The following is a 138,096-nucleotide window of genomic DNA, read 5'->3' on the forward strand; positions in this document are numbered from 1 at the left end:
CCTGAGAAGCTGGAGGGCTCAGGAACAAACTGTAAACATTGATTATCTGCTGCTGTGGAATGCAACGGGTGCATCTGTGATTGGTCTCATGTGCTTGTTTCTAATTAATGGCCAATCACAGTCAGCTGGCTTGGACTCTCTGTCCCAGACACAAGCCTTTGTTATCATTCCTTCTTTTTCTATTCTTAGCCAGCCTTCTGATGAAATCCTTTCTTCTATTCTTTCAGTATAGTTTTAATATAATCTATATCATAAAATAATAGATCAGCCTTCTGAAACATGGAGTCAGATCCTCGTCTCTTCCCTCACCCAAGAACCCCTGTGAACACAGTCAGAGTTTTCCTCAGCCCCACAGAGGTTCCTGCTGCCTTGGTCCCGGTCAGCCTGGTGCTGAGGGTGGAAGGTGCACCAAAGGACAGCAAAGCAACTCTTGCTGCTTTTCCTTTCATGTCAGGGTGTCTCAAACAAGCACAGCAGAGCAACCACAACCTGCAGAACCTGCCTGACTCCTCTGATCAGGAGGGATTTGTCCCAGCTTCTGCTGGACTTCACCAGAGGATCCTGCACGGTTCTGCCATGACCTCAGTGATTGGGAAAGCTTTGAGCCCCTAAAGGTTGGCTCCACCAAATTTTGGGGTACACCACTGAGCTTCCAAAGGAGATGGTGCAGGGAGCAGGGTATGGAGAGAAGGTGAAGGTGAGGAGGAGGAGCTTCCTCCACCTGGAGAGGATCCTGTGCTTGGCTGTGGGAAGGGACCTGAGGGAGGGAATGGGACACACACAGAGGAACAGAGGTTCCTGAGGGTGCTGGGATTTCTGGGTACCTGCAGCTCCAACCACAGTGGCCCAGGGAGGGCTGGTGGCTGCTGGGTCTCACAGGGTTTGCTGGCACCAGCAGTGGGAAGGAGCCAGAGGTGTCTTGGTTTGGAAAGACAGGAGTCTGCTAAGGAAGGCAGGAGCCTCCCCTGAAATGGAGAATGTAAACCCTCCCCACCCCTCCCAATTGCTATAAATTTTAAATTAAGGGGCTCTCAGGCAAAGAATATGGGAGAAGGAAATAACAGTTCTTTAATAGGGAAAAGAAAAAAAATTAAAGGATAAAATAAACAATGCAGTACACTAGAACAACACTGCCAGAGTCAGAACCCAACCTGACACCCTGTGGGTCAGGGTGTTGGCAGCAGTGCCATTGGAATTGTGGCTCAGCTCTCCTGCAGTGTCAGGGGTGGTTCTGCTGGAGCAGGGATCCTGGAGAGAAGGATGGATTCTTCCTCTGAAGATCCAGGGGAAGAGGCAGCTGCTGTTCCTCTGGGGAATCCAGTGCAGAAGCTGTGCTGGTGTTCCAGAATCTCCAGATTATATCTGGGTAGGAATGCTTGGCTCCTCCCTCTGGGCTCACATCTCCCAATGGGATGCTGTAGTTCTTATCAGCCATGCAGGGACATTCAATAGCTGTTATCAGCAATGTCCCCTCCTGAGGGAGGAGTGAATGTGGTCACTCAGAGAGAGAGATAAGGCAAACTGCCCACTTGACAAAGGTAATCTGCCATGCAGATGGTAATGGAAAACATCTTGCATTGCAATCTGGAACCGGGGTACAGGGGGACCTCCCTGGCTGTGCCTCAGCTGGGACACCAGGAACCATTTCTTGGAGATGTTGCAGCGAGGAGAGAGGATCCAGACATCCAAGGAAACTGCCTTTGATTGCCCTGCAGCTTTAGGAAGCCCCTCTTTGATATCAAGGCTGATATTTACCTTTCCTTCTCTGCCAGCTCAGGCCAAACCTGAGACAGGGAGAGCAGAAAAGCAGGGAGGGAAGGGATGGATGGGGAGCTGAGGTGGGAGCAGGAGAGGCAGTGAGGAGGGATGTGCTGGAGGATGGAAAGGAAGGAAAGCACAAGAGGATCTGAGTACTGAGGCCTCCAGCCAAGCCAGCACTGCTTCTCTCAGCCTGTCTTTCATGTCTCGTAGTGTTTGGGTTTCTCTAAACTTAGAAAATCCCACATAAAGTTTTTTTTTATCTTATCACCAAGACTGCTAAGTGCAACCCAAACTAAGAGACACCACATAGAACAAATGCTTAAACATTAAACCCACAGAAATCACAAGCAAATGGTGCATTTGTTATTGCTGTGTTAACCCCAGGAGCTCCAGGCAGGATTGGAGGGAGCAGTGAGAGAGGAGCAGCAGGATTCAAGGGGAACCTGGCAAAGCTGGGAGAGGGACAGGAAGGGGATCATTGTGTGGGGGCAGGAGTCTGGAGAGAAGCAGGTTCAGGCTCCTGGAAGCAGAGTCCCAAATGCCCAGAGACGTGTGGAGGTGCCAGCACTCACACAACCTCAATTCTGGCTCTGCATCCCATTTACAGATTCCAGTTGGAGCTGGGAACAGCTTTCTGCTTCTTCCAGGGTTAAAAGTTCAAAGTTTTGTCATTTGCTGGGTGCAAAGTGGAACCCCCAATATTTGCTGCTTCACTCCACCCAAGCTTTTCATTTCCTCATGAGATGAGGATCAGCACTGCCAGGCTCAGGGTGGGATTGTTGGGATGCCCTGGGCAGGATTCAATCATTCCTGGGGGTCTGTTCCAGCTCAGGACACTCTTTGATTCTATGATTTCAGCCTGAGCTTTAGAACTTTGCAGCAGACAATTTTTGGCCAGATTCTGCTTCCTCCACTCTCATAACCCAGATCTTTACTCGTTTCCACAGGAGCTGGCCCAGCTCCTTGGCAAGGCTCTGCTGGGGCACATGCCCTGTTCCAGGCCCTGCTGAGCCAGATGTGGTGTGCAGCAGATGTTGTGCCACCATCCTGAGCAGGCTGCCACATCCTCACAGGAGCTCTCTGGTGTGGAGTGGCTGCAGAGTCAGTGTGGGGTCCCAGCCTGGGCAGTGCAGGGTCAGGGATGGCAGCACAGGGAGGAGCTGGGCAGGGCTGAGAAGCTCCTGGCACCCTGCCCATGCTCACAGTGTCACCTTTCCCCAGATGTCCCTGAGCCTGTCCCTGCCCCGGTGGCTCTGGGGAGGAGCCTGCAGGAGCAGTGACCCATCTGCCATCCCAGCTGTGACCCATCTGCCATCCCAGCTGCTGAGCCCCTCACCTGGACACAGGCTGGACATTGAGCGTCCCCAAACCTCCAAGAGCTGCCTGTGCAGCCCGGGCTGGAGCTGTGAGCTGCTCTCTGCCATCCCTGCCCTGCCTTTCTGAGCCCTGCAGGAGCAGCACCTTCCCCTGCCCCCCTCCTGGCAGACCTTCCCTGTGCCCCTCTGCTGTGGCTCCATCAGCACCCATGGCACAAGGCTGGGCATCTCCCGGGCTTTTGCAGCCTGGCTGAGCAGTGAGGAGAGGGTTTGCTCCTGCCCCACAGCTCCAGTCATCCACTGGGAGCAGAAAACACATCCCAGTGTGTGTGGGCACGCTGTGCCAGGGGTTCTGCCCAGGGGACACCAGCCCTCAGTGCTGCACCCCTGGGCTGGTGCCACGAGCACCTTGCTCACAGCCCCTTTTCCAGCTGCTGCACCTCTGGGGTGCATCAGGGAATGTCCTGGTGAGCTGAGAGGAGCTTCAGCAGCCCTGAGAAACCTCAGTGCTGGGTGAGCGCAGCCCAGCAGGCACATGGAGGGAGCGCAGCCCCAGCATCAGGACAGAGCTGGGTGGCACCAGGACTGGGGCAGCAGGGAGAGACAGGGGCAGGAAGGGTTGGGGCAGCAATGGGGTCACTCTGTGGGTGCCAGGGACAAAGGGGCTGTGGGAACCTGTGCTGGCAGCAGGGAGCAAGCGGAGTGCAGCCCTTCCCTCCCTTCCAGGGATTCCTCCCAAGCATCCGAGCAGCCAAACCCATCTGCAGTGAGGGGGTGGAGAGCCATCAGCACCGGCAGGAAGCACTGTCAGAAAAAGCCTCGTCAGTGTTGTTCCATCGGTGCAATCATGTCAGGAACACAAAAAGGCAGCGCCACCTGCAAAAGAGCAAAAGAAAGAGCAGGAGCTGCCTGTGCCAGCCCCAGCGAGGCTCCAGCCCTGCCAGGGATGGCTCGGGGCTCCTGCCGTGCCCCCGGGGCTGGGCACACCCAGCTGAGCCCTGAGCCCTGGCAGGTGATGGGGCACGGTGCCCCCGGGCTCACCCAGCCCCGCACGGTGCCCCGGGCACACCCAGCCCCGCACGGTGCCCTCTGCCACATCCAGCTCCGCACGGTGCCCTGGCACACCCAGCCCCGCACGGTGCCCTAGGCACACCCAGCCCCGCACGGTGCCCTGGCAGGTGATGGGGCACGGTGCCCCCGGGCACACCCAGCCCCGCACGGTGCCCTCTGCCACATCCAGCTCCGCACGGTGCCCCCGGGCACACCCAGCCCCGCACGGTGCCCCCGGGCACACCCAGCCCCGCACGGTGCCCCCGGGCACACCCAGCCCTGCACGGTGCCCCGGGCACACCCAGCCCTGCTCAGCCAGGGGAACTAGGACTCATTCCCCATCAGCAGTGCCTCCTGGCACTGCCCCTCTGTCCCCTGAGCCCTCAGTGTGGCCCCAGCCCCGGGGGCAGCAGGGCTGCAGTGTTCTGGGGGTGCCAGCTGTGTCTGGAGAGCATCAACCACTGCTGCCCACCCCTGCCTGCTGCTCCCTGCCAGCTCCTGTGCTGCCTCTGGGGAGCAGGGACGTCACTGAGCAGTGCCAGCCCCGTGCCAGGCCTCACCTGATGCCCAGAGAAAGCAGAGCTGCTCCCTGCCCTGCCTTTCCCCAGCTCTGACAGTGAGCCAAGCAGGCTGCACGTTGGCATGGGGGGCTCCTCATCAGTGCTCCCTCCTCACTCATCCTGCCCTGCCCGCAGTCTGGGGTGCTCACACACCTCCAGGGTCCCTGCCAGGTGGGCAGGCTGTGCCAGCAGCCAGGGGCTCCTGGGGCACCCGGGGGGCAGCCCAGGACACTTCCCTTCCCCTGTGCCAGGCAGATCTCAAACCTCCTGTACAGCATCACCTCAGACCCGGCCTGGCAGCCCGGGGGCAATGTGTGCTCACGCTCAAATCCCGAGGGATCGCAGTCCCTGAGGAGCAGCAGCTCCTGCCGAGCTGCTCACAGCCCCAGGGAGGCTCCCCTGAGCCCCTGGCAGCTCCTCCCTCTGCCCTGCCCCATTCCTGACGGGCACAGCTCAGCCTGGCACCCTGGCACTCCCCTGGCGCACCCACGGGCAGGAGGTGCCTTCAGGAGGGAGCTGGGGATTCCTGGCCCTGCTGGAGCACCACTTTGAACGGACCCATATCAAACATTTGGGACGTGCTTGTCAAGCCCCAGCAGCTCTTCCATGCTGGCAGAACGTGCTGGGTGCACACCCAAACCCCTCCTGCTCTCCTTTCCCAGAGGGGGCTCCTCTGTTGGCTCCTTGCCCTGCCCCACTCCATGGGGAGCCCCGGTGTCTCCCTTGTTGGAGGGTGGATGCACCGAGGGCAGGAATTCTGTGTGGCAAGGAGAAGGTGCCTCTGCTCAGCTCCAGCCTTTGTTGCTCCTGCACAGCCCCAGCTGCCCCCCTGCCCTGCCCCATGCCCTGGGGGGGGGGTTCTGTGTTCCAGAAGGTTCTGGGCACCTGTGTGTGACATTCCCTGAGCTCCAGGCACGTCCCTGCTGGGGCAATGAAGGGCTGGGGATGCTCATATGGAGGAGGCTCCAGGGAGAGCTCAGAGCCCTGCCAGGGCCTGAAGGGGCTCCAGGAGAGCTGCAGAGGGACTGGGGACAAGGGATGGAGGGACAGGACACAGGGAATGGCTCCCACTGCCACAGGGCAGGGATGGATGGGATATTGGGAATGAGGAATTGTTCCCTGTGAGGGTGGGCAGGCCCTGGCACAGGGTGCCCAGAGCAGCTGGGGCTGCCCCTGGATCCCTGGCAGTGCCCTAGGCCAGGCTGGACGGGGCTGGGAGCAGCCTGGGATGGTGGAAGGTGTCCCTGCCTGTGGTCCCTTCCAGCCCAAGCCAGTCTGGGATTCTGTAAATCCATCCAGGAGTGGAGGAGGTGCAGGAGGGAGGCTCAGGCTCGGCTCCCTCCCAGCAGAACAGGATTTCTCAATGAAGAATGAAAGTGCACCCAAGGACCCGATGCCCCTGCCCAGTGAGGAGAAGTTTGTGTCCATTTGAAAGGACTGATGGCAAAAAACCAAGAGGGAGAAATAAGAAAGTTTAATAAAAGCCTTCAGGAAGAATGGGAGGGGGCAGTGGAGCCCGAACAGGGCTGAAGGAGGGAGTGTGGTGAAGACTCCTGACACCTGAGCAGGGCACAGACCAGCACCAGCAGCAACGGGGACAGCAGGGAGGGGCTGGGAACGTCCCCATGGAGCAGGACATCACAGGCCAGGTGTGCCATGGAAAAAGGGAGAGCCTGGAAAATGGGAGTAGTGCAGAATTTCTGTACATCAAAGATGGATGTGTGAAGATGAAAGTAGAGCAAAGCACAAATGCAGAGAGGAAAATCAGGCAGACCAAGGAAGAAATGAGTTCTGCCCAGAGGCATAAGCCCATGAAAATATAAATCTGTCTGTCCAGGAAAGTCTTGGTGGAGGCAGTGGGACAGAGAAGGGAATGCCAGGTGACACAAGAGATGGCTGAACCTTTGTGCTTTAAATATGTACAGGAGTGCTCACTCTGCCCAGATTACAGCTGGCAACAAGAGGCTCAGAGCAAGAGCAGAATAATGGAGAGGAATAGAGCATGGGAATATTCAAATTGTCAAAATCTCATCAAGTTCACCTTGGCATACGTGGGAAACCAGTCACAGGCATCTCTGACCTCAGAAAGCACAGGCACAGGTGAGGTCCTCGTGGAGGGGAGCAGGGGGAAGCACAGCCTGTGGCATTAAAAGGGAGCAGGGAAATCCACTGGGCAGCCTGGCTTTGGTCCTGAAGGGATTCAGAAGGAATTGTTCCATGGGATATGCTAAACCTGTCAAGGGTAATGCATGGCGAGGAGCAGGCAGCAGGGATTTGCAATCACACAAAATACTGAACAATGCAGGGTCCAGCACTGAGGGGGACTCAGCCCAGCTGGGAACAGGAGCAGGGGATGTTCCATGGTGTGCCTTGGCTTCCATGGGGCTTTGGGGTGTGCCATGGGAATGCTCCTCAGGAAACACAGCTGAGGGGCTCAGTCCCAGCTGGGCACAGCACTGAGGGCTCTGCCCAGCCTGGGCAGCCCAGCTGGGCTCGCTGGGGCCCTGGCAGCCCTGTCCTGGGCAGGTCCTGGGCAGCATCTTCATCAACCACAGGTGCATGGAGCACTGATCATGCTCATAAAATGCTGAATTAGAAACAGATCACAAAGGGCTGCAACTGCTTCAAAGGACATGAGCAGAATGTAAAATAAACCCCAACTGCTGAGAAATGACTGGGAATTGGTAACAGCAGCTCAGTAAAGACAAATGCAAAGCAGGCGACCTGCAATGCACCACCCTCACACAGAGATCCTGGCTGGGGATGGAGGCACTGCTGGGCACCCTGGGGTGCCTGGGCACCTCCTGCTGCCAGGCAGGGCCAGCACAGCCTGGGCATGGCCAGAGGGGTGACCCCAGGGATGGAACAGTGGGATGGTTTGGGTTGGGAGCAACCACAAAGCCCATCCTGTTCCACCCCTGCCATGGCAGGGACACCTCCCACCATGCCAGGCTGCGCCCAGCCCATCCAGCCTGGTTTGGGCACTGCCAGGGACACAGGGGCAGCCACAGCTGCTCTGGGCACCCCCAGTGCTGCTCTGCTTGGCCCAGGGGGAATTTCAGCCGTGTTGCTTTCTTTAGTTTTTACAGATATACAAAACAAACAAACTCACAAAAGAAAACCAAAAAAAAAAAAAAAAAGCTTACAAAACTATGAAAGCTTTCTATCAAATTCTAAAAATTCTTTACAAATCCGTTTCGTACACAGCCAGAGATTTCTGCTGATCATCTCAAGGAGCAGGAAGCAAACAGGTGAAAGTCCAGAGGAGATGCTGACCAGCTTGGTTAGAAGTTTGAAAGACTTGAGCTTCAAGAAGGGGAAGAACAAATAAAATCTGGGTCTGGCAGGGTGAAAACTGGGCAGGGATGTGAGAACATCCTCCTAAAATGCAAAAAAAAAAACCACTAAAAAGGGATTAGTGATCACTTATTCTCAGGTCTACCAAGGGTGTTTTTTCCAGTAATTGGTTTAATTTGCATCCGGAGAGATTCAGGGTGGATTTTGATATTGCAAGGAGATTTTCCTTGTGCCACATGATGGTGCCTCCAAGGCTGCCTGGGATGGAGGTGCTCCACAGCTGCCTGCAGTGCCAGGGGCTCTGGGGTGCCCTGCACCCTCGGGGGACCCTCCTGTGCTGGGGACACATCCCTGGGGAGCCCGGGCTGGGCAGGGCTGGGCAGGGGAGGCAGCGGGGGCTCCTGTCCCTCCTGTCCCTCCTGTCCCCCTCCCCAGCTCTGTCCCTGTGCCAGAGGCTGGAAGCTTTCAGTGAGCTGGGAAATCATCTCCCTGAGCTCCACTTGTCCCCTTTGTGCCGCATCCCTCTCCAGCCTCTCCCCTCCCGTCTCTCCACTCGTGTTTTGCATCTCCTGCGTCATCCCCTTTCTGCTGCACCCTCCCGCATCTTTCATCCCCCCCATCCCTCCAGCTGTGCTCCTCCTCCTTTCCAGTCTCTCCCTCTTCATCCCCGCTCTGTCTCACAGCCGCTCTTTAATTCAGCAGCTCGGCATTTCCATTTCAATCGCGTTCCTGCCTCCATCCCGGGCAGGAGCGGAGCCAGGGGCTGCCACAGGGACGGTGCTGCTGTCCCCAGCCCGGTGCCACTCCCTGGCCATGGCAGGGTGTGCCCAGGATGTCCCCAATCCCATTCCTATTCCTGGCCATGGCAGGCTGTCCCCAGGCTGTCCCCAGGCTGTCCCCTGGCTGTCCCCAGTCCCATTCCCATTCCCTGGCCATGGCAGGCTGTCCCCAGGCTTTCCCCAGTCCCAATCCCATTCCTGGCCATGGCAGGCTGTCCCCAGGCTGTCCCCAGGCTGTCCCCTATCCCAGTGCCACTCCCTAGCCATGGCAGGGTATCCCCAGGCTGTCCCCAGGCTTTCCCCAGTCCCATTCCCATTCCCTGGCCATGGCAGCGTGTCCCCATGCTGTCCCCATGCTGTCCCCAGGCTGTCCCCAGGCTGTCCCCAGGCTGTCCCCAGTCCCATTCCCATTCCCTGACCATGGCAGCGTGTCCCCATGCTGTCCCCATGCTGTCCCCAGGCTGTCCCCAGGCTGTCCCCAATCCCATTCCCATTCCCTGGCCATGGCAGCATGTCCCCAGGCTGTCCCCAGCCCAGCCCCATCCCCTGTCCGGACAGGCAGTGACAGGGAGCATCCAGTGCTCCCCAGGGACATCCCCATGGACTCACCACCATTCCCAGAGCACTGCAGGGCACCAAGGACACAGCTCTGTGCCACCTGTGCCCACCCAGCCTTATGGATCCCACCCGGCAAACTGGGGACGCCGTGGCAAAGGCACGAGTGAGGAGGGAGCTCTGGGGAGGCGTCACAGACATCTTTTATGGAAAGTCTTTTCTTTAGGGTTTTTCCTCTTGAGAAGCTGAGAGGCCTCAAGAACAAAATGCAAACGTTGATTATCTGCTGCTGTGGAATGCAACAGGTAGATCTTTGATTAGTCTATGTTAATTGTTTCTAATTAATGGCCAGTCACAGCCCAGCTGGCTCAGACAGAGAGTCTGAGACACAAGCTTTTGTTATTATTCTTTCTTATTCTATTATTAGGTAGCCTTCTGATGAAATCCTTTCTTCTATTCTTTTAGTATAGTTTTAATGTAATATATATCATAAAATAATAAATCAGCCTTCCGAAACATGGAGTCAGATCCTCATCTCCTCCCTCTCCTGAAAACCCCTGTGAACACGGTCACAGTGAGGGTGGGTCCCAAGGGCTGCTGGCTGTGGAGCACCCAGAGGGTTTCCAGGGGTTCTGGGAGCAGGGCTGTGCCCTCACCAGAGCTGTGCCCTCACCAGGGCTGTGCCCTCACCAGGGCTGTGCCCTCACCAGGGCTGTGCCCTCCTCAGGCTGTGCCCTCATCAGAGCTGTGCCCTCCTCAGGGCTGTGCCCTCCTCAGGGCTGTGCCCTTACCAGAGCTGTGCCCTCCTCAGGCTGTGCCCTCACCAGGGCTGTGCCCTCACCAGGGCTGTGCCCTCCTCAGGGCTGTGCCCTCCTCAAGGCTGTGCCCTCCTCAGGCTGTGCCCTCACCAGGGCTGTGCCCTCACCAGGGCTGTGCCCTCCTCAAGGCTGTGCCCTCCTCAGGGCTGTGCCCTCACCAGAGCTGTGCCACCTCAGGGCTGTGCCCTCCTCAGGCTGTGCCCTCACCAGGGCTGTGCCCTCACCAGGGCTGTGCCCTCACCAGGACTGTTCCCCCCTCAGGGCTGTGCCCTCCCCAGGGCTCTGCTCCCCTCAGGGCTCTGCTCACCCAGGGCACCCCTGGGCTCTGAGGCTCCCCCAGTGCCGGTTCCTGCCCAGCTCTGCACACCCTCAGAGCAGCCACAGGGTCTGGCAGAGTCTGCTCCTGCCCCAGGGCCGTCTCCACATCCTCCTGCTCATCTGGGTGTTTTGGGGGCTGCAGTTTTGGGGCTGCCTCTCTCCTGCAGTTTCACAAGGCCCTGTGGGCACCATGCCCTGGTCTGTGCCAAGCATCAGCATCTCTGCTGGCCTGCCTAGGCTGCTGTGTGCCCCCAGGGCACCTGGCATGTCCTGCTCTGCCAGCAGAGCCTCTCTGCCCTGCAGGCACCACCACAGCCACTGCTTTGCCACCAGAGGCACCAGCTGGGCACCAAGGCTTGGTGGCACCATCCCTGCTGGCCATGACCTTTCAGGAAGCTTTACCCTGTTTCAACCTGAATATTTGAGCTTTGCACTGGACAATCCTTTGGCCAGATTCTGCCATCTTTGCCCATTTTCATAACACACAGGCAACCTTTGGGTTGGGTTTGGTCTTCCTCTTCACCAGTGTGCCCAGTCTCAGCAGGACCCTGCCCAAGCAGAGGCCAGCCATGCCCTGGCCCTGTCCCCAGCCCTTCCAGGGCCAGAGAGTTTGTGTGTACCCAAATGGCCTCTCCCACACCCCTGAATTCCCTTCTTGCACAGCAGCACGTGTGAACATCCATCAGAGAGCCCTGAGCTGGCCTGGGACCTGCTGGGACAGCTCCAGTGCTGCCCTGGTCCTCCTGGGGCTCCTCAGCTGTCTCGCAGGAGAATGGAGCTGGGAAATCCCGTGCTGTGATACCCATGGACATGGGAGGCCCTGCAGTAAATCATCTAAAATTACCCTTTGTGGGTCCCACTACAATGCATCTTTCACGGTTCTGTTTCTCCAAATGATCCACTCTTTTTGGCAAGGCCATCCTTTGAACGTTGTTTTCAGCTCCATTTCTGTCTCAGCAATGTCTGTCCTGTTCCATGGCATTTCCCACGAGCAGAACCATTCCTGGTGCACTCCCTGCCCTGGGCTGGGGTCTGTGAGCAGGGGCTGCCCCCCTCCCCAGCCCCTCCTGAGGCTCAGCCCCACCACATCTGCCTGTGTCCCTCGCAGTGCCACAGCCTGACAGGCTCGGTGGGATTTTCACCCTGCCAAGAGCCTCCAGCCCCCCCGGCTGCTCCTGTCCCCCTCTGCAGGTCCCAGTTAATGGTTAACCTCAGGAGCTTTCCTCCTGGCAAACAGGGAGCCCTTCAACATTCTCCCTCACCTCCTGGTTAAAGAAAAGCCAAGAGGGCCAGTTGGTATCTGGGGAATTCTCTCTGTGCCAGGTGAAGCAGTGCCCCCTGTGCAGGTGCCCGGCCAGTGCCAGGGCAGCTCCAGCCACAGCTGTGGCACAGGGCAGAACAGGGGCCAGGTTCACTTAGAGGACAGAGTCATGGAATAACAGAATCATGGAATAACAGAATCATGGAATAACAGGGTGATTTGGGTTGGAAAGGACCTTAAAGACCATCTCACCCCACCCCTGCCATGGGCAAGGACCCCTTTGGGCCCAGGCTGCCCGTCCCTCACACAGCAGCTCAAACCCACAAATGAATTTTCAGTGAGATCCAATCAAACAGAACATCCACAACTCCTTTGGGAAATGTTTCCTTTAGGATCTATGGGAGTGCATTTCCAAAATTCTGGACTTTAAATGAAACCTCTAAAGCTCCAGCAACCCAGATGGAGAGGCTGGGCTGGATGGAGCTCAGCTGAGGATGGGGGTCCTGCAGGGACCTTGCTGGGGAAAGGGACCCCTTTGGGCTGGGAATCAGAACTCTGGCTGTGTCCTTCTCCAGGGGCAGAGGGAGTGGGAGCAGGGCTGGCACTCTGATGCACCCAGGGAGCCTCAAGCCCTTTTCCATGGATCAAACTCACTCTCAGTGTGCTGGGCTGGGGGGCACAGGCCTGCACTTGGTGTCTCCAGAGGTAGAGCTGCTGCCCTGGGGTTCAGGTTCTGCTGTGACATATTGGAATAAGGCTCCCAATATTCCCAGTTAGATTGTGCCTGGGCCAGTCTGACCCTCGCTGCTGGGCCAAAGGCAGCAACTGCGGTGTATCACCCCAGAGATACCTTAGCTTGCTGGAGGTTGCAGCTGGGCACTGAACAAGTCCAGGCTTGTTAGGAACCCCGTTTACCTCAGGAGGAATGGCTTCAGGCGGTGGTGAAGAGAAAAAGGAGAGGATTCTGCTGGAGGGTTTAATGTCCAGAGGTTTATTCCATGGTTACAGAGGTCTGAACGTGAGCAACTGCTCCAACAGAATCTCGGCCACATGGTCTGATCACCTTTTTAAGCTCAGGGACAGGGGGAGGGGAGGTACAGGTGAGCCACCAACCAGGTGAGAGGGGCAGGGTCTCAGGGGAAGATGACACCCAGACAGGCCAATGACCTCTGGGCATAGGGGCATCCTTTGAACTTGACCAACCACACGACGCCTTGCTGGAATGTTCAGCCTGATTGACAGGACTCACTCAGCATGGGGGCAAGGGGGAAGGGAGAGAGGTATAGGCACACCTGGGGGAATGACCTGGAAGGCCGAAATGGGACATTACAGCACACCACAACAGTGACAGAGCCAGGAGAGAGTTTTAGTGGTGGCCACCAGTGAACCAGAGGCTCTTTAAGGACCTTTCCCACCCAGCCCATTCCATGACCCTGTGCCAAGCCACGGGCACATGGTGACCCTGGCACCACGAGCAGAGGGGCTGTGTGGCCCCTGGGGACAGCAGCAGGGCCCAGAGCTGTGTCCCCTCAGGCTGGGCTGTACAACAGCCCCTGATCCCCATCCCCTCTGCCATGATGGGGAAAGCAAACAGGCAAAGGAGCTCTGGCTCGGGTTGTTAAATTTTCATGGCGATTTAGCAAGGCTGGTTGAGAGTCATTTTCCAGCTGATTTCAGTTCCTTTGAGCTGCTCCTGGGCTGCAGGGCCTGGGCTGCAAATGTGACAGCAGGGAGCTGCTGCTGTGCTGCTCAGAGCCTTGTCAAGGAGAAAGGCTGGCCTGGGAAAGGGTGCTAGCAGCGTTTGATAAGAGGTGATAATGCTAATTCTGGTCCTAAAACCTTTCTGTAATAGAAATGAGGGGCTTGTATTGATCCCAGCAATTACAGCCACAAAGGGCTCTCACAGCCAGGGAACATCCACTTCTGAGCTGAGAGACAGCAGAGGCTCCCTGGATCATGGCTGCTAATCCTGACAGAGAAATTCTGCCTTTGGAGGAGAAATCAGAAATTCATCAGCTGTTAGAAATTGGGCCCTGCTCTCCCCTGGAATCACAGAGTCATGGAATGGTTTGGGTTGGAAGGGACCTTGAAGCCATCCAGTGCCACCCCTGCCATGGGCAGGGACATCTGCCACCATCCCAGGCTGCTCCAGCCCCATCCAGCCTGGCCTTGGGCATTCCAGGGATCCAGGGGCAGCCCCAGCTGCTCTGGGCACCCTGTGCCAGGGCTGCCCACCCTCACAGGGAACAATTCCTAATTCCCAATATCCCACCCATCCCTGCCCTCTGGCAGTGGAAGCCATTCCCCTTGTGCTGTCTCTCCATCCCTTGTCCCCAGTCGTGCTCCAGCTCCCTCCAGGCACGGGGAGGGCTCTGAGGGATGCCAGGACAGCCTGGCCCACCTCTGCCTCAGGGCTGGGTGTCTCAGCAGCCCCCCTGACCCCCCTCTGCCTTCCGTGCCAGCAGGGGCAGGTGGCAGCACCTGGCTCTGCCCCAGTGCCAGCTGGGGCTGTGTCCAAGGTCTGGCATTCCCTGGGGTATTTCTGAGGATGTCTGCAAAGAGCTTTTGCCAGAAAATGTCCCTTGCCATAAAATGTCCCTTCTGGGGTGTCAGTGAGGTGGGCCCTGCATTCCAGGCAGCCTGATCTCTGGGTCTGGTTGAGCTGGGGGCATTGTCACCTGCTGGGTGTCCCCATGCTGTCCCAGGGTGTGCCCAGTGTTTGCAGACACATTTCCCAGCAGGAAGGAGCATTCCCAGCCTGCAGCATGGCACAGCCATTGCCCCAGCACAGCTGCTTTCCCCACAGCAGGCACTGCCCTTCCTGCTGTGCCCAGGCCGTGCCCAAGCCATGCCCAAGCCATGCCCAAGACATACCCAGACCATGCCCAGGCCATGCCCAAGCCTACCCAGGCTATGCCCAGGCCATGCCCAGGCCATGCCCAAGACATACCCAAGCCATGCCCAAGCCATGCCCAAGACATACCCAGGCCATGCCCAGGCCATGCCCAAGACATACCCAGACCATGCCCAGGCCATGCCCAAGCCTACCCAGGCCATGCCCAGGCCGTGCTCAGGCCATGCCAGGCCTGCGGGTGGGAGCGGTGCCAGCCATGCCAGGGGCAGCAGTTGGGGCTGCAGGGGGGCACAGCCCGGGCTGCTCTCTCTGGGTGACCCCTGTGCCCACAGCACAGCCTGGCAGGGGGCAGGGCTGCCAGTGTGCCTCATGGCAAAGCAGCAGGGCTGAGGGCAGGATGAGAAACCCGCGGCTCCCCAAGGCAGGCCAGGGGTCTGTTGTTGCCACATTTCTGTTCACAGAGAAAAGCAAGGCACAATTCTTCCCAAGGATTTCTGAGATTCACATCCTCTGAACCTCAGAGAAAGGGAAAACACAATTCTTATCACTTGCTGTGCCTGTGTTGTGCTGCAGTAGAATGCAACATGGAGATTGTTTACCCAGAGTGAGGATGTTTTGTGTCCTTGGCCTGTCAGGGTGTCTGTGTTGGGACTGTTGGGTGACAGCCACAAGATTCAGAGCAGTGTGAGCAGGGTTGAGTGCTTGGCAGATTCAGTTTTAGATGTATAGAATAACAAAGTTTAATAAAGTAATTAATCAGCCTCCTGATATCCATGGAGTCAGATGCATCACTCTCTCTGCCACCTTTGATTTACAATCTCTGTGCCACAGGAAGCTCTTGGGGGCTGTGCTGGTGCTCTTGTCTGCCCCAGGACTCATCTGGAGCTGCCCATGTGAGCACCTCCAGTGCCAGTGTGGGAAATGGGTTTGGAGGGAATTCTCCAGGCCTGACAGAAGGCCCACACAGTGTGTGCATCTCTATGCAAACCTTGAGATAGGAAATACTGACTTGGAAATGCCCTGGAACAGGACAGACATTGCTGAGAGAGAAATGGAGCTGGAAACAAGGTTCCAAGGATGGCCTTGCAAATAAGACTGGATAATTTGGAGAAATAGAACCATGAAAGATGCATTGTAGTTGGACCCACAAAGGGTAATTTTAGATTATTTGCTTTAAGGCATCTACAGCATGGTGTGGCTAAAGCTGATAGGCGAAGAAACACTTAGTAGTGTCTTGGAAATAGATGGAAATATTTCCTAATAGTGTGTTAGGAAATAGATGGCTTCTGATTGTGATGGTGTGAATTATAACATCTGCATTGTCTCACCCTCCTCATGAGACTGAAAATAGAATAAAAGTTTTTAAAATGCCTCTCAGTTGCCCCATCTCTGGGTCAGAAAAGGTCACAGTCCAACAGCCAGTCTGCAGTGCTGCCCATCCCTGGTGAGCATTGCCCACCAGCTCCCTGATGCCAGGCCTGGGACAGGCCCTGGCTCCATCCAGGATGGCCAAGCCCATGTGCTGGGGCTGCTGAGGCTGAGCCAGGGCCCCTCCAGGCTGAGCCACCCCCAGGGGATGGAATCCCTCAAACACTGCCTTTGCTGGGGGGTATGCACAGAATGGAGAGTTCCCCCTGCCCCAGCTGGCCACTGGCACTGGGCATCTCCAGCTGTGCCACTGAGGCAGGCAGGAGATGTCCCCAAAGCCCCCAGACCCACATCCCTGCCCAGGGTGACCCTGAGTGTCACTGCCTGCAGTGTCCCTGAGCCCGGGGCTCTGTGCCCACTCGCTCTGGTACAAACACAGAGAAACTCCCTTGACTTTGTCACTCCCTGACTGCCCTGCACTGCACAGCTCTGCCATGATTGGTGTTTCTATCTGCTTGTTTGAGGCACCTCTTTAGGCATTGCTATTTTACACCACAGCAACTTTAATGCTGTAAAAGATCTGCTCTGTCCAAAGGATACAAGCCAGATCTGGTGCTGGTTTCTGTTTACTGGTCCAATAAGTCTCGTCCATTCCAAGGCCTTAATTCAAAGCCTTCCTCCATCCCTATACCTTCATCCACCATCTCTGTGAGATGTTGAGAACTCTCTGTGAATCCATTTCCTGCATCTCTCTCTTGTACAACAAAAACTTCTTTGATAATTTTGTCCATCCTTTGCTGCACACAGTGCAGGATGCAAGGTGTCACTGCCGGTATCACCACAAAACACCCAACACATGCAAACCCATTTTACAAAGTTCCCTTGGCTGGCCTCACCCACCCCAGGGCTCTGGGGCAGCCTGGGCTCAGCAGAGGCTCAGTGCCCTGCCCAGGGACCCCTTGGCTGCTGTCAGCACTGGGGGTTCCATGGCTCGCCCAGGTCCTGTGTGTGCTGTCCTGGGCTCAGCTGCCATCCCCTGGGGCTGGGGGAGCTCTGGTGAGCCCTGCACTGCCTGCAAGGGCTCAAACGAGAGCACAGTGACCACAGGAGCCTGGCCAGGGAGCAGAGCCTGCACTGCCCCTTCCCTCCTCCTCACTTCTGCACTCATCCATCAGCCAAAGCTGGCAGGGGGCTGGAGGTCTCAGCACCACAAATAAACACCCTGAAAAGAGGCCCCCACTGCCAGGCCTGGTGCTGTGCTGCTGGGAGAGGCTCCAGCTGGGTGTTGGACAGGCCTGGCAGGGGCTGGCTCTGCACTGATCTTTATTTTCCAAATATTATTCATGACCCTGCGTGTGATGAGCAGTAACAAGGCTGGGATCTCGCTGAGTGCTGCTGCCAGGGCGCCTGGGCCAGGGAAATTGGCTGTGGAGCTTTGGAAGTGCTCTGAGAGCACGGGGGGCTGAGCCTGGCAGCCCCAGGGACGCTGCCTTAGTGCCCTCAGTGCCCTCAGTGCCCTCAGTGCCCTCAGTGCCCTCGGCCTCGGGGTCAGGGCTGGCTCGTGCCAGAGGCTGCAGTGGATGTTGCTGGGAGCCCAGGGCAGCAGGGGTCTGGGACAAACAGGGATTGTTTCCCCAGGCCTGATTCTCTCCTCAGCTCAGCCCCGGCCTTGTGCTCCCTGGCTCAGTGGGGTGCAGCCCTGGTGGATGCTCCTCCTGCCCCATGGCAGCTGTGGGGTGCTGTGTCCTCACTGGAACCTCGCTGAGGACCTGACCCCCCTTCCTGGGGCTGCTGGTGGGGCTGGGCCCCACAGGGAGACACAGCACAGCCCTGGGGCCCCCATCCCATCAGGGTTAAGGCATTTGGGAAGGAGCCCCGTGTCTCAGGGCAGGATGAGTGTCCTGTCAGCCTGGGGGACACCAGTGCCTTGGAGAGGGCAGGGCCAGGCTGCTGCCAAGGCTGGAGGCAGCTGGGGAGGGGCTGGCAGGAGGGCCGGGCTGGGCAGTGCTGCCAGCCCTCAGCATCTGCCCTGCCTGCCCTGGAGGAGCAGGGATGGAGGGAGCAGGAGCTGCTCCTGCTCCTGGCAGGGACAGGGACAGGGACAGGGACAGCACTGACCCAGCTGGGGTTGGCTCTGCCTGACCCAGGGCTCTCCTGCTGGGTGGGTCAGGGACAGGCTCTGCTGTCCTGGGGGCTGCAGAGCTCCAGTTCCCATCAGACAGGGGCCAAGGCTGGCACAGAGCAGGAGGGAGCACCTGGAGAGTACCTGGCACTGAGAGGGAAGTGAGGTGGGCACCCATCGAGGAGAGAGACTGCCCTGCCCTGCCTGCCCTGCCCATTCCATCCCATCCCTGCCCACTGATGCCAGCAGTGGCTCTTGGGAGCACACAGGACACCTTCTCCAAGCCCAGGGGTTTTGCCTTCAGGGAGGGCTGGCCCACCCTGTGGCTGCACTTGGGATCTGTTTCTGCCCCATTTCTGGGTGAGGTTCTGATGTTCTCTGGGGTGCTTGGTGAGGGATGGGAGCAATATGAATGCTGCAGGCTGACACAGAAGCACCATGGCAACATCCAGACCTCAGTCCAGAGTGTTTAGCACCAAATGTGGCTTTAGCAGAGGTTTCTGTAAGCTACTAACCCCTCCCCATTTGCTGATCCCACACCAGAGTCTTCTTTCTTGTACCTGGCAAATCCTTGCAGCCTCACTCAGCCTTGCTGGTTTTGTTGTTGTATCCAGGGGGAAGCTTTTCCTGGGTTCCCTTTATTCACCAGGCGCCCCAGGAAGGATTGGAACCACACTGTAACCACATTGCAACCACAATATCCACTGATTGCTCGGGAGATGCTGGAGTGTTGTGGTGTGCTGTAATGTCCCATTTTGGCCTTCCAGGTCATTTCCCCAGGTGTGCCTGTACCTCTCTCCCTTCCCCCTTGCCCCCATGCTGAGTGAGTCCTGTCAATCAGGCTGAACATTCCAGCAAGGCCTCGTGTGGTTGGTCAAGTTCAAAGGATGCCCCTGTGCCCAGAGGTCATTGGCCTGTCTGGGTGTCATCTTCCCCTGAGACCCTGCCCCTCTCACCTGGTTGGTGGCTCACCTGTACCTCCCCTCCCCCTGTCCCTGAGCTTAAAAAGGTGATCAGACCATGCGGCCAGGATTCTGTTGGAGCAGTTGCTCACGTTCAGACCTCTGTAACCATGGAATAAACCTCTGGACATTAAACCCTCCAGCAGAATCCTCTCCTTTTTCTCTTCACCATCGCCTGAAGCCTTTCTCCTGAGGTAAACAGGGTTCCAACAAGCCTGGACTTGTTCAGTGCCCAGCTGCAACCACCAGCAAGCCAAGGTATCTCTGGGGTGACACACCGCAGTTGCTGCCTTTGGCCCAGCAGCGAGGGTCAGACTAGCCCAGGCACAATCTAACTGGTAATATTGGGAGCCTTTTTCCAATACTGGAGGCAGCCCCTGCTCGTTGTGATCCACATTCCTGCTGCCTCAGCAGAGAGGGGAGGGGTCCCCACCTCCTCCCCAGGTGTGGAACCCAGCTAGGAAGCACAAACTGCTGGGGACCCTTGGGGAAGAAAGTGTTGCTCTTCCTACAGCGATCCCAAATCCTCCCTGTATGAAGCTGAGTCTCAAGCGTGTTTTAAAGCCACAGACATTTAAATCATCAGGTACGAAGCTGAGAGAGGTCCTTGAGAGCTGCCATCCCAGCCTGGGCAGGGGAACCCGCCTGGCAGCAGCTGGGTGAGCTCCAGCACCCTGCGTGTCCCCAGGAGAATGCACAGAGGTGTGGGAAGAGGCTGGGGTGAGCACTCTGTAACCTGACACCTGCAGCCAGAACCGCTAATTAGGCTGCTAATTAGAGCTAAATGATGGCTGGGATGCTGCTCCTGGAGTGGAGGTCATTAACTCCCTCAGGCTGTGGCCAGGTGACCACCACTGCTCAGCTGAGTGTCCCCACAGCCTGCTCAGCCCCTGGGGCTCTGGGGACATTTCTCCAGGCTGGGCTGGGCAGGATGCAGGAGTTCCACATGGTTTGGTGACTTTCCACAGAAGCAGATCCTTAGATCATTCCTGACCTGTTATTTTAGGACATGAAATAACACAATTCACACACTGCTGTTCTCAAGGTGAAAGGGGAAGTTTAGTTTCTGACTTTAACATTTATAGGTCTCTGAAAGTGACAGTGGATTGGAGGGTGACAGTGCCACCTCTCCAATGATACTGGACAAACTAACAGTCCATCAATTTTCTCTTCTTTTATAAAAGAATACAATAAGAAAGAGTAGAATAAGTTATTTACAAAAGAATAGAATAAGTGATTTACAAAATGTATGTAAAAAAAGTTCATTACAAAAATGTAAACATCAGAAGGCTGAAAAAAATCTTAAATAATCAAAGCAACATTGACCCTCTCTTGATTTATCTTCTGCCATTCCAGCTTTTAGCTTTCCAATTTTTCTGCCTTTCATTGAACCACTGAGGTTGGAAAAGACTCCAAAATCATCAAGACCAACCAGTGACCAGCACCACTGTGGTCACCACTAAGCCATGTCCCCAGGTGCCACATTCTCACATTCCCACACCTTTTGAACCCTTGCAGGATGGCACCTCTGGTGCTGTGCCCAGGAGTGTTAGAAGCCAAGAATGTCACATGGTCACCTGCTCCATGTGCTGGGAAACCAGGGGCTGCTCATCTCAGATATCTCAAACCCACAACAGATGGCTTCTTTTTTTTTTTACTTTTTTTTTTTTTTAGGCATTCCCTTCATGCCTGTGACTCTTAATAGAAAAATCCATACAGTCTCAGGATGTTTGCACTGAGAAGGAAGAGCTTGGGCAGCAGAAAAGGTTATGCAGGACAAAGTCAGGCTCTTGGGCAGAAATGCCACTTTCTGCTGGTCAGGGGGGCCTGGGGTTCCTGCTGGGAATGGCACTGCAGCCTCCTCTGGGGCTCCATCCATGCAGGGATTCCCCTGCCAGGGAATAACTGCAACAACTCCCTGATTCAGAAGGCTGAGCAATTGCTTTATTAAGCTATACTATATTAATTACACTATACTAAAACTATATCACACTAAAGTGTCTTGGTTTCAAAAGACAGGAGTCTGCTAAGGAAGGCAGGAGCCTCCCCTGAAATGGAGAATGTAAACCCTCCCCACCCCTCCCAATTGCTATGAATTTTAAATTAAGGGGCTCTCAGGCAAAAATATGGGAGAAGGAAATAACAGTTCTTTAATAGGGAAGCAAAAAATAAAGGATAAAATAAACAATGCAGTACACTAGAACAACACTGCCAGAGTCAGAACCCAGCCTGACACCCTGTGGGTCAGGGTGTTGGCAGCAGTGCCATTGGAATTGTGGCTCAGCCCTCCTGCAGTGTCAGGGCTGGTTCTGCTGGAACAGGGATCCTGTAGAGAAGGATGGATTCTTCCTCTGAAGATCCAGTGGAAGGAGAGGCAGCTGCTGTTCGTCTGGGGAATCCAGTGGAGAAGCCGTGCTGGTGTCTCAGAACCTCTGGATTATATCTGGGTAGGAATGCTTGGCTCCTCCCTCTGGGCTCACATCTCCCAATGGGATGCTGTAGTTCTTATCAGCCATGCAGGGACATTCAATAGCTGTTATCAGCAATGTCCCCTCCCAGGGAGGTGTGAATGTGGTCACTCAGAGAGAGAGATAAGGCAAACTGCCCACTTGACAAAGGTAATCTGCCAAACAGATGGCAATGGAAAACATCTTGCATTGCAATCTGGAACATAAAGGAAACCCCGTGACCCTTTCAGACACAGCTTTGACCCAATTGGCCAACCCATCCCAACAACCCTCACCAGAGTGCAATTAACAAATCAGTCTCATTAAACAATCTCTATAACACATTCCACATGTGCCAAACAACAGGAGCAGTAAGTAGAAATAATAATAATTGTTTTCTCTTCTCTCTCTGAGCTTTCTCACTGCCTTCCCCAGAAAAAATCCTGGGAGAGAGAATGATGTCTCTCCCTGTTCACAGAGTATGTGAGTTCCACAGGGCTCCCCAAAGCTGAGGGAGGCAGGACAGGCAGGGTTAGGGAGCCTCCATCCTCCTCACCATCACCAGCAGGGATGAGGAGCTGGGCAGGAGGATGAGGGCGATGTGGGCAGGGTGGGTTAAAGCAGCACACCTCTCCACATCCACTCTTCCCTTCACACCTTGCTCTCCACCCATCCCTGCCCTCCCTCTGGGGCTCAGCATCTCCAGGGGAACAGGCTGCTGTCCCTCATCTTTGCTCTGTCCCTGTCACCTCCAAGCTGGCAGGTAACTGAGCTGTTAGAGCCTTCCCTCGAAGCAGAGCATGGCAGGGGCTCCCTCAGGAGAACTTCACCTTCCTGGCAGCCTCAGGATGGGCAGCACAGGATGGGCAGACATCACAGGACAGCCACTGCACTGCCTGGCACAGTCTGGGGCACAGCCTGGGCATCCCCACAGAGCATGGCAGTGCCACCCTGCAGGGCTGGTGCAGGATTGCATCCAGCTAGTCCCTGCAGGGAGCCTGGCTATGCAGGGAGCAGGTCCAGGGGCTCAGGAGCCACAGCTGGGACCAGGAGGAGGACCTGCCCAGCCCTTCCCCTGCCCCTCACACCCCACAGCACAGCAGGAACGCCTTGGCAGCACTGTCACTGTCTCTTGCTCTGCTGCAGCACCAATGCTCTCTTTGCACCTGGTTCCAGCTGTGCTGGGTGGCACCAGGGACCCCACACCCTGCCCTGGGTTTTGGGGCCAAATATTCTTTCCTCCCCTTGTCCCAGGGGTGCTGCAATGCTTCCACTGCAGGCTTCCCTCCTGCCAGGCAGCAGGTGGGATGTGTCCCAACTCTGACACAGGTCATTAATCTCTTTGATTAATTAAAAATGCATTTCCTGCCCTTTTATTCCTATTTTTCCAGCATGTGCATAACTACCTACAGTATCCCAACTGTCTGAAGGGCAGGCACTGAGAGCATTTGGGGAGAAGGTCCTTGGGAGCCCTTGGGAAGCAGAGGATGAAGGCAGTGGGATGTGTGCTCATCCCCTGAGACTCCAGGGCTGCAGACATGCAGGGATAATAAGGGCTGGATTGCCAGATCTGGTGACAGTCCCTGATGACATCTGTCCCAGGGACTTCTTTGAGCTTGGGATCCCACTCAAACAGCCTGGAGGAAGATGGCATCAAGAGCTGGAAATGTTTTCTTTGGCTGGAAGCGTTTGCCTGAGCTGCCCAGCATTCCCAGCACCCAAAGGATGAAGGGCAGGAGGTGCCCAGGAGCTGCAGCAGCTGTGGCTCCTCTCCTGTGGGTGCCAGCCCTGCCCATGGGCACCCCAAGCCTCCTGTGGGGGGTTTTGCTGGAGCAGAGGAGCACACAGGGAGTGTCTCACTGATCCCAGCTGGCAGCCAGCTCCCCAGGCTCACAAAGGGCCTTTTCATGCCCTGCATAAACAAGCAAGAGCCATGAAAGGTTGTTATCGCAGAGCATCAGCACCAGCAGCAGCTCAGGCAGGGATTCCCAAAATAACCCAAAATTCCCAAAAGGCACAGACATACACACACACCCCCTTTTCCCTGCTGCTGGGATTTGGGGAATGAGGGCTTTGGGTGCCCCCAGCCCCTCTGCAGAGCCCTGCAGCCCCAGCTCTCTGCCCCTGTGCCAGGCAGGGCCTCCTTCAGCTCTACACAGCCCTGCTCCAGCTCCTGCTGCATCCCTGTGTCAGCTGGTTTAAACAGACAGGTGTCTGCTGAGGAAGGCAGGAATCTCCCTTGAAATGGAAAATATAAACTCCCTCCCTCTGAATTGTCACAATTTTGAAATTAAGGGGCTCTCAGGCAAAGATATGGGAGCAGGAATGACAGTTCTTTACTAGGAAAATTAAAAATACAAACGTAATAATACAAAAAGCAGCACTGCCAGAGTGATCACAGGCCCTGTCCCCTGTGTGCCAGGGGGGTGTCCCAGCCCCATCCCAGGGGGGCTCAGCCCTCCTGCAGTGCCAGCTGTGGCTCTGCTGCAGCAGGGATCCTGCACAAGGGGGGAGTTTTCCTCTGCAGCTCCAGGGCTGCTGCAGATGGGCCTGGGCTCCCTCTGGCCATGCAGGGCAGCAGAAAGCTGCTTCTCTGGCAATGCAGGGGGCAAAGGCTGCTGTGCTGTGCCAGGCTCAGATTGGATCCAGGTAGGAATGCTTGGCTCCTCCCCTGGGCGGAGCATCTCCCCATGGGATGCTGGGATTGGATCAGCCCTGCAGGGACACTCAGTGGCCATGGACAGCAGAGATCTCCTGGAGGGAGGGTTGGCTGTGGGAGAGAGAAAGAAAACTGCCCAATGGATAGAGGATAGCTGTTCATAACCTCTGACAGATGGGAATTGAACACACAGCCCCAGCCACATCTGACCCGAGGCACCTGGAGCATCCATGGAGCAGCTTCAGCAGGGCTGGTGATGGCTGCACGTGGCCCATCCCAGCCCTGGGGCTGTGAGGGCTGCATGAAGGTTTGCTCTGGGCCTCCAAGAGCTCCAAGAGCTCCAAGGTGCTCTTCCTTGCAGGAGGTTCTTTCCATGGCTGCGCCCTGGAGCTGGGCTCCAAGCTGCACCCCTCTGATCGATCTCCTTCAGAGAAGAGCAGGTTTCCATGCAGAAATGCATTCCAGAGGTACTGCTGGAGGATGTGCTGCTCCTCTTGGCTTTCCTTCCCATACAGCCAGGTCAGAGTCACTGCAGAGGTAAATTGAGAGGGGAAAACTTCCTGGAATGAAAGAGCTTGGAGAGTCTCAAGGAGATAGAGCCATAGACCCAGCCTGGCTTGGGTTGGAAGGACCTTGAAGACCATTAAGTCATTCAGTTCCATGGCAGGGACACCTTCCCCTGTCCCAGGCTGCTCCAGCCTGGCCTTGGGCACTGCCAGGGATGCAGGGGCAGCCACAGCTGCTCTGGGCACCCTGTGCCAGGGCCTCACCACCCTCACAGGGAACATTTTCTTCCTAACAAGCAATCTAAATATCTGGTCTCTTAGTTTAAAACCATTTCCCCTTGTCATGTCACCATCTGCCTGTGCAAAAAGCTGCTCTCCCTCATTTTTATAAACCTAAATCACTGCAAGGGGCTCTGAGCTCTCCCTGAAGCCTTCTTTCCTCCAGGTGAATGCCTCCAGCTCTGCCAGCCTGTCCCAGAGCAGAGGGCTCCAGCCCTTGGAGCATCTTTGTGGCCTCTCCTGGACTCACTGCAGCAGCTCCACATCCTTCTGGTGCTGGGTGCCCAGGGCTGGGGCAGCTCTGCAGGTGGGGTCTCACCTGGGTGGGCAGAGGGGCAGAATCCTCCCTGACCTCTGCCCACATCCCCCCAGGATGTCTCCCTGGGCTGCTAAAAATCTGGGAAAAGCCAGGTGCCCAAATCTGTCCTAACACTGACCTGTGAAACATCTGCCAGCCCTTTGCAATTTGTGCCAGTCCCTGTTTATTTGTGGGGTTTCTGTGCTGATTCTGCTGGACAGTGGGAATCTGGTCAGGCCACCCTCACCTGGGATTACCTCACTCTCAAAGAGGGAGATTTGCCCATGCAGCTCCCAGGCTCACAGGTCCCTCTGCTCACACTGAGGTTGCAGGAAGCTCCAAGGTTTCCTTTGTGCACCCATGGAAATCCAGGCTGGACACTGGACAATGGACAGGCAGAAGGGCAGCTCCACCAGCTGAGAGTGCCTGAATTTGGGGCTTAAAACAGCTGTGATTTCTGGAAATGTGTTCAATTCATCTGAAAACAGAAACCTGAACAAATGCCAGCTCCCTTAAATGTCTTTAAATTTCTTGAAATACCTTTTAATTTTCAGTTAAGTTCCTGAAAAACTTGCAAAATTTACACTTCCTTAGTGTTTTCTGGGGAATAGAGAAGTCTTGCTGTCCTCTCCCTGCCCACCCCATCTGCCATGTGTGGTGTTTGCTCCCATCACTGCAGCAGGAATTGGGCAGGGATGCAGGAAATCTCATTTATCAGATATTGAACATCCAGGAGAGCCCATCACAGCTGTGGCCACGAGAGCTCCCAGGGGATTATTTTGCCAGGGCAGCTCCTTCCCTCTCCTCAGCAGGTGCATTTTCCATGCCTTCAGGGCTGTGGGAGGGATTCAGGCTTTGGCTTGGTGGTCAGGGGAAAACATGCTGGGCTGTTTGCAGCAGTGTGAGACGAGGAGTGAAGGATTCACTGGGGAAATCTGTTCTGTAAGTTCTTCTTCCGGCTCCTTGGCTCCTAAAGGGGATCCTGCATCCCAAGGGGACAGTGACATTAAGGATATGTGTGCTCAGAGCGCTGCCAGTGCAGTCACCCACTGACTTATCTGACCCAAATTCACTCCAAAGGGTGAATTAACATTTACATTTCCCAGACTTTCCTTTGGAGTGTGACAGAACCCCCTGAGCAGCCATCACTGTTTTCCCTTTGAAGGCCTGCAAGATGAATGCAGACAGTCACAGCAGCTTGCACACAACTGCAATTATTTCTTTTTTCAACAGCACAGTGCAGCTTTTCTCCTGTATAAATTCCCTACAAATTCACACCAGTTGTGTCCCTTGCAGCAAATGCTGTCCCTTGCAGAGCAGGCACAGCCCCTCTTCAGCTCTGTCCCCTGAGGATGTGCAGCAGTGAAGGTCGGGAGGGAAAGCTGTGCCTGCACAGGGGATCTCAGCCACCAGCTGGAATATTTATTTGTAAATGAATGCCCTCCCTCAAGTTGGCTCCCATGCAGGGGGTGTTTCTTTTTTTTTCCAAGAGGTTCCTGCTATTTACCCAACTTTCCAGCTGGGCTTCTCCACTGCACAAAGGGCAGGACCTGCCTGAGTTTGTACAGTGAGTCAACAGCTCAGCAGGGGATTAGAGCCCACAATCCCGCTGGCATCGCTGCCTTGGCTCGAACCACTGGACCATGCAGCCTCATTTTGTTCCTGGTACTCTCTGCTGGTATGTGGTTTGTCAGGGAAAAAGCCTCAGCGTGGCTCATAAAGGAGGCACTTTCTAAAGCATTCACACAAAGCCTGCCTCATCCCAGCACCCAGCCCAGCCCTGGTGCTGCAGGTCAGGCTGCCTGTGGGATTGGGAACTGCAGAATTCCCTGGGGCTGGGGGGACAAAGCTGAGGAGCAGCACCCGGAGGCAGCTGGCACAGAGCCCTGGCACCCAGGGCAGCCAGCAGGTGACCATGTGCTGACACCCTGTGACTGCCTGGCTGCACAGGATGGGCACAGGCTCCAGGCTGGAGCTTCTCTGCTGGGAAGGGTCCCCAGCCTCCCTCACACCTCTGGAGGCCTTTTTGTCCCTCACATAGGAGAGGGCAGCTGTGGCACCAGGTAAGGGAGCAAGGCAGGCCCTGCAGGACACTCAGGGTGCTGTCGGGACTCCTGCTCGGTGCAGGTGAGCAGAGGGCACCAGGAACTGAGCTGGGAGCAACCACAGCCCTGGGAATGGGGAACCCAGAGCCCAGCGCTGGGCTGGCACCTCCCTGCAGCCTCCCCTGCTCAAGGTCTGCCACACAGGAGGGGCAGAGAGGGCTGAGTGGGAACCTCCCTGTCTGAGAGCCAGCCCCATACTCAGAGCTTACACTGGGAGCAGAGTGGCCACTGCATCCCTGCTGTGCATCCAGCACATCCCTGTGCCCCTAGTGCATCCCTGCTGTGCATCCAGTGCATCCCTGTGCCCCCAGTGCATCCCTGCTGTGCATCCAAGTGTGCCCATGCATCCCAAGTGTCGGTGCTGCGGATGCACACAGATTTTGAAGAGCAACAGCCTCCCCTTTCCGTTTGCATCTGCTGAAGGGGGGGCTGCTTGCCCTGCCACCCCAAAATGCCCAAGTCTGACAGCTGCTGCTGTGGAGATGTCCCGGGGCCGGCTCACGGGTGTGCCCCCAAACGCCGCTGCTGGGCAGCCCGGGGTGCCCCACGAAGGGCCGGGCAGGACCCGCCGCGTGTCCCGCACGGGTGACAGAGGAGACTCAGCAGGGACGGGGCCCGGGGGAGGAGACTGAAGGTACCGGACCCTGCCCGTGGCCGGGGGCGCGTCCTGCGGGACGTGCGTGGGGAGCCGAGGGGCCCTCGGTGTCCCGGGGCCGGAGGGAGCCCCGCAGCCCCCGCAGCCCCCGCAGCCCCGCGGGCCGGCAGCGCTCGGGGCGGGGGCGGTGCGGGCGGTGCGGGAGCCCCGGGCCCGGGCGGGGGCGGTGCGGGAGCCCCGGGCCCGCCCCTCCGCAGCGCCGCACCGCGCCCGGCCCGCCCCGCGCTGCGCCGCGCCCGCCGCACGGCGGGGCAGGAGCGGGCACGGACGGGCAGCGGCGGCGGCCGCGCCCCGCACACGGCGGCGGAACGGAGCCGAGCCGAGCGGGCAGAGCCGAGGTGAGCGGCCGCGGGTGCGGGGCCGGGCAGCCCCAGGTGCGGCGCGGGCTGTGAGGGGAGAGGCGGGCAGGGCTCAGCCCCGGGCCGGGCCTGCCCTCAGCGGCGGCGCATCCCGCTCCCTGTCCCGCCGGGATGCTGCGGGCGGGGCTCCGGTCCCGGGGGCTCCGGGCAGGCGGCAGCGCCAGCCGCGTCCTGAGGGACGGACCCGGCCACCCCCGGCATCCCGAGCCCCGGGGATCCGGAGCCCCGAGCTGCCGCAGCACATTGAAGCGCCGGGCTGTGATTTGAGGGAGATGATTTACATTAGAGGGAGAATGTGGAGAGAGCCAGGAACAACTTGGAATGGGTCCTCGCATATTTCTGTGGTTATTTTTGGAGTACCGTCATATGGCAGGAGGTGGGCTCTGGAGGTATCCTTGAGCTCAGCATTTTCTCCATAGGCTGGTTACCCGGGAGATTGTACTAGAGGACCTGCGTGGCCCTTTCCCCATCAGTGGTTTCTGTATTTCCCGTCGCTGTTCTCTGGCTGTTTCTCTGTATTGTTCCCTCAGCCCGTCTCGGTGGGGACCCTCCTGTGGGCAGACAATGGTCGGGGTGTGCGGCTGGGCAGTCTCAGTGTGCTGCAGACGATGGCAAAGCTGTGCTTCATTCAGCTGTGGATGCTGTGAGGTGACTCCTGATCAGCCCCTTCTCCATTGCTGTGCATGAGGTGTGGCTTCTCCAGCATCCCCAGCGAGACCAGCCCATGCCTCCATCTCCTTCCCGCACTCAGCTGCCACTTTCCCTCCAGCTTTCTCCTGCTGCACTTGCCCAAAGGGATTTTTACTCCAGAAAAGCTCAGGGTGTGGGGAGGCACGTTGTTCCTCTGCTCTGCTCCTCGGGGGTCTGCACATCCCCTGGCTGTGCCAGGCCCCTCGGACACGGCTGGGGAGCGGCTCTGGTGGCTTCAGCTGCGTGTCCTTGTTGCCATGGGGTGAGTTTGGAGCTGAGGGGAGGCCGCCTGGCTTTGGGTGATGGTCCTTGCAGGAAGGGAATTCATTAATGACTCTAATGATGTTGGTTCAGAGTCTGGCTCGCAGGCACGGCGCCGTCTGCGGGACTCCCCGGGGTGCTGGGTCTCTCCATCAGGACCTGTCTGCTGCCTGCAGGGACACAGGGCATCTTCTGGAAGCTGTGGCAGGTCCAGAGCTCCCCGCCTTACCCAGGCATGGCCTCTGTGTTTGGAGTCCAGGAGCAGGGTGCAGCTGTCTCCTGTGGGCTCTGAGCCCCTCTGGGAGGGGAGGATTCCATCTCCTCTCCTCTTCCCTCCATCCCTGTGCCATGGGGATTGCTCTCCTCCATGCAGCCGTTCCCAGCAGAGCCCTGGGGTGCAGAGCCTGTGTTTGGCTCCCTTTGACAGGAGATGGGTTCTTCCCCTGCTGCTTTGGCTGCTTGTAGATGTTGTGCCTAGGACTGCCAATAATTTTTGATTTTTACCAATTCTTGAGATATGAGCATTCTCCAGAACTCTTAGGGGAGATGTTTTGGTCAGGAGGAAGCATCTAGAAAGGGTTTTTGGAGTCCAGGGTGGGATTTCTGAGCTAGAGGTATGAGTGTTCCTGGTGTGCCGAAGATTTTGGTGCCTTCCCTGTGCAGACACAGAGCGTGCTGGGCCCCCTTCCCTGGCCTGCCACCCCCACCACAACCCTCCGGGGTGATGTGTGATGTCTTTGTGGCTGGCTCAGCTGAAGGAGTCACTGCAGCACAGGATGGGGAAAGTCTTTTTCTTCCGCCAGGCAGCTGAGCTCCCTGTTGAGCTCTGGGTGATGACCTTGGTCCTGGTGAGGAGCTGGATCCCTCCCTGGTTTCTGGAGTTACATGAAGGATTTCTGCTGGCAGCACCGAGCCCTCATCCCGCGGGGTTCTGCCGTCACTCTGGGCGTCCTGCCTGCCTTCCCCTCTGTCCAGCACTGCTGGGACTTCTGCTTTCCTGCAGGAACCTTCCAGACCACTCAGGTGCCTGACTAATTCTGTCCCTAACAGAAGAAATCTTTCCCATCACTAATTAGGGTTTCTAAATTAGGAAGCTGCTGACAATGACCTGTCGGTTAAAGGGCAGGGGTTGGGCTTGGCTCTTCCCTGAGCTTCCTGCTCAGGCTCATGGCCACCACTGGAGTGTCCTTTGCCTCAGTTCTCCTTGGCTGTGCACTTGGGCCGTTTCCCTGCTGCCTGGGCACGGGGCTGTGGTGCTGGGTGGCAGCTGGGACCCGATGGGAGCGCGAGGAGAAGGGCTGAGCTCTGTCAGAGCGGCGTGGGCGGCTGCCAGGCCTGCCTGTAGTAGACTTGCATGCGGTGCCTGTCACTTGGAGGTCTGAGCTGAGCCTGAAGCTCCCTCTGCCAAAGGAGAAACACAAAACAGTGGCAGTTCCTGGGTGCTGGGAGCTCCTGCACAGGGGAACTTGTGCATCCATGAACACCTGACTCTCTGGCAGCACCTAAAGCGTGCTGGGGCTGTGACAGCCATGGCTGCGGGGCTCATTGTTCTCCTCAGAGCACCCAGTGCCTCTGAGTCAGCAGCTTTGTGTTTGTCACAGCCTGTGCAGGTCTGTGGTGCTGGGCCCTGACCCTGTGCAGGGGATGTGGGCTCTCAGCCTGGGCTCAGAGGCACTGGGAGCTCGTGCTGTCCCTTGAGCCTGGAAGGAGCTGGGTCTGTGCGAGCTGCAGGAAGCTCCAGCCTCCCTCAGGAACCCCTTCCAGCCCCTGCCCTGTGCCACTCAGGGCTGTAGAGCTGAGCATCATCACTGCTGCTGGCCAGGCTGGTCCTTCATGGTGCTCCTGTCTGGATCACAGGAGGGGGAAAGTGTGGCAAAGGGAGGAGACTGTCCCTGATGGGGACCTGCTGCAAGGCTCCCTGTGGCTGCAGATCCAGCCTTCCTCTCCTTCCAGCCCTTGAGGGGAACCTTGTGGGGTGTCCAGGACCCAAGTGTGTCTTCAGAGGAAGAGGAGGAAGTCTGGGCAGCCATGTTTTCCAGTGTGGAAGCAGTGGCTGCTTCCTGCAGCAGCTCCTGTGCACAGAGAGTATCCCTGGTGCAAAGCAGGTGCTGGGCCCAGGCACCATGGATGTCCCTTGTCTTGGATGGCAGCTGCTCCCTTTGTCCTGCCTTGCTCCAAGGGGATGTTGGAGCCACAGAATCATGGCTTTGGGTTGGAAAGAACCTTAAAGTTCATCTCAGTCCAACCCTCCTGCCATGGGCAGGGACACCTTTGGCTATCCCAGTTGCTCCAAGCCCCATCCAACCTGGCCTTGGACATGTCCAGCCACAGCTCCTCTGGGCAGCCTCTGCCAGGGCCTGCCCACCCTCGCAGGGAAGGGTTTCTCCCTAATATCCAATCCTAAGGAGAGCTGTTGGGCTCAAGTTTGGTACGACTGGGACAGGAGTAAGGATTTGCTCTGTTTGCACTGAGCAGGGAGTGATGGGACTGTGTGGAATGGGACAGACACCCCAGAGCCCTGGATGGGTCATTTGATACAAATTCCTGTCTGCTTGTCCCAGTACACAGCTGAGGGGGCTCTGGATGCAGCTCAGGGTTATCAGTGTCCTGGCATGGAATGGAAGCAGCAGACAGAGCCTTAAAATCTGGATGATAACTCTCTGGAAGAGGATTTTCTTTCCCCTTCCCGCTGAAGTTCTGTGTCCTGCCCTGAGCAGGCTCCTGGGGGCTCAGCAGTGCCCAGGACCCTCCTGCAGGAGCTGCCCGGAGCCCGGGCTGCAGGAGCACAGCCAGGGGATGCTGGGCTGAGCCCATTGTGCTCAGAACACGAGACAAATGAGGCTGAAGCTGCAGATCTGTGCCTGCCAGCGGGTCAGCACTTTCACTCGGCCACTTGGCCCCTTTGTGGCAGCGAAATGTGGCCGCAGGCCGGGATGTGCTCCATCCCCCCTCGGTGCCCAGCCTGCTCCCCCAGGCCGTGCTGGGCCCTGGGAGCTCCTGGCTGGGCCGGGCTGTCCCCGAGCCCCCTGGAGCGCTGGGGGCAGCAGGAGCAGGTGCTGTGCCAGAGTAAAGCACATCCTGCGGCTGAGCGATGCTGAATGGGGATTCACAGCCCAGCCCTGCTGCCAGGTTCCTCCCACCGGCTCCTTCCTCCCTCTGCTCCTACTAACCCACTGCCGGGCCCCTCGCTGCCTGGCAGCGGAGATGTCTGCTGCTATCCTTCCCGAGCATCAGATGGAGAGGAAAACACAGGGTGGAGTCAGCTCCGCACAAAGGAAATGTTGAGGTATCGTTTCTGCCTTCCGTGCGTTTTTTAGGTGGCTGGGGAGAGATTAAACAGAATCTTAACACATTCACAGCCCCCTTCCCACCTCATTTTCCTGTGAATCTGTTGCTGTCATGGTATCTTTCGGGTGATATTTTTAGCTTTGCCTTTTCCTCTTTTTTTTTTTTTCCCTCCGCTCCTCGTATCAGGCTTTAGAAGGGAAACACGTTTCTATGGGAGAACAGAACGAGCCATTTCACGAGACATTTTGTTATGGGCAGAAGGGCCGGGAAATCTGATTGTGTGTTTGAAATGACACATTCCCCTTTGTAATCAGCTCATCGGCCTGGCTGGGGCCGTGCCAGCAGCGAGCGAGGCGCCCTGGCCGGCCGGGGGCGGGGATGGCCCGGCCCGGCCCCTGCATCCTCCCGGGGCATCTGCACTGTCCATCCCCTCCATCCTCCTGGAGCATCTCCACTGTTCATCCCCTCTATCCTTCCGGGGCATCTCCACTGGATCATCCCCTCCATCCTTCTGGAGCATCTCCCCAGCCTGACCCCTCCATCCTCCCAGAGCATCTCCACTGGATCATCCCCTCCATGCCCTCCATCCTCCCCTGAGCATCTCCACCATCCATCCCCTCCATCCTCCTGGAGCATCTCTACCATCCATCCCCTCCATCTTCCCTTGAGCATCTCCACCGGCCTGGCCCCTCCATCCTCCTGGAGCATCTCTACCATCCATCCCCTCCATCCTCCTGGAGCATCTCTACCATCCATCCCCTCCATCTTCCCTTGAGCATCTCCACCGGCCCGGCCCCTCCATCCTCCCCATCCCCTCCATCCTCCCAGGGCATCTCCCCCAGCCCATCCCCTCCTTCCTCCCCTGAGCATCTCCCCCGGCCCATCTCCCCCAGCCCATCCCCTCCCTCTTCCCAGAGCATCTCCCCCGGCCCATCCCCTCCATCCTCCCGGCCCATCTCCCCCAGCCCATCCCCAGTGGCCACACAGGAAGGGCTCGGGGCTCCTGTGGGTTTTTCTCCCCTGGGGAGCAGCTGGATGCTGTAATGAGGTGCACTCTGGGTCTGGCAGTGTCTGTGCTGGCAGGGGCATGGGGGATCAGGGTACTGGCACAGCTTTGGGGCTCTGGGGATGCTGAGAGGGACGTGGCAAAGGGCTCTAGGTGGGAGAGGGGTGGTTGGATGGTGGGGCTGCTGCTCACTGTGGGGAGGGTTTTGACAGGGATACAGGTTGATGTTATGTGGTGATGGTGAAAATTCCAGCCCAAATTCTCAGCAGTATTTCCCTGTAGCAGCTTTACTCAGGTCCTGATAGATGAAGGTTCTGTGGAGTGGCCAGAGCAAGAGAAGCCTCCTGGAAGGGCTGGTCTGGCTTGGCTCTGCACATCCCTTCGTGGGGCAGGGGCTGTGACCTCTGCAGATTCCCTGGGACTGTTCTTCAGGGAACCAAGGAATGCTTCCTGCTGGTAGGGCATGGTGGCCATGGTAGCACAACATGCCTGGCAGTGTCCAAGGCCAGCCTAGGTGGGACTTGGAGCATCCTGGTCCAGTGGAAGGTGTCCCTGCCCATGGCAGGGGATGGAATGAGATGGGCTTTGGGATCCCTTCCAGCCCAAACCATTCTGGGATTCTATGGGATGAGTAAATTCCTGCTCATCCCCTTGGTCTGGTGTAAGACCTGTCTGACTTGGGGTGACCCAGGGAAGGGCCACAGGATGTAGAGAAGGTGCAACTGCCCACGCTGTGTTTTGGGTACAGGGGCACTCTCAGCCCTCCTGGGCACCTCCATGCTGCTGATGGAGCTTTGGAGCTCAGTGTCAGCCTGGGCAGGCCTGGAAGGCCATGGTGGTGTGGTCCATGGTCCCTGGGGTGGTCCATGGTCTCCCCTGTGTCTCCTGGGCTCCTCTCCAGCTGCACCCCCTGCCCTGTGTGTGCCCTGCCCTGCTGGAGGGGACACTGAGTCCCTGTCCCTCGGTGTGACCCATCAGCAGCTGTGCCAGGGGCTGCTTTCAATCTGGGTGAGCTGGGACAGTGCAGGGCTCCTTCCTAAGCCTGGCCAGCAGTGCCTCCATCCGTGTCCCTGTGTCTGTCCCTGTGTCTGTCCCTGTGTCTGTCCCCAGGCAGTGCCACCCTGACGGGTCAGGGCCGGGCTGGCTGGCAGTGCTGACGAGGTGGTGACAATGTGGTGACAATGTGGGTCACTGTGGATGTTTGTGAGCCCGGGGCAGTGGCTGTGGCTGTGCACACAGCCTGGCACCAGCAGGGCTGGGTGGCAGGAGCTCAGGGCTCAGGCTGCTGTGGGTTTGTGCTCTGGGAGCAGCAGGAGCTCAGGGCTCAGGCTGCTGTGGGTTTCTGCTCTGGGAGCAGCAGGAGCTCAGGGCTCAGGCTGCTGTGGGTTTGTGCTCTGGGAGCAGCAGGGCAGGAGCTCAGGGCTCAGGCTGCTGTGGGTTTGTGCTCTGGGCAGAATTGAGCCGGGCTGGGGGAGGCCTTGCTGCCACTGCCAGGATTCCCAGAGCCCTGCATTAATGGGATCCTCATTGGTGCAGTGGCTCCCACCCCGATGGGGCCATGGCTCAGAGCTGGCTCAGCAGCCACGGTGGCCTCTCCCAGGGCAGGAGGGCACGGGGAGGGCAGGGGCTCTGTGTGGCAGTGACAGCACAGTGCTGAGTGCCACTGCCCTGCCCATGGTGGCTGCATCCTCCATCTTCCCTCAGGATGCAGCCCTGGGGGCCCTGGTGCCATCCTCCTCCTTGGGGGTCTGGGGAAAGCTGGCTGCTCTTGCACCTGCCTGCCCATCCCTTGAGCTGGGATGAGAGAAATCCAAAATCCAAGCACACAAACCTGGCAGCAGCGTGGAGAACCCACAGAAATCATTGGGCCCCACAGAGAATGAGCAGGGCCATGGAAGCTGTGCTGGAGCAGGAGGAGAATCCCACAGATCCCCTGTGTGCCCTGTGCTGCTGGAGCCCAGCCCGTGGATCAGCTCAGCCTGGGGGCACCCATGGACAGACAGAGCCCTTCCCACAGGGGCTTGGGCTGCTCTGCCCCCTGAGCCTCTGAGCAGGAGCAGCTCCTGAGCAGAGCAGGCAGGGGGAGGAGGGAGCTTTGTCTGGGCTCTGGGATGGAGCACTGCAGGCATGACAGCAGCCCCCAGACACCAGTGGCATCGCTGAGTGACACTGGGACACACCCCCAGCTCCGTGGCAGTGGTGCTGTGGGGCTCTGGGTGCCACCAGTGCTGAGCTGGGCACAGCCTTGCCCTGTGTGGGCACCAGCCCTGCTCCCTCAGCCAGGACAGCTCAGCCACGCTGGGCAGGGGGGCACCCAGAGCCAGCCCCTGGTGACATCCTGCCTGTGCCTCCCCGGGGTGACAGGCACAGGACAGCTGCCACCCCCTCCTCTCACCTCACCTCACCTCACCTCTCCTGCTGCTCACCTGCCCTAAGGTGGGTTTGTCTCCTTGCTGAAGCTCACAGCTTTATCCCATCAGATTTCTGGCTGGGAGCAGCCTTTGTGCTGCTCAGGGCGGGCGCTGGGCTGCACACAGCTGATGTTTGCTTGTGCAGAGTGAAAGGATTTTGCTGAATCCGTGGCAGAGGAGGGAGTTTTGCATAGGCCTGCTTTGCTTCTGCCTGGGGGGAGGCTGGGCCTCGCCTGTCCGAGGATGTTTGAAATTTAACCCTTGGAGGAGTGGGGGCTGTCCCTGCTGTGCCAGACCGTGCTTCCTGCTCCTGTGCTGCTGCTGGGCACATCCTCCTCCCTGGCTGGGTGCAGCTGTCATGCAAAGAGGCTCTGCAGGGCTGCTGAAGGCTGGGCTGGCCCTGCTGGAGCTGCCATGGCTGGGAGCTCCAGCCCTGCTGGCCCTGCAGCCATGGGGACAAGGAGGTGGCACAGATGGCCTGAAAGGAGAGCCTGGGCCGTGCCCAGGGGATCTGGTGGCACTCAGAGGTGTGTGGGCTCTGCTGTAGTAAATATTTGCTGTTCTCCAGGAGGCAGCGGGGCTGGCTGCACATCAGGAGAGCAGAAGGAGTCTGAAGCAATGCACAGCTCCCATTTCCAGCAGGGAGAGTGGTATGGAATCCAAACACGGCTCTGGAGCTGGGCAGGCACCCTCTGGTGACAGCTGTAGTGTCCTTCTGAGTGCTTGCCATCATCTCTGGGCAGGACTTTTCCCTTCCTTTTAACCAAATGTGCTTTCCTCTTTGCAGGTTGTAAATCGTGCCCGAGCTGAGTGCTGAGAGCAGCCCCTGGAAGCAGCGTGAGTTTATCCTGAAAGCTTTTGTTCTCCTCTCCACATCCCACATGAGGTTGAGTGGGTTTTACAGCACAGAAAAGGTTGCTCAGCACGGAGAGGTGCTGCAGGGAGAGCCTTGTCTGCCAGGAACCCCTGGCAATCTGGCCTGCTCCCACCAAAACCACCAAACCCTGCTGGCCTTGGGCTTGTTGTGGCTCTCTTTGTGTTGGGATTGCTTCCTGCCTTGGCTGGGGCTGGGGCAGCAGCCCCTGTGCCCACAGAAACCCTCCAGCTGCCTCATCCACTGCCAGAGGGGTGTGGGGTCTCACTGTTGGCTTTGCCCACTCTGGGGTTCTGTGCTCTCTGTTGTGAGGAGGGTCTGAGGGTGTTTGCAAAGCAGCTCTGGGGTTTTGCTGGCTGTGCTCCCTGGGCTCCCAGCTGGCCTCAGGTGCAGCCTGGGAAGGTTGAGCTTCAGAATTCAATGCTGTGATGCTTGGAAGAGTCCAGGGCCTGTGGACACCAGGGATACCAGGGTCCCTCCAGCTGCTGGGCTGCTCCATTGCAGAGCCCCCCAGCACAGTGACAGCCATGGGAACCAGATGTGAGCAGCTTCCAGAGCCCTGAGGGCTGGGGAGGACTGGGGGGACAAGGTCCTGCTCTGCTGGGGCTCTCTGAGCTGCAGAGTGAGGTGAGCCTGGGCAGAGCTGCAGCACAGCCCTCATGTCCTTATCTGAAAATTGGGGACAGAGCTGCACCCCCTGTCCTGGCTCTGCCCCAGATGACAGCAGTGTGTGACAATGTGCACCACAGGGCTCAGACCCCGCTGCCCTTGGGGCTCCTGCCCACACAGGGCAATGGCTGCAGGTTCTTTATCTGAGGTTCCACACCCAGAGGTGCTGGCACTGCCCAGGGGATGGGCACAGCCCCGAGGCTGCCAGAGCTCCAGGAAGGTTTGGAAACACTCCCAGGCACAGGGGGGATTGTTGGGGTGTCTGTGCAGGGCTGGGGGCTGGGCTGGATGGTCCTTGTGGGTCCCTTCCAGCTCAGGATGCTCTGTGGTCTGTGGGTGTGGGGTCTGGGTCCCTGCTGAGGGCTGGGATGGGCTCCCAGGGCTGGAGCTGCCTCTGGCTCCCAGCAGGGCAGGTCTCTGCTGTGCTTTATGAGCAGTTTCTCACCAGCTCTCCTCCTCCAGGCATTTTGCAAGATGCCAACTCCACCCGTGCCCGGGGGTGCAGGGAGAGGCAGCAGTGGCAGGGATCCTTGTCCTGCTCTGTGTGCAGGGGTTTGGGTGTGGGGTGAGCAGTCTGCACTTGGTCCAGGCAGAGCTGCAGGCCCAATGTCACTGGTGGGTTCCAGGTGGGTTCCAGGTGCTCCTGCATGGCCACAGTGTCCCCCATGTGTGGGACAGGGTGCCCTGGGCTCTGTGCCTGGGCTGGGTACTCATGGGGAGTGTTTTGAGTGTTCTGCTCCTGGGCAAGGCCACCAGGAAGCTCTGGCCCTGCATGGGTGCAAATCCCTGTTGGGGTCCCCCATGCTGGGCTGGCATGAGGAGCAGGAAGGAGGACATGTGCCAGCCCCATGGTGGCCCTGGTGCCAGCAGGCCCCTGGCCTTGCTGGTGGCTTTGGTGGCCCAGGTGCAGCTGGGGCCCTTGGGTGTCTTTGGTTCCACAGCTGCCCGTTTATCTCCTGGGTGCTGGGGCCTGGGCAGCTGCAGCTCTGTGCCCAGGGGGTGTCCCCTGCTTGGGGAGGGTTGGTGACACTTTGGTCATGGCACAGGGATTGTGCTGGCAATGAGCTCCTCCTGTCTCTGGGTTCCTGGGGCTGGCTGGGGGCTGATCCTGGGGCAGCTTGCTCACAGGACATGGACAGCACCAGCTGGTCACTGCAGGTCCTTCCAACTGAGCCACCCCAATGCTGCACAAGGTGTCACCTTCCCTTGGGGAAAATGTCACTTTGTCACCACTGCAGACCCTGACAGGGCCTTGTGGGGCGCAGAGCAGAGGATGATGATGGTGGGGAGAGTGCTTGGCCCTTCCTTTGGATGGGAGAAGATGGGGAAGGCAGGGCTGAGCCTGTGCCAGGACTGAGCTCCTTTTGGTGCCCTCCCTTGCTCTGGGTGCAGTTCCCTTCCTCCTCCAACCCACAGCTTCCTAGGCTGTCTGGCCCTGTGTTCCTGCCCAGGGCTGCTCCAGCTGTTCCAGCTGCTCTGCCCTGGCTGCACATCCCAGCACAAGCTGAACCCCTGCTCTGTGCCTTCCTCTGTGGGCAGGGAGGATGGAGCAGCTCTGTGCCAGTCCCTGCAGGGTGAGTGAGGGCTGTTCCACCAGGGCTGCAGCAGCTCCTGGAGTGCAGCCCAGGTGCCCCACAGTGGGCAGTGGGGTCTGAACTGGGCTCCCAGGACTTTTGGGCTGTGCCTCCCTGCAGGGCTGGGCTCTGGTGCCATCCCTGGGTGAGGCAGGGAGGAGGGCAGGGATGGCTGCAGGCTGCTGGTCCTGCTCCCTGCCCGGGCTGACTTGGCTGGGGCAGCTTTAGGACACTCACTGCCTGTCCCAAAAAGCAGTGAGGGGGTCAGCAGGGCAGGGCCAGCCCCAGGCAGGGCAGGGCAGGGCCAGGTCCCAGCACCACCCCCAGGCACAGCCCCGGGCTCTGGGGTTGTCGCTGGGGTCAGTCCCACAGCTCTGCTCACAGGTTTCAGTGCCTGCAGAGCTCAGGTGAGCAGGGAGCAGCTGCCCAGTGCCCCCTGAACACCCTGGGCAGGATCAGGTCCCGGTAGGAGGAGTTGGCCCAGGGCACTGCACAGATCCCTCTGGCCTGAGAGGAGCTGTTGGGTGTTTTATGGAGCAGCTGGGGGTGAGGCTGCTCTGTGCTCCTGCCTTGCACCCCGTGCTGCAGCAGGGCCCTGACAGGGCTGGCACAGGCATTGGGAGCTGGCAGTGCCGCCCGTGGGCACCAGGGCAGAGCCCTGTCCTGCCCCAGGGCTGCTCCTGCACTTTCCTCTTGATTTGGGGCCCATCCTGGCTGCAAGACATGCCTTGGTCAGCGAGGCCTGCTCTGTGCTGCCCCAGCTGAGCAAACAGGTTTGTGGTGTGTGGCAATGTGGGCCCTGGAGGCTGGGGGAGCTGCCAGCTCCCCAAACTCTTGGGAAAGGCTGGCTGAGGGCCAGACCCCTGCTTGCCTTGGCTGAGCTTCACCTCTTGTGCATCCCAGCACTCAGAGCGGGGCCATGGCGGGGCAGCCTGGGGTGCCCCTCCTCTGGGAGCAGGCAGCGGCCCCGTGCTCAGCCAAGGCCTCGCAGGGGATGGGGGGCTCTGGTCCCACCCTGCCCACCCTCCTGGGCAGGGCTTTGGGGTGGGCTGGGCCGGGCCGGGCCGGACTGGGCTGGGCTGGGCTGGGCTGGACTGGGATGGGATGGGTCTGGATGGGCTGGACTGGGATGGGCTGAGCCGGACTGGGCTGGGCTGGGCTGGGCTGGGCTGGGATGGGATGGGATGGGATGGGATGGGATGGGTCTGGATGGGCTGGACTGGGATGGGCTGAGCCGGACTGGGCTGGGCTGGGCTGGGCTGGGCTGGGCTGGGATGGGATGGGATGGGATGGGTCTGGATGGGCTGGACTGGGATGGGCTGAGCCGGACTGGGCTGGGCTGGGCCGGGCCGGGCTGGGCCGGGCTGAACTGGGCTGGACTGGGCCGGACTGGGCTGGGCCGGACTGGGATGGGCTGGGCCGGGCTGAACTGGGCTGGATGGGATGGGCCGGACTGGGCTGGGCTGGGCTGGGCTGGGCCAGGCTGGGCTGGACTGGGATGGGCTGGGTCAGGATGGGCTGGACTGGACTGGGCTGGGCTGAGCTGGACTGGGCTGGGCTGAGCTGGACTGGGATGGGCTGGGCCGGACTGGGATGGGCTGGGTCGGGATGGGCTGGGCCAGGCTGAACTGGGCTGGACGGGCTGGGCTGGACTGGGCCGGGCTGGGCTGGGCTGAGCTGGGATGGGATGGCCTGAATTGGGCTGAGCAGGGCCGGGCTGAGCTGGGCTGGACTGGACTGAGCTGGACTGGGATGGGATGGGATGGGATGGGATGGGCTGAGCCGGGCTGGGTTGGACTGGGATAGGCTGGGCCGGGCTGGACTGGGATGGGCCGGGCTGGGCTGGCCTCAGCCCTGCTGCACTGAGGTCCCTGTGGGGCTGGCTGCAGGGGAGGAGCTGTCTGCTCTCACATCCCTGCCGAGGAGGATTTGCCACCTGGGATTGTTGTTTCTACAGCTTTTCTGGCACAGCAGGGCCCAGGGGATGTGGAGCTGTGGGCAGCATCTCAGCAGGCCCCGTGTGGGCTGGGGATGTGCAGGAATGGCTCCCAGGGGAACAACAGAGGCTGGGCTGTGTTCAGGAGAGCACCTGCCCCATGTGGGTGTGCTCTGGGGCATCATCTTCCAGCAGCACCTCTCTGGCTTCTTCCAGCCCATTTCCCACAGCCCTTGCTGTTCTTTCCTTTATTGTGCCCCCCTGTGCAGCAGGCAGGACACTTGGTGGGCAGTGCAGGGAGCTCTGCACTGTGGAGGAGCTGTCAGGGATTGTCACTGGGCTTGCTGGATGCTGTGGGAGGCTGGGGCTCGTGGCCACTGTGTCACCTGCCCAGCTCCCATGTGCACACTGCCATTGAAGGCAGCCAGTGAAGGGACAGGGCTGTCACTGCACCTGCCCCAGTCCCAGGGTGGCAGCAGAGCCCCTGGTGAGGGGGCAGGGGGAGCTGCACCTCCCATTCCTCACTGTGAGCTGGTGCTTTGTGATGGGCTTGGGGTGGAAACTGGGGCTGGAGGGGTTTGGGAGGGTGAGGGAAGGAGAGGCTGCCCCAATCCTGCTCTGGATTCAGCTGGGCTTTGTGCACAGGGCTGCTCAGCTGCCAGCCAGAAGGTGCCCGGGTTGCCGGGGAGACAGAGCCGGGGATGTGGAGGATGTGAAGATTGTGTCACCCTGTGCTGCCACCAGGAACAGCCCCAGTGCCAGTCCCTGCCTGCATTGTCACCCTTGTGCTGCCACCAGGAACAGCCCCAGTGACAGTGCTTGACTGGGTTGTCCCCCTGTGCTGCCACCAGCCCCAGTGCCAGTCCCTGAGGCTGCTGCAGGGCACACAGTGCTGGCCCATGTGAGGCCCTGGTGCTCTGAGTGCCCTCCCTGGTGGCTGTGGCTGCCCTGGGTGGTGCCCTGGGCTCAGGGCAGGTGGCTGTGGGTGCTCCTGGCGTGGAGCAGGGCCCAGGTGTGTCCCCTGTGCCAGCCCAAGCAGGGGGATACTGTCTGGGGGTGGGTGGCCTTGCCAGCCCTCATCTCATTCCATGCTGACCAAGATGGGCAGCCCCAACTCTTAAAAAGCCCAGGCTTCTCTTCTCTTCTAGAAGGGTCCCAGATCCCCTTCAGGTCCCAGGAGGTGACATGGGGCTGGTGGGCAGAAGCACAGGGTGCTGTGCCAGCCCAGGCTCAGGCTGGGATGGACCTGGCTGAGCTGGAGCCACCTCTGGCTTTGTGCTGCTGGTCCTGCCTGAAGCTTTCTCAGTTTAGCTGGGAGGGCAGGGGCTGTGCCAGCCTCTGCCCAGGCTGGTGCATGGCCCAGGACCTCCAGGACACGAATTGCTGTGCTGGGATTTGCTGTGGTGGGCCCAGAGCAGCTGTGACAGTGGGGTCCCTGCTCCCAGGGTTGGGACCCTCCTCTCAGAGCAGGTTCTGGTGATTCTCTCCAGCTCTGCCTCCCTCGGGCTCTGCCCTTGGGTGTGGTGGGGAGCCTTTGCTCAGGTTTGCTTTTTGTTTCCCCTTTATTTATTTATTTATTATTGTGTTTTTAAGCTTCTCCTGCAGCCCTTCCTTCTCTTGTCATTTAATTGTCCAAGTTCCCTGAATGCTTGTCACCTGCCTGGGGGTAGAATTTGAGACACATCAGAGGTAGCTGAGAACATCCTCTGGGAGCTGGGGAGAGATTAAACAGCAAGGGAAAAAAAAAATAAAAACCAACCAGCTGCTGTGCTCAGGTTTGGCCAGGAGGTAAAATGGAAGGGCTGGAGAAGCAGCAATGTTGGCTCTGCAGAAAATGTCTGCCCTGGGCCTGGCAGGGCTGGCCTGGGGGTGCCATGTGTGCTGAGGCCTTGGGGGAGCTGGGGGGGAACAGGGGCTGGAGCAGCTGTGCTGCAGGAGCTGGGGATGGATCCCAGAGCCCTGGGGTGGGTTTGTGTGCTGGGATGGATCCCAGAGCCCCAGGGATGGATCCCAGAGCCCTGGGCTGGGTTTGTTCAGCTGGGGTGGATCCCAGAGCCCTGGGATGGATCCCAGAGCCCTGGGGTGGGTTTGTGTGCTGGGATGGATCCCAGAGCCCCAGGGATGGATCCCAGAGCCCTGGGCTGGGTTTGTTCAGCTGGGGATGGATCCCAGAGCCCCAGGGATGGATCCCAGAGCCCTGGGTTAGGTTTGTTCAGCTGGGGATGGATCCCAGAGCCCTGGGCTGGGTTTGTGCAGCTGTGGCTGGGATTGATCAGGGCTGGCCCTGCTCAGTGACTCAGCTCCCTGTGCTGCCTGGATGCAGCAGGGGGCAGGGAGCAGTGCCAGCTCCCCAGGGTGGCAGAGCTGGTGCCACCCCTGGGTCCCACGGGTTCCAGGGCACAGGGAGCCCAGCCTGGCAGTGGAGCTGCTGCTGCCTGCACTGGGCTGAGCCAGGCTCCAGCTGCAGCTCAGAGGGGCAAAGAAGGAGTTTTCAGCTTTGGCCTTGGGAGTGATGCAAAGCAAATGGGATCAATCCCGGGCAGTGGCAGTGTGTGGTGTCAGGGCTGGGTGCAGGCAGTGCTTGCAGAGGTGTCAGCACCTCGGGCTCTGGCAGGAACCAGTGCCAGCTGCACCTCCCAGGCCTTGGCAGAGCAGCCTTTGGGCTCCTGGTAGGGCTGTGACCAGCCCCTGAGCCTTGCTGAACCTGTACTCAGGGAAAAATGGATTTTTGGGGATGTTTCTTGTGCTTTAAAACCCTTATGGCAACAGGCATTTTGTTGCAGAAAATATCTCCTTAACATATCTTTTAAAAAAACTCAAAATAACCCACCTAAGATGTTCTCCTCCACTTCCCTGAAAAACCTCAGGGATTGATGCTGCTGGTGGGTGAGCCAGTGTGGGATGCTGTGCCCAGCACATCCCTATGCCAGCAGGAATGGATGCCCTGGCTGGGCTGAGGGAGCAGCCCAGTGCAGCTCTGGGGCTCCTGCAGTGCCCAGGGGCAGTGCCAGGTGCCAGGGGGCAGTGCCAGGGTGGGGAGCTCATGGAAGCCTCCCTGTGCTGCTGAGTGCATTGATTCCCTGCAGCTCAGTGATCAGTCAGATTTCCAGGTGCCAAGTCAAAGGGAAAGCTTGGATTTACCTCCTGCCCCTGATCTGTGAGAGGTCAGAACTCTGCTACAAACACCAGTGCTGGGGGTAGTTTAAGGAAGCCCTCAAAGATTCATTTTCCAGCTGTTTGCCATGGTTAATGCAGCAGTTTCCTGCTCCTCTTTCCAGCCAGGGAATCTGTCTTCCCTCAGAAGGGAGATGAACAGCAGCATAAATTGCAGGCAGGCCCCAAAAAGACATTTGCAAGAGCAATTCTCTTCCTTGAGCTCCTGCCTGTTTCACTTACAGATCTGCTGCTCCTCTCCTGTGATCTTGTAGCATTTCCTTCCAAATGAATTTTGAGGTGTTTGCAGGGATGTTGGCCTCAGTTGGCTGAGGGCGTTCAGCTGGAGAAGAGAAACCTCCAGAGAGGACTCAGAGCCCATTCAGGGCCTGAAGGGGCTCCAGGAGAGCTGGAGAGGACAGGACACAGGGAATGGCTCCCACTGCCAGAGGGCAGGGCTGGATGGGAGATTGGGAATGAGGAATTGCTCCCTGGGAGGGTGGGCAGGCCCTGGCACAGGGTGTCTGTGATGGTGTTCACAGGGGTCTGAGGGTGAGGGAAGAGACAGGATCTGACTCCATGTTTCAGAAGGCTGATTTATCATTTTATGATATATGTTACATTAAAATTATGCTAAAAGAATAGACGAAAGGATTTCATCAGAAGCCTAGCTAAGAATAAAATAATAAAGAATGATAACAAAGGTTTGTGGCTTGGCTCTCTGTCCGAGCCAGCTGACTGTGATTGGCCATTAATTACAAACATCCAACATGAGCTAATCAAAGATCTACCTGTTGCATTCCACAGCAGCAGATAATCAATGTTTACATTTTGTTCCTGAGGCCTCTCAGCTTCTCAGGAAGAAAGAATCCTAAAGAAAAGATTTTTCATAAAAGCTGTCTGTGACAGGTGCCCAGAGCAGCTGTGGCTGCCCCTGGATCCCTGGCAGTGTCCAAGGCCAGGCTGGATGGGCTGGAGCAGCCTGGCACAGTGGGAGGTGTCCCTGCCATGGCAGGGGTGGCACTGGATGGGCTTTATTGTCCCTCCCCACCCAAACCATTCTGGGATCCCAGTCAGCTGGACTGGCTCTTGAGCTGGGCTCAGATGTGCTGAAGGTGTTTCCACGTGTCCTTTCCCTTCCCCACATGGCATTTATCAGTTTCTGGGGGCAGCAGCTGTGCCTGGGCTGGGAGGGTCCCATCTGGAGGTGCTGCTGCCTTTCCTGGAGCCCTTTGGGTGGGGCAGAGCTGTGGGTGCAGCTCAGGGCAGAGCAGCACATCCCAGGGGAGCCATCACGGTGGGATGGGCAGGGGGCTGCCAGGCACCAGGGCTGCTTCCTGCCTGATTCCTGCACCCCTGCTTGATTCCTGCACCCCTGCATCCCTGCCTGCATCCCTGCCTGCATCCCTGCCTGATTCTTGCACCCCTGCATCCCTGCCTGCATCCCTGCCTGATTCCTTCATCCCTGCCTGATTTCTGCATCCCTGCCTGATTTCTGCATCCCTGCCTGATTCCTGCATCCCTGCCTGATCCCTGCCTGATCCCTGCATCCCTGCCTGCATCCCTGCATCCCTGCCTGATTTCTGCATCCCTGCCTGATTCCTGCATCCCTGCCTGCATCCCTGCATCCCTGCTTGCATCCCTGCATCCCTGCCTGCATCCCTGCCTGATTCCTGCATCCCTGCCTGCATCCCTGCCTGATCCCTGCATCCCTGCCTGATTCCTGCACCCCTGCATCCCTGCCTGCATCCCTGCCTGATCCCTGCATCCCTGCCTGCATCCCTGCCTGATTCCTGCATCCCTGCCTGCATCCCTGCATCCCTGCCTGCATCCCTGCCTGCATCCCTGCCTGCATCCCTGCATCCCTGCCTGATGCCTGCATCCCTGCCTAAGCCCTGCCTGATCCGTGCCTGATCCCTGTCTGTTCTGGCACCCCCACATCCTGCCAGGCAGCTCTATGGGAGCCCCTGCTTCCCACCACCCCTTGTCCTGAGGCAATAGAGCATCACCAAACCCTGGTCCGAGGTTTCTCTGCCCTCTCCTTCTTCCCTGAGAAAGGAAAATATCTCGAATCTCTGTTGGCCCTTTTGCTTGGGATTCCCACCCCAGCACTGCCCTGCCTGGCTGTGGGAAGCAGAGCCCAAAGAGGGGAGACCCAAGGAGCACCCTGAGCCTCCCTGCAGCCCTGGGATGCTGCAGGAGCAGCTTTCCCCTCTGGGACGGGGGTGCCAGGGAGCCTGGGTGTGGCTGTTGGTGACAGGGACAGCCAGGCTGGCACAGGAGGTCCCTCAGGGTGCCCCCAGCCCTGCCTGGCCACGCTGTGCCCGTGGCTCCTGTTCCTGTGTGTGCCCATGGCTCCTGTTCCTGTGTGCCCATGGCTCCTGTTCCTGTGTGCCCATGGTTCCTCTGTGCCCATGGCTCCTGTTCCTGTGTGTGCCCATGGCTCCTGTTCCTGTGTGCCCATGGCTCCTGTTCCTGTGTGCCCATGGTTCCTCTGTGCCCATGGCTCCTGTTCCTGTGTGCCCATGGTTCCTGTGTGCCCATGGCTCCTGTTCCTGTGTGCCCGTGGCTCCTGTTCCTGTGTGTGCCCATGGCTCCTGTGTGCCCATGGCTCCTGTTCCTCTGTGTGCCCTTGGCTCCTGTTCCTGTGTGTGCCCATGGCTCCTGTTCCTGTGTGTGCCCATGGCTCCTGTTCCTGTGTGCCCATGGCTCCTGTTCCTGTGTGTGCCCTTGGCTCCTGTTCCTCTGTGCCCATGGCTCCTGTTCCTCTGTGCCCATGGCTCCTGTTCCTGTGTGCCCTTGGCTCCTGTTCCTGTGTGTGCCCATGGCTCCTGTTCCTCTGTGCCCATGGCTCCTGTTCCTGTGTGCCCATGGCTCCTGTGTGCCCATGGCTCCCATTCCTGTGTGTGCCCATGGCTCCTGTTCCTGTGTGCCCATGGCTCCTGTTCCTGTGTGCCCTTGGCTCCTGTGTGCCCATGGCTCCTGTTCCTGTGTGCCCATGGCTCCTGTGTGCCCATGGCTCCCATTCCTGTGTGTGCCCATGGCTCCTGTTCCTGTGTGCCCATGGCTCCTGTGTGCCCATGGCTCCCATTCCTGTGTGTGCCCATGGCTCCTGTTCCTGTGTGCCCATGGCTCCTGTTCCTGTGTGCCCTTGGCTCCTGTGTGTGCCCATGGCTCCTGCTCCTGTGTGCCCATGGCTCCTGTTCCTCTGTGTGCCCATGGTTCCTGTGTGCCCATGGCTCCTGTGTGCCCATGGCTCCTGTTCCTCTGTGTGCCCATGGCTCCTGTTCCTGTGTGTGCCCTTGGCTCCCGTTCCTGTGTGTGCCCATGGCTCCTGTTCCTGTGTGTGCCCTTGGCTCCTGTTCCTGTGTGCCCATGGCTCCTGTTCCTGTGTGTGCCCTTGGCTCCTGTTCCTGTGTGCCCATGGCTCCTGTTCCTGTGTGCCCATGGCTCCTGTTCCTGTGTGCCCATGGCTCCTGTTCCTGTGTGTGCCCATGGCTCCTGTTCCTGTGTGCCCATGGTTCCTGTGTGCCCATGGCTCCTGTTCCTGTGTGTGCCCATGGCTCCCGTTCCTCTGTGTGCCCATGGCTCCTGTTCCTGTGTGCCCATGGCTGCTGTTCCTCTGTGTGCCCATGGCTCCTGTTCCTCTGTGCCCATGGCTCCTGTTCCTGTGTGTGCCCATGGCTCCTGTTCCTGTGTGTGCCCATGGCTCCTGTCCCTGTGTGCCCATGGCTCCTGTTCCTGTGTGCCCATGGCTCCTGTTCCTGTGTGCCCATGGCTCCTGTGTGCCCATGGCTCCTGTTCCTGTGTGTGCCCATGGCTCCTGTTCCTGTGTGCCCATGGCTCCTGTGTGCCCATGGCTCCCGTTCCTGTGTGTGCCCATGGCTCCCGTTCCTGTGTGTGCCCATGGCTCCTGTTCCTGTGTGCCCATGGCTCCCGTTCCTGTGTGCCCATGGCTCCTGTTCCTCTGTGCCCATGGCTCCTGTTCCTCTGTGCCCATGGCTCCTGTTCCTCTGTGCCCTTGCCCAGGCTGGGTGCTGGTAGGGCACTGGGAGGGTGTTTGGCTCAGGTGACATCCTGCAGGTGGAAGGAGCCTGCCCTGTCTGCCTGGAGGATGGGGAGGGTGTTGTGGGGGTGGCTTGAGCCCTGCAGTGCCTCCCCAGGGCTGGTGCATCATGTGCTGTGGCACTGGTGGGTGTTGTGTGCTCAGTGTGGAGCACCTGCTTTATCCCCAGCCTTGTCCTGCCCAGCCAGTGCCCCTTGCTGGATGTTGCTGGAGGAGCTGGAAGCCCCAGCTGTGCCACCAGATCATGCATTTCCCCTCTCTCCACTCCTGGTGTGTTCCCCACTCTGCTGCCTGTGCAAGCCTTGCCTTTTGAAAGGTCAGAGTTTCCCTGGAAGAGACACATTCCTTCCTTGATGGGGCTGCCTGCAGTGATGGAAGGGACAGGCTGGGCAGCCTGAAGCCCCAGGGGCTGCCAGAGCCCCTCCCTGGGGCAGGGATCAGGCACTGGGCTGGGGTTGCTGTGGATCTGTCCTTGATGCACCCCCTGCTCCCAAGTGTCCATTCCTGGGGTGCTCTGGGCTGAGCTTTGGGGTCCCTGGGAGCTGCAGGGTGTGCTGTGCTGTGTGACAGCTGTGCCCAGGCAGGGAGGGCACTGCTGGGCAGCAGGGATGGCTCTCAGGGGGCAGAGGATGGTTTCTCATCGCTGCTGAGAGATAAAAACTTCAGCTTGTGCTGCTGATTGGGTGTCCCAGGGAGGGATGAGGGAACTGGGGAGCTCTGCAATAGCAGCACCCCCGTGTCACCCTCACTGCTGTGGCACTGTGGGGCTGCTGGGCAGGGGCAGCCAGGCCCTGGCATGGCTGGGTGGGATGGGAGGGGCCCGTGGGGCCAAGGAAAGCAGGAATGTCCCCAGAGCTGTGAGCAGCAGGACGTGCCCTGCCCCGAGGGTGACACCAGGGCTCAGTGGTGACACGTGGTGACTGTGGGGGTGCTGCTGCTCCCATCCTGCTCTGCTGGGAGCAGGGGAGGAACCAGGGGGGACTGGGGGCTGTGGGGGCTGCTGGCTCTTCCCTCTCCCTGCTCTGTGGAGTCTGGGCTGTGCTTCCCTCTGGAGAGGCACCGGGTGCTCGCAGGGGCTGGCCCAGGGCTGTCCCCCTCCAGCTGGGACATCTTCATTTGGCTGTTAATAAGCCTGTGGAAGGAGTTTCTTGGCTTCTGAGGGGACACAGCAGCTCATTCCTGGGCTTGTTTGCTCAGCTGGGAGGTGTCACCCAGCAGGGTAGGAGTGGGACCTTGCTGAGTGCCCCAGGGCTGGCAGAGGGAGCGGGCTGTGTGAGGGAGCAGGGGGAGCTGCCTTTGCATCCTGCCGGGCCCAGAGGAGGAGGAGGCACCTCAGCCCTGTCCCCAGGATGCAGCAGAGCTGTGCTCCCCTGCCCTGCTTGTTCCTGGTGCCAGAGCAGGCTGCAGAGGGTTGGTGTCTCGGATGGGCTCTGCCCTGGCTGCTCTGCCTCTGGCAGCTGTCAGGGTGAGCTGCCACGGCTGCCTGGCTCCAGCCTGGCTGGGGGGATGGCTCCCTGTCACTTTGGTGGCTTCTTTTCCCTCCCTAAGTTTCTCATGATTCATTTTTGACATGTGGCACCAGCTCTGGAGCCGCAGGGACGCTGATCTCCACTTCCAGCGTGTCCTTTTGTGCCATAAGCTCAGGCTGCTCCATTAACCCCAGCTCAGGGGCTGGCCCTGGGGCAGGAGGGCACTGCCCGTGCCCTGCAGGCCCTGGTGCCAGGGGAGGGTGTGAGGGAGGCCTTTGGTGCCTGTCAGCAGGGTCAGATGTCTGTGCTGCCTGGCTGGGGCATGATGAGCGAGCAGATGTCTGGGCTCCTGGCAGCTGCTGACATCATGTAAATCCATAATTGCCCAAACACACACTCAACACGTGTCAGGGAGGGCTGGGCTGGCTGCAGGGGAGCTGGGAGAGCCCCAAACCCAGGCTCCTTTGGGGTGGTGGATCCCACAGCTCGTCCCCCAGGATCACTGTGTGTTCCCATGAGATCATCCCACCCTTGTGCCTTTGCTCTCCTGCTTTTCCCCACTTGACCCAGTTCTTCCCTTGGCAGCTCCAGGCTGGCTGTCACACTCTGTGATGACGAGCTGCTGTCTGCTCTGCTCTGGCTGCTCCTGGTGCCTCACTGGGCCCTGGCTCAGCATCCCTGGGCAGCTCAGCTCAGCTCAGCTCAGCTCAGCTCAGAGGGGTGGGCACAGCAGCTCCACAGCCCCAGCCTGCCTGGCCAGGACAGTGTCACACACATCTTTTCATGGAAATCCTTTCTGTTACAGTGCTCGCAAGGGTTGCAGGATGAAGAGAGAGGCGAGAATGTTGACCTCATGTTCAGAAGGCTTGATTTATTATTTTATGATATATATTACATTATAAATATACTCAAAAGAAATAGAAGGAAAAGTTCTCAGAAGGCTAGCTAAGCTAAGAATAGAAAAGGAATGAATAACAAAGATCTGTGTCTCAGACAGAGAGCGAGAGCAGCTCTGCTGTGAGTGGTCAGTAAATCCAAACATCCACCCGAGACCAATCACGGATCCACCTGTTGCATTCCACAGCAGCAGATAACCATTGGTTACATTTGGTTGCTGAAACTTCTCAGCTTCAGCAGGAAAAATCCTAACGAAAGGATTTTAATGAAAAGATGTCTGTGACACCTTTCCTAAGGATTTTCTCCTCCTGAGAAGCTGAGAGGCCTCAGGAACAAAATGTAAACAATGATTATCTGCTGCGGAGGAATGCAACAAGTGGATCTGTGACTGGCCCATGTTGGATGTGTGTAATTAATGGCCAGTCACAGTCAGCTGGCTCAGAGTCTGAGCCACAAACCTTTGTTATTCATTCTTTTGCTTTCTATTCTTAGCTTAGCTGGCCTTCTGAGGTGAAACCTTTTCTTCTATTCTTTTAGGACAGTTTTAATGTACTATATATCATAAAATAATAAATCAAGCCTTCTGAAATACAGAGTCAGATCTACATCCCTTCCCTCATCCTAAGACCCCTGTGAACACCATCACAGGACAGCACCACCTGCCTGGGCAAAGGGGCTGAAATGGCCAGCAGAGCCCTGCAGGGCCTGTCCCCAGCAAGGGGAAGCTGGGGGGGCCTTTCCTGCCCTCCCCAAAGCCTGTCCCCTGTCCCCAGCAAGGGACCAGCCCACCCAGCCTGGAGGAGCCCTTCCTGCCCTCCCCAAAGCTTGTCCCCAAGAAGGGACTGGTACACCCACCCTGGAGGGGCCCTCGCTGCCCCCTGGTCAGGCAGGCTCTGGCTGGACCTGTCCTTGGTGCCCCAGGACAGGAGAGGATGTGTTCTCAGTGTCTCTGTGGCCAGCCCATGGTGATTTCCTCCCCCAGCAGGTTCAGACCTCTCAGCTCTTCCCTTCCTGAGCTGCACAACCATTCAGGCTGGAAAAGACCTCCAAGGTCATGGACTCCAGCCTGTGACTGATCACCACCTTGTCAGCTAAACTGAGTGCCACATCCAGTCATTTCCTGAGCACCTTTAGGGGTGGGCGCTCCACCACTGCCTGGGCAGCCCTTCCAATGCCTGGCAACCCTTTCAGTGAAGAGATTTTCCCAAATATCCAATTTAAAACTCTGCTGGTGCTACTTGAGGCTGTTCCCTCTCATCCTGTCTCTGTTCCCTGGGAGCAGAGCCTGACCCCCCCAGCTGTCCCCTCCTGTCAGGAGCTGTGCAGAGCCACAGGGATCCCCTGAGCCTCCTTTTCTCCAGGCTGAGCCCCTTCCCCAGCTCTGTGCCCTTCTCTGGACATGCTCCAGCCCCTCAAGGTCTCTCTTGTGAGGGGTCCAGAACTGGGCACAGCCCTGCAGATGAGGAGCTGCTGCTTCGTGGTGCAGTGCTGCCATGGGGTGGGACAGCTGAGGTCAGGCTGGCAGGACAAGGTGACAGAGCTCACCTGGGCTGCTGTGAAACCCGTCACAGGCTGAGGTGAAGAGGGAATGCTCAATTGCTGCCTTTCCTGCTGCCCTTCATGTTCCCAGTGTGGTGTTTTTGAGCTCAGTCCCACCCTGCTGGGCAGGGAACAAGGTGCTCTCCTCTCTGACCTCCTTCCCAAGGCTCCTGGCCGAGGGCTGGGGGCAGCAGGCTCCTCCCTGGAGGGGGAGTGCCTGCTTTTGCCTCTGTCAAGGTCAGGACTGAAGCACTCAGGATGGTATTTTGTGTTCAGACTCAGGTGTTTATTATATCTTACCTGTATCACAGACTTACAAGGCATGGGTTCTGTAGTATTTCACTAACAAGGTGCAAAATGGCTGAATGTCCTTCTCTACAAGGGAGGGAGGTTTGCTGAGATGGAGAACAACTCTCAGAGCTGAGGAGGATAAAGCCCTGGTGCAGGTGGCGGTGCAGGAGAGGAGTTATGGAATCCCAGAGTGGTTTGGGTTGGAAGGGACCCTAAAGCTCATCTTGTCCCACCCTGTCCAGCCAGGCCTTGGGCACTGCCAGGGATCCAGGGGCAGCCACAGCTGCTCTGTGCCAGGGCCTGCCCACCCTCACAGGGAAGAATTTCTTCCCAACATCTGATCTAAATCTCTAGTTTGGAATGGTTCCCTCTTGTCCTGTCACTCCCTCTCCATGTAAAAAGTCTGTCTCTCTCTATTTCCAGTGCCCTTAGGCCCTGGCAGGGCTCTGAGCTCTCCCTGGAGCCTTCTCCTGTCCAGGTGAGCACCCCCAGCTCTGCCAGCCTGTCCCAGAGCACAGGGCTCCAGCCCTGAGGGCCTGGGTGAGGAGCCTTGTCCCACTGTCCTCTCCAGCACAGAGTGCTCAGGGCTCACTGGGAGGGATGGATGGATGGATGGATGGATGATGGATGATGGATGGATGGATGGATGATGGATGGATGGATGGATGGATGGATGGATGGATGGATGGATGATGGATGGATGATGGATGGATGATGGATGGATGGATGGATGGATGGATGATGGATGGATGATGGATGGATGGATGGATGGATAGATGGATGGATGGATGATGGATGGATGATGGATGGATGGATGGATGGATGGATGGATGGATGGATGGATGGATGATGGATGGATGATGGATGGATGGATGGATGGATAGATGGATGGATGGATGGATGGATGGATGGATGGATGGATGGATGATGGATGGATGATGGATGGATGATGGATGGATGGAGGGATGGATGGATGGATGGATGGATGGATGGATGGATGGATGGATGGATGATGGATGGATGGATGGATGATGGATGGATGATGGATGGATGGATGGATGGATGATGGATGATGGATGGATGGATGGATGGATGGATGATGGATGGATGGATGATGGATGGATGGATGGATGGATGGATGGATGGATGGATGGATGGATGGATGGATGGATGATGGATGATGGATGGATGGATGATGGATGGATGGATGGATGGATGGATGATGGATGGATGATGGATGGAGGATGGATGGATGCATGGATGGATGGATGATGGATGGATGGATGGATGGATGGATGGATGATGGATGGAGGATGGATGGATGGATGATGGATGGATGATGGAGGTGCTCCCTGTGGTGAGCTGGCTGGATTAAAGCAGCTCTGGGGGCACTGTGTGGGGCTGCAGTGGGGCTGCAGCTCCAGAGCAGGCTGCAGAGCCCCAGAGCAGGCTGCAGGGGCCCAGGGCAGGCTGTGAGCCCCAGGAGAGGCTGTGAGCCCCGTCCTGCCCAGGGTGAGTCAGCTCTGGTGATTCAGCTCGGGCCAGCCCCCCTGCTGCAGCGGGAGGAGCCACCGGAGATGTTTTCCCTCCCTCGACTCAGCAGCGGTTCCTGAGCCTGCCTGAGGTACAGCAGCTCTGAGCTGGGAGATGTGCTCTGCCTGCCAAGGGAGCTCCAGCACATCTGGCACAGCTGGAAATCCCAGACTGGTTTGGGCTGGAGGGACCTTGAAGCCCATCCTGTTCCACCCCCTGCCATGGCAGGGACACCTCCCACTGTCCCAGGGGCTCCCAGCCCTGTCCAGCCTGGCCTTGGGCACTGCCAGGGATCCAGGGGCAGCCCCAGCTGCTCTGGGCACCCTGTGCCAGGGCCTGCCCACCCTGCCAGGGAGGAATTTCTTCCCAGTACCCCATCTGACCCTGCCCTCTGGCAGTGGGATGTGGTGGTGTTCACAGGGGTCTCAGGATGAGAGAAGAGATGAGAATCTTGACTCCATGTATCAGAAGGCTGATTTATTATTTTATGATATATATTATATTAAAAGAAAATTATATAATAAAGCTTCACTAAAGAATAGAAGAAATTATTTCATCAGAAGGGTAGCAAGGAATAGAAAGGAATGGAATGATAATGAAATCTTGTGACTGACCAGAGAATCTGAGACGGCTGGGCTGTTATTGGCCATTAATTAAAACCAACAACATGAGGCCAATCACAGATGCACCTGTTGCATTCCACAGCAGCAGATAATCATTGTTTACATTTGGTTTCTGAGGCCTCTCAGCTTCTCAGGAGGAAAAATCTGAGCAAAAGGATTTTTCATAAAATATGTCTGTGACAGTGGGAAGCCAGTCCCTCGTGTCCTCTCACTCCATCCCTTGTCCCCATCCCTCTCCAGCTCTCCTGGAGCCCCTCCAGGCACTGCAAAGGACTCCATGCTCTGGCCAGAACCTTCTTTTTTTCCAGGCTGAAATCCATTCAAATCCATTCACCAACCCAAGCACTTCAAAAATCTTACTTGGGCATCTTTCCATGTCCTCTCTGGGCTCAGATGCCCTCACCTGGAGCCACAGGAACTGCCCACAGGTTCAGTCCTCTCAGGGCTTGGCCCAGCTCGGTGCTGCAGCTCACAGTGGGCTCAGAGGCTGCTGTGCACCCCCAGTGCATGGCCATGGTGCTGCCAGCCTATGCCTTCCTTCTGCAGGATTCTGCAGAGCAGGTGCCTGTGCCAAGCTGAATCCTGGTCGTGGGGGGGGGGTTGGTTGCATTTTGCAAGTCACTGAGGGGTTCTCAGCCTGGCTGTTTGTGCTGTCTGAGTGCTTGGATACCAAAGGATTCTCCTCAGCTTTGTGGGGACACAGATGCTGCTGCTGTGCCTTTGTACAGCAGTGAGACTGGGGAAATGTTTCCTTAGCAGAATAGAGGCAAAGGCAGGTAAGAAAGGTTGTTCCAGGCTGGACCTCTTGCCATCCATCTCTGCCAGGGCTGCTGTGAGCTGGCTCAAGGGGGATGTCTGGCCATGGTCCTTCCCTGGTTGCTATTCCTGGCTCTTGTTCAATCTCCTTTGACACCCTTTTAGTCCTTTTGTGTATCTGTGAGATGCTTCAGAGGATGGAAATTTCCAAGTTCCAGTTTCCCTGCAGCAGCTGGAAGCAGCTAAGCCACACGGGTGCTGCAGGACTCAGAGTTTCAAACCCTCAGGGTCAGGGTGGGCGCTCTGGGGACTTCGGTGCTTTGGGGTTCGTGCAGGAGGGGCACGGTGTGGTGGTGATGCTGCATTAATGGGGATAATCCCCCATTATAAATACACCCTGCCCTGCAAACAGACAGGGACAGCAGCTGGGCAGGGCTGGGCACTGCTCAGACACAGCCAGGAGGGTGTTAGAGGGTGTTATGGAGGAGGGAATGGCAGTGAAGCCACGGGGTGTGGGCATTTCCCACCTGCAGCAGCACTGGGGCTGAGGGGTCCCACTGCTGGGGATGGTGGAGGGCTGGGAGCATGTGGGGCCCGTGGAGGTGGGCATGGGGCAGCTCCACTCTGCTCCTCCAGGCTTGGTGGCATGGCCTGGCCCTCCCTGTCCCCTCCATGGAGGGTGGGCAGGGCTGGGCACCTCTCTGTGCCCCCGAGGATTACCCTGCACAAGGAGCTGCTGGGGAAGGGGGTTCTGCCCCACACAGGGACCTGCCAGGGTCTGGGTCCAGCACAGCTGCTGGGGGAGCTTTGCTGTTTTGTTGCATTTTGCAAGTCACTGAGGGGTTCTCACCTGGCTGTTTGTGCTGTCTGAGTGCTTGGATACCAAAGGATTCTCCTCAGCTTTGTGGGGACACAAATGCTGCTGCTGTGCCTTTGTACAGGAGTGAGACTGGGGAAATGTTTCCTTAGCAGAACAGAGGCAAAGGCAGGTGAGAAAGGTTGTTCCAGGCTGGACCTCTTGCCATCCATCTCTGCCAGGGCTGCTGTGGGGATGTCTGGCCATGGTCCTTCCCTGCGTGCTGGTCCTGTCTCAGCTCCTGGGAGCTTTGCTTCAGTGAAAGCCCCGGGGCTTATGGGGACTGTCCAAGGTAAACTGGGGAACACAAGGATAGGTGTCAGTGAGCCTGGCTCTGTGGGAGGCCCTGGAGGCTCCCTGGAGCAGTGGGACACCCCTGTCCCACAGCACCTGGGGCATGTCCTGCCTTTGGGGCAGGGGGAGGTGACAGGAGCCCGGTGTGGGCAGCACTGAGGTGCCTCCTCCTCTGCACCTGTGTCCCCTCTGTGTCCCTCTGTCCCAGGATGTCCCCTACAAGGAGGGTCAGAGCTGCTGAAGGAGTCCTTGTGCTGCTTCCCACCCTGCTGCAGCCCCGAGCTCACTCGCTCTCCCTTCTCCCCACTCTGATCCCTCTGGCATCCCTTCCCTTAAAAACATTTCTCTCTTATCTTTGATAATTGCCTGTGAGGCCTGGGCACCCCTGAGGCCTCTGAGCTGCCCTTGCCTTGGCAAAAGCTGAAAATCCTGAAAATCCTCTTTCTTCCCATGCCTGGGCTCCCCCAGAGGGGCTGTGTCCTTCCTGCAGCTCCTGGGCTCCCTGTGCCAAGGCACCAGGGGATGGTTCCATGCACAGCAGAGGTTCCTCATCTGCCCTACAGCTTCTCCTTGGAGCTGTGGGTGCTGCCAAAGACAGGCTGCTCCCTGCTGTTCCTGTCCTGCTGCATCCCAGAGTCAGTGTCCCTGTCCCTGTTCCTCAGTGAGGTGTGGAATCCTGCCGTGGACAGGGACAGGACATGTTGCACATGTTTGTGTCATTTAGTCCAATTTGGAGACACTCTGGGGTTTTTCAGGGTCCTAGTCCCGTGCCAGGCTGTCAGTGGTGGCAATGGGGCTGAGCAGCCACAGGGTCCCTCTGTGTGACACACCTGGCTGGGAGAGGGGCAGAGGGGAGGAACCCGAGGGAAGCCTGCCCTGGTGGCTGCAGATGCTCAGAAAGTGTGAATCAGGCATCCCAACAATGGGCAACTGGGCTGAACCCCTCAAACACTCAAAGAGCAGCCCCTCCAGTGAGTGCTCTGAGAGAGGAGCTGAGGACAGAGCTGAGCAGACACTGACAAGGACGAGGGTCCAAGGGGGGTGTTTGGGGAAAAGACTGCTGTGGGTGTGGGCCAGCTGTGCCACGCCAGAGCTCCAAACCCTCCCTTCCCCTGCTCAGCCTGTGAGGGCAGCAGGACAGTGTGGGGACAGTGTGGGGACAGTGTGGGGACAGTGTCTGCCTGTGGCTGGCTGGCACTGGGTGCCTGAGGGTGCCTCTGCTGGCTGGAGGTTACAGGGAATGAGGAGCCCTCACCTGCATTTAAGCCCTCAAGGGGTGATGGGGCCTGAAATGGCAGCTGGGTATGGGATCAGGCTGCTCCCAAATGCCCACCCCCAGCTGGGTATGGGATCAGGCTGCTCCCAAATGCCCATCCCCAGCTGGGTATGGGATCAGGCTGCTCCCAAATGCCCATTCCCAGCTGGGTATGGGATCAGGCTGCTCCCAAATGCCCACCCCCAGCTGGGTATGGGATCAGGCTGCTCCCAAATGCCCATCCCCAGCTGGGTATGGGATCAGGCTGCTGCCAAATGCCCATTCCCATCTGGGTATGGGATCAGGCTGCTCCCAAATGCCCATCCCCAGCTGGGTATGGGATCAGGCTGCTCCCAAATGCCATCCCCAGCTGGGTATGGGATCAGGCTGCTCCCAAATGCCCATTCCCAGCTGGGTATGGGATCAGGCTGCTCCCAAATGCCATCCCCAGCTGTGTGAGGGACAGGGGGTGCCTTGATGTGACTGAGCCCCACATGTCAGGGCTGGGTGAGCTCAGGGAGGGGACACAGGGAGGACAGTGGACAGTCCTTTCCCCCAGCATGAAGGCAGTGCAGCAGCTCTTGGCCAGTCTGGTCCCCAGAGGGAGAGCCATGGTGCCCCTGGGCACAAGGGCCAGCCCCCAGCACGGGGGGCTAACCCTAATGCCCCCCAGGGCCAGGGAAGGGTACCTGGGCTGCACCAGCCCTTTTTCTGCTGGGGTGCAGGGCAGTGGGGCGGCCCCTTCCACAGTGCCCCCACACTCCCCTCCTTCCCTGAGGGCATGTCCGGGTAGGGATGTGCCCAGGGCTGGTTCAGGGCAGGTTTTTCAGTTGATTTTTCAGCCTTTCCAGCACAGCTTGGCCATCCCTCCCCTCCCTCCACCCCAGCTTTATTGCTACCCAATTAATGAGGAACGTGTTGGTGCTTGAAGTCAGAGGCTCTATCAGCAGCTTCCCAAATGCCTCCAAAGGAGGGCTGGCAGCTCTGCCAGGGTGAGGGGCAGGGCTGGCACTGATGCCCTCCGCCCCCACAGCATCCTCTGCTGGGATCTAAGGGCTTCTGGGCCTCTGAACTGAAACTAAAGCCCAGCTCAGCCCTGAGCTGTGTCCCACTGTGGTCTGAGGGAGCTGCCTCTGCTCCTGCCTGAGGCACCAAGTTGTGCTGCAGGTGGCAGTGGGGGATGCAGCAATGCCCTGCTGTGCCATGGGGGATCACAGGGATGTGAGGAAAAGGTGCCATGGGGTCAGAGGGGCAAGGGGGACTCTCCAGCAGCACTGCCTGTGCAGGAGCTCAGCTCAGTGCTTGCTTGGGGGGCACTTCTGGGGCAAGGGGAGCACCTGTGGGACCCCCAAACTGCTCCTTCCTCCAGGAGGCACCTTGGGGGTCTCACCAGTCAGGAACCACTGAGGCTGGAAAGGAATTGCATGTGTCAGGTCCAACCCTTATCCCTGCACTGCCAAGGCCACCACTCAGGCATGTCCCCAAATCTGAGTGTCCTTTCAATTCCCCCAGGAATGGTGACTCCACCACTGCCCTGAGCAGCCTGTGCCAGTGCCAGCCCACCCTTTCCAAGATTTTTGGAGCCCAGAGGAGTTTCCACAGGCCCCTCTGCAGTTAGTGGGTAGTGGATGCAGTGTGTGTCCCTTTCTCTGGGTCCATCATTGCTTCCTGCCAGGGATGGAGGGAAGGTCCCTCCTGTCCTCCTGTCCCTGTTTTCCCCTGGATTCCCTGTTTTCCCCAGGATGGAGGGAAGGTCCCTCCTGTCCCTGTTTTCCCCAGGATTCCCTGTTTTCCCCAGGATGGAGGGAAGGTCCCTCCTGTCCCTTTTTCCCCAGGACACCTGATGGAGCCTGCAGGGACTCTGTTCAGCTGTGGGTGACCCCAGCCCTGAGCAGTGCTGAGCAGCCAAGAACTGGTCACCCCCAGCCCCAAGCCCCAGTGGCTGCAGCCTCCAGGAGGGCTGGGAAGGGGAGGTTCAGGGCTGGCAGTGCCATCGGGGGTGCTGAGGCTGCCTTGGCACGGTGGGTGCTCCCAGGGGGGCTGCAGGCCCCACTGCAGGCCTGCCTGAATTGTGGGGATTGCACTGCTGAGGTTTGGGTTAGAGTGCAGGTCAGGCAAGGATTCTGGAGTGTGAGTTTGCTGGTAGCTGTGGGATTCCTGGCTCTCCCTGGCTGCAGGCTGCTGTGTTTCACTCACAATGGGACCCCTGGGCTGTCCCAGTTCAGTGGCTCAGGAGTGCCTGTGAAGGTGCCCAGCCTCAGGGAGGGCTGTGGGGGCTGGAACCCCTTCCCTGCCCCTCTGCTTCCCCCAGGGCTGATGTTCATGACTGGGGAACAGTCCGTGAGCATCCCAACCCACGGGTACCACTTGGGGAGCTGGTCCTGGTGAGCAGCTGGGCACTCTGGGGTTCTGCATCCAGCGTGGTCACCCACACAGTGAGTGCCTGTACCCCACAGCCAGAGCCTGACGGGGTCTCCATACCTTGTGCTTTGTCCCCTTGTGTTCCCGCTGGCTCAGCATGCCCAGGGCTCCCATCAGCGTGTGCCCAAACTGGCGGGTCCTGCCCACACCTGGCCAGGACCCCCCAGCCCCTGCCTGCCCCCGGACCCCGCCGTGTCCCTGCCCGTGCTCTGGCTGTCCCCTGCCAGCAGGAGCTGTCCCCGTGCCCGGCGGGGTCAGTGCAGGGCTGCAGGGAGCCCCTGCCGAGGGTCCGGGCCGCGTTTGCTCCGCGGGGCTGTCCCTGCCAGGGGACCGTGCCCTGGGGACAGGGATGTGCCGGTGTCACCCTGGGCAGGGCCGCTGAAAGAGGAGCCTCTGTTCAGCCGCCGGCCCAGCCTGGGTGTGGATGGCAGCGCAGGGTTCGCTGCCCCGGGCCCCATGGCAGGGCTGGCAGGGCAGGACGGTGCCAGCTTGCCTTGGCATGGAGATGAGCAGCCGAGCTCTGCTGCCCTGCCGGGCGTGCGCAGGGAGGATCCCGGCGGGAGTGCCCGGCCCGGGATGAGTCAGGCGTTTGCGGGGCCGGGGGCGATGGGGGCGGCACCGGCACCCGGGGACACGCCCGGGAGGGCAGCCCCTCTCCCATCCCACCCCATCCCATCCCATCCCATCCCGTGCCGGCTGCGGCAGCAGCGCACATCCATCCATCCTTCCATCCTTCCTTCCTTCCATCCGTCACCGCGCGGGGCGTGGGAAGAGGCGGCTCTGCAGAAGGCGCTGCCTCGGCCGCAGCGCCCGCCCGGCGGGATGAGCCGAGCCGGGCCGAGCCGAGCCGGGCCCAGCCGAGCCGGAGCCATGAGCAGCTGGCACCCAGGTAGGGCCCCCCGGGCACGGCGCGATGCTCGGCCCCGCTGTGCTGCCGCTGCCCCGGGCTCAGCCCGCGGGGGCTGCCTGGGGAGGATGGGGAGGATGGGGAGGATGCGGCTCCTGGAGCCCGGGGACCACGGGGGCGCTTGGACTTGATCTCAGAGGTCTTTCCCAAACTTGCTTCTAGGATTCCATGACGAGGCGCTTTTACAGCTCGGGGCACTGCAATCTCTGCCCCTGCCAGTCCCCGTGAGGAGATCAGGGTTCAGTCTCCAGGAGCAGGGGATCCCCTGTGTTTCTGATCCCCCCCTTCACAACAAACAGCTCATATGATCCTCTGGCCCTGCTGCAGAGCAGCACAGGAGAACTCTCAGGCTGCACTGCGGAGTTCTTTGGGGATTTGTGTGTCCCGTGCCAGGGGGGTGAGGTCCCAGGGATGGCACTGGGGCCCGGGGGTGGCACTGGGGCTCAGGGTGCTGTGTGCTGTCGGGGCTTTGGGGCTGCTTTCCTTATTTGCTGTTTCTATGGAGGATTCCCAGGACTCCCCGCCGGGCTCCCTCAGCTTTGCAGGATGGCTGCACAGCACTGCCTGTGCCCCTGCCCCCTGTGCCCAGCTCAGCGCTGTGCCCAGCTCAGCCCTGCCCGGTCGAGGTGCTGGGTGCCACAGCCCCGGGGAGCATCTCGGTTCTGCCCGGCCCCTGGCCCGTTCCCTGCAGCCACTGCCACCCCCGCAGGGTGCCCCCCATGCCCGTGTGTCTGTGTGGCACCGTCTGTCCCCAGTGTGACCCCACAATGTGATGGGGCTTTGCTGCCGCCATCAGCCCCACTCGGAGGGGTGGGAGAGGAGGTCACTGGGTTGTCACCCAGCCCTGTGCTCCCCACCCGAGCTGGAGCCCCCTTTGAGCGCTCAGCCGTGGAGAGCCGCCCTGCAGCCGGCAGTGCCTGGGCACGGAGGGGGAGCAGCCTGCAGGGAGGGAAGGGAAGGCTCTGCCAGAGCAGCGCTGCAGCGCCTGGAGCTGCGAGATGCTGGGAAAGTGCTGGGGCAAAGCAGCTGGGAAATCCACACTCCAGCTTGAAGGGGAAGGAGGAGGAAAACACCAAGGGGAGGAGGAGCAGGCAGGGAGATGATGGGAGGAGATTCCAGGCATGACAAGCAGGTCTGCCTGTGGTCCTGCTGAGGCTTCCTTTGCAGTCACCGTTCCCACGTGCCTGTTTCTGTAGCCTGGGCTCCATCCGGCTCCAGCCCTGTCCCCTGAGGGAGCATCCCCGGCCCTGGGCTCCAGCTGCAGCTGCATCGAGCCAGCCCTTGATGGAAACTGGGCTTGTGCTGAAAGCTCACCCTTGCTGGAAGCCAGGCATGGGGCACCAGGGCGTGTGGGTGCCAGGAGGAGCCCTTTGGGCACTGCCTGCACAGAGCAGGCTCTGGGGGTCTGTGCCCACTGCCTCCAACAGCCTCAGCACGGGATTTGCTCCAGTGGGACAGCCATGTGGGCAAGGCTGGGTGCTGGGAGGGCTGGTGCCCACAGGGGTGGGGTCCTGCTCCTGCTGTAGGAAGTATTTAGAAAGAAATAACTTTAGTACTCCATCAAGTTCACTGCACATGTGTAAACCTCTTTAACAGGTTTGTAACAGCAGATATTTCAGTGGAATTGTCCCTTTGGCAGCACTCTGGCACCTGTGTCCTTTCTGAACCCATGGCCTGCACTCGGGGGTCTGTGCTGGAACAGCAGGAGCTGAATTTGCACAGGAAAGGTGCTGTGGGATGGGCAGGGCTCCGTGGCTGCTGCTCCCTGTCTGTGCTGTGCTGCCCCCTCCCATCAGGGACAGCTCCTGCCCATGGCACAGAGCTGCTCCCAGGGCAGCCATGGGGAGGCCATGGGGTAACAGAGGGACAGGGGGCTGGGACAGGTGTCACTGTGAGTGTGCTCAGGTCCCTGCAGGGCCTGCAGGTGCCCCCAGGGTGCTGAGCACCCCCAGCTGGGCACAGAGGGTGCTCATGTGGGTGCTCATGTGGGCCTTGGTGTCCCTCTCCCACAGCCCCGGGTGCAGGTGAGTGCAGGTGACCAGGCTGCCACGGAGGGTGGCAGTGTCCCACAGCAGGTGCCACTGTCCCCAGGGGCTCGGTGCTGACCCTGGGCTGCAGCAGCACTGGGGTGAGTGGCAGTGCTGGAGGAGCCCTGGCCTTCCCCCTCAGCCCCAGGGCGGGCTGGGAACAGCTCCTGAATGCAGCCCTTGTGGCTGTGCCCGGGAGCGTGGCAGTGCCAGCGTGGTCCCTCCGTCAGGGCTGTGCAGCTGCAGGGCTCAGCTGCAGCGGGGCCGTGCCTGCAGCCACTGCCCCTGCCAGCCCTGGCTCCCTCCAACAGCTCCTGGCCCCAGCAATGACCCTGTGGAGGGAGCAGAGCCTCCCCAGCACGGCTGCAAGGCCAGAGACTGAGGGATTCCCTGCCCTGGGAGCAGGGACATGGTCCCTGGGGGTTTGCCAGGCTCCCTTAGCAGAGCCCTGCCACCCTGGCACTGCTGTGCCATGCTCTCACTGGCTTCAGATGGAAGGCAGTCCCTGGGATCAGGTTCCTGGCGCACCATCAGAAGGTTGGAACTGGAGCTTAAGATGCAGAAGTGAGATGGGATGAATTCCCAGCTTACTACACTTAAAAAACCCCTCATTTCCTCAGGGATCACTTCAGGGAAAAAGTAGTTTGGAAGAAAGTTGAGAAATGCCAAGTGAAAAACTCAGCATGTTTTTGGCCCAAAGTGATGCGTTGTCATTTTAGAGATTTCACGTTGATTAAAAATTCACACACTGAGATCCAAGCAGAAGTGCTTGGGAATGATCCACACAGGGACCAGGCCTTGGAGTGAGCAACTGCTTGAATTTGCAGTGGAAAAAAGCAGCTCTGTTTCCTCTGTGGAAAAAACAAACCAGCAGTGACCTCTGGAAGCTCCTGGTGGCCTTGGCCGAGTGTGGGGTCTGTCAGGAGGAGCTGATGCTGTTCAGGGCGGGTTGTCTGGCCTGTCGTGGCCAGCAGAACGTGGCTGTGGCACGAGGGGTGACGTGCTGGGCCCTGGCTGTGAGCTGAGGCCCCTCGGTGAGCACGCAGGCACGGGAGGGGAGCGTTCCCAGGATCTCCTGGCTGCGGATCCGGCGGAAGGCGTAGGCTTGACTCCCTGTCTTCTCCATCACCTCCTCTCCGTTCCCTCCACCCCCAGAGCCAGTTTTAGTCATTTTCTTGGGAAGGTTTCACATCTTCCCACGGCTGAGGACACCTGAAGGGCAGCAGTGGGACAGGAGCTGTGGTGTGGGATGGGTTTCTTTGTGAGTCTCAGTGACACTGAGCTGAGCCTGAGCTGTGCATCCAGATCTGCCAGGGATGGGGCACCCAGAGGGTCCTGGGCAGGCTGGGGGAGCTCACGTGAACCTCATGGAGCTCAGCCAGGCCAAGGGCAGGTCCTGCCCCTGGGTCAGGCTGGGAATGGCTGTGTGGGGAGCAGCCCTGGGACAAGGACCTGGGGGTGCTGCTGGTGACCAACTGGATGTGACCCGGCCATGGGCACTGGCAGCCCAGGAACCAACCCTGCCCTGGCTGATCCCACAGCGTGGGCAGAGGTCAGGGGGGATTCTGCCCCTCTGCCCACCCAGGTGAGACCCCACCTGCAGAGCTGCCCCAGCCCTGGGGACCCAGCACCAGAAGGGTGTGGAGCTGCTGCAGTGAGTCCAGGAGAGGCCACAAAGATGCTCCAAGGGCTGGAGCCCTCTGCTCTGGGACAGGCTGGCAGAGCTGGGGGTGCTCATCTGGAGGAGAGGAGGCTCCAGGGAGACCTTGGAGCCCCTCCCAGGGCCTGAAGGGGCTCCAGGAGGGCTGGAGAGGGACTGGGGACACAGGATGGAGGGACAGGACACAGGGAATGGCTTCCCATTGCCAGAGGGCAGGGTCAGATGGGATACTGGGGAGAAGATTTTCCCTGTGAGGGTGCCAAGGCCCTGGCACAGGGTGCCCCGAGCAGCTGTGGCTGCCCCTGGATCCCTGGAGGTGTCCCAGGCCAGGCTGGGCAGGGCTTGGAGCACCCTGGGATAGTGGAAGGTGTCCCTCCCACAGCAGGGTTTGGAACTGGAACAGGATCTGCAGGCATTACTCAGGGCTGCAGGTGTGGCTGCTCTGTGGGCAGGGGGGCTGATGTGACCACAGGGTCACAGATGCTCCAAGTGAGCCACCTTGTGCAGCCACAGCCCTTGGACTCGGGGATGATGCCAGCAGGTGCTGCTCAACTGGATACGGCCTGGTGGAGAGTGGGTGATGGTCCAAAGGGTGCTCCATGACCTGTGGAGTATGGACCCTCCCAGGACACCCTGCTAGCCCATGCTCTGTTGGCATAAAGCATATCAAAACCATAAAGGTTCCAAAACCACACTGCTGAGCATCCCGGCATGGAAAGTGCCTTCCCCTCCCTGTTCCTGGCGCTGGGTTTGTTTTTCAGGCAGCTGGGGCTGGAGGCAGGAATCCACAGGGTCCCAGGCTGGCCGTGGGAACCCAGCGTGCTGCTGGGGTGGCCGGAGGGGAGCAGAGCAGCCAGCCCGGATGTGAGAGCTGTGCACTGTCCGTGTCTGCCATTTCCTGTGTCACTGCAGCCCTCCCTGACTCACAGCCTGCCTGTTCCTCCCACTCCTAGAAAACAGCGAGGGAAGGCTCCAGCCGGTGCAGGGGTGTGGGAGCAGGGGGTCAGAGCAGCTCTGCACCACCAGGTGCATCCCTGGCCATGGTGGGTCCCTGTCACCGATGTCCCTCCCCACTGAAGCTCTTGTCCTCCAGCTCAGAGTATGAAATCCCGGTCCTGTGCTGCTGCCACCAGCCCTTTGCAAAGCCAGCTCTTGGCAGAGACAGGGATTGAGATCTGGCAGTGGATCTGTGAGTGGACAGGGATCTGGGCTCTGGCAGTGGGTCTGTGCAGGGACAGGGATCTGGGATATGGCAGTGGATCTGTGCAGGGACAGGGATCTGGGATCTGCCATTGGATCTGTGCATGGACAGGGATCTGGGATATGGCAGTGGATCTGTGCATGGACAGGGATCTGGGCTCTGGCAGTGGATCTGTGCAGGGACAGGGATCTGGGATCTGGCAGTGGATCTGTGCAGGGACAGGGATCTGGGATATGGCAGTGGATCTGTGCAAGGACAGGGATCTGGGCTCTGGCAGTGGATCTGTGCAGGGACAGGGATCTGGCAGTGGATCTGTGCATGGACAGAGATCTGGGCTCTGGCAGTGGATCTGTGCAAGGACAGGGATCTGGGATATGGCAGTGGATCTCTGCAGGGACAGGGATCTGGGATATGGCAGTGGATCTGTGAGTGGACAGGGATCTGGGATATGGCAGTGGATCTCTGCAGGGACAGGGATCTGGGATATGGCAGTGGATCTGTGCATGGACAGAGATCTGGGCTCTGGCAGTGGATCTGTGCAAGGACAGGGATCTGGGCTCTGGCAGTGGATCTGTGCAGGGACAGGGATCTGGCATGGATCTGTGCATGGACAGGGATCTGGGATCTGGCAGTGGATCTGTGCATGGACAGGGATCTGGGCTCTGGCAGTGGATCTGTGCATGGACAGGGATCTGGCATGGATCTGTGCATGGACAGGGATCTGGGATCTGGCAGTGGATCTGTGCATGGACAGGGATCTGGGATCTGGCAGTGGATCTGTGCATGGACAGGGCTCTGGCAGTGGATCCGTGCGAGGCAGAGATGGGCACATCCCAAGCCTGTCCCCGCCTCCCCCGAGCAGCCAGGGCATCCCAGCCGGCTGCCCGGGCAGCATGCCCCGGCCCCGGGTGACACCTGCTGTCTCTCTCCGGTGCCGGTGGCAGCGCGGTGACCGGCGGTCATGACAACGGAGACAGGCCCGGGCTCTGAGGTGAGGAACGCGCAGGAGGACGCTCCGCAGCAGCAGCTGGAGGCGGCCGCCCAGGGCCCCACGGCCGCGCCCAGCCCCGCCGGCCGCGACACCGACCCCAATGAGAAGCTCGGGGCACAGCCGGACACCCGAAACATGGAGCCGGTGAGTGGCCGTCGGCCGGGGAACGCGGGAGGGGACGGGCAGAGCAGCACGGGAGGGGCCGTGCCGCCGCCCGCTGCCGGCCGTGGTGCCGCGAGGCGGGCCCGGCGCTCGGGGGCAGCCCCAGAGGAGCCCCTGAGGCGGGCCCGGCCGGGCGGTGCCGCTGCCCCCGCTGCCCCCGCGGCTCCTGCAGGCAGCACCGGCAGCCCGGGCACGGGTGATGGTGAGGCCGGTGCTGTGCCAGGGCTGGGAATGGCCCTGCCGGCCCGCCGTGGCTGTGGTCCTGGGTGCCGTGTCCCCACTGAGCTCCCCGGGCCCGGCTGGGAGCCCCAGCTGCAGCCGCTGTTGGCTGTGGGGCTGTGGGGAGCTGAGCGCTGCCCTGGTGGTTGGGCAGGGAGATTGGGGTGCCGAACTGACCCCTGGTGTCCGTTTTCCAGGGAGCTGGGCTGTGCTGGCACTGTGGGTTGGTGGAACTGGCCTTGGCTGGGCACTGTCCATCAGCAGCTGCCCCTCTCTGCTGTGCAGAGCCTCTGCCCCTGTGTCCCTTGGCAGTGGTTCCAGGTAAGGTCACCCTCTGTGTGTCCCTGCTCCAGGGCACAGACATGGAGGACAAGGACTACAGCGAGACCGACGGGCTCTCTGACAAAACAACTCCCAGCAAGACCCAGAAGTCACCCCAGAAAACCACCAAGAAAGTGAAGAGTGCCCTGTGCAGGGTGACCCTGCTCGATGCGTCCGAATATGAGTGCGAGGTGGAGGTGAGTCCCAGACTTGGGGGCCTGTGCTGGCACCAAGGAGGGGACACTGCTGGGACCCTGCCCAGTCCAGAGGGTCCTGAAGGACAGGACTCTTCCTAGGACAGCTTTGTAGTACCTCTATCCTAGAGAAAAACACATGCAGAAATAGCCATTGAAGTTGAAATTTCAAAATTAGTTAAAAGTCTGGAAGGAAAGACCCTTGCAGGGGATATCAGCCCAGTGAAACCAAATTTGGCAGCTACTCATAAGAGAAAAGAGTGTCTAAGTCAGAAGCTTAATGGCTGGGGATAGAGCTCTGCCTGGCAGTTCGGGCACCTGGCCGTGGCTGCAGGGTGGGACAGAGGGGACACGCATGGCAGTGTCTGCAGGGTGGGAGGGAGGCAACACATGCCTGTTGGTGGCTGCAGGATGGGACAGAGGGGACACACACCCGGCAGTGGCTGCACCAAGGGTGCTTGCCATCACTCCACATGCTCCTGGTGGCTCTTGTTATGCTGAGCTTGGGGATCCAGCCACCACTGCCACCAGGAGCCCATCCCTGCAGCTCTGGGACACCCTTTGGCCCCACTTTAGGGACACACAGGTGATCCTGGGGCTGCAAGGCTGGGATGTGCTGCAGCCCATGCTGGGTGAGAGGATGTTCTGATGGTCACCTGGAGGGTGTCCAGGAGCCCAAGGGACCAGCTGACATCAGCCTGTCTCTGACAGAAACACGCCCGAGGCCAGGTGCTCTTTGACTTGGTGTGCGAGCACCTCAACCTCCTGGAGAAGGACTACTTTGGCCTCACCTTCTGCGATTCAGACAGCCAGAAGGTGAGCATGGGGGGGTTCCTCTGCAGCCCCCCCATCCAAAGTTGGGACCCCCCTGACCTGCTGTCTCCTCATTGCAGAACTGGCTGGACCCCTCCAAAGAGATCAAGAAGCAGATCCGCAGTAAGTGCCTGGGGAGGGTCCATCCTCCTCAGCCCTGGGATGTCCCATGGGGCTCCTGGATGGCTCAGTGTGGCTGTCCTGTGGCAGGTCACCTCCCCTTTGGCCACTGGCCTGGGGACAGGGACACTGTTGCTCATTCAGCTGTTTGTTACCCACCTCTTCTCTTACTCATGAGAGGCGAGGGGGCAAAGGACTCTGCCACTGGAGAGCTGTCTGACACTTGGTGCCACCCTGGGCACCACCTGGCCCATGCAAGGGGGTCAGGGATGTTGGGGAGAGTGGGGGTCCTTGCTGGGACAGGTCCTGGGGTGCTTTTGCCATGGTATTGCCTTGCTAGGATGGCGGAAGAGCTGTTGCCCAAGGTGTCACCTTCTGGGACACAGGAGGCTTTTGCAGGGACACTGAGCTTGTGGCTCCTGCAGTTGTGATGCTTTGCTGTCCCCAGCTCTCTGGGGAGGATTCCCCAAAAGCTGTGCTGGAGTCCCAAGGGCTGTGCCCCCTGGCAGCCTCTGGAGCCCCCTTGTCCCTGCCCTGTGCAAGGCTTGGAGGGAGCAGCAGGATCCTCTGTGGTCACACAGATGCTCCTGTGCCATGTGTGCAGCCTCTTGGGTGCTGTCCTGAACTGCTCTCTCCCCTCCCCAGGCGGGCCCTGGAACTTTGCCTTCACTGTGAAGTTCTACCCTCCAGACCCTGCCCAGCTCACAGAGGACATCACCAGGTGAGGAGAAAGGGCCTCCTTCCCAGGGAGTCCCAGCCTGCTCCAGAGAGCACCAGATTCTTTCTCAGGGAGCCCCAGCCTGCTGTGGGGTGCACAATTCTCCTTCCAGGCGAGCCCCCAGCCTGCCCTGGGGGCACCAGATTCCTACCCAGGGAGTCCCAGCCTGCTGTGGGGTGCACAATTCTCCTTCCCAGGGAGTCCCAGCCTGCTCCAGAGGGCACCAGATTCATTCCCAGGGAGCCCCAGCCTGCTGTGGGGTGCACAATTCTCCTTCCAGGCGAGCCCCATCCTGCCCTGGGGGCACCAGATTCCTACCCAGGGAGTCCCAGCCTGCTCCAGAGGGCACCAGATTCATTCCCAGGGAGTCCCAGCCTGCAGTGGGGTGCACAATTCTCCTTCCCAGGGAGTGCCAGCCTGCCCTGGGGGCACCAGATTCCTACCCAGGGAGTCCCAGCCTGCTCTAGAGGGCACCAGATTCATTCCCAGGGAGCCCCAGCCTGCTGTGGGGTACACAATTCTCCTTCCCAGGGAGTCCCAGACTGCTGTGGGGTGCACAATTCTCCTTCCCAGGGAGTCCCAGCCTGGTGTGGGGTGCACAATTCTCCTTCCCAGGGAGTCCCAGCCTGGTGTGGGGTGCACAATTCTCCTTCCCAGGGAGTGCCAGCCTGCTCCAGAGGGCACCAGATTCATTCCCAGGGAGTCCCAGCCTGCAGTGGGGTGCACAATTCTCCTTCCCAGGGAGTGCCAGCCTGCCCTGGGGGCACCAGATTCCTACCCAGGGAGTCCCAGCCTGCTGTGGGGTGCACAATTCTCCTTCCCAGGGAGTGCCAGCCTGCTCCAGAGGGCACCAGATTCATTCCCAGGGAGTCCCAGCCTGCTGTGGGGTGCACAATTCTCCTTCCCAGGGAGTGCCAGCCTGCTCCAGAGGGCACCAGATTCATTCCCAGGGAGTCCCAGCCTGCTGTGGGGTGCACAATTCTCCTTCCAGGCGAGCCCCAGGCTGCCCTGGGGGTACCAGCTTGGTTCCTGGGTGCCCTGCCCCGCTCTGACCGCCTGCCCCCCTGCAGATACTACCTGTGCCTGCAGCTCCGTGCCGACATCATCACGGGCCGCCTGCCCTGCTCCTTTGTCACCCACGCCCTGCTGGGCTCCTACGCCGTGCAGGCCGAGCTGGGGGACCACGACACCGAGGAGCACGTGGGCAACTACGTCAGCGAGCTGCGCTTCGCCCCCAACCAGACGCGCGAGCTGGAGGAGCGCATCATGGAGCTGCACAAGACCTACCGGTGAGCCCCGGGAGGGGACAGCACGGGCGGGACAGCTGCCCCACGGCCCTGGGGCACCCGGCCACGTGTCTCCCTCTGTGTCTCCCTGCAGGGGAATGACCCCCGGGGAAGCAGAGATCCATTTCCTGGAGAACGCCAAGAAGCTCTCCATGTACGGGGTGGACCTGCACCACGCCAAGGTATGGGGCTGCCGGAGTGCTGCCCCTTCCCTGCCCGCTCCTGCCCACCTTCCTCCCACAGGGAAGGCTCCTGGCGTGGCTTTGGGTGGCACCAGAGAAGCTCCAGAGATCAGACTCCACCAGCCTGGGGTTCACTGTTCCCTCTGCCAGCCGGGCCCCCGCAGCACTCTGCAGGAGGGATGTGGCCCTGCTGGCCAGGCTGGCTCTTGCCAAGCTGCTGACCTGTCCCCTCCTGTCCCCTTGTCTCCTGCAGGACTCAGAGGGCATCGACATCATGCTGGGCGTCTGTGCCAACGGCCTCCTCATCTACAGGGACCGGCTGCGCATCAACCGCTTCGCCTGGCCCAAGATCCTCAAGATTTCCTACAAGAGGAGCAACTTCTACATCAAGATCCGCCCAGGGGAGGTGGGTGCCAGGTGCTGGTGCAGCCCCTGGGTACCTGTCCTGAGGGATTGGAGCTGATGGTGAGGATTTCCTCACCTGGCTCTGGCCTCTGCTCCAAGGATGCCACATTTGTGACCATACTGGCCAAGAGAGCACATTTCCTGTGGCATGGATTTTCTTTCATGTTCTCTTGTGACTTCAACAGCTGAGGGACCCCAGAATCCCATTGCTGACAGACATCGTGACCCTGCTGGTACAGGGAGCTTGCCCAGGAATGGGGGTTAAGGGCCATTTTTGTCACATCTTCACAAGGTTTTTTCATTTATTTTCAGACTTTATTTCCACTCATTTATGGTGGGAAAAGGCATTTCTGCCCATGTGTTCCAGCAGGCTGGAGGGCAAGGACAGCACACCTGGGAGTGATGCCCTCAGACCAAAACAGCTGTAAAAGCTTTTTGTTTCTTGAGGGAATTTCTCTTGCACGGAAAAGCTGTTTACAGCTGAGGAGAGTGCTTAGCCCAGAGATGTGGGGGCTATCACTCTGCTGGGCATGGTGCTGGGCATGGACCATCCCAGCATGAATTTGAAGAAGATTTTTGAGGGTCTTTTGCATGGTCACCGCTCCTGCCAGGGGAACCTGAGGACCTTGGCAAGGTCCTGGCATGTCCCCTGGGGCAGGCTGTGTCTGTAACAGCCTCTCTCTGTCTCCCCCTAGTACGAACAGTTTGAGAGCACCATTGGCTTCAAGCTGCCCAACCACCGCTCAGCCAAGAGGCTCTGGAAGGTCTGCATAGAGCATCACACCTTCTTCAGGTGAGGCACCTTCCCTCGGCCTTCCCCAGGCCTCTTTTCCCGGAGGCAGACACATTCCTGCTTCTGCTGCGGTGGGTGCACGTGGGGGAGCAGTGCCCGGGGGCCTGACTGGGGCTCGCTGACACCGTCCCACCCCTGTGACCCCCAGGCTGGTGTCCCCAGAGCCGCCCCCCAAGGGTTTCCTGGTGATGGGCTCCAAGTTTCGGTACAGCGGGCGCACGCAGGCACAGACGCGCCAGGCCAGCGCCCTCATCGACCGGCCCGCGCCCTTCTTCGAGCGCTCCTCCAGCAAACGCTACACCATGTCCCGCAGCCTGGACGGAGGTACGGGGCACACGGCGACACTGCGCCTCTGGCACCAACAGGGGACGCTGCCCGGCCTCGCTGGGCCGGCTCACAGCACCGTCGGGCTTCCTTCTGGAGGCTGTCCCCAGCCTCATCCCCGTGGCACAGGGGCTGTGCCCACCCCGAGGGGTAGCTCAGACTGCATGTACAGGGGGACGTGGCAGGGCTGGGGTCGGGCAGCTCAGGGACACATCCCCCCCTCCCCTGTGAGCTGGGACCCCTGGAACCACCTGCCCCAGGTGTGAGCTGGCAGGGCAGGGGGCTGGGGCAGGAGCAGGGTGGCAGGGCTGGGGCCGGAGAAGGGGCAGGGTGGCAGGGCAGGGGCTGGGGCAGGAGCAGGGTGGCAGGGCTGGGACAGGAGAAGGGTGGCAGGGCTGGGACAGAAGCAGGGGCAGGGTGGCAGGGCTGGGGCTGGGGCAGGAGCAGGGTGGCAGGGCTGCAGTGACCCAGCTGGAGGGGCAGGGAGCAGGGACAGGAGCAGGGTGGTAGGGCTGGGACAGGAGCAGGGCTGGGGCAGGGCTGGGGCAGGAGAAGGGTGGCAGGGCTGGGGCAGAAGCAGGGGCAGGGTGGCAGGGCTGGGGCTGGGGCAGGAGCAGGGTGGCAGGGCAGGGGTAGGGGCAGGAGAAGGGTGGCAGGGCTGGGGCTGGGGCAGGAGCAGGGTGGCAGGGCTGCAGTGACCCAGCTGGAGGGGCAGGGAGCAGGGACAGGGAGCAGGGATAGGAGCAGGGTGGCAGGGCAGGGAGCAGGGGCAGGGAGCAGGGACAGGAGCAGGGTGGCAGGGCTACAGTGACTCAGCTGGCAGAGCTGGCTGGGACAGGAGCAGGGTGGCAGGGCTGCAGTGACTCAGCTGGCAGGGCAGGGGGCTGGGGCAGGAGCAGGGTGGCAGGGCTGCAGTGACTCAGCTGGCAGAGCTGGCAGGGGCAGGAGCAGGGGGCTGGGACAGGAGCAGGGTGGCAGGGCTGCAGTGACCTGTCTGTCCCCCATGGGCAGAGTTCTCTCGCCCAGCCTCGGTCAGCGAGAACCACGACGCTGGGCCTGAGGGGGAGAAGCAGGATGAGGATGGTGAGTTTGGCAGCAGGAGACGCTCTGAGACGGAGGATGAGGAGGTGACCACCCCGACGAAGATCAAGGAGCTGAAGGTACAGCCGAGGTGGGCAGAAGAGGGTGGGGGTGGAGGGGTAGGCAGGCAGGGCCTGGGCACAGGCAGCAGGGCTGGGCTGCAGGCAGGAAGGGTCACCTCAGGGCAGGGTCCCTGCAGCCCTGTGGGTGTCACCTGTGCCCCAGGCTGGTGGGGCCCTGGGGATGTGACTCCTGGCCCCACCAGTGGAAGTGGAGCTGTCACAGGGGTTCAGATTAACTTGGATTCCCCAGAGCCCTCCAGGTGGTCTCAAGGTTCATCTCCAGGCAGGGCTGGACCTGGGAGCAGCCAGGTTCTGGGACAGGGATGGGGACAGGCTGAGCACATCAGTGCCCGCTACTGCCTGGCACAGCCCAGCCCCTCCTGCCCTGGTCCCTGTGCTGTCCCAGCCCATTTCAGCCCCATGCTGGGAGGGGAGGGGGGTCCCTGCCAGCCTATCAACTTAACTGTGGTGTTTGTGACAAGTGCCCTCAACTGACCCTGCTGGTTACTTTTAACCCTCTCTTTGCTGCCAGCCGGAGCACGAAACAACCCCCAGGCACAAGCAGGAGGTATTCTCTCTCTGGAGTATCTTAGTCCTCATTGGTGCATCATATTGTCCATCCTTCCCAAAACAAGTCCGTCTGTCCCCCTATTTACTGGAATACAAGATGCACCGGGCCGGGGGTTGGGTGCTGGAGGAGCCCGAGGAACAGACAGCTGGGCATCAGCTGTGGCATCTTCTATCCCACTAAGTAAGGTGGTCCTGATCGTGCCTGTGAGCAAGAGCCCTCCCAAGGGCAGGAGAGGCCCTGGCCCGTTGGGATGACTTGGCTTCTGCTCGTGTTCCTGACCCCGCCATGTCCTCACCTTGTGTCTCCTCTCCTGTGGAGCTGGTCCCATCCTCCTGCTGGCACCCGACCCACGCTCTGCTCCTGCCTGACCCAAAGTGCCTCATCCCCCCTGCCCAGCTCTCCTGCAGCCCCCGGAGAGCTGGGCTGGGGCTCCCCAAGCACTGTGGCTGCCATCCCACCCCACAGGGGCCAAGAGGCTCTCAGCTGCCTGGGGGGGCCAGCACTCACACCAGCCCTGTGCCTGCCCACCCTGAGGGGGCCTGAGCAGAGAAGGAGGCTGAACCCTCCCTGCACAAATTGTGCCTGTGATGGCCCCGTCAGGAACGATTCATCCTGGCCTCAAATCCAGGGGTGTTCCCCGGGGGATCCCCTCTGTGAGCAGAGATCCCAGCTGGAGCTGCCAATGGGAGCAAGCACTGCCAGGGGATGGGGTTGGCACCGCCGGCGGCACGCCCAGGCTCCCTGTGCAGCCCCAGCGGGGTGGGCACCGCCCCGACCCTGCCCAGGCTCCCTGTGCAGCCCCAGCGGGGTGGGCACTGCCCCGACCCTGCCCGCCTCATCGCTTGCCCCCTGCATGTGCATGTGCTGCGCCCAGCCCAGAGGTGGGCACACCTGAGCCCCCCTCAGCTCGGGCATGCGGGGCCAGGCCGGGACTTTCCTGAGCGCTGCTGAGCCCTCTGGTCTGGAAAATTCAGTGGGGCTTTTGCTGGGACTCTCACGGGTCTCTGCTCTGTTGCCCAGAAGGTGCTGGGGAGGTGTTTGGGGGCCTCCTTTTGAACCTGAGGAGAGCTTTGGGTTTGGGTTGGAGGCAGAAGCCGGGTTCCTCCTGGTTTGCCCACCTCTGTGGCAGGATGAGGGGGCACCCCGGCGCCGTGCCCTGACACTCTTCTCCCTGAGCACTCTGAGCTGTCCTCTCTGCACAGCAGATCAGACTCACCCCACCCTGGGCTGATCCACAGGGATCCAGTCTTGGATCCGTGCTGGACATCCCTGCCCAGCCCTGGACCTCCAGCCCTTTGTCAGAGCCTGCTCTGGGGGAGCTCTGCTGGAAGTGCCTTTGTGAGAGAGCCTGGGCTCCCTTGTGCCTGGCACCAGCCAACAGCAGAGGCTGCTGGTGTTTCCAGCAGGGCCCCATTCCTTGCTGGTCCCAAAGGAGAGCCAGCTCTCCCCTCCAGGAAGCTTTAGCATGTCCCCAGCCAGGAGGACACAGAGCCCTGGAGATGCCACCAGGCCATGCTGTGCCCTTCACCTGCTGCCCACATTCTGCTGCTGCCTGCAGTGAAGGAGCTGCTCCCTGTCCTGCAGTGGGACCTGCAGACCATGGTGCTCCATTCTGCTCCTCATTTGGCTCCTGAGCTCCTCAATTCCAGCCCAGTGTGACACCAGCCCTCCCAGTGCCCCTGCTCATCCCTTTGGACTGGGCTGCTGCTTTAACCATCTCCCTCTTCCTCTCTCCTTCCCAAGTTTTTAGACAAGCCAGAGGACGTTTTGCTGAAGCACCAGGCCAGCATCAATGAGCTGAAGCGGACCCTGAAGGAGCCCAACAGCAAACTGGTTCACAGGGACCGGGACAGGAGGCTGCCTTCCTCACCAGCCTCTTCCTCACCCAAGCACGAGGATGAAACACCAAAGGGAACCCCTGAAAAGGCCACTGAGGTTTGTTCTGCTGCTTCTCTTCCAGAGAGGATCAGGATCTGTTGGGGAGCAGTCCTTCAGCTCCTGTGCTGCCCTGTGCATGCTGGGGACAGGGGTGTTGTTTCTATGTTTTTGAACCATTTTTACTGCTGGTGGGGGGGTCTCCCTGGGCACTGCAGGAGACTGAGCAGCCCTTGTCTGGAGGGGTTTGGGGGCTACCAGAGAGGTGGGCTGTGGCTCTGGTGGTCCATGGGGTTTTGCTTGCTCTTCTCAGGAGCAGCCTGTGGGGCAGGGCCAGTGCAGCTCCTGCCCAGGGCTGTCCCCAGCAGGGCAGGACCAGGCTCCTGTGCAGGGGTGCCCTGTGGTGCTCTCAGCAGTGGAACCTGGGTGGTGGGAGGAGGTGGAAGATGGGTGGTGCCGTGCTGGATCCCACAGCCACATCCTCCCTTCTGGGCATTGTGCACACTGGCTTTGCACTGGGACCAGGGGGGCAACAGGAGAGTGCTGGAGTGGGGTGCCAGGACAGAGCCCCCGTGCTGGAGGGGCGTGGATGTGGCACAGCTCTGTGGCCTGGGTCCCTGCTGGGCTCAGTGCAGGCAGCGTGTGACAGGAGTGTCCCCCTGCCAGCCTGGATGCCCTGTCCCTGCCAGGGACCTTCCCTGCCTGCTGTCCCTCGGTGTGTGCTGTGCCCGCAGCAGGGGACGTGGGTGCCACCCGTGGGGCTGCTCTGCCCTGGCTGCCCCTGTCATGGAGAGGCCATGGGCTCTGTGGGGAGTTTGGGATGTGCCTGTGTTCCCAGTGGGCCCCAGCACTGCCTGGAGATGGGGGCTGCAGGGGGGGCTGTGGCCCCTCACAGTGCTCAGAGGAAGGGGGGCTTTCCCCCACATTGCTTTTACCATGGAATTTATCAGGTGCAGAGATGTGATTGGAGCATCTAGAGCTGGCACAGCTGTGACCTCTGTCCATCTATCTATCCATCCTTCCATCCATTCATCCATCAGCTCACCCACCTGCTCACCCTTTGTTCCTTCATTCCTTCTCAAATTCTCCCTTTCTCTCTCTCTCTCTCTCTCTCTCTCTCTCTCTTTGTCTCTGTCTCTCTGTCTCTGTCTCCCTCTCTCTCTCCCTGTGGGTGCTGGGGTTTCCGTGCTGGCACAGACGATGGAAGAGGACACCTTAGAGGATTTTGCATCTGAGCATGGAGCTTCCCTAAGCATGGAGTCTTTCACACAGAAAAGCCTTGTCTCCTCTCCTGAGGTTGTCACCATCCCCTTTCTCCCCCACCTCTCACTCCCACCATGGGGGTCCCCAGCCTGCCAAGGGGTCTTGTGCCCTCTGCGCAGAGCTGCCCATGGCTGGGTGCCCTCCCTGGTGATAGGCAGGACCCTCCCAGGACAGGGCTGTTGGTGGGACCTCTCCCCTGGCTGTTCCTGCAGGGCTCTGTGTTCCTGGAGAGAGTTCCCATGCTGGAGCTCAGTACTGAGGGTCCCAAGGCAGGGGTGACCTGATGGCCTGGACACCTGGGTGGCTGCTCCAGCAGCCTCAGGCTGTCCTGGCTGCAGCTGGGGTTCCCTAGGCCCAGGCACCCTGACAAAGGGCACCCTTGGAGCCATGCCTGTGCACATCATGCTCCATCAGTGTGAGGGCTGTGAGCTCCCAGCACCCCCTGTGTGTGGGTTTAGGGGACAGCCAGGAGTGGTGCCTTCACTGAGCAAAAGCAGCCTGGGGTTTGAGCCTTGGTTCTGGCATGGTTGGCCCCAGGGATGTGCAATGCTGGGACACTTGTCCTGCCTGAGCACCCCAGGGGAGGCAGAGGGGTGGGGGACAGGCTGGGCACACTCTTGCTCGATGTGGATGTCCCTTAGACCATGCAGAGTCACTAACATGGGCAGGAGCCTGAACCTGGGCTGGCTGAAGCAATCCCCAGGAGGCAGGATGGGGGTCAGGGAGGGCTGGGGCACAGCCTGGGCTTCAGCAAGGATATGGCACCTCCAACGGAGCATCAGCATCTCCTGTTCCATGCTGGCACCCTCCCCAGCCCAGGATTTGGGAGCTGGAGGACAGAAACTGCAGGTGTGAGGTGCACACACACATCTCCTGAGTCAGTCTTGCCCTCGGTGTGCCCAGCCTGAGCTGGGGTGCAGGTGCTGAGGTGCCTCACCAGTGGTTTCTCTACAGGCATCTGTGACTGAGACAGCCCTGACGTGTCCCCATGTGTCCCCACAGGCCAGAGCCTGAGGTCTCCCTGAGAGAGTCATGGCCCCAAGGGGGTGATGGCACAAGGACAGCACATCTGCAGAGCCTGGAGCTCTCATCACTGCCAGGAGGTCCCCTGGTGCCCATGGGGTTGGGTGGTCTGTCACTTCCAGCCCTCTGGCCCCACTCCTGCTGGAGGGCAGGAACACTGGACTGGGCAGTGCCAGGAGCCTCTCCAGCCCCCTGTTTTGTCCCAACATCTGATTCCCTCATTATCCTTGCCTGAGGCTGTGCTTTCCTCTCAGGTGAGCTGGGTCTCCCCCAGAGCAGAGAAGGGCAGCAGGGGCACTGAAGGATGCTCAGGGGAGAAGCCCCCGTGTGCCTCTCCAAAGCTGTGGCCCCCCTTGGCAGGAGCAGAGGCTGTCTCTACTCCCTGCTCTCCTCTTTCCTTTCTGTCTCTTGTGCTGAAGGCCACACTGGGAATGCCCTTCCCAGTTGCTCCTGTCCCTAGAGCAGGTGCATGGGGAGGGAAGGCAGGAATGTGAAAGTCACTTATCCCTTGGGAGGTCAGGACTGGTCTCTGGACAGAGCATTCCCAGCATCAGCCCTTCAGAGGCAGCTTTGCTGTGGCTCCATCCTCCAGCCCACTGACAGCTCCTCACGAGCTCCTCTCCTGCTTCCCTGGGGGATGTGCCCCAGGGTCCAGGGATTTGCTCCAAGCATCCCCCAGAGCCCTCAGGCTCTGGACACAAAAGGGCTGCCCTGAGCTGTGGGCTGTGGCCAGAGCCCTCCAGAGCACAGTGTGCACCACACCAAGGAGGAGCTGGATGCCCCTTGGGCTGTGCCCATCTCGAGAGCCTGAGGAGAGGGAAGAATAAATCTGGGAATAAATCTGGTTTGGGAATAAATCTGAAACTTTGGGGTTTTCCTGACTGGTGAAGAGGTCCTGTCATGGATGAAGATGTTCCAGGGGTCAGACTTTTTGATCTACATTTATCTTGGGCCTTAGTTCAGAAGAGGAGGCTGAAGAAAACCATCCCCTTTGCTCAGGGAAGATCTCCTCTGAAGGACTCTGGTTTGAAGCCAGAGAAGAGGGGTGAGAGGGCTTTGCTGAGGAGATTTGTACAGGTGCCCACAAGCTGCCCATCCTTGTCCTGGCTGAGAATGCTTTCAGCAGTGGGACAGCAGGGCAGGAGCAGGAGAGAAGCTGCTGCACCCTCAGGAAAGTGAGCGGTGTCCTGACTGAGCGTGGCTGCTGGACAGCAGGGAGTGCAGAGGGACTGAGGGACAGAGAGAGCAGCACAGGGACTGAGGGGCAGAGAGAGCAGCACAGGGACTGAGGGTCACACAGCAGCACAGGGACTGAGGGACAGAGAGAGCACAGGGACTGAGGGACAGAGAGCACAGGGACTGAGGGGCAGAGAGAGCAGCACAGGGACTGAGGGACAGAGAGAGCACAGGGACTGAGGGGCAGAGAGAGCACAGGGACTGAGGGGCAGAGAGAGCACAGGGACTGAGGGACAGAGAGAGCAGCACAGGGACTGAGGGACAGAGAGAGCACAGGGACTGAGGGGCAGAGAGAGCACAGGGACTGAGGGGCAGAGAGAGCAGCACAGGGACTGAGGGACAGAGAGAGCACAGAGACTGAGGGACAGAGAGAGCAGCACAGGGACTGAGGGACAGAGAGAGCACCGGGACTGAGGGACAGAGAGAGCACCGGGACTGAGGGACAGAGAGAGCAGCACAGGGACTGAGGGGCAGAGAGAGCAGCACAGGGACTGAGGGACAGAGAGAGCACAGGGACTGAGGGACAGAGAGAGCACAAGGACTGAGGGACAGAGAGAGCACAGGGACTGAGGGACAGAGAGAGCAGCACAGGGACTGAGGGACAGAGAGAGCACAAGGACTGAGGGACAGAGAGAGCAGCACAGGGACTGAGGGACAGAGAGAGCAGCACAGGGACTGAGGGACAGAGAGAGCAGCACAGGGACTGAGGGACAGAGAGAGCACAGGGACTGAGAGCTGGACAGCAGCACCGGGAGTGAGGGTCACACAGCAGCACAGGGACTCAGGGACTGAGGGCCAGAGAGCAGCAGGGCAGTCCAGGGAGCTCCCAAGCAGGGGGGATGGTGCTGCCATGGGTCACACCCAGCTGGGAACAGCCCCGGGGCAGGCACTGGTGGGCTCTGTTCCCGGTGCCATGGACTGGGAAGGAACAAAAGCTGCCCTGGAGGCAGGAGTGGAGGAAGGGAGCTGGAGAGCAGCTGGTGCAGGGGAAGGGGCTGTGGGAGAGGCTCCTGCTGGAGGGGGCTGGGGGTCAGGTTTCCTGCAGCCCCTGCTGCTCACTGGGGCTGCCTGGCCAGGGCATAGTCCTTGCCAAGGATCCCTCTGGCACCAGAGGAGGAGGCTGCCTTGCTGCCCATCCCTGTGGATGCCCTGGCACTGCAAGGAGCTGGTACTTTCCTGCCCTCAGGGGTGGGGTGTGCTCCTGGGGTGCCCATGGGCTGCACCACAGCACAGCCCCCAGGTGCTTCCCTGCAGGCTCCTGGGGGTTTCTGGGGGCAGAGGGAATCTTGGCAGAGCCTGGGGCAGGGGCGGGTGGGGGGCTGCAGTGAGGGCAAGGGCAGGGCCTGCAGCACTGTGCCGAGGGAGCTCTGCTTCCTTTGACACCTGGCAGAGAAAGGAGCAGCTGGGAATGGCATTCTTCTGCTGGGGGCTTTCACTGACTTCTCATTTCCTTGTGGGAGCTCTTCCACTAGTAACTGGTTTTCCTCCTTTCTTTCTCTCTAATATTATCTTCCCTTCCTCTCTCTGGCTCTGCTCCCCTCTGCCCCTGTTTCCCTTTCTTCAGTATCAGTCACTAGGTTTGCATTTTGGTGCAACTGCTGCAAACATTCCCCATGTGCCCTGCATGGGGCAAGGCTCACATTTCCAGCTGTTCCTGGCTGGAGGGGGCACGGCCAGGCAGCCCCTCCCTGGGCCTGGAGTGCATCCTGGTGCCCTCGAGGGCCATCCCTACCCCTGCTGCAGGCTGTGCCATGGGCAGTGCCAGCCCCAGGGGAGCCCCAGCACTGCCCTCCTCATGTGCTGCCAGGGGTGGCTGAGCTGCCCCGTGGTGCAGATGTTCTCCTGAAACTCTCTTCCCATGAGTTATTTCCTACCTGCTGTTCCAAAAGTGGCTGGATTCTAGCAGTGCTTTGTTCTGTGTCCTCATGAGGCCTTCAGCTGACGTGCAGGATGAGCACATGGATGTACAAGGTGTCCCTGGCAGCAGTGACCTGGTGTCCCCTGCCAGCAGCACGGTGACATTCCCGCTGTGGCCGTGCTGCAGGATGCTCCGTGGCCTTTGCTCGGTCCTGCTGCTGAACCTGTGATCTTTTACACTTCCCAGGGAGCCTTTCTCAGGTGACACTTGCTGAACACTTGTTTTCAGCATGGCTGGGTTCTGAGGAGATGTCCCTGGTGAGCTGGAAAGGAGGGATGGCCTTTTGGGGAATCTGAGCTGCAGCAGCTGGTAGGAAAGGGACAGGGCCTTGCTGATGCCTTGCAGTGGTTTCTTTCCCTGCTCGTGCTCTTGGCACTCTGACAAATTCTTAGGGCACATGGATGACACTGAGAGTGAAGCTACCCAGAACCCAGGGCCTTGCTTCCAATGAAATCTCACCCCTGGGAGTTGCCAGAGCCAGCTGCAAACAAGGGGACAGCCAGCTGTGTTCCCCTGCCTCCAGAGAGACCCTGGTGGTGTTCTCGTGTGTGCTGGGAGCTCCACTCCCACTCTGGGCCACCAGCAGAGCCCCAGGTATTGCAGGTGTGTCAGGGGGCCACCACCCAGAGCAGAGCACTGTCCCCAGAGAGGACACTGGCTTGATCCCCAATGTGGCATCAGCCCCTTATTTCCAGCCCCTCTCCCCATCAATGAGCGGCTGGGCTCTGTGCAGAGCCTCAACTCTGGCCTTGATAAGAACAATAGTAATAGTAATAATAATAATAATGATAATAATAACGACAGTGATGATGGTGATGATGATGTAGGCAGCCCTGTGCCAGGCTGAGCAGCTGTGCCAGTCGTGCCAGCAGCACTCGGGGCCGGGTGTCTGATGCGTTTAACTCTTCTTGCTCCAATTGCAATGCAGGGCTCGGAGCACTGGGTATTTATAGAGAGAGAAGCCCCTAGGCTGGAAGCTGTAGCTCTGAGGAAAACTCTGAGAGCCAAGACAGAAGAAGCACGTGCAGGGACCTCGGAGGGGAGCACGAGTGGCAGCCTGACCAAAGTGGTGGTGACGGTAGGGAAAGCCAAGGACGGGGCAGGCCAGGAAGAGCCGGCAGCTGCAGCCTTGGAGACGAGGAAGAGAGCCAAAATGATTGCTAGTCCCGAGGATTTTGAGTCTGTGTGGGAGGATGAGCTCTATGAGAAGGAAAGCAGGGGTGAGTCCAGCCCAGGGGAGGCACATCCACCCGCCGAGAATGCAGAGGGGGAGCCCCAAGAGCCGGGCAGAGGCGCAGCCACCAGGGAGCCAGGGCTGCCCAAGCCCTGTCAGCAGCCTGAAGAGAGGCAAAGGACCAAGATTTTGGAGCCAGAGCCTCCCCAGGGAGAAGGTGAGGTGCTCTCCAAGGACCGTGCTTCTGCAGCCTTCAGGAAGCAGGAGGCCAGAGTGGCAGCCACGGCCCCAGAGGTCCTGAAAATTAAAGTGAAGGCTGGTGACGACAGTTCAGAGACTTCTGCAACCCAGAGGATCATCTACTTAGGAGATCCAGAGGGGGAGGAGAAGGACAGTAAAACACACCTGGTCTTGGACACTGTTGGGTGCCTTGGCTTGGAGGAGAGACCAGAAGCCCCAGTAAACACATCCAGGCAGGGATCCGAGCATGTCACACCTGTGGCAGAAGGGTTCCAAGCCCCCTCCTCAGCAAGTCACCAACACAGGACAGTGTCTGAAAAACCCACTGGAGCACCAGAGCCACGTGGGATGAGCTGTGATGGGACCAGCCTGGAGGGACATCCCCTCTCAGGGTGGGAAGAGCTGTCCCTGCAGCCAGAGAAAGCACCTGGTGCTGGGGTGCCTGGAGGAGCATCCATGGAAAGTGAAGCCCTGCTGTGTTCCCAGGAGGTGGGACCAGAGGAGATGGAGCTGCAGAGCTCGGTGGGAGGCTTGAAGCCATGTGGCCTGGCAGGGGATGGCCCCAGGGCTGAGGAGCACAGAGGGAGCCCAGAACAGTCCCCAGACATCTGCCCAGCCCTGGAGGGGCTCTCGGGAAGGGTTGGAGCAGACAGTGACAGGGAGGAAAGTACCAGAGTGGTTCTTCAGATGGAAGAGATAGAGCCCAAGTCACCACCATCATCAGCTGGGTCTTGGCAGGGCCACACTCACACCACGGGGCTGGAGAGGGACAAACCCAGTGCTCCTGTCCCTCCACCCCTTCCCCAGAAACCCAGGCCAGTCCCCGTGGAGCCATCTGCAGGTACGGAGCCATCTGCAGGTACGGAGCCTCCGGGCACAGACCTGTCCCTGGGCACCAGCCCTGCCAGAGAGGTGGCCATGCCCGAGCGTGGGAGTCCCTCTAAGGAGGTGGCATTGCCCATGGGCACTAATCCTGAAGCTGAAGAGCAATCCCAAAATGTGGGATTTGCCTCATGGAAACCCTGTGAGGTGAAAAGTCCTGTTACAAGAGACCCACCCCAAAACACAGACCCTGCAGCAGAGTCAGTGCAGGTCAGAGACCTGGCCACCAGCGAGGTGGCCCAGGACATGGACACAGTGCAGAACAACAACGTGCCTGCCACTGAAGAGCCAGTGCAGGGAGAGAAGCCCATGATCAAAGAGCTCTTCCAGGGCTCAGGGTCAGGGAAGCCGACCAGAGATGAAGGTTCTGGGATGGAAGAACTGTCCCATGACAAAAGCCTTGGCATGGCTGAGGTGCCCCCTGAGGGAGAAGAAGCAGAACAGCAGACTGAGACAATCCTGAGGGACTTGCCCCTCCCCAATGCAGATCCCAAAGCACAAGAGCCACAGCAGGACTCAGAGTTCAGTGTTGGACAAGATCTGCAGAGTGGGAGCTGGAGAGTCCCAGAAAGCACCAGGGACAGTGACCTGGCTCCGGGGCAGCCACCACAGGATGACTCTGTCCCTAAAGCAGCTGCTGATGTCCCTCCCTTCCAGTCCCCTGCAGCAGGATTGTGCCAAGGAAGCGAGGCATCCCAGCTCTCTGCCGTGGTGAATGAAGGCAGGACAGGGCAGTCAGGTGGTGAGACACATCCAGCAGGGCCTGGGCTGTCGGTGTGCATGGCTGGGCTGGCAGGAGCTGTGGCCCACGAGCACAGGGATGCTGCCCTGGCCCCAGGAAGCCAGGAGGACAGCAAGAGCTACAGGGAAACTTCCGTGGCCTCCAAGATCAAGATGTTTGAGCAAGGTGAAGCGGAGCGAAGGGCGGGCCAGGAGGGACAGGAGCACGTGCCTGAAGCTGAGACATTGGTGACAGCCACGGGGAAGGCAAATGTGGCCCAGGATCTGCCTTGGAGCACCGGCCTCGCCTCACCCTCTGCAGTGGGACCTGTGTCCAGCATGGGCTCCTTGGCCCTCGGGCAAGGGGCTGGTTCAGGAGGCACCTCCCAGCCTCAGTCCCTGAAGGAAGGAGTCTCTGCCGAGCCCGAGCACGAAGAAGACAGTGCCGAGCTGGCCTCGCCCGACTCCGGCTGTGAGCTCACCCTGGCCGAGGCCGTGGTAACCGCAGCGAGCCGTCCGGACGGGCCGTTCGTGCGCATGTTCTGTGGCTCTGCCCGTGTCCAGTGGCTCCTCACACTCCATTGACTGGCAGCAGGCGCTTTGCATCCCTGTCCTCTCTGTCTGTGTGTGTGGTCAGGCTTCACTGGCTGCATGCGCAGCCGCTGCCCAGTCGGTTCATCAGCTTTTGTTTTGCGCCCCCCAACATTTTGGCTCCCTGGAGAATGCTGAACCCAGGAGGGGCACCCGAGCTCCGTGGCCGGGAGCAGGACAGGGCGCCGGGGGGTGGCTGGAGCAGCTGGGACTGTCACGGACACGCGGCCCACGCTTCCAGCTTCACCCCTGCATTTCCTACGTTGGTTGATTACCCCTTCTTGCTTAGCTGCCACCCTTCCTGCCTTCAGCAAGCTGGTGGCCGGCTGATGGAGCAGCTTCCCTCGCTCTCGTGAGCGCCTGAGCAGCTCCTGCAGAGTTCATTTCCTTCCGACTAACCCTTTTCTCTAATCCAGAGCAAATCTCAGCAACCAAGTGGGGAAGAGAAGGATTTATGTGACCCATCAGTAAAATCCAGCCTGAAAGAAGAGAATGTAAAGGCTGCTGTTCCAGTGGTCTCGCAGGTCTCAGTGCTGTTTTGATAAGTGCTTCTCCCGGCAGTGTGAGCGCTCGCCCCGCGGCCAGGGCTGTGCTGCCCCTCCGCTCCCCTTGCAGGGCTCTCTGTATGTATTGGTCAGACACACCCCCACACGTGTCTGCAGCGTGTTCCCCGGTGCTGCTGGACACCCTGTGTTTCGTCCATACCTCTCAACCTCCCACAGTGCCGAGGGAGGGGTGTGCCGGCAGGCCCGGCCCGTGGGGGATGGCCCTGGCTGTAACGCCTGGAGCAGAGGCCAGGAGGTGGGGTTTCCTCTGGCATCGATGAGCTTAGAGCTGTTCCTAAGGGACAACTGGGTGCAGATTTCCCATGGCTTCATGGCAAAGTGTGGCAATGGGACATGTCCCCTCCGATGGCAGAGTTGAGAGGTATGTCTGTGTCTGGAGAAGAGTGGATGGAGGGAGGTCATCCTTTGGCTCTGGCTGTGCTGTCAATTACACTGACCAGGTCACCCTGAGACTCACCTGAGGCCTCTGGAGGGGCAGACTCACCCCGGGGCAGCTGTTGGGCTGGACCTCCCCCCAGGGTGATGCTTCACAGGATGCTCAGTGGAATTGGCTCATTCCTCCTCAGTGGAATTGGCACCTTCCTTTGCTTCTCCCTCACCGTGCCTGGCCGATGGGCCCTTTCCTTTCAAACTCTTCTCTCTTTCTTTCCCTTGTTTGTTTTTTTTTTGAGTCACTGACATCCGATAGCCCTTCGTCTGAGCTCTTTCTGAATGTCTCCTGTCAGACCCATTGTTTTGCATCCATCTGCTTCCACCGGTGCACTGAAGTGCCTCCAAGCTGGCCGAGCTTGTTTTTTGTCTGACCGAGCCTTTTTGAGATGATTCATTGCCAACAAACTTTTGGCACAATCCAATGGAGTCGCCTTCTCTCCCGCAGCAAAGCCACTGCTGTCAGAAAGGTTTCGGTCTCCATGCTTGAGTTGTGTTTGACTCTACTCTGTGATGTTTGCTGCAGCCTTCCTCCTCCTCCTCCTCCTCCTCGTGCTGCTGCCGTGTCCCGCCGGCGCTGCCCCGCGGTGCTCACGGCCCCGTCTCTCTCTCCACGATTGTGTCTCCCTCAGAGAGCGGGGGCGAGGGAGGGCCCCGAGGAGAGGGTGAAACCGCCCCGGCACAGGGCCCCCGAGAGCGACACCGGCGACGAGGAGCCCGACCAGGAGAAGGACTCGGTGTTCCTGAAGGACAACCACCTGGCCATCGAGCGCAAGTGCTCCAGCATCACCGTCAGCTCAACCTCCAGCCTGGAGGCAGAGGTGGACTTCACCGTCATCGGGGACTTCCACGGCACGGCCTTCGAGGACATCTCCCGCAGCCTGCCCGAGCTGGACAAGGACAAGAGCGAAACAGAAGATGAAGGCCTGGTTTCCTTGCAGCACGCTGACAAAGTAGTTCCTGGACTGGAAGAGGATGTCAAAGGCCGGGATAAGGTCTCCCAGCCCAGCTCAGATGTCTCCCAGGCAGAGGTACAGAGGGACACCATTCACTGAGACCGGCCCGGTGCCGTCGTGCCTCCGTGTCCCTCGTGCCTGCGTTGTGCTCCCGGCTGGTTTTGGGGAGCATGCTGGCTGCCACCCCTCGTTCCTGCCCGGTGCACGCTGTGTCTGTGTTGCATGGCTCTGTCGCGTGCTTGGTGCATCTGCTAACCAGGAGAAGTCACTGTCACCTGTGTCCCTGTGTGTGGCTGCCCCAGCACAGCCCACAGCAGCATGTGCGCCACAGGGAGGGCACGTGGCACTAACCATGGGAGCTGTCCTCGTGTCCTGCATGAATCCAGTGACCAGTCTGTGTAGTGCAGAGCCATGTGCTGCCCGCTAACCTCTCTGGTCATGCTGGGGCTGGGGGGGATTGGCCTCGTGGAACCGCCCTGGAGCTCATGGAGGGTCACTCTGTGCTGGGAGGGGTCATAGCAGGGCTAACAAAATTGCATGTGCATGTGTGTGGGGCTGAGTGCACTCATGGGGATGGAACAGCATCTGTGTGGCCTTGTCTTTGTGCTGGGCAGGGCCATCTCTGGCCCTCCCACCTAGGGCAGCCTCCAGCCCTGCAGGTAAGTCCCCAGTGCTGGCCAGAGCTGCCGAGGTTAGTCCAGACCTAAAGCCAGGAAGGAGCTGCAGAATTAGAGGGAGCTGTCTCTGAGCCAGCCTGGAAACCCTGGTGTGTAGCTGTGGCTGTGGGGGATCCACTCCAGGGCTGTTGGCTCACTGGAGCACTGGTGAAGCATCTCCCATGCAGGAGCCCTTGGCAGCTCCAGTTTCCTGCAGCAGGGCAGTGCTGCCAGCCTGTGTCCATTCCCCCCAGGTTCTGACACCCCAGGTGTACCCAGAGCCACCAGGAGCTGGTACAGATCACAAAATGACTGCAGCATAGGCATGAAACTGGTTTGGTGGCTCTCACTTGGCTTTTGAAGACTAGTTTGTCCTTATCCATGGTGTCTATAAATCTATCCTAAAAATCCCAGGGACAGAGCAGCAGGGCTGATTTGGGGTGTGTGGGTCACAGGGCACTGTGGGTGGTGCCTGTCTGCCCAGGGCAGCATCCCAGCCCTGCAGTTTGCCCAGGCAGGACTCAGTGTGACACTCATAGAACATTGTGTGCCATTGTGTGTGTGGCACCTGCGAAGGAGCAGGGCAGGGATGCTTTGCCAGGGGCTGCTGCACAAGGAGCACAGAATTCGAGTGGCTGGGCTGGAAGGGACCTTAAAGGTCATCTCTTTCCAGCATTGTGCCATGGACAGAGCACTCAGGACTGTTGGCATCGTGCCCCAGGCTCTGCTGACTCTCTGCTGTTCCTCCTGCAGCCCTCAGCCCCCAAGGCAGACGCTGTGACTGTGAAGAAGCCTGAAGCAGAAGGCTCCGCTCCCCCTCGGGTCAGCGCCACAGACACGGCCCAGGTGACACGGTGGCTCCCCAGAGAGCCTGAGCCCTGAGGCTCCCCAAAGCCTCAGCCCACCAAAGCCTGTCCCTGGCAGCAGCTCTGGGAGGGCAGTGGCTTTGTGGGGTGGTTGGGGGCCTCTGCTCACCCTTGGCGTGGTGAAGTCCTCCAAAAACACAAGCTAAAGGGATATTGTCTGAGTGTCCCTGGCCCCACCTGCCATGCTGCTGGGCAGTGCTGGCACACAGGAACATCCCTAGTGGGTGACAGCCACCAGCTGGCTGTAGCTTCACTGCCCTCCCTGGCTTCCTCTGGCAGCAGGATATGGCCACATTGTCCCTGCAAGTGTCACCCACTCCCTGGTGGCACCTCCAGGCTCACCTGGTTTCCTTTGCCCTGGCAGGTGGACGGAGGCACCCCGGGCAGCAGGGACAGCACCACCACCAGCAGTGGCCAGGCTGGCACCACAGAGACAGCGCTGGTGACCTCAGTAAGTGGGGCTGGCCCTCGAGGGAGGGGCAGCCACTGTCCCCTGCGGTCCCTCTGCTCCTGTGGGAGTGACCGGGGTCAGCTGTGCTGGGGGGACCCTGCCCCACTGGGGGTGTCTTTGGAGAGTGGCACCTGCCATGTTTGCCCCATGCCAACATGAGCCAACGTGCCATCTGCTCTTCTTACAGGATCACGGCACCAAGGCTGGCAAAGGGGCCGCTCCCACCACAGACCTTCGCTCCCTGTCACCGGTGAGGGGGGACCTGGTGCCACCAGCAAGGCCAAGCTGGGAAAGGCAACCCTGTGGGGCTGGAAGTGGGTGGGATTGGTCCCACTGGGCCCTATGCTGTGTTCCCAGGACTGGCACCCAGCTGATATGTTGGTACAGGGAAGGGAAGAAGGATGCTCAGAAGGTTGGGGAGCAAGAAGTCAGGAGGCCCCAAGCTGTGGGGTTCTTCCTATGCCAGATCCATACCTTGAGCATCTGCCTGAGGAGGATAATTCCCAAAAACACCCCAGTCCCTGCTGCATTGGGCTGAGATGCATTTAGCTCTAGGTGTCCTGTGGGGTCACCCAAGGCCACCCACAAAGTCTCCTGACTCCCAGTGGAGGTGGTGGCCACCAACCATCCTGCCCAACACAGCCCTTCCTCTGGAAAGGGATTTCTTACTCCACCCCTTCGTTTTGATGGAGTGCAGCCTGGCCAAACACCAGGTGCTGCCCCAGGCTCATCCTTTGTGCTGCAGGGAGAGCAGCCCTGGGGCTGAGGTACCAGTGCATCCTTCCCAGCCTTCCCTTTGGCTTGCAAAGTGGGATGGACAGAGACAGAGGCAGCCTGAGAACTCTGTGCTAGAGTGGCCCTGAGGGTGGGTGGAGAAAAGCCAAAAGCAGCCATGATACCCTCTGCCCTCTGTAGCTGCTGTGGGCCTGGATACATGAGGAAACCTCTCCCTCGTCCCCCGAAGCTCTTGGTGCAGTTGGAAGCACAGCTCATTGCCTTTTTCCCTTGCTGTGCTCTCCCCTCCCTGCTGGGCTGAGGGGGTACATCCCAGAGGGAGGTCCTGGCTGGCTGGGGCTGGGCTGAGCTCCCCAGGAGCAGAAGGCTCTGGGATGTCCCCTGACCATGGTGTCCCCTGTTCGTGTCCCACAGATCTCGGGCGGCTCCGCTGGCAAGGAGGTGCTCACCAGCATATTCAGTGCCACTGCAGAAACACTCTCCACCTCCACCACCACCCACGTCACCAAGGTGAGAGCAGCTCCAGGGCTTCCTGAAGGCCACTGGAATTAGGGGATGGGTGGATTTATGTTGTGCCAGGTACAGCAGAAAGGGCCCCTCTCCTTCCAGCAAGCCAAGAGCTGAGTGCTGTCCCATGGAATGGCAATCCCACAGAGTGCTGTGTGCCCTGGGTGCTGCCTGTGCCATCCAGCCAGGTGTGACCACAGCAGGCAGGCACAGCCAGGGGTGAGCATTCAGCCAGGGACAGGCCAGGGGTGGGAAGTGAAGGAGACAAGGCTGCAGCAGAGGGTCTCACGCATGGCTCTTGCATCCCCAGATTAAATACACCCTTTTCTTCCAGGGAGCAAGGCACAGGATGGGAGGAAATGGCCTCAAGTTGTACCAGGGGAGGTTTAGATTGGATAAAAGGGAAAATTTCCTCACAGAAAGGGTGGTCAGGCACTGGCACAGGCTGCCCAGGGCAGTGGTGTGTGACAGTGTTCACAGGGGTCTTAGGATGAGAGAAGAGTTGAGGATCTGACTCCATGTTTCAGAAGGCTGATTTATTATTTTATGATATATATTACATTAAAACTATACTAAAAGAATAGAAGAAAGGATTTCATCAGAAGGCTAGCTAAGAATAGAGAAAAAAAGAATGATAACAAAGGCTTGTGTCTGGGACAGAGAGTCTGAGCCAGCTGGGCTGTGATTGGCCATTAATTAGAAACAACCCCATGAGACCAATCACAGATGCACCTGTTGCATTCCACAGCAGCAGATAACCATTGGTTACATTTTGTTCCTGAGGCCTCTCAGCTTCTCAGGAGGAAAAAATCCTGAGGAAAGGATTTTTCATAGAAGATGTCTGTGACAGTGGTGGAGTCCCATCTCTGGAGGGGTTTCAAAGATGTGTAGCTGTGCCACGTGGGGACATGGTCAGTGGTGGCTTTGGCAGTGTTAGGAAACAGTTGGGCTGGGTGATCTCAGAGAGCTTTGCCAGCCTCAGTGATTCTGTGGTTCTGTAAGGACAGCAGCAGCTCTGTGAAGGAGCTGAGCAGCAGGAGGGTGTTTGGCACCTGCCCCAGCCCCTCTCCTTCCCCTGGGGCTGCTCTGTGCCTTCCTCCTCCCTGAGCCAGGGGCAGTGGGAGCTCTGCTGGATTACAGGGCACTTCTGAGGGGATGCTGGTGCTGTTCCTGCTCCTGTGGCAGAGTTCCCTCCCCTGCCTGGAGCTGGCTGCTGGGGCAGGGCTGAGAGCTCTCCTCTCCTCACGCAGACTGTGAAAGGAGGGTTCTCCGAGACCCGGATAGAGAAGCGCATCATCATCACGGGAGATGAAGATGTGGACCAGGACCAGGTAGGAGCAGGATGCTCTGCCTTTGCCCACTTCTGGCTGTCCCTGGATGCAGCACTGCATGTTTCTGCTTCTGCCTGAACCTGTTTACTGCTTTTGGCCAAAACCTGACTGCCATGGGCCCAGACCTGTCCAGCAGGGTGGGTTCCCACAGGTGCAGTGACCCTTGGGCCATCTCCCACCATGAAGCCATGGCAAAGGCCACATCCCAGTACAGAACAGAGTGATGGAATCACTTTCTTACAGTCATAAACACATTTCTATGTGTCCTTTCTCTGTTGAAATACTCCAAAGTGACCCAGGTCACCTCTCTCTTCCAGCACTATCTCACTACAGATTGAGCCTCCAGGTGACGGTGCCTCAGTGTCAGAGGACAAAAGTGACACACTTTTGGGATGAAATCACAAAGACTGACACAAGTCTTTAGGTCCACAAGGTCACTTCCCTGTGGCCTCACAGGGATTCATTACTTAAGAAAAAGAAATAAAGAGATAAAGTAATTAAAAGGCTCTGAAATAATTTTTAGAATTATAATAATGAATTTGATAATTCCTGTAGATTTTTCTAGTGTTTTCCTCTGCCCAGGTTTCAGTAGCACATCTGTACAGAAAAACAGCAGAGAAAGGCAGCTCGTGGGGGTTCTGAGTCATGGATGAATTCCCAATCATGCTGGATTCTCATGCTGGGCTTCAGCCTCTTCTGCCAGGCTGCTGTGGGTTCAGCTGTGAACCCCTGCATTCCTATCCTCCTGGAATCCCACTCTGCTCCCTGGAATGCTGCTCAGCTGCTTTCTGGCTGCAGTCAGGGTGCCTGATTGCAGGAGAGGGAGGATAAATGCTCTCTCTCACCCTTCTGCTTTCCAGGCACTGGCTTTAGCAATCAAAGAGGCAAAACTCCAGCACCCTGACATGCTGGTAACCAAAGCTGTGGTGTACAGAGAAACAGAGCCCTCTCCAGAGGAAAGGGACAAGAAACCTCAGGTAGGTGGAGAAGCTGCCAGGTGTGATTTACTCCTGCTGGTGATGGCGGTGTCACAGGTCACGGTCTCTGGTCCCCACAGAGGGTGGCATGGTGGCTCTGGGCTCAGCCACCTGGTTGTGGTCAGGAAGTCACTACCATGCCACTGAAAGCAATGCTGTGGATGTCACCCTGCTGTCCTGCTCAGCACAGGGCTCAGAGGCATTTGATGTAAAAAGGAAAGGACCTGGAAAGGACCTGTTTATCCCCCTGAGGTGGGAAGGGAATGAGGGATCTCAGGTTTTTGGGTAGGCTGAGGCACTTGGCTACAGGTTATGCAAAGCCAAAGTATCAGAACAACATTGGCACAAATTATATTTGCTTTACAAAAACCGTACAGGCTTTCAGTCCCACTCATGCCCAGGTTTAGTTTTTATACACACAGGTGAAGGCAGCAGCACACAAGGTTTGCACCTCCCTGCAGACACCCCAAAGCTGTCACAGTCCCAGACACTTCTCCAGGGCTTGAACCTAGAGAAGCCCCCTTTGAACCCATTGCCCCTGTCAGCCTGGAGATGCAGCTCCTCTGGGCTGGCACAGCCACCAGAGCCCTGTGTGGGAGCACTGGGGACAGAGGTGCAGAGGAGAGGGAACAGTTCTGGGGGCTCTGGCAGAGCCAGGCTGCAGGTGCCTTTGGAGAGGCTCCTCAGAACTGGGGTTTTCCATTGCTTTATCATATGAAGGTTCTGATTGGCAGCTTTTAAGCCTGGAAAAGTGGTCAGCAGTGCAGCTGGGGAGGCCATGAGAGGCTGGTGGAGCTGCCTCACCCTGTCCCACAGTACAAACGAGTCCAGACATTCCTGCATCCCATAGGATCCACCCAGTTTTAGTTGAATGGCTTAAAGTGAGGGAGTGACAGCTCCCCTCATGTCCTTCATGCACCAGCACCAGCCCAGTGCCTGAATTCCTGCTAATTACCAAAGCTCCTGCTAATTAAATGCAAACCGTGGCCCCAAGTGTTTGCAAAGTTTCTATCCAGTGCCCTCATCCAGAGAGGAGCCTCCATGGACTGGCACTCCATGACCTGGTCCTTTCCATCTGCCTTGCACAGGAATCTTGACCAACATGTTCCTGGAAGCCAACATCTGTATTCCAACCTGGAGAACAGGGGAGAAGGAGCCTTCATGCTGGATTTATCAGCAAGACATAGACATCCTGGCTGCAATGTTCATGGCAAGAGACAAAAATTTTTAAAAAAGGAATAGCAAATATATTATATATATATATACATACATACATATATATATATATATATATATATAAACAGGAAACAAAATGCATCCTTGCACTGCTGCTATATGCTGGAAACGAATAGCAAACAACACCACCAACAAACAAAGCCAACCCTCTGCAGATAAATTGAAGAATTTCCTGGATTGGTGATCAAATCAGATTTTAAAAGTCATAATAATAACAATAATCTTGGTAACAATACAATAAGCCACCATCTTGCATGTTACATGAAAGGACACACAATCATGAGTTCATTTGTTGCACACTGAATGAAAAGGAAAACTGCTTTGCAACAAAGCAAGTAAGCAAACTGAAGTAAAAAACCACAAGCAGAAGCAAAACCATTCCCCACCTCTGGAAAGAAGAGAGAAAAACATTCAAGTTATGACCTTAGAGTTATTTTCCAATTCACAAGTGTCGTTTCGCCCTTCTCCTCATTCCATGCTGGTTTTTTGCATTTTTTGGGGGTTCTGTTAACTCTTCCCCTTCCCTTCCTTATCTTCTCTGTGCACTTGTCCAACCTCTTGTTCTCTGAAGGTATTTAGGAATGGGTTTCATTTCAAACAAAGCAAATGATATGTACATGGTTTCTCATCTCTGACGAGCAGCCTGTGGGGTTTCATATGGATGTGCATTTCAGTTCTGTATATTATTCTATATAACAGAGGGGGAGGGAGGGAACAATGCTGAAATAATTCAACAATGCTGGTACAGACGATGCCAACATGTTTAAATGGTTAACTCTTGGATTGACTGTGGTTGGTGTACTTGGAGACTCTTAGATCACCCGTGGGACTGTGAGTCCTGCAGGAAGGAATGGGAAAGGTTTTGGCTGCTGCTGGCTGGGGGGGAAGGGGAGAGGGACAGGGACAGGAGTGTCCTGCTGGTGATGTGCAGTGTGTGGTGGTGAGGTTTGGAGGGGCAGCGTCACCTGGAGGGGCAGGGAAGGCTCCAGCTCCAACAGCAGGAGGGGCTCCCAGCCCCAGAGCTCGGGCTCAGCTGGGAGCGAGGTGGGAGCTGCAGGGCTCGGGGCTCCCCTGCAGGAGCCCTGCCCCTGCGTGGGGTGGGTTTGCTTTGTTTCTGGATCCCAATAATGGACGTACTTGAGTTTTGTAGTAGGGTCAGAGGCAGAGGGGCTGCTTGTGCCCTGCCTCCCCCACTGCCAGGGGTGTGATGGCAAAGGCTGGGGACAGCGCTGGCAGCGCTGCCCTCTCTGCCAGGGGATGGGCAGTGCAGGGAGCGTGCTGTGCCCATCCCTGCAGTGTCCCCAGCGTGCCAGGCTGGATGGGGGAGCCCAGGAGGTGTCAGTGGAGCTGCTCCCAGCTCAGCCTTCAGCCGAGGCTCCTCCGGGGCTGCCTTTGGAAGGGGACCGTGGGCCAAGCCCAGGGCCCCGAACACTGTGAACAGGCAGTTCAGGTAGGCTCCCAACCAAAATCAGAAAGGAAAGGAAAGAAATGGGTTTCCTTCTTGGAATTATGTCTAGCTCCTACAGAAACAGAAGGGCCCATGATTCTGCACCATTTTGCCTTTAGTCTCCCACCCCTGACACAGGCTGTGCCCAGGACCGGGTGTGCTGTGCCAGGCCCTGCCAGGGCTCGCAGGATGCCCGAGCAGGAGCTCCTGAGCCACGAGGACGCCGTGGGCAGCCCCTGCTCCCACCTGCACTGCCCAGCAGGGAGCTGCTCCCTGGCAGCTGCTCCCCAGTGACTCTGTTCTCTGGCAGAGAGGCGTGGAAGGCAGGAGCACAGGGGCTGCTGCCAGTGCCCATGCCCAGGTGCCAGCCACACACCTCCAGGGAGCACAGCCCCAGCCTCACAGCACTTAGGGCAGCTGCAAAGAGGCTCCTTTTGTCTCCTTTGTTTTCCCAATGCACCCAAGCCAGCCGTGCCCAACAGAGGCACTGCCAGGGGTGGTGGAGGGTGTTCACCATGGCACAGTTCAGGGTCAGAGCCCACCTGGCTGGGGCACCTCCACAGCCCAGCCGAGGCTGCTGTGAGCCTGCAGAGTTGCTCTCAGCGTGGTGCCCAGCCCGGGAAGCGAAGGCTGCCCTGGGATTGAGCAGCTTTACAGAGTGGGGCTCCCTGTGCTTGGGCTGCTGCGAGTTCTGTTTGCAGTGAGCAGCCCCTGGCTCCCGCAGCGTGTTCATGGGTGGCACTGTCAAAACCTTTTTTTCCTTAAAAAAAAAGAAAAAAAGGAAAGAAAAAAGCTCACTGCTTGTTTTCTTGGCAAGGTGTGGCTTACTGCTGCTCAGCCCCAGCCTGCCCATCACCACACTGTTTCAGATAGCTGGCCACTGCTTGTTTTCTTCCAGGGGCCTTTTCTGTGGAAAGGGGTGGGAGACATGAGTGCCTGTTTTTACCCAATCCCACAAATTCATTCTGAACCTGGCCTGCGATTGCATGAGTAATAATAACAGTAACAATAATAATAATAATAATAATAATATTTATTTTTCTTTGAGAAGCACCTTACCAACCAACTGCAACGCTCTGTTGTTCCTTCACTAACTCTCCTTTTCTCTTCCCTTGTTCTCCCTCTCCCCCTTTGGTCATACTCCTTTTCAGTGCTCGGTGGTGTATGCGTGTGTGCTCACTGTTCTTGTATTCAATAAAAGTGAAATAAATGTGTTTGATGCTAAATCACCCAGGGGCCTCGGTGGACTCTTTCCTTACTGAGAGGATGGAGAAGGGAAGGGAGAACCTTGCAACGGGAGCACTGCACATGGAAATACCAGGCTTTGTGTAAAAAGAAGATCATAGAAATCACAGAACCCCAGAATGGCTTGGGCTGGAAGGGAATATAAACCTCATCCTCTTCCATCCCCTGCCATAACCAGGGACACCTTTGGCTAGACCAGGATGCCCCATCCAGCCTGGCCTTGGGCACTGCCAGGGATGCAGGGGCAGCCCCAGCTGCTCTGGGCACCGTGTGCCAGGGCCTGCCCACCCTCACAGGGAACAATTCCTGCCCAATATCCCATCTAACCCTGTACTCTGGCACTGGGAAGCCATTCCCCCTTGTCCCCAGTCCCTCTCCAGCTCTCCTGGAGCCCCTTTAGGCCCTGCAAGGGGCTCTGAGCTCTTCCTGGAGCCTCCTCCAGGTGAGCACCCCCAGCCCGTCCCAGAGCAGAGGGCTCCGGCCCTCGGAGCATCTCCACGGGCACCTCCGGACTCCAACATCTCCCCACCCGTGCAGAGCTGCAGAGCCCAGAGCTGGCGCAGTTCTCGGGTGGGCTCTCAGCGCCCCAAGGGCAGATGAAGATGTTGCCAGGTCGGGAACTGCGGCTGCCGGAGCCGGGAGCGGCTTCATGACAGGGGCTGAGCCTGGGGCACAGCGCGGGGCAGCGAAGGTGCTGGTGAGAGTGCCCGGGCTGCGGGGAGGGCTGGAACTGCCCCTCGCTGGGGACCCTGAGCCTGTCTGCTGTCCTGGGAGGGAGGACGTGGTGCTGGGACAGTGTCTGTGTGTCACAGTGAGAGTCCCGTGTGTCTGTCCGGGGGACCCTCTCGATCCATCAGTCCCAGGCACGGCTCTTGTCCGTCTGTCCCGCTGGGGGCTGGAAGCGCGGGGCCGAGGGGGATGGCAGGAGGCAGCTGGGGGGGACTGCGGGCCGGATTTGGGGACAATGGGTCAGCGGGGAGCAGCCGCCAGCCACGGAGAGGCTGAGGGGAGCAGCGCCGGGCCGGGGCTGGGGCCGGGCGGAGGGGACAGAGAGCGAGCGGGGAGCGAGCCGGGGATGAGCGGAGGGGACAGCGAGCGAGCAGGGACCGAGCCGGGGCGATCGGGAACACTTCCCGCTGTTCCCCGGGCACCGCCGCACCGCAGGCCGAGCAGCCCAGCCCAGCCCAGCCCCGCCCGGGCGCGGTGCCGGGGCCGGCCGGGCACAGGCTCCTCCCGCCGCCGTGCCCGGAACCGCCGAGCCCGGATATCCGGGCAGGGCCGCTCGGTGCTCGGTGCCATGGCGGCGCTGCGCTCGGACCCGGAGCTGGCCCGGCAGCTCTTCTTCGAGGGCGCGACCGTGGTGGTGCTGGACGTGCCTGAGGGCACCGAGTTCGGCATCGACTACAGCGCGTGGGCCGTGGGGCCGCGGTTCCGCGGCGTGAAGATGGTGCCGCCGGGGCTGCACTTCGTGCACTGCAGCGCGGCCGGCGGCGGCGGGCGGGACGCGGGGCCGCGCTCCGGCCGCTTCCTCAGCCTGCGGCGCCGCGAGGTGCGGGTGCTGCGCTGGGACCCCGCGGGCGAGGCCGTGCGGCCCGAGCCGCCCGAGCAGGGCGAGGCGCTGCGGGACGGCCTGCGGGAGCTGGACCCCTTCCTGGGGCCCTACCCCTACGAGACGCTGAAGAAGTGGGTGTCGCTGAGCAACTTCATCAGCGAGGCGGCGGCCGAGGAGCTGCAGCCCGAGAGCGGCCAGATCTGCGCCTTCGCCGAGGTGCTGCCCGAGGCGGCGGGGCGGCACACGCGGGACCGCGCCGGGCAGCGCCGGCCGCCGCTGGGCGCCGAGTGCCGCAGCTACGCCGAGGGCCTGGCCCGGCTGCCCCGCATGCGGCCGCGGGCCGGCACCCAGATCCGCTTCTCCGAGCTGCCCCGGCAGGCCTTCCCCGACGGGGCCAGCCCCGAGGAGATCACCCGGCACAGCATGGACCTGAGCTACGCCCTGCAGCGGGTGATGGAGCAGCGCTACCCCGGGCAGCCCCTGGGCCTGCTCGGTGAGCCCCGCCCGGGAAACGGCGTTTTGTGCTCGGGGTGCAGCCTGTGCCGAGGCGCCTCCTCAGTGCGGGACAGGAGTTTGTGGAGTTTATAGCAGCCATAGGGGCTGTTCCCGTGGCCTGGAGGAGGCTGAGGCCGGAGCTGCAGCTCCTCTCCGGGGGCAGCTGCGATCTCCCTTCTGTGTGACCAGGGAGAGCACCCGAGGGAACGGCTGGAGCTGTCAGGGCAAATTTAGGTTGGATATTAGGAAAAGGTTCTTCCCCAGAGGGTGCTGGCGCTGCCCAGGCTCCCCAGGGAATGGGCACGGCCCCGAGGCTGCCAGAGCTCCAGGAGTGTTGGGACAGCGCTGCCAGGGATGCCCAGGGTGGGGTTTTTGGGTTGTCTGTGCAGGAATGGGGCTGGGCTGGGTGATTCTTGTGGGTCCTTCCTGACTCAGGATATTCTGTCATTCTGTTCTGTGACTCTGGTGTGGGAACATGGTGCTGCAGCCCAGGTTGCCCCAGGTGAAGTCAGAGCAGTCGTCAGAGGTGGCCCTGGTGTCTGGCACCTTCCCTGTTCAGGGAACCTCTTGAGGAACCTCCCAGGACTTACAGATACAAATAAGTGCTGGGTTTGTGGAGGTCCTGGAGCAGGGTTTTGTTTTGTTGCAGGATGGAGGGAGAAGCCCTCCCAACTGAAACCCAGATTTGGAATAAGCCTTTGTTTTTCTTTCATTTTTTTTGTACATTAACATTATACAACTTATTATTTTTCAAAATTACCAAAGACAACTGTAGGATGTAGAGAGAACCTTAGGGAATGGTGGCAAAGCAGCTGATACCAAGCATCCAGTGTGATGAACCCTGGCTCTTAGTTCAACAAGGCAAACACACTCGTTGAGGCACTGCTTGCCTCTCCCAGAATTCCAGGACAGTGCTGTTTGCAGTCCCATAACAGAATAACAGCAGGCTCTGCCTTGTTGTTTGGTGTTATTTACTGTTTGTAGAGTCCCTCTGCAGTGCTGATAACCACAGTTACAGGTGACCTGCCCCATTCTGCTTTGCTCCAGCTGAAGAGCAGCACAGGGTCAGTGTTTGAGGTATGAATGCCCTATGCAAAAGCCAAACCAGAGTTTAGAAATCGTTTGCAGAGCTTTGGGGAGGACACATTCCCAGGATATCTGTTAGTCTTATGTGTTTTGTTTTGTTTCCCTTCTCTGAACCCACACAGCTGAGTTGCAGTTTGCCTTCATCTGTTTCCTGATTGGGAACGTGTATGATGCCTTTGAGCACTGGAAGAGGCTCCTGAACATCCTGTGCCGCTCAGAGGAGGCCATGGGCAAGTACCAGGACCTTTACATCAACCTCATTTCCGTGCTCTATCACCAGCTCAACGAGATCCCAGCAGATTTTTTTGTGGACATTGTCTCCCAGGACAACTTTTTAACCAGCACCTTGCAGGTGTGTTGGGGGCTGTTCCCTGGGAAATGGGGTGGGAGGGAGGGCATCAGCAAATCTGGGGAGGAGCTGCCAGAGGAGTTCAGCTGTGTGGGAGATGGGAGCCTGTTTGAGCACACAGGGCTTTACTTTGACTTTTCCCCTCTGTTATTCAGTGAGAAATTCAGCTCAGCAGATACCAGAGAGGCTGGGCAACTGCAGCAGGGTGTCTGTTTAATTTTTCCAAAGTGCCATTCATTTTTCAAAAGAAAAAACAACACACAAAGCTTTGGCACGAAGGACTGATGATGCTGATTTTTGGAATGGTTTGCTCAGTGTGCAGGGAAGCTGCAGCAAAGCTTTGTTGAGACAAGGGCAGTGTTGGTGTTTAAGAAGCTTTTCCATTGCTTAGCACAGCTGAGGATTTCCTGCCATCAGGTTCTTATCCAGAGGGAATTTATGGTTATTCTAAAATGCAAAAGGTGCTGCCTCTGCTGGGACAGGTGGGGCAGGTGTGTTCCTCAGCCCAGTGTCAGTAGTTACCCACTGTAAGAGCAAAGGGGGTGGGACAGTCAGGACAGACGGACAGGAGAGATCTCTGCAGCCAGGGCTGGAACTTGGGATTTATTGCAAAGGGCCTGGGGGCAGGGCCCTGCTGGGAGCTGCCAGACACAGCTCAGAGCAGGCTGAGAGTGGGAAAGAGGATGAGAGGGTGAGAGAGCGAGGTTCCCGTTCCAATACAATAAATCTTCTTCTGTGCTGAATATTCTAATTCTCACTAACCAATCTAGTACAATATACAAATCCTATAGCATTTCCATGCAGCCTATAAGAATCATTACATTACCATCCTGTGTTACATTTGAAACCCTAAAATCTCCTCTTTGGGCCCCTTCTGCCAAGCTGTAGGGTCTGCTCTGAGCCTTGGGCCTGTCTGCAAGCAGAGGGTGTTGTTCCATCACAAGGGGATCACCTTCAGTTGGCCATGCCATTGTTTTCCCATTGTTCAGTAACTGAGGTATCTCAAAGCTTGCTTTCATTTCAATCTCACTTATAGTTTCCATATTCCCAAAATCTTTTGCCAGGCAATCATATTGATAAGGCTTTCCTGTTCCATCCTCCCCAACACCCACTGCTGGTGCTCATGCTGGCAGTGCAGCAAACTGGCTTAGTTTACAAAAAAGAGCCCAAATCAGGCACTGACAAAGCTGAGCAATGGGAAGCAGCCCAGCAGGAAGCTCTGCTGCAGGTGCAGTTCCATTCCTCTCCTTGGTGACCCCAAGTCCTTGCTGTCCTTCTGGGGAAGGTGAAGGTGTTTGGGTTTAATTGCTGGGTAAAAAGTTCTGGTAAGCATTGCTTTAATCAAGTGGCTTTCAGATTTTTCAGTTGTGATTCTTACAAGTCTCAGGAGGGTTTTAATTTACATTTTATTTCTGTTGGTGGATTTTTTCCATCCTAGTACAGGACAGCCCAGCTGTGTTTGCAGCATGATCAGAGCAGTGCTGTCAGTTCCCAGCAGTACCCAGAATTTGGGAAACCCTTTTGGCTGCCTGAGTCTTGTCCATGCCTGGGCTCCCTCAGTGTGTGTTTCACCCCCTCAGCAGGAGCTGTGCTGGTTCAGGATCACCCCTAGGCCCTGCAGGACTCACCACATTGCCCTTGCAGACTGAGCTCTCCATGCTCTGCTCCTGTGGGTTTCCTCAAAGGAGCCAGGGAAGCTCTGGGCCTTGCCTTACCCACTGCACACCCAGACTGCAGAGCTGTGGGGAGGGCATTGTCTCTGCAGCTCCTGCTCATCTCTGGAAGCAGCAGCTTCATTTCTGGGGTTTGAGCCAAGGCAAGAGGAGCACAGCCACCAGTGACTCTGCAGCCCTACCAGTGCTTAAAGAAAAAACAAAACAGCTTGGTGAAATAACTAATTTTATGTGCAGTTCATTGAGAAGAAGTAGGAAGTAAAATCTTCTAGTAATTTTTCCCTACCAGCAGCATTTCTGTGTAAGAATTCTGTTAGAAAGAGGCAGTTTTCCAGTAGAATGAGCAAGAAAAAGGCAAGTGTTCATCCACAAAGCAGAGAACTTTGCTGCTCATTGTCAGTGCTTTATCCAGCTCCCAGTAAATAAGAGGCTGTGTTTTCCCAGAGGAGATTTCTTTTTATGGCAATTATTTCTGGATCAGTTCAGGAGGAGCAGGGCTGGGCTGGGCTCTGGGCTCAGTGCCCTGTTCATCACACTCAGGTGCTTTCCCCTGAGTCCAGCAGAGGCTGAGTTTGTGACATGTCAGTAGATTTGTGTTTGGGGATGGAAGGCAGGGGTTCCCCCACACTGCAGCACCCTGTGCACAGGGGGATGGCTGTACTAAGGATAACCAAGCTTTTCCAGAGAGCTCCCATTCCTTTCTGACATTCATTAAGTTTCCTCTGTGTCCTGGAGTATTGGTAATACCTTGTTACAGAAATACTTTGGGAGATCTCTACCCATGGAAATGAAGGGTGCAAGTATTTTCTGGCCTTTAGACACTTGCTGGAAGTTTGCCTACTCATATTTGAATTTTTTAAATGCCTTCTGTCAGGATGTTGTCCTGAGCTCACCTTTGGCCCCATTTCAGAATTGCACAGTACAAATTCAGTTACAAACACCTCCTGCCTCAGACCAAGCTCTGCCCTGAGTGAGATGTGTGTGGTGCTGGGAAGGCAGCATGGCTTGGGCTGGGAGGTGAGAGCTGTGGGCTTGGGCTGGGTCCCCCCAGAGCTGCACGAGTGCCGGGGTGTGGATCCCAGCCTGGTGTCCCTGCAGGGAGGAGCTGCCCAGCTGGGGCCATGGCTGGGCTCTGCCTGACCTCTGCTCTTTGTTTCAGGTGCTGTTCTCCTGCACCTGCAGCTCTGCTGTGGATGAGGCTCTGAGGAACAAGGCTGAGAAGTTCAAGGCTCACCTGACAAAGAAATTCAGATGGGATTTTGAGGCAGAGCCTGAGGACTGTGCCCCTGTGGTGGTGGAGCTGCCTGAGGGTGTGCAGGTGGACTGAGCCAAGGGCCCCTTAGGAGCAAACAGCTTCTAAAATGACCTTTCCTTCTCTTCTCCAGCCCTGCCAGCTTCTTGAGGGCTGTGTCTGAAGCTGATCCTGTCTCTGATGGAGAAGCAGAAGATGTGGGAAACCCAGGAGGGTGCTGAGCTCTGTGAGGAGCCCAGAGGTGTTGGGGGAGTTTGAGCGTTGCCATGTGGCACCTTTGGACCGGTTGGGGTTTCTCAGCCCTCCTGCAGTGTCTCCTCCTGGAACACAAGCCACAGACAAAGTCACAGAGTCATTAAAGATCCAAAAGACCTTTTGGATATCATGGAGTTCAACCCTAAAGCTGACACTGCCACAATCCTCCTGCACTCAGCTGTCCTCTCATCCCTGCTCCCCTCTCCTGCTGGGCTGGACCTGATCCCTGCTGGGGGAGCACCTCTGCTGTAGGGGTGTCTGGGTTTGAACAGCCAGGTGTCTGCTGAGGAAGGCAGGAGGAACCTCTCCTGAAATGGAAAATGTAAACCCCTTCCCTCTGAATTATTATAATTTTGAAATTAAGGCACTCTCAGGCAAAGATATGGGAGCAGGAATAACAGTTCTATACTAGGAAAATTAAAAATACAAATGTAATAGTACAAAAAAAAGAAAACAAAGCACAGAGTGATCACAGGCCCTGGCCCCTGTGTGCCAGGGGGGTGTCCCAGCCCCATCCCATGGGGGCTCAGCCCTCCTGCAGTGCCAGCTGTGGCTCTGCTGCAGCAGGGATCCTGCACAAGGGGGGAGTTTTCCTCTGCAGCTCCAGGGCTGCTGCAGATGGGCCTGGGCTCCCTCTGGCCATGCAGGGCAGCAGAAAGCTGCTCCTCTGGCAATGCAGGGGGCAAAGGCTGCTGTGCTGTGCCAGGCTCAGATTGGATCCAGGCAGGAATGCTTGGCTCCTCCCCTGGGCGGAGCATCTCCCCATGGGATGCTGGGATTGGATCAGCCCTGCAGGGACACTCAGTGGCCATGGACAGCAGAGATCTCCTGGAGGGAGGGTTGGCTGTGGGAGAGAGAAAGAAAAAACTGCCCCAGGAACAGCAGAGAACTGCCCAGCTCTGACTGATGGCAAGTAGAGCACACACATATCTTACAATCCCAGACTGAATCCAACCCCCAAACTGCTCTTCATTCCTTCTCCCTGCTCCACAGGCTCTCTGGTGCTGGACAGATCAGAGTTTTCAGTCTCAGGCACAGTTTCCTGGTGTGGGGCCTCTGCCTTGTCCTGCACCATGGATTGCTGCTGCTTGTCCCATCCACCTGCAAATCCAGGCATGAGGAATGTGCTGCCCTCCTGTTACAGTGTGGCACAACTCCCTTTGTATTGGTGTGACAGGTGAGCAATGTCATGGCTGACTCACAATTAAAGGGCAAATATCCTGTGTATATGTTAAGAAAGTTTTGTAGATTTATAGTTGTGTTTTACCCCCTTGTGATGTTATCAGGGATCACCTGGGTTTGGGACCTTTGGGAGGGTCAGTTTGTCACTGTAGCAGCACCTGAGCTCCAATCAGGATTTAAGGCAGTGATCTCCACCACTGGGCAGTGAAGGAGGAGTCGATGGACAGAGCTTGGAGAGGAGCTAAAGGGTTAAAAGGTGAAACCTCCATGGTGTGGGTGAGCACATGGTGGGGAAGATCCTCTGCTCCTGGCACTGTAATATTGTCTCCATTCAATCTTCTGTTGTATTTTTCATAAGGTTTTAATAAACCTTTTAAATGTTTTCAAAGTGAGTATAATTTCTCACAATGGAGAGAAATAAAAAAAATTAAAGACATAGAAAGCTTTGCTCAACCTCATCTGAGGTGTTGCTTGGGCCACTACCCATTTCTGTTGATGTAGATAGAATGTGTTTCAGAGTGTGGTGTGTCCTTTCAACCATTGCCTGACTTGTGAGGGAATGGGGATTTCCAAGAGTGTGGCAAACACCCCAGTCCATCAGAAATGTGGCCAATGTTTGAGCTGTGCATGCAGGGCCATTGTTACTCCAATGGTGACTTCCCTGTTGGTGCCACCCCCTCCTGCCCCCTGCCAGGGCACCAGGCAGGGCACCTGTGTCCCCTCTGGGTGGGTTGGTGCCCCTGGTTCCACCCTGGCACTGGGATTCTCTTGGGGTGCTTCTGCAGCCCAGGCTGGGTTTGTGCAGCCCCATGGCAGCTCTGGTTTGTGGGGTTTGTGGGGTGTCAGGTGTGAGCCAGGGAGGTTCCTGCTCTCCAAAACCAAACTGAAGGGGAAGGGAGCAGGTGGGAAGGTGCAGGAAGCTTGGCAGTGCTGTGGTTTGGAATCTGAAGTTAGCTCAGGGTTAAATTTTTTTTGAACCAGCAATTCTTCCTTGGAGCATTCTCTTGTCCTGTTTAAGGGCAAGTTGAATTTCTGTTCTTTGCTCAGTGTTTTGCTGTGGCAATCCTGCCTGTCTCTGTCCACTGTGCACCAGTTCCAGTATTTTCAGGTTTTATTAGGTTTTTCTGGTGTTTGCTGTTATTGTACCCTCATTTTTCTTCAGAAATAGCACAATAGAAATCCATTTGTGCCTCCAACAGCTCCCAGGAGGGAGAGGTTTTCCAGGGTCTCTCAGACACACACCACCTTTGTTTGGAGCACTGTTTATATCTGCTGTGCCTTGGCAGCTGGACAGGGCCTGCCCCAGCTGCTGCAGATGGACTGGCTGGCACTGAGCTCCTGGAATATGGAAAAAGATGGAGTGGAGCTCCTTGATTCCCCTTTCTGAGAGGGAAACCATTTACTGCTGGTACTGCTGGGATTGTCAAGCGTTGTCAGTGCTCCTTGGGCAGGAGGGATGTGCTGGCTCTGGCCATTCCTTCCTGCCCTGCTCCCTCAGGAGCTCCTGTGCTGCTCTGCTGGGTCTGGGAGCTGCCCTGGGGACAAGGGGGCAGGCTGGGGTCAGACAGAGCAGAAATTATCCAGAGTAAAAATCCATTTTGATTTAGGTGAAATGTACGTCTTTGAGCTAAGTCTGTAGCTTGCTGACAGCTGTTTAGTCTGACTGCCTGTCCTCATAAAAAGCTTATGCTGGGAGAAACTGCTTCAGCCAAAGGACAGAGATAAGGGGGAGCAGACAGAGATTGTTACAGAGAGAGGGCAGCCTGACCCAGGAATTCTTTCTGATAAAGAAGAACTAGTGGCAAATATCACACAAAGTCAGTAGAATGAATATCTATGAACCTATTGTGAAATTGCATGCAGATGTGTTTGAGAGGGGATTAAAAAAGGGATCTGGAGTTCCCAGAGGTGCCCGTGTCATTTTAAGGGAACAATTCCCACATGTGTCCAGCGCTGTAATGAACACAGCAGCTTTACAGCTTTCACAAGTTGTGGAGTTTGTTTGGTTCAGCAAATCAGGGCTGGGGATGCTCCATCCACAGAGCCCAGGAGGCTCCACTGCAGGGGCCTCATTAGGGCAGCGCTAATGAGCTGCACAGCAGCCTCCATGCAAATGAGCCCCATGTGGGTCAGTCGATGGCAGGAAAAATCCCCGGGGCTGCTCTGGGCCTGCCCTGCCCGGGCAGCTGCAGCAGGAGTGCCCTGCGTGGGAAACGCCAAGCACTGGTTTGTAAAATTTTAATAGTGTAATAAAATGGTCATAAAAATAGCAACATAATTAGAATAATAAAAATTGTGGACAATTTGATTTAGGACAATATGAGACAATACAAACAAAGAGTTATGGACAGTCCGGGTACCTCTTTCTGGGCAAAATAAGCCCGAAAAAGGACCCACGTTAACAGAGGATTAACCCTTAAAAGCAACAGCCTGCTGCATATTCATACACCTCATACATGATGCATAAATTCCATTCAAACACAGCATTCTGTCTGGTCAGTGTCAGCTTCTTCCTCTCAATCCTATCACTGTCTTCATGGCTGAGCAAGGCAGGAAGAAGTTCGTTTCTTCTGATAATGGAGCAATAAATTCATTTTCTCTGAAAGATGTCGGTGTCCTGTGGCTGCCATTTGGTACAAGTACCTCATTCCTTTCTTTAAAGAAATCCCACATACATAGTTCCTATTTTAACTACAAAAGTTACCTTTTAACTACAAAACTGCATTTACCATACTGTTAAAATGTTAACGCAGCACTACTAATCAATACAACAAAATAGATACAGTAAATATCTGCACAGAGCCATATAATACGCACTTTTTATGTATATATTTTATGTATAATATACACCCTTCACCTGCAGGGCTGGCACCTTCCCTGCATCTCCACTGTCCCCATGGACTGGGAACCAAACCCTGAGCCCCTGCCTGGCAGGAGGGGACAGGGGACAGAACAAGTCTCCCTTCCCTGGCTCCATCCCATGGGGGCAGTGCCCCCATGTCACTGTCATGTTTTATGAAAAATCCCTTTGCCAGGATTTTCCTCCTGAGAAGCTGAGACGCCTCAGAAATGAAATGTAAACAATAATTACCTGATTGCTTGGGATGTGGTCTGGAGGTTGCTACCAACAGGTGCATCTTTGATTGGTTCCATGTGAATTATTTCTAATGAATGACCAATCCCAGTCCAGCTGTGTCAGGACTCTCTGGTCAGTCACAGTTTTTTTTATTATTCATTCTTGTTAAGCCTTCTGATGTCTCCTTTCTCTTTCTTTAGTATAGTTTTAGTATATCGATGTAATATAATATAATATAATATAATATAATATAATATAATATAATATAATATAATATAATATAATATAATATAATATTATATTATATTATATTATATTATATTATATTATATTATATTATATTATATTAAATATAATATAATATTTAATATAATATAATATTTAATATAATATATATACATATCAGCCTTCTGAGAACTTGGAGTCAATTCTCATCTCTCACCTCGTCCTGGGGACCCTCACATTGACACCACAACAATTGGTGACCACACTCCTGTGTCCTGCACAAGCTGGTTGCTCCTGGTACATGGAGGCTCCCCAGAACAGGTGTAGTTCTGTCCTATGCTAAGGGATTTTTAGCATTTTTTAGTATTTTTCCTCCTCCCAAGGGCAGGTTTAGCCACATTTGTTGATTTTTAGTAGCAAAAGCTGCTTCTCCCCCCTCAGCTGTGATGGCTCTGCCCCCTTTTGGGGGAGGGCAGCATAGAGAGGATTGGTTTTTATCCATTACAGTAAGTACAAAAGCAGGTTTCAAACTTCTAAATAAATAAATTAAATAGGAGGAAGTTGTCTTTGGTTTTATTCAAAAATCCCTGATTTCTCCCTCAGTGAGGAGCAGCTGGAAGTGCAAGGAACAGCTTGGAGCCCCCAGGAAAGCTTAACCTGGGTGTAGCTGTGGGCACACAGGAGGCTGCAGAGGTTTGGAATACAGGTATGTCATGGATAATATTGAAAAAGCTGGGTTTGGAAGAGATCCCTTCCCAGCAGATGTGGGTTTGTGGAGGTTTCAGATGATGCACAAAACAGGAGCTGTTTCTTTTGACCAGACAGAACTGGGGATTCTTTCTTTGCCCTTGAGCAAGCAAAAAGGTGGCCATGTCTGTTGGGAAAGGATCTCTGGGGGACAGGAATTCCTTTGAGAATCTGACCTGTTTCATCCTGTCAAGTTTTTTTTTTCTCTTTTTAAAAATTTCTTTTTAAATTAAATTATCTTTGTTTAAACAAAGGCATGAAGTGACAGGACAAGGGGGAATGATTTCCCAGTGCCAGAGGGCAGGGATGGATGGGATACTGGGAAGGGATTCTTCCCATGAGGGTGGGCAGGCCCTGGCACAGGGTGCCCAGCGCAGCTGTGGCTGCCCCTGGATCCCTGGCAGTGCCCAAGGCCAGGCTGGATGGGCTGGAGCTCCCTGGGATGGTGGGAGGTGTCCCTGCCATGGCAGGTTGGATCTTTAAGGTCCCTCCAACCCAAACCATCCTGGGATTCTAACCAGTGGGAATCCCAGAGATTGTTTCTCAGGAGTCAGTGGCTAGAAGCTCAAATATCCCAGGAGAAGTGCTGTCAGTGCTGGGAATTCCTCCTGCTTCCCAAAAATCCCTTTCCGTGTGTGCTGGGAGGGAGGGGCTGTCTGTGCTGCCTTTTGGGAGGGTTCCCGTGAGCAGCATCCTCAGGGGCTGCAGATCCAACCTGGCTGGTGAAATTTGGCTGCAGAGAGGGAGAGCTGCTGTGGCAGAGCAGGAGAGGGACCTCTGGGTGGCTCCATCCTCACGGGTTTGGCAGTGGATGTTGGGATTTGTGACTCTGTGCTGCAGGAACGTCTCTGTGCTCCTGCTCTGTCCCTGTGCTCAGCAGGAATCTGGTGCTGCCCAGCACAGCTGGCAGAGACAACACCTCTGCATCTCTGTGGCCACAGAGACAAACAGAAAATATTCCCAGAACGATGCCAGGGAGAGGCTGTGAGAAGATCAGAGAAAAGAATGAGAAACAATTCCTATCTTAACCTGCTGCACCTGCTGTTGTGAACACGTGAATGTGTTATGGAGATTTGTTTACCAAAGGGTGATTTCTTAATTAGCCAATGGTGATGGGGTTTGGATTGGAGGATCAATTAGGTCTACCTGTAGGAAACTGAGGTATAAAAGTATGGGTTTCTTAATAAAGGTTATCAGTATTGATCAGCCTTCTGTAATACATGGAGTCTATTGTAAGAGCTGATATGAGAGATGTGGGACTCCAGGGGCTCTACAAAATGCAGTTTGTTGTATCCAAAATGCAGTTTGTTGTATCTAAAATGCAGTTTATTGTATCCAAGGTGTTACAGCAGCCCAGGGTTGTGGGTGACAGAGCTGTGCCCACAGCTGTCAGCTCCAGCTGCAGGCAGGCCTGGAGACCCTTTGGTTTTGGTTACAGTGCATTATAGACTTTTCTTTTGGTTACAAGACATTCTATACTTTGCTGAGCACCTTGATACAGCAGAACCAATCTATACCTTAACTTTTATCTCTAGCCTATCATAACTGCTATAATTACCATATTCATGTTACAATTCTCCAATCAGTAAAAGTCAGTACATTACAGTTTAAGCTAGAAGTTGTTTTTCAGTTTTCTTGCAGTGGAAAATTCTGAGACCTTTTTCCTACTTGCCACATTTGCTGCCTTGTTTGCCTGTGCTCTCTTTCTGCTTGGTAAAAACATCTTCTTGTTTGGGGTGGGTTTATCCTTTGCTCTAAGCCATAAAAACCCTTCTAACTAACACACCCTTTGCCTCTCTGATTAGCCAGTGAGACTGGCCCAGCAATTCTTTTCTTCTAGATCAAAACTTGCTTCCATCTCTATTCCTTCTTCAGATTCTACATTCAATAATCGTTCTGCTAAGCACACATATCTGTGAGACTTTCTTGTCAAACTTTCATCCTTCCCAAGTCTATATCAATTATTATCCAGCCTGATTGCTGTTTCACTGCAGCCATTCCAAGGAATTGTTATCCCAGGGTTATCCTGGCAGTGCTGTGACACATCCTGGGCTGTCCAGTCCTATCCCAGCTGGCAGCTGGTTCTTCCCACATGCCCCAGTTCCTGCTGGTGTGGAAGGAATCCCCCAGGAATGCCTGGTCCATGGAGCACCAGGGTGTTGGATCACACCTGAGATCATAAGACAGCATCATCAATGGAGCTCAAAATGCTGGATTGGAAATTGCAACATTAAAATACAAAAAATCTCATGAGACTAAAAATAAAATAAAAGTTTTTAAATGCCTCTCAGTTGCCCCATCTGTGGGTCAGAAAGGAGTATAATCCAACAGCAGGACAGGCTCTGCACCACAGCCCTGGCAGAAGCTGGTTTTGGGTCAGCTGCTCCCTCCAGGCAGAGCCCGGCTGCTCCCAGTGACAGGAGTGAATTATCCTTTAATAAGGTTTGATGGAGGATTTGATGGGGCCACATTAATATGTATTCACTCCGTGCTGAAATCCTTCTCTGGGAAGGTTCTTGGGCCCTCCAGAGGGGTGTGAGCTGCTCACACACATCCATGGGATGGGATGGGATCCCTGCTCTGCCACCCAGCTCCAGGGCAGGGCAATGCCACAGGGACTGCCTGAGCACAAATGTCCCTGGGGTGAATTCCTGGCAGCTGGGGCTGGAGCAGGATGAGCTGGCAAACCTGTGGGAGAAGAGTCAGGCAGAATTGCTGGGCAGCCCCTTGGGCTCCATTTTCCCCTTTGTGTGAAGCACAGCCTCCTGTCTGGGGGTATTTTTGTTTTGTTTGTCAGACAGCCTCTTCAGGATTTAAAAAGCATCACTTGAGAGTCTGCTGAGCTCCACAGACTTGTGAGAGACCTTGGCAGGCAGGCAGTGCAGCAGGGAGCAGTTAGCCACGTCACCCAGCTGTGCTGCTGGTCACTTGGGGGCTCTAATGGCTTCATTTCATTAGCACCAGCTCACTGGGGAGGGCTCTGCATGCTCAGCACTGCTGGAGCTCCTCACTGCCCAGGAGTGCTCATTTAATGCACTGAATTTCTTAACAAGCCCCATAAGCAGTGTACCCAATGTTCCTCCGGGGCTCGCACTCGTTTCATTCCTCAGCAGAATCGGGGAGGTCAAGAGCTCTCCTGCATTAGCAAAAGATGTTCCACCTTCCTTATTATCCACTGTTCCCTGCAAAGATTCTTTTAAACTCCCAAGGGAAAAGCCACCTTTGATTTACATTATTTTTCCTTCCTCTCCCTTTTCTTCTTCAGTGGCAAAACATTTATTGCTGCTTCAAAGGATGAGACAACCCCTGTGATTGTGGCTGGGGTCCTCACCCAGCTCCAGTGAGGCTCAACCATCAGCCTGCCCACACCTGAGGAGTGGGAGGATGTGGAAGGAGATGGAAGGAGATGGAAGGTTCTGTCATGCATCAGCAATAAACCATTTTTCCCCCCATGGTCACCACCCAGTTGTCACCAAAGCTGCAGGAAAAACAAAATCTCTCCAACATTTTCAGTGTAAGAGAATCAAGGCATTACTTCATGCTGGCCAGGATGTGCAACAGAAATCATTGCATCCACACATTGCACAGGTGTGCAGAGAAAATCATTCCATCACATATAAACTTTACCAGAATTTTTACTTACTTACACTGTCACAACCCATAGAAATTCATTGGTTCCATGTACATTGGTCCCACGTTGCTCAGTTCTCAGTGTTTGGTTTCCTACTGCTTGTCAATCTCTTCACTTTCAATGTTAATTAGGTTCTCATTTTTATCCCTCTTTTCCCAGACCAGGTCTCTCTGACCAAGCCAGGGGTGGTGTTTGGTGTTGATGGTCACTAATGGCTGTTAATGGTCATTATCCTTTGTGTACCTTCTGTGCCACTCCCAGTCCGTTGAGTTTGAAGCTCATCAGACCTTGCTGGACCAATCCTCTGAAAATAAAGTTCAATTCCCTTCCCCCATGCCAAGGGCGAACAAAACTGACTACAGCTATAAAATAAAACAATTTAAACTTGGTGTATTTTCCAAAACAGTGAAAGCATCTTTAGGTGTGCACCCAGGAGGGTCCCTCAGAGCTGAAGCCCAAGGTGCTCAGAGCCAGGAATATTAATCCACAAGCATCAGAGGTTTATGTGCAAAAAGGAGACAGAGGAGCCCTTTTAGATTATTCCAATAAAGGGAGAGGCCATGGGGCATTCCCCTGGGATCTCTCCAATATTTGGAGGACACAGCCTCCTTTTTATCCCAATTTCCCAGCCACATTTCCCTTCTCTCTTTCCCCATTGGCTGAGGTACTTGGGAGGTTCAGACTTCCCAAATTGCCTGATACCAGAGATTTCCCTCTAATGTATAACCCTCCCTTTTCATTTTTAATTCTTATGGAATTTAGGGATTTTTCTTCCTCACTGTTTCTTTCATCTTTCAATGTCTAATTTCATTTATCAGCAAACTTAAAGTTTATTTGTGAAGGCAATATCTTTTTTCCATTCATCAATCAGTGGAATCCTTCCCATTGTTTCTTTTATTTCCCAGTGCTGGTTTTATCTCCCAGCAGACCCACAGCTTGTTTGGAAAGACAAATCTGCTATTCCTCTCACCAGGAAGGGCAGCCCCTGTGTGTGCATCACTCAGCTGAGGGCCTGGGCAGGCAGTGGGGTTTGGGCTCAGCTTCTGCCCCTGGTTCTGCCCAGAGCCCTCAGAACCTCCCCTCTCCCTCCTGTGCCTGGTGGATGTTATAGATACACGTTATAATATTGGCTTTTTGCAACTATTAAAATGGATTGTATCTGTGTAGTGTTAAAGTAACTTTGCTATAAAGATACAGTTTTTATTTCTGTTGTTCATTACCTCAGTGCAATAGCTGATATCAGTGTGCTGTGTTCCACTGCCTGCTGGGGTGGGATAACAACAATGCACACAGGCTGAGCACACCTGGGCAGATGTGCCAACCATCAGCACTCACCCTCTGAAGGCAGCGAGGGCCAGGGCCCAGAACTGGAGGGGATGATAATGGACTCAAACCACACCCAAGGAATGCCCATGCTCTAGAAAGGTGAACCCAAGAAGGAGCCAGGCTAAACAATTCTTGGAACATGTGAACTGGTTTGGGGAAAGGTTTACTATGCATGAGGTTCCACGAATATGCAACAGGCTGATGTAATTCAAGGTATTTCAGGGGTACCCCAAAGGTAACAGGGTGCTCCTGGCTCTGCCAAGATGCACCTGGCTGTGATAACCTTTGCTCTGTGCTCCTGGGCTCCCGCTGTCCTTTATTGAACTTTTTGCATTTTCCCAGGAGAGTGAACGTGTTTTTCACGTGGGTGAGGAGGGGCTCCAGTGGTTTCTGCTCTGCAGGGTGGAAGGGGAGGTGATGGGGAGAGGAATCCCTGGGAAGGGCTCTGGGGATTCCTGTCCAAAGGAGAGCAGCTGTGCAGGGCTCAGGGTGATGTGCCCGGGTGTCCCTGCCCAGCGCTGCCCCAGGCCCGGGGCTGGGCTCAGCTGTGAGCGGGGCTGGAGCACCCACCCGGCCAGGCTGCAGGGACAGCGCCTGCTCAGCTCCCTGTGCCCGTGGGGACAGAGCCCTGTGGCCCCAAGGGACACCAGCAGCGACTCCGTGTGTGCTGCAGGGAGCGGCTGAGGGAACAGGGACGGGCTGTCCTGGGCAGCAGCTGCTGAACCCTGCTGTGCCCCATCCCTGGGGCTGCTGTGCCCCATCCCTGGGCACTGCTGTGCCCCATCCCTGGGCACTGCTGTGCCCCCATCCCTGGGGCTGCTGTGCCACATCCCTGGGGCTGCCCCGCTTCCAAAGCTGCTCCTCCTCCTCCCCATGGCTCTGGTTTCTCTCTCAGCTCATCCTGGTCTCTGCTGCTCTGTGCCTGATGGGAGATGCAGGAGAGCTCTGTGTGCCCCCCCCCCCACCCCGTGTGACAGGTGAGCAATGCCATGGCTGACTCGCACAATTAAAGGGCAAATATCCTGTATACATGCCAAGTTTTATAGATTTATAGTTGTGTTTTACCCCCTTGTGTTATTATCAGGGGTAACCTGGGTTTGGGACATTTGGGAGGGTCAGTTTGTCACTATGGCAGCACCTGAGCTCCAATCAGGATTTAAGGCAGTGATCTCCACCACTGGGCAGCAAAGGAGTCGATGGACAGAGCTTTGAGAGGAGCTAAAGGGTTAAAAGGTGAAACCTCCATTGTGTGGGTGAGCACATGGTGGGAAAGATCCTCTGCTCCTGACACTGTAATGTTGTCTGTATTCAGTCCTCTGTTGTGATTTTTGATTAGGTTTTAATAAACCTTTTAAACTCTTGGAAGTGAGGATCATTTTTTCCCCACTGGCCTGGAACAGGAATGAGACGGAGGCTGTCCAAGGTACCTGTCTCCATCCACTGGCCCTGCTGGTGTGGTGCTCTTGGATTTGTGGGGTTCCCAAAGTGTGGAATGATGAATCTGACTCCATGTTCTCAGAAGGCTAATTTATTATTTTAAGATACTATATTATATTAAAGAATGCTATACTAAACTATACTAAAGAATACAGAAAGAATACTTACAGAAAGCTAAAAAATAACAATGAAAACTCATTATTCTTTCCAGAGTCCTGACACAGCTTGGCCCTGATTGGCCAAAGAGTGAAAGCAACTCACATGAAAGCAATGAAATAATCACCTGTGGGTAAACAATCTCCAAACACATTCCAAAGCAGCAAAACACAGGAGAAGCAAATGAGAAAATATTGTTTTCATTTTTCTCTGAGGCTTCTCAGCTTCCCAAGAGAAGAATCCTGGGCAAGGGGATTTTTCCAGAAAATGTGACAGTGGCATGGTGGCTGCAGAGACCTGGCCCCAGCACACTCCTGGTGCCAGGAGGCTGTCCTGTGAGATGGGGCACAGATGTGTGACCAGCTTGGTGCCACAGCGTCCCTGCAAGGGCAATTTGCCCTGGAAAGCCCATGGGGAGCAGAGCAGTCCCCCAGATGGGGATGGTGGCACCAGGACTTGGGGCAGGAGTGGGCTGGAGGAGGTTTGAGGAATGCAGATGCTTGGATTTAGCAAGGAGACACAAGGAAGGCAGTTTTGGGGGGTGTCTGAGGGGGTGAGGTGGGATGGGGACCTGTGTGGGCAGTGGGATCTGGGAGAGGTCAGACCAGGGGTGTCTGGCATGAGGAAGAACAGCAAAACCTGACAGGGCTGAACAAGGGGACCTCTGCCTCCAGCCCCACAGCTCTTCCTCCCTGGGATGTGCTGGGACAGGCTCAGCACCAGGGCTGGGAGCAGCCAGGGAAAGGTCCCTGCAGCAGGGCCAGGAGCCAGGGGAGGCCCCAGCTCCACACTGGGATGAGGAATATGCTGGTGGGAGATGATGGGGAGAGCACACAGAGTGAGGGGGCTGGGAGCCCATGCCAGGGCTGGGGCAGAGCCACAGGGATATCCCTGTGCCAGCTGGGTGTGCTGTGAGCAGGAGTGACACGTGGGTAAGGAGTGACCCTGCCCAGGTGTCTTGTTTTGGACAGACAGGAGTCTGCTAAGGAAGGCAGGAGCCTCCCCTGAAATGGAGAATGTAAACCCTCCCCACCCCTCCCAATTGCTATAAATTTTAAATTAATGGGCTCTCAGGCAAAAATATGGGAGAAGGAAATAACAGTTCTTTAATAGGGAAAGGGAAAAAAATAAAAGGATAAAATAAACAATGCAGTACACTAGAACAACACTGCCAGAGTCAGAACCCAACCTGACACCCTGTGGGTCAGGGTGTTGGCAGCAGTCCCATTGGAATTGTGGCTCAGCCCTCCTGCAGTGTCAGGGCTGGTTCTGCTGGAGCAGGGATCCTGTAGAGAAGGATGGATTCTTCCTCTGAAGATCCAGTGGAATTAGAGGCAGCTGCTGTTCCTCTGGGGAATCAAGTGGAGAAGCTGTGCTGGTGTTCCAGAATCTCCAGATTATATCTGGGTAGGAATGCTTGGCTCCTCCCTCTGGGCTCACATCTCCCAGTGGGATGCTGTAGTTCTTATCAGCCATGCAGGGACATTCAATAGCTGTTATCAGCAATGTCCCCTCCCAGGGAGGAGTGATTGTGGTCACTCAAAGAGAGAGATAAGGCAAACTGCCCACTTGACAAAGGTAATCTGCCATACAGATGGGAATGGAAAACACCTTGCATTGCAATCTTCAACACCAGGGGACACCTCTGCTGCCCTGGACTCTGTGCTGGGCAGGAATTGGGTGCTGGGCAGGGGCAGCACAGCAGTGCCACAGGCTGGGTCTGGGGGGTGCAGGCTGCCCTGGGGGCACCTCCTGGCAGGACAAGGGGGCATTGCTGCTGCCCTGTGCCCTCCTGTGGGCAGCAGAGCCTCAGGCAGTGCTGGCCATGGGCTGGGAACACTTCAGCCCTTCAGCAAGGAGAGCTCAAGGAGAGGACAACAGGAGCAGCTTTTCCTTCCGGTAACCTTTCCTGGAGTGCTTCTGCTTTCCTTCCATCCTGCCTGGACAATGTCTGGTGGATTTTCTGTCTCTCCCAGCAGTGCCTGAAGCTGCTCCCAGAGGAGCCCTGAGCTCTGGTGATGCTGACTGAAGGCAGCTCTGATATTTGAATGTGAGCTGTGCTGGGTGCTGTCCCCAGCCCTGTCCCCTCCCCAAAGGACAGCCTGGCTTGTGCTCAGCCTGTGGTGGATTTCTCTCAGCTCTCCAGAGGGAAGAACTCTGCTGTTTCCAAAATATTGGGCCCAAATCTCACCACACTTTGTGGGATATTGCCCACAGGGATGCCCAGGATTTCTTTGGACTTATCTCAGGCTTCTTATCATGTTCCTATTAACCCAGCTAGTGGGAGCAGGCTTGCTACGTCTGACAAAGAATGCCTCTGCTATTTTAGGAAAGCTGCAATGGGAGTCTCTCCCAGCCCTTCTCTCCTCCATCCCTTCTCTGCTGCCCTCACAGCTGAAATCAGGAGCAGCCTCTTCCATGTTGGGACTTTTGCTGATATGGATGAGCTCCTCCTCTGTCACCCAAACACTCCTCAACTTAACACACTTAACCACTCTGTGTGCAATTTCCTTCAAGAACCAGGAGCACGAATCAGCACGGATAAATCAGCTCCTTTGCTGAGAACGAGCATCAGATTCTGGATACAGGATCATCACCCGGAGGTTGAACCACGGACTAATCTGAGAGCTGTAATAAAGAAAATTAAAGCAATGAAACCATTAAAGGAATGAAGATTAAAGGAACGCTTCCCCATGCACAGCCCTTCAGCAGCTCCCTCATTTCCCTGAGCCCCGGGGCCGGGCAGGGCAGGACCCAGCGCTGCTGAGCTGGGGGAGGTGGGGCCACCCCGCAGGGCTGGGACAGGGACAGGGCTGGGACCGGGACAGGGCTGGGACAGGGCTCCTTCAGGGCCACCAGCAGCCCCAGGGCTCTGCTCAAAGCAGGGACCTTGCAGCTGTGCCTGGGTGTTAGGAAGGATGAAAATTTGACAAGAAAGTCTCACAGGTATGTGTGCTTAGCAGAGAGATTTTTGAATGTAGAATCTGAAGAAGGAATAGAGATGGAAGCAAGTTTTGATATAGAAGAAAAGAATTGCTGGGCCAGTCTTACTGGATAACCAAGGAGGCAAAGGGTGTGTTAGTTAGAAGGGGTTTTTATGGCTTAGAGCAAAGGATAAACCCACCTCAAACAAGAAGATGTTTTTACCAAGCAGAAAGACAGTACGGGCAAACAAGGCAGCAAATGTGGCAAGTAGAAAAAAGCATTTTCTATTGCAAGAAAACTGAAAAACAACTTCTACCTTTAATTGTAATGTACTGACTTTTAGTGATTGGAAAACAGTGACATGAATATGGTAATTATCGTAGTTATGATAGGCTAGAGATAATAGTTAAGGTATAGATTGGTTCTACTATATGAAGATGCTCAGCAAAGAAAAGTCTATAATGCATTGTAACCAAAAGAAAAGTCTATAATGCAGTGTAACCAAAACCAAAGGGTTGTTGCCCGATTGATAAATGACACAAAACTCGGATAAGTTTTGTGGGTGCTTTATTAAGGGCCTGGGGAACTGGGGGACTCACGTCCCAAAGTCCGAGCCCCCAAATTCACGTATGGGTGCTTCCCTCTTATACATGGGATTCACAACAAAGTCTCCAAGAAACAGTTCCCCATTCCCCTTGCCTGGTCACAGACCCCTTGTGATACATTCCTTGGTTCACAAACAAGATCATTAATCCTCTGCTTATTCTAAGAGCATTGTATGCTGCCTCCAGACAGGTTAGCATTCTTACTTTCCTGCACTAGTTTAATTATTTATTAAATCCCTAAGACTACCTGCTAGGTAACACACAAAACCCAACACACACTTTCAATGGCTACAAAACTACTTTTTAACAAACCAGTTCACACACAACTCACTATAATTAAATATTTTGCTAAATTTCATTTCTTTTCCAACAGGGTCTCCAGGCCTGCCTGCAGCTGGAGCTGACAGCTGTGGGCACAGCTCTGTCACCCACCACCCTGGGTTGCTGTAACACCTTGGATACAATAAACTGCATTTTGGATACAACAAACTGCATTTTGGATACAATAAACTGCATTTTGGATACAATAAACTGCATTTTGCAGAGCCCCTGGAGTCCCGCATCCCTCATTTTGGCTCTTACACCTGGGAAGTGGTGTGGAGTGTCCCCAGCCCTGAAGGCTCTGCGTGTGTGCAGCTGGCACTGAGTTACACCTGCATGTCTCTGGGGACGTGGGGTGTCACCATCTCAGCTTGCACACACCGTCACAGAGCCAGGAGGAGCCTGAGGCTCCTTCCAGCATCGTCCCAGCTCCTCCTACCTCTGTCTGTGCTGTGTCTGACTGCCGGGTGCCACAGCCCGTGTCCCACTCAGGACGGGGGTGCCCGTGGGGCTGCAGGTGTCCTGTGGGCCAGCAGTGAAGCTGCTGCTCCCTTCCTGACCCCTCGTGTCACATGGGTCCCAGGGGAGCCTGTGGCTGTGCCGTGGTGCCAGCCTGGCACTCTGCAGGCTCTGAGTGTCCCCTGCCCACGTGTGGCTGTGCCGTGGTGCCAGCCTGGCACTCTGCAGGCTGGCAGTGTCCCCTGCCCATGTGTGGCTGTGCCGTGGTGCCAGCCTGGCACTCTGCAGGCTGGCAGTGTCCCCTGCCCATGTGTGGCTGTGCCGTGGTGCCAGCCTGGCACTCTGCAGGCTCTGAGTGTCCCCTGCCCATGCGTGGCTGTGCCGTGGTGCCAGCCTGGCACTCTGCAGGCTGGCAGTGTCCCCTGCCCATGTGTGGCTGTGCTGTGCTGTCAGCCTGGCACTCTGCAGGCTCTGAGTGTCCCCTGCCCATGTGTGGCTGTGCTGTGCTGTCAGCCTGGCACTCTGCAGGCTCTGAGTGTCCCCTGCCCATGTGTGGCTGTGCCGTGGTGCCAGCCTGGCACTCTGCAGGCTCTGAGTGTCCCCTGCCCATGTGTGGCTGTGCCATGGTGCCAGCCTGGCACTCTGCAGGCTCTGAGTGTCCCCTGCCCATGTGTGGCTGTGCCGTGGTGCCAGCCTGGCACTCTGCAGGCTGGCAGTGTCCCCTGCCCATGCGTGGCTGTGCCGTGGTGCCAGCCTGGCACTCTGAAGACTGGCAGTGTCCCCTGCCCACGCGTGGCAGCCCCGGCTGCGGGGCAGTGGGCGAGTCAGCGGTTGCTGAGTTGCAAAAGGAGAAACAAACACGGAGCCTTTGCAGGAGTGTGACCTGCTGGGGAGGAATCGCAGCTCTGCTCCACCCGTGCGGTGCCCGAGCGGCCCCGCAGCACTGACTCACTGCTCCTTTAGGGACTGTGGGCAGGGCCGGGGCTCCGTGTCCCCCTGTGCCCGGGCTGCAGGGACAGCAGGGCACCCGCGGGGCCGGAGGGGACCTGCCACGGCCACAGCTGGCCAGGGAACCCAGCCGGCCTGGACAGTGCCCTCAGGGTGGTCAGTCTGTCTGTGTGCCCTCGGGGAGCCCGTGTGTGCCAGTGTCCCCTGTGCCAGTGTCCCAGGTGTGCCAGTGTCCCGTTTGTGTGCCAGTGTCCCCTGTGCCAGTGTCCCCTGTGTGTGCCAGTGTCCCCTGTGTGTGCCGGTGTCCCCCGTGTGCCAGTGTCCCATGTGTGTGCCAGTGTCCCGTGTGTGTGCCAGTGTCCCATGTGTGCCAGTGTCCCCTGTGTGTGCCAGTGTCCCCTGTGCCAGTGTCCCAGGTGTGCCAGTGTCCCAGGTGTGCCAGTGTCCCCTGTGTGTGCCAGTGCCCCGTGTGTGCCAGTGTCCCAGGTGTGCCAGTGTCCTGTGTGTGCCAGTGTCCTGTGTGTGTTCCAGTGCCCTGTGTGTGCCAGTGTCCCCTGTGTGTGCCAGTGCCCTGTGTGCGCCAGTGTCCCAGGTGTGCCAGTGTCCCCTGTGTGTGCCAGTGTCTCGTGTGTGCCAGTGTCCTGTGTGTGCCAGTGTCCTGTGTGTGTGCCAGTGTCCCGTGTGTGCCAGTGTCCCAGGTGTGCCAGTGTCCCCTGTGTGTGTGCGCCAGTGTCCCAGGTGTGCCAGTGTCCTGTGTGTGCCAGTGTCTCCTGTGTGTGCCAGTGCCCTGTGTGTGCCAGTGTCCTGTGTGTGTGCCAGTGTCCCCTGTGTGTGCCAGTGCCCTGTGTGTTCCAGTGTCCCGTGTGTGTGCCAGTGTCCCAGGTGTGCCAGTGTCCCCCGTGTGTGCCAGTGTCCTGTGTGTGCCAGTGCCCTGTGTGTCAGTGTCCCCTGTGTGTGCCAGTGTCCCGTGTGTGTGTCAGTGTCCTGTGTGTGCCAGTGTCCCGCGTGTGTGCCAGTGTCCCCTGTGTGTGCCAGTGTCCCAGGTGTGCCAGTGCCCTGTGTGCCCGTGTCCCAGGTGTGCCAGTGTCTCCTGTGTGTGCCAGTGTCCCGTGTGTGTGCCAGTGTCCTGTGTGTGCCAGTGTCCTGTGTGTGCCAGTGTCCCGTGTGTGCCAGTGTCCCAGGTGTGCCAGCGCCCTGTGTGCCAGTGTCCCAGGTGTGCCAGTGTCTCCTGTGTGTGCCAGTGTCCTGTGTGTGCCAGTGTCCTGTGTGTGCCAGTGTCTCCTGTGTGTGCCAGTGTCCTGTGTGTGCCAGTGTCCTGTGTGTGTGCCAGTGTCCCCTGTGTGTGCCAGTGCCCTGTGTGTGCCAGTGTCCCAGGTGTGCCAGTGTCCCCCGTGTGTGCCAGTGTCCCCTGTGTGTGCCAGTGTCCCCTGTGTGTGCCAGTGTCCTGTGTGTGCCAGTGTCCCCCGTGTGTGCCAGTGTCCCCTGTGTGTGCCAGTGTCCCGTGTGTGTGCCAGTGTCCCGGCTGCTGCTCTGCAGTGACCCTGGGGCTGTGGGGGGCACAGGGGGATTTTGTGCTGTGCCTGTGTCCCAGGCACCACAGGCACTGCTGAGACTGAGAAACCAGAGAGTGTTGTGGTGTTGTGAGGGTCCCTAGGATGAAGTGAGAGATGAGAATTGACTCCAAGTTCTCAGAAGACTGGTATATATATTATATCATATCATATCATACAATATAGAAATAGAGTATAAACCAGAATATAATATAATAATAAATAAATAAATAAATAAATAAATAAATAATCATAATACAATATATTATTTATATTATAATATAATAGAATATAAATAAAAACTAATAAACATCTAAATAAACAAAAAATACCATCTCTCAATTTAATCCCAACCTAAAAAAAAAAAAACCAACACAAAACCCTTTCCCCCTGTGTTCCTGCCCAGTGCCCGTGCAGCCTGGGCTGGCACAGCAGCACCAGCAGGGCTGGGAGGCTCCATGCCCACCTTTGGCACCATCCATGGGCTGCAGCCCCGAGCTCACCCCAGAGGAGCTGAACCCTGGCCATGGAGCCTGGGTCTGACCCCAGAGCTGTGCCACCAAGGGCACAGTGCCCCTCCTTTTGGCTGGGAAAGCCTTTAAGATCGTGGAGTTCAGCTGCTCCCCCAGCACTTGCAAGGGCACCACTGCCCCCTGTCCCCAGGTGCCACCCCCCTAGGGATGGTGACTGCACCGTGCCCTGGGCAGCTGTGCCAGTGCCTGACCACCCCTTCAGGGAAGAACTTGTCCCTAATTTCCAGCCTAGATTTCCCCTGCTGCAACTTGAGGCTGTTTCTCTTCTCTCACTCATTACTGGGAGAACCCCGAGCCCCATCTGTCTAAAACCTCCTTTTTTTACTTGAAATTGTGCCTACTGTTGGAGGCAAAAACATCTGAGAGCATCTCCAGGGAGCCTGGAGCTCTGAGCAGCCACAGCCTCAGGGGCTGAGCCCCTGCTGCACCTGAGAGCAGCAGCCAGGAGTGTGGGGAACATTCCCAAGCATCCCCCTTGTGAAAAATGCGTATTTTATGATTGGCTTTTCGCAAATATTAAAATGAATATTATATGTGTTGCGATAGAAAGTTATGCTGGATTAATTTTCTTAAGTAGTGTGTTAAATATAGTTTTAAGTTATAACACAATGTTAAAATGGAAACAATGCTATGGAAGATACTTTTTCAAGGAAAGGACTCACAGAGAGATAGCAGCCACAGGACACCTGAATCTTTCAGAGAAAGAGAATTTATTGCTCCATTACCAGAAGAAATTAACTTCTTCCTGCCTTGCTCAGTCATGAAGACACTGTCAGGATTCAGAGGAAGAAGCTGACACTGCCCAGACAGAATCCTGTATTTGAATGGAATTTATGCATCATGGATGAGGTGTATGAATATGCAACAGGCTGTTGTTTTTAAGGGTTAATCCTCTGTTAACGGATGTCTTTTTTTGAGCTTATCTTGCCCAGAAAAGGTACCTGGACTGTCCATAACTCTTTGTTTGTATTGTCTCATATTATCCTAATCCAAACTGTCCAAATTATTATTACTCTAATTATATTGCTATTTTTATAACCATTTTATTCTCATTAAACTTTTAAAAATTTTAAAAACAAGTGATTGGTGTTTTTCACACCCTCATCCCCAGGGTTTGGGGCTTCCAACAGGGACAGGTGGCACCCACTGTGTCATCCACCATGGCACCCACAGTGGCACCCACCGAGGCACACAGCATGGCACCATGGGCTCTGTGAGGGGCTGGCAGGGAGGCACTGGAGGATGAGGGCAGTGCCATCCCAGGCTGGCGGTGCCAGGTTGTGTCACACCTGCACATGGGGCAGGCAGGGCCCTGCAGAGCCCAGGCTGGGCTGTAGCAGAGCCCTGTATGCAGAGCAAGGCTTTGCCTCTGATTCAAGGACACAATTGTGTCCCCTTGGCACCCCTGCTCTGACCTTTCCCGTCCTTTCCTCTGCAGACACCTCAGCCTTTTTTCCCAGGAATTCTTGAATTGTTTAACCAGAGCAAACCTTCCAATTTTAGGGCTGGGAGGCAGGGCCTGTTTCCTCCCTAATGGCTGCACTTGAGCAATCCTTCCTCCCAGAACATGGAGACTGTATGGAGGCCATCAGCCCCTCACACAGCCCCTCATGGAGGCCATCAGCCCCTCATGCAGCCCCTCACGGAGGCCATCAGCCCCTCACACCGCCCCTCATGGAGGCCATCAGCCCCTCACGCAGCCCCTCATGGAGGCCATCAGCCCCTCATGCAGTGGAGGCCATCAGCCCCTCACACAGCCCCTCATGGAGGCCATCAGCCCCTCATGCAGTGGAGGCCATCAGCCCCTCACACAGCCCCTCATGGAGGCCATCAGCCCCTCATGGAGGCCATCAGCCCCTCATGCAGCCCCTCATGGAGGCCATCAGCCCCTCATGCAGCCCCTCATGGAGGCCATCAGCCCCTCATGGAGGCCATCAGCCCCTCATGCAGCTTTCCTTTCCTCTGCTAATGTTTCCTGGGGAGGAGGGGAGCTCCAGCTCCTGCCAGCCAAGCCCTGCACTTGTCATTAAAGCCCTGAAGCAGCAAAATGCTGAAGAATATCTCTGAGCTGCTTTCCAGAGGAGAAGTGAGAGCTCCCAGCTGCAGCACAAGATGCCTGGAGGAGCTCCCATTCCCAGCAGATGGGACAGACATGCCTGGACAGACAGGGACAAGGACAATGCCTGCTCCCCCTGGGCTAGGGCTGCTCACAGGGACAGGACAGGCCCTGGAGGGCCCTTGGCACCCCCAAGGGAGGTTCTGTGTGCCACCATCACTTCTGCCCTGCCAAAGCTGACTTGGGCTTCTCCATCGGTGTCCTGAGGTTCTGAACAGGCTGAGGGACATGTCTGGAGTGTGATGGTGCTGCTGGGGTCCCTTGCAGAGAATTCTTACCTTTCCCTGAGGAAATAAGGATGGTCAGTGTGCAGGATGTCTGTGGGACATGCTGGGATCCTGCTTTACATTCCTGGCAGGGTTTGGATCTCCCAGGGGCTGAGAGCCAGGGCAGGGCCAGGCCAGAGGCTGTGGCTGCTGTGTTGGGGGAGCTGCACCAACCCTGGTGGGAGCAGCTCAGGGACCCCCACCTGTAGCCGTGGTATTTTCTGAAAAATCCTTTCCTTAGGATTTTTCCTCCTGAGAAGCTGGAGGGCTCAGGAACAAAATGTAACCAATGGTTATGTGCTGCTGTGGAATGCAACAGGTGCATCTGTGATTGGTCTCATGTGCTTGTTTCTAATTAATGCCCAATCACAGTCAGCTGGCTTGGACTCTCTGTCCCAGACACAAGCCTTTGTTATCATTCCTTCTTTTTCTATTCTTAGCTGGCCTTCTGATTAAATCCTTTCTTCTATTCTTTTAGTATCGTTTTATTGTAATATATATCATAAAATAATAAATCAGCCTTCTGAAACATGGAGTCAGATCCTGTCTCTTCTCTCATCCTCGGACCCCTGTGAACACGGTCACCCCCACCCAGGGCTGTCCCACCCCAGGGCTGTGCTCAGGGCAGGGGGGAGGGGGGCTGGGGCAGCCCGTGGCAGCCCTGCCGTGCCTCGCTGCATCCTCATCCTCTCCTCCCTGCTGCTGCCCTCCTTTGGCTGCTTGCTGGAGATGAGAAGTGGCCTTTAAAATCTAGGCCAAGGTCACCCTCCCCTCCCTGGGCGGGCGGCAGCCCCTGCACAGAGCCTGGAGCCCACACAGCGCTGCAGCCGCTGCCCAGGCTGGGCATGGACACACGGACACACGGACACATGGACACACGGACACACAGGCCCACAGACACACGGGCACACAGGCACAGACACACAAGCACACGGACACATGGGCACACGGACACACAGACACATGGGCACACGGACACACAGACACATGGACACATGGGCACACAGGCACATGGACACACGGACATACAGACACACGGACACACGGGCACATGGACACATGACACACGGGCACACAGACACACTGACACACAGACACATGGACACATGGACACAGGGACACACGGACACATGGGCACATGGACACACGGACATACAGACACACGGACACAGGGACACACGGACACATGACACACGGGCACATGGACACACGGACACACAGACACATGGACACGGGCACACAGGCACATGGACACACGGACATACAAACACACGGACACAGGGACACACGGACACACAGACACAGGGACACACGGACACACAGACACATGGACACACGGACACACGGACACACGGGCACACAGGCACATGGACACACGGACACGGCCCCAGAGCCCAGCTGGGCTGCAGGCGACCCCGGAGACCATCCTGGCTCACCCTGCCATGGCAGGGACACCTCCCACTGTCCCAGGCTGCTCCCAGCCCTGCCCAGCCTGGCCTTGGGCACTGCCAGGGATCCAGGGGCAGCCCCAGCTGCTCTGGGCACCCTGTGCCACGGCTGCCCACCCTCACAGGGAACAATTCCTGCCCAATATTGTATCTAAACCTACTCAGTTTCCATCATCTAAACCTACTCAGTTTCCATCTGAAGCCATTGCCCTTGTAAAAACCCTGTCTCTCTTTTCAATAAGCTCCCTAGGCCCAGGAGGGGCTGTAAGTGGCACCAGTTCCCCCAGGATGTCCCCAGAGCCATGGCACGGGGGCAGGTGGCTCTGCAGCCACCCCGGGCCCAGCCTGAGCTGCTGCAGAGCAGAGTTTGTTCTTACATGAGCAGGAGATGTTCCTCCTGCTCCTCCTGGTGCTGCCAGGCTTTCCCTCCATGGCGTGAGCTGTGACACACCAGGGGTTGGTGGAGCCTGTGCAGTGCCAGAGGGGCACTCAGGGGGCTGTCACCTGCATCAGAGTGGCCTGAGGCCATTTTATTGCACCCCCCTGCTCCTTGCCCTGCCACAGACTGGTCCCCTGGTGCAGGAGCCAGCCAAGGCCAAGTGGGGAAGCTCCAGAGTTCTGTGTTCTCCTTCAGAGTCCTGTGCCCTCTTTCCAAGCATCAAGATATGGAATATAAAAGGTTTATTGTTTCAAGGGGACGCAGGGGTCTGAGGCAAAGCCTCCCAGGAGCAAATGCTGAGCAGCAGCAGCCCTTCTTGATGAGAAACGTCCTCCTGACCGTCCCCGATGGCTTTCCAGGTGGATGCCAGCACTCCCATAGTGCTTTTTGCTAATGGAGAAAGATAATCCTGATGTCCTGGCCAGCACTGTGTCTGTGCAGTGCCCAGGGCTGTCCAAGCTGCTGATGTCTGTTCTGTTCCTTTGGCTGCTGTGTCCTGCCAGGATCTGCTCTCTGGCTGCAGCCCCTGGTGCCCAGGAGAGGACAAAGTGCCCCCCCAGGCCTGGGGCCCATCCTGTCCTCAGGGGGGGCTGAGGCAGAGGTGAGGGGGCACAGGCCAAGGGCAGCCCTTGCCAGGGGCTGGCAGCTCCCTCCTACCTGCAGCCCTTCCATGCCAAGCTCCTGGCACAGCTCTGCTGTCGCTGGAGAGAGGAGGCAGGTGCTCAACCCAAAATAACCAGATGGTGCTGGGCCTCTGAATGTAGGACAGGGGCACCTGTGGCTCCCTCTGCTCTTGGGCAGTGTGTGAAGGGCTCAGAGATCTGAGCAGAAGTGCAGGAGCTGGCCTGGTGCTCCAGAGAGGCTCCAGGGGAGCACAGGGACCCACAGCCACGCTGGGGACACTGGTGCAGCCCCAGGGCTGAGCCAGGGAGCTGTTCCTGCACAGAGCACAGCAGGGATGGCTTTGCTCTCTGGGCTGGGATCATTTCCGCTCTGATTTCTGAGGGATGGAGCTGCATCCATGCCCTCACATCCCAGAGCCTGGGGAGAGAGGGGAGGTGGGCACCACAGGCTGTGAGTGCTGGTGGCACTGCCAGGCTGTGGGCAGCTCCCTCATGCCCGTGCCAGGTGTGCTGTGACCCCTGTGTGGGTGTCCTTGTCACAGACTGCACCCTCCAGGGGAGCCAGTGAGGCCCTGACTGATCGTTCCTCACAAGGACCCCCTGCCTCTGGCTGGCACTGGGAGATGCTCCCAGTCCCTCTGGGAGATGCTGGCACAGTCGTGGGTGACACCCATGTTTAAGAGGTGTCTACCTGGTTCTTTGCCTCGTGCCATTGCCAGGATGCCTTTGTTCCTGCAGCCCAGAGGCATTTGCCAAGGACACCTCTCAAAGCCAAGAGCTCTGAATTCCAGACCTGTAACTCCAGTGGGATGTTCTGTTTGCAGCTTTCCTCCCCTCCTCTCAGGAGATGAGCCCGTGGGGAAATGTGTCCCTGAGTAACTGTGGGTTAGTTCTGTGCCCTGGCACTGCACAGAGAGGTAGAGCAGAGCTCCTGGTGTGTCCCCAGCTCGGGCTGGGATCCCAGCTGGGGAAGGGAAACCATTGCCTGGCCCTTCCCCACCCTCCTGCCCCCTGGCTTGATCCATCTCAGCTTGGAAGGGACCAGGCTGGTGCCACATCTGAGCCCTGGGTGGGGTTTGTCACCCCAGACCGAGACCCCCTCTGGCTCCCAGACCTTCCTCTCAGATCTCAGCCATGAGGTGCCCAGGGAGCTTCTCCTCCTCAGAGCCCATCAGCCTGGGAGTGAGCCATGCCCCAGCGAGAGTCCAGCCCAGCCTGGTGGGACAGGCTCCAGCCCCACTCTGGCTGTGCTGGGAGCAGCCCCGGGCTGTGTGCCCATGGAGGGACTGGAGCCTGAGCCACGGCTGCTGGGAGAGGCTCCTGAGGGGCTCCAGGCTGGCTGGGCAGGTCTGCAGCTCCAGGCTGGGGTTTGCAGCTCCAGGCTGGGCAGGATTGCAGCTCCAGGCTGGGCAGGATTGCAGCTCCAGGATGGGCAGGTTTGCAGCTCCAGGATGGGCAGGTCTGCAGCTCCAGGATGGGCAGGATTGCAGCTCCAGGCTGGGGTTTGCAGCTCCAGGCTGGGCAGGATTGCAGCTCCAGGCTGGGGTTTGCAGCCCCAGGCTGGGCAGGATTGCAGCTCCAGGCTGGGCAGGATTGCAGCTCCAGGCTGGGCAGGATTGCAGTTCCAGGCTGGGGTTTGCAGCCCCAGGCTGGGCAGGATTGCAGCTCCAGGCTGGGCAGGATTGCAGCTCCAGGCTGGGCAGGATTGCAGTTCCAGGCTGGGGTTTGCAGCCCCAGGCTGGGCAGGATTGCAGCTCCAGGCTGGGCAAGTTTACAGCTCCAGGCTGGGGTTTACAGCTCCAGGCTGGGCAGGTTTGCAGTTCCAGGATGGGGAATTTGCAGCTCCAGGCTGGGCAGGATTGCAGTTCCAGGCTCAGGAGGTTTACAGCTCCAGGCTGGGGTTTACAGCTCCAGGCTGGGCAGGATTGCAGTTCCAGGATGGGGAATTTGCAGCTCCAGGCTGGGCAGGATTGCAGCTCCAGGCTGGGCAGGTCTGCAGCTCCAGGATGGTTGGGGAGGTTTACAGCTCCAGGCTGGGGTTTGCAGCTCCAGGTTGGGGAGGTTTACAGCTCCAGGCTGGGGTTTACAGCTCCAGGCTGGGCAGGTCTGCAGCTCCAGGATGGTTGGGGAGGTTTACAGCTCCAGGCTGGGGTTTACAGCTCCAGGCTGGGGTTTGCAGCTCCAGGTTGGGGAGGTTTACAGCTCCAGGCTGCCTGGAGAGCTTTGCAGCAGAGCCTGGAGCCAGCCTGGGGCAGGGTCCCTGTGCTGGGGCCCTCCTGGGCAGTGCCAGGTGCTGACACCTGCCCTGGGTGCAGCAGGTTGGGCTCCCAGGGGAGCACTGGCACACCTGGGCAGGACCACACTGGGCTGTGTCCAGCTTTGTTGGCTCTCCCCACCAGACTCCTCCTGGGGTGTAGGGACAGCATTTCCCTGCCTCTCTAACCCAGAGCAGCTCAGTTCAGAGCTGTAAAACCCAGAGCACAGCTTTTCACCGTGCTGACTCATTTGCACAAAATACCCAGGAGTGCCCAGGGTTTCCTCTGCTGTCTCAGGGGCACAGCTGCCACGTGGCTCACCAGGCCTTGCTCCTCATGCTGACAGATCCAGTGAAAGAGGCAGTAGGGACCAGAGCTGCCTCCACCAGGGAGTCTGCAAGGAACTCTGCTGTGAAGTTCAGGCACCATCAGCCTTTATTAAACAGCATTAAAGCTGTCCCTGCAGACTGACTACATGAAAATTTCATGTGCCTTTTAAGTAAGGCTGGGTGGAGCTCTTTAAACATCGACATCTGGGGATCAATGAGGAAGAAATCTGTGCCAGGGTCAGGGGAAGGACCCCCTGGAATGCAGCAGGAGGAGCTCGGGGTGGGAGGGGACCTGCAGTGCACTGCCCATGGCTCAACCACAACCACAACCACAACCAACTCCTCTCTTCAGCATCTGCCTGCTTTGGGACAGGGGCTGGGGGCAGCAGCTGATCTCTTGCTGCAGATCTCTTATTGCAGATCTGTTGTTGCAGATCTCTTGCTGCAGATCTGTTGTTGCAGATCTCTCGGCCTTGGAGTGAGTCCAGAAGAGGCCACAAAGATGCTCCCAGGGCTGGAGCCCTCTGCTCTGGGACAGGCTGGCAGAGCTGGGGGTGCTCATCTGGAGGAGGCTCCAGGGAGAGCTCAGAGCCCTGCCAGGGCCTGAAGGGGCTCCAGGAGAGCTGGAGAGGGACTGGGGACAAGGGATGGAGGGACAGGACACAGGGAATGGCTCCCACTGCCAGGGGGCAGGGCTGGATGGGATATTGGGAATGAGGAATTGTTCCCTGTGAGGGTGGGCAGGCCCTGGCACAGGGTGCCCAGAGCAGCTGGGGCTGCCCCTGGATCCCTGGCAGTGCCCTAGGCCAGGCTGGATGGGGCTGGAGCAGCCTGGGATGGTAGAAGGTGTCCCTGCCAGGGCAGGGTGCCACTAGGTGTGGTTTATATTCCCTTGCAGCCCAAACTATGCCATGATCCAATGATTCTGTGATCTTGGAATCTCTGACTCAAGAAGATCCTTTTGTTCCTGTACCTGTGAGGTGGGGAATGAATGTAAAGGGTTTAAAGGACACCTCTGGTCCTGGTTCCAGTGCTGCTGACAGGAACAGGAGCCAGCCCATTGCAGAGGGAGCTCTGTCCCTGTGGGCAGGTGAAGGCCCTGGTCCCTCTCCCTCTGTGTCACTGGCTGTTGACTCCATGGAACAGGACAGACCAAACCTCAGAGCTCCTGTCACTCAGCATCAGCTCTGCTCTGCCTTCTGTGAGAGCTCCAGGGCTGAAAGGGATTTGCCCAAACTCCTCCTCTGGTTTTGCAGCTCCCACTGGCACTGCCAGCCCTGAGCCTTTGCTGGAGACAGAGCCCAAAGCTGCCATCCCTCAGAGGGGCCAAGGCCAGGTAAAACAGGGCAGGAGGGGCTCACAGCCAGGCAGGGCTGCAGGGGGAGCCTGGGGATGCTGCTGGGCTCACTCAGAGCAGCACAGGGGCAACTGTGGCAGCAGCTCTCTGGCCACAGAAACACAACTTTCCCAGGCATCATTGTGGGAAAGTCTGTGAGAAGATCAGGAAAAAGAATGAGAAGCAATTCTTACCTTCACTTGCTGCACCTGATGTTGTGCACATGTGGAATGTGTTCTGGAGATGTGTTTACCAAAGGGTGATTTCTTAATTAGCCAATGGTGATGGGGTTTGGATTGGAGGATCAATTAGCTCCACCTGTGCCACAACTGTCTATAAAAGAACAATGTTTTCCTAAATAAAGATTATTATTGATCAACCTGCTGTAATACATGGAGTCTGTACTAATTATCACCCAGCCAGGGCCCGTGGCTGTGACAGCAGCCTGGCCCAGGCCATGCCCAGGATCCCCTTGGCTCTGGCAGCCTCAGCCAAGGCAGCTGCTCCATCCTGACCCCCCCTCATCACCCCAAGTCCTCTCAGTCTGGGAGGATCTGTGCTTGGGCCATGCTGGCCCTGGTCCCCTCTGTGGGATGGTTCCCCCAGCCTGTGTGGCCCCATCTCCAGGGCTGGCACGTGCTGGGCTCTCCCCAGGCCTGGCACAGGGAGGGCAGTGGGGAGCAAAGGAGAGGCTGCCTGGGCCTGGTGGCCTGTGGCAAATGGCCCTCAGGGTGCACAGGCCCTGCAGAGCCCAGGGAGGAGGACAGGACAGTGCCCACCCTGCCACACACCCCCAGGGAGCTCTGGGAATGTCTGGGGTGACTCCAGGGGAGCTCCTGGGGTGGGAGCCAGCTCCAGTGGAAGCTCTGCTGAGTGCCAGAGATGGGGGCTGAGCTGCCACCTGTCACTAATGAATGCAGCACTTCCTCTGATGGGTGCCACTAATTGCAGGAGCTCAGCCCCCGTGTGTCACCGCAGGCCTGCAGTGACCCAGGTGGCACTGGTGACGCTGCCCTGGCACACAGGGGGTCCCACACAGATCTCTGCAAGCACATTTGGCCTCTCCATGCCAGCAGTTGCCCTTTGTGGCAGCAGCTCTCTGGCCACAGAGACAAACACAACTTTCCCAAGTATCGTTCTGGGAAAGGCTGGGAGAAAATCAGAGAAAAGAATGACAAACAATTCTTATCTTCACTTGCTGCACCTGGTGTTGTGCACATGTGGAATGTGTTGTGGAGATGTGTTTACCAAAGGGTGGTTTCTTAATTAACCAATGGTGATGGTGTTTTAATTCAAGGACCAATCAAGTCCACCTGTAGTGAAGTAGGGTATGAAGGTATGGGTTTCTTAATAAAGATTATTATTAGCCTTCTGAGATATATGGAGTCTGTGCCACTTGTTACTCATCCCTGGCCCTGAGTCCTTTTTGGGGCCCTCTGGGGTCCTCCCCCTCCTGGGCCACCGGGCCAGACTCCTCAGGTGAGGCACAAATGCCCCCACATGGGGACAGAGTGGGTTTTGGCATTTCAGGGACAGAAATAAGTTCCCCTTTAGTGCACAGGAAATAGGGGTGGGACCCTCTGAGCACAGTGGGATCGCTAAAGGACCCAGAGGAGCAGGGAAAAGCCTGGGAAGCAAGGGGAGAGCCTCTTGCAGATGTGCCTTCCTCTCACTCCCTCTGACCCCTCCCTACCTCCTTGCCTGTGGAGAGATCTCCAGAAGGTAAAAATCACCATCATTTGGTTTTTCCAGCTTGATCTCTAAAACAATAGTTAAATAACTATTCCTGGTGCAGCAGTTGTTTCCAGCAAAGGCAGCACACAGCTCCTGAGGCCCTGCCACGGGGTGGGGATGTGTGGAGGGCAGGATCCTGCACTGCCTGCAGTGTCCCTGCCCCTCTGGCTGAGCTCAGATCTCTGTTTCCTCCATGCCAAAGCTGGACATGGCTGTTAACAGCCCTTGGGCTGAGCAGGACCCTGCTGTGCCCCCAGCCCTCTGCTCCTCCCAGGCTGGCACCGAGGTGGGCACAGCTCTGGGGCAGGAGGGAGGGAAGCTCCAAGGAGGGGCTGAGGGCTGTGACCCCCCAGCTCTCTGCACCCCTTGCTGTGGCCATCAGCTCCCCCCTGCCCATGCTGGGGTGGCACCTGCCTGTCCCTGTGCCCTCCTGGGGGCTGCTGTGCCAGGGCCCATCTCCTCCTGTACCTCCCTGGCTGCAATGCCCTCGATCCCAGGCATTTGGAAATCCTGGCCCTGGCCTGTTCCTGCTGCCACCTGCCTCCCCCTTGCCCCCTGGGGTCCCTCGTGCCCTGGCTCCAGCACTGGTGGCTTTTCACATCCTCGGCAGAGCTGGTTCAGGAACTGCCCCTCCGAGGGACACAGGGAGGGACTCACAGTGCCCCTGGGGATCCATCAGGTTCCTGAGCAAGGACTGGAGGGTGGCAGGGGAGCCATCAGAGACCCCGGTGCTGCTGGAGCCCAGTGGGATGGACAGGGCTCAGCCCCAGGGCTGTGGTGGGCACAGGGCGTTCCTTGGGGACCTCCTGTCCCTGTCCCCTCCCTGGGACCCGGCACCCCCAGCCCCGGGGCAGTGCCTGGAGCCCCCACAGGAGCACGGCTGGGCTGCAGGGGGGCTCAGAACCCCCTGGCTCTGCCTGCTCAGCCACAGCAGCAGCACCAGACACAGACACGCTGCCTTCCTCCCCTTCCATCCCTTCCTCCCCTGGCCTTGGGGGGCTGCTGCTCCCCTCACCTGCCAGGGGGACACTGTGCCCAGTGGGGACACTAATTGTGCCCAGGGTAGGCACTGCCTGGGCTGGACACACACCCTCTGCCCTGTGCTGCTGTGCCCAGCTGCGGTGGGACTGTCCCAGCTGCTGGCAGGGACACCAGGGACGGGTCACAGTGGGCTCAGAAAGGTCCTATACCCCTGCAGCAGCTCTGCCCTCCTGCTCCCGGCCTGGCACAGGGGGATCCCACCCCAAAGGATGCTCCTCGCCCAGGAGTGGGGCTGCCACCTGTCCTGCCTGCCCAGCACACAGCCAGGGACATGTGAGTGAGGGAATCGGTACCTTGGAGGTGACAGTGATGCCAGTACCACCAGTGAGAGGTGATGGAAACCCTGGCAGGGGGTGCCCAGCTCCCTGGCAGCCTCTCTGCCTCAGTTTCCCCAGTTGTGCCATCCCTGGCTTTGCTTTAGGGTCCCACAATAACGTGAATGTTCCAAACCTGGGAGCAGATGTGATGCGAGCCCCCATTCCTCTCCTCAGCCTCCAGCCAGCTCTCCAGCTCTGTGCTCCCATGGCAAACCCAAAAGCTTCCTCCTCCTCCTCCTCTTCACTCTTCTCGCAGCTGCCAGCAGAGCTCAGTGCCCTGATCCAGACCTCAGCAAGCTGGAGCTGAGCTGGGTCCCATCCGTGCTGGGGCTGGGGCTGTGCTGCCCCTGCAGCTCCTGCCTGTGGGGCCCAGGCCCTCCCCTGAGGCGAGGCTGTTTCCTCACCACATCTCACTTGTGCTGAGCACCTCCCTCTATCCGCGGACCTTCTGAGCATCATTTGCTTCCCAGGCATTCTACCCCCACCCCCTTTATTTTTAAATTAAAAAGAAAAAAAGCCATGTTTCCATAGGAACTTGGAGAGAGGCTGATCCCGACCTCATTATTTGCTCAGTGAAAGGAACTTTATTTTTATCTGTTTGTGTACATTGTCAGATTTTGGCTAAACCTACTTTCCTGACTTTGTACAGTGAGTTCTTTTAATCTTCATTTCAGATGCATTCATCCCGGGGCTTAATTTATCCTGTATTGTGATCAAATTTAGCTGAAAGCGATCTGCTTTGCCAGTCGTGAATATTCATCAGCTGCCTCATTCATGCAGAGAGGCGGGCGGGGCTGCCCCAGGTGCTGCCCAGTGTCAGACCCAGGACATTGCTCTGGCTGCCCTGGGGATGACAGACCCTGCCAGGGGCTCAGAGACCTTGGCACGCAGTCACAAACACCTGTGCCATCCATTTTAACCCATGGAAACAATTACCAACTTTGTGTGAAGGGTTACAAGCCACAAGAGTTTGTGTAGAATGATAGTCCATTTGTAAAAGGGGGAAAAAGTAGAATTTTGGGGATTTAGAATGGGGGTTCAAGAGGCAAGATGGAGGAATCCTGTCCTTTTTCTTCTTCTTGTCCTCCATCTTCTGCTGTGATGGTGGCACTTTTGGATTGGTTTAGAGTAGAGACAGACTGTCTAACATAGGTGATAGGGATTGGAAAATTATTGTAAATAAAGTACAGGTAGGTTTTAGTATAAAAAGTTATCACCACCCCAAGGGCAGGGACTGTGCCACAACCCAACGTGCTGGACAGAGCTCAGCAGGTCAGAGAAAGAATGGAATAGATAAGAGAAAATAAACAGCCTTGACAACCAGAGCCAAGGAATCCCAACTTCTTCTTTGGTCGTGGGGCTGGGAAAAAACCTCTTTAATGCCTCGGGAGCCATTTCAGCAACAGGAAACCCGAGAGCCGAGCTGCCCCTCCCGCTCCGGGAGCTGCTCGCGGCCTGTCCCGCTCGGGCCTGCCCTCCCCGCCACTGCCACCAACGGAGGGGCCCTGGAGGAGCGGGGACACACAGGGACAGCCACGGGCACACACAGGAGGGAGGGTGGACTGTGGAACCCAGAGGGGTTTGGGTTGGAAGGGATCTTAAAGCTCCCCTGATTCCAAGAGCATCTGAGGTTTCCCTGGAGCCTTCTCCTCTCCAGGCCCAGCTCTCTGAGCCTGGGAGGCAAGGCTGGGAGAGGAGAGGTGCCCCAGGGCCTCAAGGGGCTCCAGGAGAGCTGCAGAGGGACTGGGGACAAGGCATGGAGAGACAGGACAAGGGACACTGCCAGAGGGCAGCAATGGATGGGATACTGGGAGGAAATTGTTCCCTGTGAGGGTGCTGAGGCCCTGGCACAGGGTGCCAGAGCAGCTGGGGCTGCCCCTGGATCCCAAGGCCAGGCTGGAAGGGCTTGGAGCACCCTGGCCAAAGGGAGCCAGCAGTGCCAGGGGCAGCACCTGGCAGGGAAGCTGAGCACTGCTGCACCCCCTGCCGAAGGGCTGGGGTGAGGTGTCTGCAGTGAGCCAAAGCAGAAACTTGTGCCCAATGCTACCTCCAAGCCTGCCATGTAATCCATCCCTCTGTATTAATGTCACTTGGCAGCTTTTCCCCTGGAGACTGCAGAGATTACTGGCAGGGAAGCCCTGGTGCTGTGTCCCTGGTGCTGTCCCCCAGCCCTGGGCCACCTCCACCCCCCGAGCAGCTGTACCTAATCTGGTTTAGCCAATCCAGCCCAGCAAAGCCCCTAAGTGGATTGGCTTATCTCTCCTCACTAACCCAATCTGCCAATTGGATCTGCCTGGGTTTGCCTGGTCTACAAGTCTGGCCTGGATTTATCCAGGAGATCTGCACAGATGCTGCCTTGGGGGCTCAGTGCCCTCCCTGAGCCCCCTGCCTGCAGCCCCCTGATGCCACCACCAGTGCCAGGCCTTTGGGAGCACCGTGGGTGCCAGTCCTGGGCTGTTGGGCACGGGGCCATGGTTCTGTGTGCCCATCCCTGCAGAGCCACGGCACCTCCCACCTTGGCTGGCACAGCCATGGCAGCAGCAGGACAAGCCCTGGATGGTTCATTCCTGTCTCTGCAGCCTTGTCCAGGCCCAGCCTCCAGAGCCTGGGAATGCTGCAGGAGCAGCTGGGCACTGCCCTGGCACTCTGAGGGATGGGGGGAGAGAGAGGGGTCGGCAGGGTCACTGCAAGGGGGCTGGGGACACTGCTCTGGGTAGCAGAGCCCACGAGTCTGTCCTTGGGATGTCCTGGTGGGATGTCTCTTCCTGATAGGATGTCCTGGTGGGATGTCACTGTCCCGGTGGGATGTCCTGGTGCGATGTCCTGGTGGGATGTCACTGTCCTGGTGGGATGTCCTGGTGGGATGTCCTGGTGGGATGTCTGTGTCCTGGTGGGATGTGTGAGATGTCCCTGTCCCGATGGGATGCCCCTGTCCTGGTGGGAAGCTCCAGCCTCTCCCACCCTTTGAGGGGCAGGGATTGCAGGGAGCACAGCCATGGATGCTCCCAGCCCTGGGGATGAGCCCCCAGCCCTGCCCCACCTCCCTTTGCTGTGGCAGCCCCGGGTTGCTGGGTTGGAGGACAGGGGACAAGGGCTCCATTTGGGCCAGAGAGGCCAGGCTGGGCCCTGCAGAGGCACAGCTGAGGCACAGCACTGTCCCCACAGGGCCCTGGCAAGGACACAGTGACACGGAGCCACCTGCCACCACGGCTGCAGGCACGGCCCAGCAGCAGCACTGTCACAGAGCCAGGCTGACACAAAACATCCTGCACAGAAAGCCTGGACTGATGGAAGTGGCTGCAGCTCAAAGCATTCTCCCTCCCAGGGCAATGGGGAAGGAGGGCCCCAGAGCCCCCAGAGTCCATCCCACCCCATCCCTGCTCTGGCAGGGGCAGGATGCTCTCCCTGCTGTGTGCCCGTGGTCAGGGACACGCTGGGAGCCCTGCGGGCCCTTCTGATCCCTGGGCTCACTCCTCAGCAATCCCTGCTGGCTTTTTGATTCCCCAGGCTGTTTGCTGGGCAGGAGCACACGGCTCACTGGAATCAAGCGAGTTGGGTTTGTTCCTACTGCACAGACCCTTTCTTGGATGTCTTAAAAGAAAAAGCTTGCAGAAACAGGTTAAAGATTGCTCAGCTGCTCAAGTGTCAGAACTCAGCACACCCCTCTGGGTGCCCAGAGCTGCCAGGACCCCGTCAGGGGGATCCCAGACCCTGGCACGCCGCCCAGAGCACCTGGGGATTTGATTTTGACCCCTGGAGCAAATTACCAGCTTTGTATGAGGACCTGAAAGTCACAGAAATTTAAATACTATAATAATAGAATTATCACAGGGTGAAAATGTAGATTTTAGGATTTTT

The 138,096-nt window shown here is 57.6% G+C and overlaps 3 protein-coding genes across 14 annotated transcripts; all 3 read left to right on the forward strand.

Moving 5' to 3' along the window:
* Window positions 1–28,224: 28,224 nt before the first annotated feature.
* EPB41L1 (erythrocyte membrane protein band 4.1 like 1) lies at window positions 28,225–96,535 on the forward strand. Of its 12 annotated transcripts, none has more exons than XM_058036435.1 (26): window positions 28,225–28,308; window positions 36,773–36,822; window positions 66,931–67,121; window positions 67,712–67,876; window positions 68,585–68,689; window positions 68,767–68,809; window positions 69,452–69,527; window positions 70,595–70,813; window positions 70,905–70,992; window positions 71,246–71,398; window positions 72,093–72,190; window positions 72,339–72,514; window positions 73,526–73,674; window positions 74,189–74,224; window positions 75,971–76,162; window positions 77,300–77,398; window positions 82,471–85,056; window positions 85,566–85,673; window positions 86,777–87,175; window positions 88,510–88,602; window positions 88,987–89,073; window positions 89,261–89,323; window positions 90,223–90,318; window positions 91,566–91,646; window positions 92,507–92,623; window positions 93,712–96,535. In XM_058036435.1, the coding sequence occupies exons 3-26, from the start codon at window positions 66,948–66,950 to the stop codon at window positions 93,718–93,720; spliced, it is 5,412 nt and encodes a 1,803-aa protein (XP_057892418.1). In that variant the 5' UTR covers window positions 28,225–28,308; window positions 36,773–36,822; window positions 66,931–66,947; the 3' UTR covers window positions 93,721–96,535. The 12 variants fall into 12 exon arrangements, with proteins under 12 accessions (XP_057892418.1, XP_057892420.1, XP_057892422.1 ...); XM_058036437.1 differs by having other exon boundaries at window positions 88,510–88,578; XM_058036439.1 differs by lacking the exon at window positions 88,510–88,602.
* Window positions 79,239–82,464, forward strand: LOC131090833 (uncharacterized). Its single transcript, XM_058036448.1, has 2 exons — window positions 79,239–79,606; window positions 79,689–82,464. The coding sequence occupies exon 2, from the start codon at window positions 80,475–80,477 to the stop codon at window positions 81,468–81,470; it is 996 nt and encodes a 331-aa protein (XP_057892431.1). The 5' UTR covers window positions 79,239–79,606; window positions 79,689–80,474; the 3' UTR covers window positions 81,471–82,464.
* Window positions 96,536–97,833: 1,298 nt separating the features above from the next.
* On the forward strand, window positions 97,834–104,059 carry AAR2 (AAR2 splicing factor). Its single transcript, XM_058036249.1, has 3 exons — window positions 97,834–98,596; window positions 99,807–100,036; window positions 102,866–104,059. Exons 1-3 carry the CDS (start codon window positions 97,849–97,851, stop codon window positions 103,031–103,033), a joined length of 1,146 nt encoding a protein of 381 aa, XP_057892232.1. The 5' UTR covers window positions 97,834–97,848; the 3' UTR covers window positions 103,034–104,059.
* Window positions 104,060–138,096: the final 34,037 nt, after the last annotated feature.

The sequence above is a fragment of the Melospiza georgiana genome, chromosome 17 (genome assembly GCF_028018845.1).
Source record: "Melospiza georgiana isolate bMelGeo1 chromosome 17, bMelGeo1.pri, whole genome shotgun sequence".
Taxonomy (NCBI): domain Eukaryota; kingdom Metazoa; phylum Chordata; class Aves; order Passeriformes; family Passerellidae; genus Melospiza; species Melospiza georgiana.

What these genes read in the sequence shown, in the direction of transcription:
- EPB41L1 (XM_058036435.1), top strand. Translation starts at nt 66,948, where the DNA reads ATGACAACGGAGACAGGCCCGGGCTCTGAGGTGAGGAACGCGCAGGAG. An exon ending in GATCAAGAAGCAGATCCGCA is followed by an intron (nt 68,810 to 69,451) that starts GTAAGTGCCTGG and finishes TCCCCTCCCCAG; the next exon opens with GCGGGCCCTGGAACTTTGCC. An exon ending in CCCCCAGGCACAAGCAGGAG is followed by an intron (nt 74,225 to 75,970) that starts GTATTCTCTCTC and finishes CTCCTTCCCAAG; the next exon opens with TTTTTAGACAAGCCAGAGGA.
- LOC131090833 (XM_058036448.1), top strand. Translation starts at nt 80,475, where the DNA reads ATGGGTCACACCCAGCTGGGAACAGCCCCGGGGCAGGCACTGGTGGGC.
- AAR2 (XM_058036249.1), top strand. Translation starts at nt 97,849, where the DNA reads ATGGCGGCGCTGCGCTCGGACCCGGAGCTGGCCCGGCAGCTCTTCTTC. An exon ending in GCAGCCCCTGGGCCTGCTCG is followed by an intron (nt 98,597 to 99,806) that starts GTGAGCCCCGCC and finishes GAACCCACACAG; the next exon opens with CTGAGTTGCAGTTTGCCTTC. An exon ending in TTTTAACCAGCACCTTGCAG is followed by an intron (nt 100,037 to 102,865) that starts GTGTGTTGGGGG and finishes TCTTTGTTTCAG; the next exon opens with GTGCTGTTCTCCTGCACCTG.